We start from the raw sequence: 131,434 nt of genomic DNA, 5'->3' as shown, positions 1-131,434 counted from the left end.
AGGCAGTCTTTGGTGGTCAAGGGTGTGTGTGTGTGTGTGTGTGTGTGCGTGTGTGTGTTATAAAGCCATATTTAGTAGTGCAGACAGGTTAACCTTATTAGAAAGAAGGGCCTGAGACTTTCAACTTATTTGTTTCTCTAACCTTAGTAAGTTTCAGAGGAAATAGTTTTACAGACTACAGGTATATCAGAAGGCAACGGAGCATAGTGAACTTTGTAAAGGATTGTGTAAGGCAGCAAAGCAGTAAGTCTCCGTCTGCAAATTCCTGAAGCATGTGTATTTCTACTGCTTGAGTAACTGGAACCAGATGGAGCTTGGAAACCTTTATATTTACACAGGACCTGAGAAAATGAAATGTCTAACACTGGCAGAGGACAGCTTCGCAAAAGCATTCCCAGTTAAAGCAAAAGCTAATGATAAGGTTGTGTGACTGCTGGCAAATGAATGGCTATCCACGCTGGGAAGCTCCAGCCGGGCTCAGTGCACGTTTGACCTGCAGTCACTGAAGTGATCGAGTGTTTGCTGTGAGGGAAACCTGAGCGAACACACACCAGCTGTGGAGGCTGGGGGCTGACAGATGTGCTGTCAGACAGAGCTGGTGGCACTCCTGTTTGGCAGCCCCGTTGCTCCAGAAATATTTGATGTTAGGAGAATACATCATGGAAAAAAAAGGCAGAAGTAGAAAGAAGAGGTGGAGAAAAGCAATTGGATGGAATGGAGTGGGAGACGAAAGTAACTTTTTGCCCCTTTTATCTTTAGAAGGAGTTTCTCAGCTTTCTAAAAATAGACTGTGCCACAAAGTCCACAGCAGAAATGCAAATGCCAGGGAGCTGTCAGTGTATTGGCAGGAGGGAAACTAGACCTCAGTGTAGAACACAGAGCCAATTCTGCTGGCACCGAGCTAGGGAGAGTCAGGGAGACTTTCACCATCACCAAGTCACACCTTCAATGTAACACAAGACAAAATTTTCCCAGGTTTTTTGGGGTTTTTTTATAAAGACTGTAGCTTCAGTTCACATTAGGAAATTTATCTTCTATCTTTTGCAAGGATTTATCTTAGAAAGTCTATTATCTTGGAAAGAGCCTTAATGAAAGACTGCAAAATGGAAAATTCACTACCCTTCTAAGTAAGATATCTTAGTACTTAATTGCTGATAATATTTAAATTCACACCTGATTTTTTGCCTTATCTAATTTTAAATTTTCAGCTACTGTATCTTGTACTGCTCTTATTTGCAATATTAAGGGTCTCCTTGCTCCAACTCCTGGAGTCATTTTCAGGCCACAACGAACTCATTCAATAAAAAAATCCAGTCCTCTAAGACAAACTGGTTGGCTGAGATTCACTCATCCCTTACTGCAGACGTGTCAGATCTCAGCTCCGAATCCTTCTGTGGGTTCTGGGCTCAGAGGTCCAAGAAAAAAAGATCTTCTAGATTTGCTCACCAGCTGGGCACCGTTGAAATGCACCTCAGGTATTGGCATGAGAACAATCTCCTACATGTGTCACACAAATTCAACTCTACCCCAGTTTCCACTTCCCTCCCCTGCAATTCAGCAGGGACCAGGCCCACTCAGCATTTGCCCTTGCTTTGCTGGAACAAAAAAAGGTTTGCTGAGACAAAAAATGCAAAGATGTGCTGCTTGAATGGACCTGCTCACATGGAGAAAACTGTTCACACAGAGGCAGCCATCCTAGGCAAAGACCTAAGATCTTGTAAATGCAGAACACAAGAGAGTTAGACAATTCTCATTATATTTTTAGGGAAGAAGAAACAAAATTACTAGAACTATTAAAAAGATTCAGGAAAAAATGGCAAAAAACAGAATATAAAATTCCAGTTTTTTGGTGCTCAGTTTCATGGGATTTGAGTGAAATCTTTCATACTATTTCCAATGTAAAGAATGCAGTTTCAGAAATTTTTGAATTTTTCAGAAACTGTTGAAATTTTTGTTAAAGATATTGACCAAATTTAATTTTAGAAGTCTCATATTTTCTGCAAAATACTCAGCATTTCTGTAAAATACTTAAAATATGAAAATGAAGATGATTTTTGTCCAAGCTTTACTAGGTGTTTTCTTGAGCTGGAGATTTGACAGGTTTAGTATGCGACAATGAGTTCTAGTATCAGACTTTGGAAGTAAATAATTATACAAAAGCTAAATGATGAAATAATATCCAGTCACTTCAAACTGACATTCCTCTGTTATAAATCCAAGCCAAACAGGAGGAATTCATATCTCTTCTAGGACTGATTCACCCTTTCCCTTTTCAGCCACAGCATCCTGCAGCCCTTTTTTGTAGTTTTATGCAGCTGGGTTGGAAAGGTTTAAAAATGGCTTATGGGGGAAGCCATTAAGTACAATGAGCACTTGAGCTACAATAAAGGGCTTTCAGAATATGCCCAGATTACACGACAGTTCTGCTTTCCATAGAGCAGGGAGAGGCTGCATCAATAATAGGCATGTGATGGGAGCCCTTAGGAACTGTCATGCCTATTGTCACTAATCCATAGATTATGTGCCTTTTATAGAGCCTATTACATAACAGATCATGACGGGTCACCGTGCCAAGGATGGAAGGATTAAACAAAGAGGTACTTTTCACATTCAGACTCTGCTTCTTAAAAGTTAATTCCATGTACAAGAAGGAATCTTTTGCTTTCCCCAGCTTACAAAAATTTAGCCTAGCATACACTAAAGAATGAACTCCTATGCAAAATTCAAAGAATGCAGAATATTCTTTTCCTACTCTTCCGTAAGACTTTTCTGTAGATACACAAAAGCGCACAGTGGCTAATGACAGGTTTATACAGGAGTAGGGATTCCAGTCTCATGCACAGTGCTTAAGAAAAAGAAGATCAAGCTTTGTTTTAACTTGCATCTCTTGGTAGTAAACTGGCTGGGAGTATTCACAAGAAGACTCTTGTCTAATGAAATTGTTAATACACCAGGCCACAAGATGAAGTAAATAAACCCTTAGCTCCTCTTTTTCCAAGAACTGCATTTAAAGCTTTTCCTAAGCCCAGCACAGACTGTACCACAGACTACATACAATATACCAGGAGTCTCTGCAGACCCTGAACTGGACTACAAGGATGCTGGAAATGGGCAATCAAGGGTGAGAAGGAGTATCTCCAGAGCCTAGGGAACTGGGAAAGGAAAACAGTCCTGTGTGGCCTTCGGACCTTATTTCCAGCCTCTCATCAGCATGCAGTACTCAGTGTGAACCTGCTTGACACCAACATACCACAGGATGAGCCAGCCAAAATGCTCTTGATCAGGGGTTTTTCTGAGGTTGCCAGAATTGCTTCTCCATCAGTGACTCAGTACAGCAAACTGTGCTCTCGGCAAACTGAGTTCTCAGCTTTCTAGTCCCAAAAGAGCAAACTGTGTGTTTCAGAATTGCTGCAAATCAAACTGATACACTTAACTCACTCCAAATAACAGCTTGATCCAGGCAATACTCCCTGGAATACACAGAATACAGACCTTCTGTCCCTCAGTTCAGCAGGGTCCAGATTTCACCAAAAAAGTGTAGGCACATATCCTATTTGGGTCCTGAAATTTTAGATTTTCAACAATATATATGAGAATGTTTCACATCTACTAATCATCTGAGAAGAAAACCAGCAAACACTCTTGTTTATATAATTTATTGATAGTGTACATATTTTTATAGAGTGCATTATAATACTGACTGCTATAATCTTTATAAATGCTGAGTTAACTATTTTCTAAAATTCTCACAACAAAAATAATCAAATATCATGCCAACATTTTGTAACAAATTATCACATTAAATCCATTTGGATTTCATGACATATTTATCTGTACAATGGACCCCATATCACAGAGCATTCACAGTGCATAAGGTCACAGTCATTGAAAAAATAACATGAGAGATTTCTGGTTTTTACAGTTTACAAACCCATCCCCTTCTGTTTTCAAAGTAAGCAGTTCTAGAAAGTTTTCGTAATATTTAAAGAGGTGATGCACTTCTGAAGGGTGCACCGCAAATGCCTGCAAGTATGAAACACGGGTTTTTAAAAGGTTTAAAAGAAGTTATTTCAGTGACCATAAATGACTTCAAATAATTTGTTGCAACAGAGGAGATACCATGAGCCAAATTCTATGCTCAATTCCACTGACACTAATTTGTGCCAGCTACCAGGACATTAATGAACACTGGCACCACTCCCAAGAATGTGAAGTCAAGAATTTGGTCATAACTTTGCTGCAGGAACAGCCATCTGAAACACAGGTGTTGCTGGGGAAGCAGATTTACAAATTTTCTTTGCATACATAACTGGTATATGAATGAAGGCCATAATCTTTCTACAAAAACCTCTGAAAGGAAGCATCTCAGTTGTTATTAATCTTTCTAGAGAGTATATCTGTCTGGTTTTCATATATTTTGCTACCTTTAGAATTTGTGATGGTGATGCCTAGTGCTACAAACCAATCTTTATTTGTCTTTTATTTGTCATTCAAGTTTATCAAGACCATCTCAGTGATAGGACAGCAACGACAGCCTACATTCTTTGTGCAAGTAAAAAAGAAAAATAAACGGGATTAAATTCCAACTGGCAATTCTTCTAAGAAAATATCCAAATGGCATTAATTTCCCATAATCATTCATTTCTTTCAGACAGTGCACTGTATGGTAGCAAGCAGAACCTCATGATGAACAAATTTCCACAATCACTACACATCTCGGGCCGTGGAGAAGCAGATGCACACATCTCACGTGTCAGGACAGCCATGCAGAGGATTGCACAGACGTCTCAGGGGAAAAACCATCAGGACCTCACACATGGGAAAATGGCAGAAAAGTGTATGCTCAAGTTACTCAAAAGGAGGCTTTTAAACATGTACACATTAGGTCAGCATCTGGAATGCACACACCAGTTGAATGACATTCCCTTCTTCAGAGGGACATTGATCACTTGCATACAGACTTTTCCAAATGGTTCAATTGAATAATAATGGGTTTGGTACAGAATTGCTGGAACTAAACACTGTCACTTACCTGTGTAACCATCACATAAATCTCACCATCCAACAAAATGAAAAATGTGGCATTCAGACTCATAAAAATAAAAAGAAAATTGTGTAGCAAATGCATGAGCGGCAGAGATTTTCTTCTGAGTGTTTAAACACAAATAACAGAGAGATCTGAGGCTTGCAACGACAGAACATTATGCTCAAAGGTGATGCACTTCAATTAGGAAGATTCTTTGGTTTCACCTTACTATCAGAGTTATTTTAGTGTCTGTTTCATATTACATAATGTCTGATCTTTCCTTGGCATGAATAATCAGACAGTATTTCTACAGCTTAAAGAACTCTACCAAAACCAACTAACAGGAGGACACAAGTCAATGGCATTACAATTGCAAGAAATCCAAGAAAGGAAGACAACAAAAATCATGAGGCATTTGTGCAACTAGAGCAAACACATAATAGAAACAAGTGTAATTAAAGCAGAGTCACAAAGGAAATCAAAGACAGAATAGAATCTTCTCTATAACTGCTAAGTATTAGATTAGTAAAGACCTTCACCATTTGTTTACATGTTGACAGAAAGTTCACAAGTATAATCTAAATCCAGAAGCTAATTTTGTTTGTTACAGCTGCGCAAGCACATAAAAACAAAATGAAATTGGCACGCCAGTGACTGAGCCAGAAGGAAGATGGTTGACTATGCTGTACCTGTTGGGAAGACTTAGGTGTTCTTCTAGGCTAGACTTCAGCCCAGAGAGAAATCCTTGGATCATCAAACAGACATGAAGGTAACCGTTATCTGTAGCTTCTTAGATTTAGACATGCAGATCCTGAGCTTGAAATCTTTACTCATGCAATACTTTATAAAGCAGTACAATTGTTATGGTAAATAAATGGAATCAAACACTGCTGAACTCAAACTCCCAGTTCCTTGCTACAGACAGGATTACACCCCATGGGTCTACATGGGACTGTGCTACTCCACAGAAACTGCAGCACAAAAGAGCTGCTAAAAGTCCTCCTTGGCCAGCTGTAACTCAGTTTTGATCCTGCTCATAGGAAAGATGCACAGTTTAGAAGTCTGAGACAAGGAACAAGTTCTCTTATTTACAAGAGTGGAAATCCAGAGTGGTATCAGCAGAGCAGAAGTCCACCGATTCTGGTCAAACCTTTTAATTTGAAAAAGAAATAAAATCTTTAGCCTACAAAACCAACAGAACATGGAAAGAACAGAATATGATAACCCAGAAACCATGCTCCGCTGTCAACTTAGGACACAATCCAGCAAGGCACTTGGATAGATGCTTAGCTTTGAAATGGAATCAAACCTACTGAAGTTAAGTTTTGCTGGATATTGAATATCTTTTTCTGAGTTGTATTACTTTTCAGTGTTAGTGTGCTGGCAAATTTCAGATCACACTAACAGTTTTCTCTCTCACATCCACCAGCTTTCTTTTCACTCTTGAGCTGAACATTAACTTACAGAACATTGTGACATACATTCCAAACTCAGCCAGCTATCTTTTGCAATGGTTAATAAAACAAAATGGCTACAAAATTTTATAGATACAATCTGAACAGCTGCAGTATAGAACTGTGCTAACTGTGGAGAGCCAAGCACAAATGACTCCTTTTCTTAACTAGAAAATGGCAAAATTTGTAATGGTTTCCTGACTACACAAGCTAATGTTTTTCTTTTTTTTTGTACACACGTGAAAGGCACTAGTCTGTTGTTACTCGGCATCAGCCTCCTGAATTAGTGATACATTCTGATGAGGGTTTATCTGAAATACAACAATTTGTCAATCAGATCTTTCTTGGACCATTCAGTTTACCTGCACGGCTTAGTGTATAACTATTTATTTTAGCATTTGGGTAAGGACTACTTAGAAACTTCATGAACTGCTTCATATGATTACATGTCATCAAGGCCCTAACACAGCATCTCATAATTCTTTGGCAAACAATACATCCTTGCTCATGTGGTGGTGTCAAAGGAGAATCCTGCTAACGTTATTTATAATGATAAGCATGGCATGATACCTGTCTCATAGCAGTAGATGCAGATGAGAACACCCCATGAAATGCAGTATTAGAATTCAATATAAATTGTCCTGAAGTGGGTCTATGCCTCAGGGAGAGCTGTAGATTACAGGAACCAGCCACATGTTGTAAGGGTTGTTCTGGATTCTGAGACTGTTTCTTGCTAAAACACAACACTGGTTTTCTGGAGCAGGTGATACTCAGATTAGGCAGAGTAATTCCACATGATGTGTGAAGGACTTAGGGAATTAGCAAACAAAATTTGTGCATATTTGGGCTGAGTCAGCTGCTACAGAAAAGACTGGTGCCCATACTCTTCTGAAGTTGCCTGGCTCAGAAATATGAAGGTACAGTACAGTTTGATGGATCTGGCACTATAAACTTTGATGCCCTCATCCCTGTCAACTCAGCTGATCACTAGGCATTCAAAACCAGACTTTGGAACTACTATTATGTAAAAACAACTGAGCTGCCTGAACTGTGCACAGGAGAGCAAATGTTTGCTTGGAGACAGTTCTCCAAGACCACACAACAGCAGAATATAGGAAAAAACCCATTTACTCAGCTTCTCTCTCTGCCCCTTTCAGTCTCAAATCTAAGTTATCACCAGATTTTCAGCAGTAAACCATCTTCCTGAAAGACAGCAGGGGAGAGAGTAATGATGCTCCTAGAGAGGGATGCTCCTACAGTGGTGCAGCAGTATGCTGCATTTTCACAGCCTTTCTGCAACAGAAGACTCAAAGATGAACATGAATTCCATCTCCTCAGCTTCATACTGCAGCAAAAATGTTGTGAATGCCTGGAAATGGGGTCACTGGCATACTTGAGATAAAATGTTTTTACTGCCGTTTTTGCCTATTCAATAAAGCATTTTAGTAATGCTGTATTTGTGCCCATTTTTAGTTCTTAGTTTAACGACACACCTATTTAATTAAGGTAAGAAACCCTAAATGGATACTAATACTGACATTTGTAACAAAATGCAAAGCAAATAACAAATGTGTTACTCTTCTTTTCTTCAGAATGACATTGAACGGACCCAATTCTTAAAAAAAACCCCAGCAGCAGGATACACTCTTTAATTTATTCTAAAATAATTTAAAAAATAGTTTTAATTGTAAACTCATTGCCTGGTGTAAACAGTATTCTGCATGCCACCTGGCTAAACATAATTATTTGTCATATATGTCAAAAGAAGGAACTTTCTGAGTAAGTGCTTATTTGCTAAGTTTTTATAGTATATTCTCATTGACACAATTTTTTATATATAGTCTTAATGGAAAATATTAATATATTTAAAAACGCATCAACTGTTAGTTGATAGGTTTGGTTTGGTTTATAAACATTAAAAAATTTAAAAAATCTATGTATAAAGGTAACTGTGCTTCTTTAGAAACTTTATGTGATCATTCACATACAGCTTCGGAGTATTTTTGAAGTTTAATAGCAATTCAAAATATGCTGTCTCAGTGATTTACAATTATATCACTGCTAAAATGTGGAATGTTACCCACTATTTTAATACTTTGGGCTGGATCTTGCTGTCAATTATATCCAGAGTAATTCCTTATATCAGATTTATGCTGGTGGAAAGGATATCAAAACTTGGCTTCTACTTGGGGTTAAAAATAAGTATATCATGCTTCAAAACTTGCATGCAATCAAATCAAGGACCCCATTCTCTTGACAGACTTGCTTTTGTCAGGGTGATTCTTATCTGCACTGCTCCGTGTCAGACACCCATCTTCATTAAGCTTCTGGGAACAAGAAAAAATGGTAAAGAATACACCAGCTTCTCAACTGACGAAATGAGCTTCTTCCTCCCACCAATCAAACGGAATCAAACCAAATCATAATCAGGGTGGGTTTTGTTGTCAGAAAGTCTGGACTGCGTTCAGCTACTACTCCCAGCTGATAACAATAACTGATAGTTACTGAGCACCCAGTTACATTTTATTTGTTTCGTTTCTTCTAAATTTACACAATGGGCTTACAATGGCCAATGCAAAGTTTTTCTTGTGGTGTAATATTCCACAAATGTCAGTTTATATTTATGTATACAGCATTCCTCATTAACAATAAAACATATTTTTCAAGTATGAATTTCTGCATGTAAATTCTCTTCTTCAGTATGCAGATACTCTGACTTCTAGTGTGCATCATCACAAGTGATACAACATACAACCACTTCCTCTTCTTTCTCTGCCACATTGTTAATTGAACAGAATGATATATATCCAACACTGCCATCAAAAACTGTCAGTGTAGTTTCTCTATAAGCAGAGCACTTGAAGTGGGAAATGATGTCCTCAACAGTGCATGCCATGATATGTGCCTTGGACTTTCTGGTCCTGTAGTTTAAATATTCTTACTGAGCCAAGAAAGTTTCTGAACTTGCCTCTTATCCTTCCATGGAAAGTAAATGTCAAAACCAAAAGAACTATAAAGATTTTTCTCCCATTCTCTTGCTAACCTTGATGGTGGTGGTTGATTGTCTGCAAAAGGAGAATGAAAACCACAACAGAATGCCCAGAAATGGGTCCTTTTAGAGTTCTGTGTAAGATCCATGTAGCTTTATGACTGAGCAGCAATATCCAAAGGTTAGGAAAATGCTTTGGTTGCCTTCAGCTAGCATGTTAAAAGAAAGGTATGTTTTCCTTCCGTATAGGTAAAAGTGCTTGTTAGCTGATGAAGCAGGAATGACACTCAAATTACTGATGGAAAGAAGGTAGAAATGTGAAATGCCTCCTGTGATTTACAGCATGTGTAATCAGAAGAATTTCAGTCTCTCTCCTTGTTGTGGATTAAAGTTCTTCTCGGCACATAGGGAAGTTGACAAAGGTGAAGACATTGAACTCTATCATTATAGATAAACACAGGAAAACAGCATAAAGAAGCAACACGTAGATGCCTAATTTCCTGTCAAGTTTCCACTTATTTATATGGATTCCAAACACCTGCAAGCAAACAGAGTGTCAGTTAATTAAGCTCTGAAGGACACTTTTGGAAACAACCATTATAAGCTAAAAATGAGAGTATTTTGAATTAGAGATCTTGCAGGAAGACAAAAATATATTCTCAGTATTTTATAGATCAGAAAGGCAACATATGTTGTTGACCCTCTTCTGACTCTCAGTTGTCCTATGACTGTTTCACAAAATATTTTATGAACTAAACTAAATTAATGTCCTCCCTCAAGTGTTCTCCTCCAGATCCCTTATGTCACAGTAGTACACCTAATGCCCATTCTTTCAACAGCTTCTGAAGAGGTGCTTTCCTTGCTGATTTGCTGAGCTCCAGAACTAAAGGGAGTTACAAGTTACAGGTAGAAAAGCAATGAAGTCCTCATGAAGGCATCTATTTTCCATGGTGTTGAGTTCCTCTGAACTATTACTTATTTTGCTCAAAAGTCTCCACTGAGCTTGCTGGGAGGGTCTGTGCAAATCAGGGTACTCAACAGAACAAATGAGACAGTAATAGATGCCTCAAACTCAGGTGATCTGGCTTCTGCTACGAAAAGACTCTTTTCAGAAAAGCATGAAGAAAAGCACAGTAACACATCTGCATAATCCTCCCATTTTTCCCCCAAAGTGTTGATAAAAAATATCCATGCAGCAACACCAGATACAAATGTCTACAGAACATCTGTGTTGTTCCACAGGCACTGTGCAGTATGGCAGGCTGGGGATAAGAAAAGGAAGGAACACGCTCTCACACCTTATAGATCAGATACATTGGGAAGTTAGTAGCAGAGTGAACAGCCCTGGTCATTCTACCACTTAAGTCACCCTGGTCATTCTATCACTTAAGTCATGCACAGGTGATGTGAAGCTTTGTAAGACCTAGTCATGCAACAGTGTGAAATCTCCAGTGGTGACCCCCTCCTCTACAAAGCCTCCACAAGCAGTCAGTGAAAGACATTAGTATAAGTGGATATTTTTATACCTTTTTGATTCCTTATACCTGATTTGATTCTTCCTACAGAGCATTCCCTGGGAGTCAAGAAGGATCAGACCTTAAGTACCAGCAAAATTGACTTTTCAAACAGAATTATTGTTTCACCTTAGGAAGTCATGTGTTACAAGGGTGTCTTATGCTGAGTGATCATTTAGCATGTCTATTCCGAGTCCTGGGGTTCACAGTCCTCAGACTAGTCTTCATTAAGGGTTTAGGCTACAGCACTTGATTAGTCCAGGCTGGTTTTGGAAATCAGAGACAAAGGCAAAGGGTGATTAAGCACACCAGGTCTTCTCTCAGCACAAAGTAGAGACAGGCCTGGGGTATGGACACAGGACCACAGAAGTACTGCTGGATTCAACAATTTAAACACTGCCACTGAAATCCATTAGACCTACACATATCCAGCATCTCTTACACCAAATGCCAGATTTCAGTCCTCACTGAGGACAATGGTAGCTCTTCAACTGGTGGTATTGTTAGAAGAATGATACTTCACAAGAATCAATGCTAAATATTTCTATTTTATCTTTCTGTAACATGTAAATACCTAGTAAGTATTTTCAAGTTGGAATACTTGTAGATGCTCTAATACTTACGGTAAGTGCCACTGATCCTAGCAAAAGTGCAACTGAATAAACCAATCCTTTGCTGTTTATTTTAACCTGTGGAAATCAGAAAAGACTTTTAAAATGCTGACCATATAACTGTGCTTTGGAGATGAAAAATCAATTTACTGATTTTAAGTCCACCTTCTGCTTTGAATAGTGCCTCATATACATTAAACTATGCAAATGCTTAATAGATGTATCCTAATGAAGAACAGGAAGATCAAGGAATCAATCCGAATGCAAAGCAATCCCATCTCCATTAAAAAAGAAGTGAGCATTTATAATGGATTTTATGTTAAAAATCCTCAGAAGAGAGACATGCTGTTATTCTGATCTTAAAAAATACTAAAGTACATAGAGACAGGTTTACTGGAAGTTGTGTAGGAAGAAAATTATAGAGCCATGACAATGGCTCCATCCATGGCAGTATTTTTTTGCTACACGGTGTAACGTACTCCAGTTGACCAACTGGAAATTAACTGCAGCTTGTGGAACACGAATTGCTTCCTTAACATTGGGTTCCTTGGCAAAGAAGTAACACCTTATTTAGCAACTAATAACATGCTCAACAGGTTGGTTTTTCTTTTAAACTTGTTTTATTTGCATGCTTTCTTTTTAGGATTTTTAAAAAACAGAAGTGCAAATTAAAGATTTGTCATGTATACATACAGTTGATCCATAATCAATCGCTATGGTCTGCAAACCCCATGGAACGCCAAGTCCCACCAGAATGTCAAAGACATTGCTCCCTACTGTGTTGGATACTGCCATGTCACCGAGGCCTGCAGAGAAAAAAAAACCAAAAACAACTCTTTGATAAAATCAAAGTATACAGCCATTATTCTGTGTACTGGAGGGGAATGATCTGCATTGATCCAATCCCCCCTGAACTGCCCAGAGTATCTGAGGTAGGGAGATAATTTCCGTAACACATGCAAAATTAATTTAGTGGAAAGGTGGTTCCATAATAATTCTGAAGACTTTTTTGTACTGTTTTTGTGAGAATATTCTGCACACAGTAAATAATGCCAACATGGAAAATTATGTACTTTAAATATGTAACACATTTCAAGCAAGCAATATTTAACAGCACTACTCCTATTTCAAATTACAAAGGTGGGGCTTTTGAGTACCTAATTTATCACGGCAAAGCCCTTGTTGTTTGCCCAAAGATGTGTGCTGGAGATGTCACTATCTGACAAAAAAAAAGGCTGTGGGAATTGAAATAGTGGAAAAGAATAAAATCAGGTCCTTTTCTTAATCCACTACTGTACAGAAGAACACACTGCCAGCTTTAATGTTTTTCAACAACTGGAAGAGATGTTGCTACCAGCATTTTACAAGTAAAAAAGAAACATAAATCTTTTATTAAAATTTAAAGATAAATTAGAAAGCCTTTGACAATTTCAAATGGACAGCTGAGGAGGATGTAGCTGTCAGTAACCCAAAACTCTGTGCAGTGCAGTTATTCATATGTTCCAATGGGAAAGAGGTCTGCATTTGGATGAGAACTCTGCCTGGAGCAACATCACTTCTACCAGATTCTCTTAAAACACTTCACTTCCTTGGGTTTGAGAGGTCTTCTAGAAATCAGTACAAGCTTTACATGGAGAAGTGCTGGTCAGTGTATATTCTTCAATGTCGTTTTTAATAGCTGATATTCTAGTTTTGTCTGCAACTTTTGTCTTTTTACCCTCACTGATACATACCATGCATGGGATATCTGAGTGTTGATTTACCTTCTAGAATGCTAGAATGCCTAGTCGCAATAAGCAAAAGATAGTTTTTTGGTTCACAATATTAGCAAAGTGTTTTGGCTTTTAATGAGGTGCTGAAACAGTAAAAATAAAAATAAAATGATAAAATTGCATTGACAATTTGTGTGTATGGAGGAAGCAAATCACAGAGCACACTGTAAGACTGCAGTTATGCTTCAGCAGACACAGTACCTTGTCTTGCTACTATTAAGCTGGCCATGCAGTCTGGGACGCTTGTTCCTGCAGCCAGGAAAGTAATGCCCATGATCACATCTGGTATCCCAAGGGTGTATCCAATCACAGTCACCTGAACAAGGAGGAAGGTAGATTAACTTATCCTATTTAGAAAGTCTCCTCATTCCAATACAGCTGCAGCATACTCTTAACTTTGATTTCTGGTGTGGACCCTAACAGGAACAGACTCAGAATACTCATCCATTTCTGCAAATTAAGTACTTGTGGAAAAACCAGCCTAAAACCAATGCTGTGCAAAGGAAAAGGACTTTGGGTCTTATTATTCAACATTCTGTGAACAAACAAAACTCAATTTCCTGTTGTTCTACATGACACACTGATGTTTTAAGGAGACATAATCCAGTGTGTAGGCTTGGGGTATTTTTGGGTTCCACGAATGGCAGGATTCTCACTGGTTCTATTCTCAGAAGAGCTGCAACCAGTATTATATTGTAATATAGTGGCAGAGACAGAAAGAACTTATTGTAACCTAACACATGAAGAAGGAACTAGTTTCTTGCATGACTTCTAATATAATCCCGAGTGAGCACGTCTGATATTCCAGATGCAGCTTTAAAACAGCTTAGGGAATCACTGAAGATTGCAGCAGAGCTCTTAGAAAGGACAGGGAACTGTATTTAGCTGGAACATCCAAAGAGGGCTGAAAAAACATCAAGAAAAGGCAGCTTAAAAGGAAATAGGCTTGTGAGAGAGAGGAGACTGAACCAGGGACAGACAGCTGCTTCCCTGCTGAGACTGCTAAAGATGGAAGTCTTCTAGGCTATGTGTTGTTCTCTTGAAATAGTTTGACAGTCTATCACATGAGGAAAATTGGACCCTTCACTAAAGAATAGCTGTATTTTAGGAACTCACTGACAAACCTCATCTTCAGGGGCAAGCAGAGACCTAGAAATAGGAGGGGGCATGATTCTCCTGCTGAGACTGGTAACAAGGTACTACAGTCCAGCTGCCTCTTAAAGCAGTATGTGTTGCAGCCCTAATGAGCACCTCTCTCATTTGTGAAAGGGATATCTACTTATGGAACCAAGGTACAGAGTATGACATATGATATAAATGTGTGGCTTTGGCTGGCATGTGAATTTCTTATACACAGTCTATGTTAGAGAGTTGTTTTATAATGCGAGAATTATACAGAAAGTTGCAAAATGTATATAGAAAACACAATCCTTCATGAGAGGAAACATAAAAGAGGTGCCTGACAGGCATTTGAGGAAAGTAGAGATGTTCTCCAGTACCTTCCTGTACTGTATCAGGCCCTATACAGTAAAGACCCAATTATTCCTGCAGATAAAAGCAGCAGAAAGCTAAAATTATAATAATTACAGTACGAGCTGAAGAGACTGCCCTACAATTACATGGCTTTCTTTAACAAATGCACAGAAGATTTTTACATACTTTGAGATGCACATTTCACTCAGTACCAAGTCCTGGTACATACACTTACCATCCACACCATGAAGTAGGAGAACAAGGCAATCCAGAGAGTGGACAAGATGAATGTCAGCATAAAGCACCTCTCCCAGCGTGGTTTGCTGCAGTTTGGAATTGTGGTAAAGAGCACAAATATCAATGGCCATGTCAAAAGCCATTTAATTTTGTTCATTTTTCCATCTGCAGGACAAAGGAAAGAAACAGTTTAGTTTTCCCATCACTATCCCAGGCTCAGTTACACCGGTTTGAGCAGAGCAGATGATCCCAGAGGGATGCTTACAATCGTGCATGCCAGCTCATTTTCCAGTGTACCTTTCAACTATACTGGCCTTGTCACTTTCAGCCCAGTTCAGCATGCACATCCAGAATCTTCTTATACTTAAGCCTGCCAAGGTCTATGAAAATCCAGGGAAGAATTACAATGATTTAAAATCACAGCTGATTTTAAAACCAAAATTACATCAGGTTTGTTGCTCTTTCAAATGTGTTACTACTGATCCAGTATTTAAAAAAACCTCCCACAACAAAACCAACCAACCAAAAAAACCCCACCCCCTCACCTGAATAGGAATATCAAAATCCAAGTGGTGAAAATAACTTGTACATTCTGTACAGCAGAAAACAGAAGCAAAAGACCCAACCTATGAACATGGCAATTGTTTTTCACATGCCTCATTGTTCTAACTTGGGCAGAAGTTTACTTAGAAGATCTAGATTTGTTAAGTCTCTCCATCTGCATACAGCACCACCTTGAGATGGTAAAAGAAAACTTCTGGAAAAGGAAACAATGTAGTGACTTCCCTTGTACAGCTCTCCAAAATCAGCTGGTGAGAAATATGCGAGAACTGCCATCGCTGAAGACAGGTACACACCTTGTCATTTTTTTAAAATTTACAGCATTGCAAATGTAATCTCAAGATATAAAACAGAATTATTTATAACTGGGCCATACATAAATGGGGTGCTATTAATAGAGTTCATGCCGTATCCTTCAAGTAGGATAACAAATTTATCTATCAGGCTAAGTGAAAGTATCACAGCCAACATCGTGGCCACTTCGGCTTGGGCTTTCCTTACATTGCATTAGAATTATGCTAGAATTATGCTAGAATTAAGTAGGGGTTTCCATCATTAACTCATAATGCTATGCTTGAGATCTACTAAAACATGCTGTCATTGATCACACTGAAGAAAATTATCTGACACATCCTCCAGTGAAGTTACTGAGCTACATTAGAAAGAACAGTTAATATCCAGCTCCTATCAATTTCACCAGTAATTTTCTTTCAGCAAAGACTTTGGGATTTAAGATTTGTTTAACAGGAATTTTTGTTAGTGCTTTTAATTGAATTGAACTCAGTCCTTTGGACCAATTTGCACCAGGATGCAATGAAATTTCATATTAAACATTTAAAAATCACTAATACTTTTATCATTTATGAGGCTACTTACTAGTCAAATTTAATTTGATGAGTCCAAATGCAAGTCTTTATTCATTTACTTTTGTATATATTCTAGAACTAAATTTTCTTGCTTGAGTTATGAAACAGCTTCCTAACTTGAGATTTCCTTGTGAATTCTGAGATGTCATAAACTCACCATGAAATCTTAGACTAAGCTTTGCTCTTTATTCCCATTTATAGCTTGTGGCTGTGGAACTTCTAATGCATAAAACTACTACTACTACTACTAAAAATGAAGTCTCCCAGGGTCATTTCTAATGCTAGAATCTTACATGTCACTGAGGATCTATTACAGACTTCACAGGAAAGACCCTTTTCCCCTCTGGTTACACACAGTGCTGCACAGATGTTTTTTAAAACACTTATCTTTTACCTGTTCTGTCCAGAAAATGACACTTCTTGGCTCACTTCTCTCTTTACTTCTTAACAACCCTGTAAATATTCTACGAAATATCCTATGGTAATTTATACCTGCTCCTGCTTAATTTGTTACAGTTTGGATTATTTAAAGATTCCTAGATAGTTAATTTTTACTCTTTGTCTACTCAAGTGGCTAAGCTTGGTTCATAGTCCAACAAGTCAGCATGGTCTAGGCCAGTAATATCCTCAGCACGTAACTCCAAATGCAGGGTCAGTGGATGATTGACTGAAAAAATTATGGATCCAATTCTGATCTGTGTTGGCGTAATCTGACTGACTTTGGTGCTGCTACACATAGGCAGTGCCATTTCTCCTTTCAGTAACATAAATAAAAGAAACAGACTTGCCTTAAGAACAAAGAGAGAATAAATGCACTCAGCCTCTGCTGCGGAATATGCATCTTGTCTGGGATCCTGTCTAGTACCCTGAATTACTTAAACAAATGTTTAACTGAGAATGCATAGTCCCTTACCACCAGCATAGCTATGCTTGTTCATTTCTAGGAAAACCTAAGTACTGGTAGAGGAGGACTTGCCTTTCCATTATCTTTGCTGAGTTTGAATGGATGTGTGTCAAGATTAAAATTCCTGGCTCTAGTGGTGATGCTTTACCTACACAACGTCTTGAGTTGAAACTGCTCAGCTAGAGGGTTTGTAGGAGTGACATTTGCATTCATTACATTGGCAGCTAGGCTTGAGACTTTGGGGAATAGCTGTGTGTAATTCTGGGGTTTGCTGGATTAACAAGAGAAGCTGAGTGGCCACTTGCAGTTAGCCTGGAACAGTTTGGAACCACCATGGCCAAAGCAGTGTACTTGACACATTCTACATTGTCTTCTCTTCTGTGTTTTGGTTTTCTAGATTTTATAAACTTTTATACAAAACCTTATGTGTATCTGGCCTTTGTTTTGCCTCAGGCCTTTTTATTCAGCTCCTGCTATGCTGGGTCATGGAACCTGTGTGGCACACAGTGCTGAAGAAGTCTACTCTTACATTGTAACTTGGCAGGTTATTAAGACTTTAAGTACATTTAGCAGCAACCCCAATGAAGTGAGACTTTATTTCCTCAGGAAACTGATGACTTTATTCATTTCACATGGCTTAGATGAATGCACAATCAATACACAGCTTGAAGATAATTTTTTTTTTTAGTTCTTTTCAAAGTACTTCTTCTGCTGTTCTGTTGTTTTGGTTTCGACCACCCACTCAAAAATAATAATTAAAAAGATTTAATGATAAAGAGGTTAAAGTGAAGTACGCTTATAGGTCATGACAATCTGTTTTACAACTGTTGAGTAGCTCCCTACTACATCTGCAAGGAAGAAAATGATCATTCCCATTAAGGCCATTATTCAATAAACAACTGTTCTGTCTCATTACAAGACCTCAGCACAGTAGTTTTAACAGTGGTACCACCCACTCTTGTGAGCCCTGGGTCTAAAGGCTCCTGCAGCAACCCACATAACAGAGGAAAGGAGTATTTTGCACCCCTCCCCCCCCAACAATAATGAAAGAATATTGCTTTATTACAGAAAACAACACTGGTCTACATTCTGTTCACATCACTCTGCTGTAAAACAAGAAGACTAAGGGTTTTTTGCAAGAAGTTGTTTGCACTACTTCATACATCCATTTTTTCTGTTTCCACAGATATTTGGAAGCCAAGCATGCCAAGTATTTCAGAGAGGTATCATTACAAAAGAGCTTGATTACAATGTTTCTGAAAATGAAGTGGCAGCCCTACAACAAAGAGCTCTTTTCTAATTTTTAATACATTCCTGGGCTAGTCATCTTTCCAGATGTTTTATGCTCACAATAATTACTTTCACATACAGATAGTGTCCTGGCGAACAAAGACAGCAACATACATCACAGCACTGAGAAGAAACAAGTATTTCTTTAAGGCGCTAAAGAAAGCATTTTTTACAGAAAAAACACAGTCCTATTTGCAACACTCAAAGAGTGCTGAGAGGAGCTCAATATGAAAGTGTGAAACTACATTTGTGTCTACCTTTAGATCAGAAGTGTACTCTTGAAGTAAATGTGATGACTGACCCCACTTCATATTTTTGGGTTTGCAATTTACTCTATTTTAGTCTGCAACACAGATCAGCCTTGTATCACACCAATAAACACTCCCTTGGTATAAAGCTGAACCAGAGGCACAAAATTAAAAGTGTTCCAAGTAATAATGGGCGTTTAGTCCACGGGACCTAGCTAGAGCTAGTCTGAAACTGAACTTCCAAAAACACATAGTGCAGGCAGCCCATTACATGTCACAGTAAATAAGCTGCAGAGAAAACACTTCAAGTTTAAACTGAAAAAGAGTAGAGTCTGTAACTACACCATTAGGCGTAGTCAGCTAAATATGACAGCTTTTCCACTTAGTCTTCCCTTTAAAAATGTGTCAGTCAAGCACAGATCTCAGCTCCATACATTAGTTACTTCAGAACATGCCTAACTAAACCTTCCCAAGTGAAAGAAGCATCTCCTTACACAAAGCAATGATTAGCTGACTGATCTAAAAACAGAGTAACATCCCTGAAAGGCATGAATCTAATTGGCACACAGGATTTTCGTAACTGTATGTTTATGAATTCATATAAATCTCTTACTTAAGGTAACTTGAAAACTGGGAAAGGTGTTCTCTAATTGAAATGAGAAAGGCTTCCTGAAGTTAACTATTGATTGCTATTTTTCCAGGGTTTTTTTTGTTGATGGTAAACTTAGAGGGAAAATGAGGCACATCCAGGCTCACCTAAAAAGATTATTGCTGCAAATTTTTTTCATGCTTCACTTAATAATTTTTAAAGTTTTTAAATTCCTTTTTAATCTTTTAAAATCTCTTTACCTAACCCACCAACCAAAAAAAACCAATCTGTTTTTTCTCCAATTAAAATGATTTTCAAAATACCTGTCTCCTTGGTTCTAATTAAGCTTTATATTTACAAAGATGTATTTATACCCACATATTATTTTCAATATCAGTTTAATTCTCAACTTGATAAAGTGTAAAAGCAACACACATGCCTCTACACTAGGAGCTTTGTAATAACCCACACAGCAAGCAAATTTCTGTTAGAAAATGCTTTTCATCAGAGTTCAGACTGATTGGAAAACTTCAATATAAGTAAATTAGACAATCTGAAAACTTTATTAATTTCTAGTCATGTGCAGTATCTAAATCACAACAGTGAAATACAAATTTTTCTCTTAAGTATGGTACTCAGTATAGAAACAACTGAAACTGATATAACAAACTAGATCCATTGTGAATTTTCCATCACAATTATTTTCCACAGAAAAATGTCTGTTGCAAAATTAAAAAAAAAAACATTGTCAGAAAATAGCTTTCAATTTCTCATTACAAAAATTAACACTGACTTCAGTTCTGCAACTTCCCTTAGAAACTGTGGGGGCAAGAGACTTTGAATTATCACACTAGAAAAAGGCTGTGTAGTGTGTAAAACAGCATCCAAAGAGGCTCAGTCTTTGTCAGCCTTCCAAGTGGGCAGCTGACATATTAAAATATTTTTATTGCAATTCTCCTGCAACAGACCTTTGGAAATATTTTCTTCCTGTGGAAAATACCAAGGTTTTTCTTCTCATCCTCATCCAAAACAGACAATTTTTCAACCTACTGATATTCTTCTCGGAAGTTTCATTTTCCAGAATACAAGTTCCAAATTCCAGACCATGAAATCTGCCCAAAACAACTCAAATTTCTATTTGCAGACTGTGCCTTTACCACACTTTGTATATCTGGATTTATACCAATAATTTTCCCTTAAATACACATTTTTGGTACAATGGAAACTGGTCTACAAACAAGAATTTGCTCCAGTACCCAGAAACGAGCTTTTCTCTCAGAGGTACAATACGTTTACACAGGACAACATTCAACAAAAATAAGATGTAACTGAACAGAGGTACTCCCCATACCTTGTTAGACTTGGCTGGATTTTGGCCTGGTTTATTTTGTATGTTTTAACCTTGCTGTTTAACAAAGTGCTGCAGTATCCTGAGTGTTCAAGTGAGGTACACTGGGTTTGCCTTGTCTACCATGTTTCCAATAAAAGAAGACATTAAATGAAGCAAGTAGGAGCCAGGTTCAAAGTAAGTATAAGATTCTTCACAAAATAATAATCCTTTCCAAAGATGATGTGGGTGTTAAATGTTTGCAAAGATTCAATGACCATTAGACATTAGGTTAATGAAGAAGAAACCCACTAAGGAACTTCAAATCAAAATTTTACACCGAGAGCAGGAAGTTCCTTGAGATGAAATCAGCTGAACAATAACTTGTCCCGTCTCATTCTTCCCCAGGTTTCTTCATAAAATCATGGTTGGAGTAAGAATATTGAGACAAACATTTGTTTTGACCAAGTACAAACATTTTAAATGCTTTAAGATAGTGTTACTTTTTTTTTGGTTCTATCCTACATGCTATCTTTTTATTTTGGATCCAAACAAAAATGGATAGGATTACTAATCTCCTTTATTGCCATCTCATTTTAGCTCTAGGAATTATTATTCCTGTTTCAGCTAACACCATCATGACTTATATAAAGCATCCGTGCTCCAATCCTGTAAGAGAAGTAGTTCTTCATTCCTGTGAAATGATCAGGAGCTGAGATCACAGAGTATTTTAAAGGGTGCAGAACATGTGACAATGGAAGGGGTTTAAGCATCCATTAAGAGCTGCACAAAAGTGCTTTTCTGAGTCTGGGCTCTAAAAGACCATTGCGCAAGGGCTTTAACACACCATTTTGCTGTCAACATATGCCTGCCCAGTTTCATCCTATTTTGTTCTGATCTGTGGGGGGTTTTTTTATAAGTTTAAGATCTGTTTTCAAACAACTGTAGAGTAATCAAATTGTAAAGCTTCAAATGAGCCTTTCTCTTGGGAGATAATCATCACAGTCTAAAGGTCAGGTCAAGAAAGAAATTCCTCTTTTAAAGAGAATGTGTTTTTCCCACACAGAAACCAAAGGCAAAGGCTCTTTGAATGATATGATACGCAGCTTCCACAAAACCTGCATGTTGTCTTCTGTTTCAGGATGGGCCTGAACCACACCCACACCCGGGAGTAAATCTCTCTGGATGTTTGACTGATGCCATGATGATTTTTTGCCTTTTCTTTTAAACTCCTTTTATACCTTTTTACAACTTCTGTATTCTTAATGCTTTTTGCCTACATTCTTGGACTTGTTTGTTAAGCTAGGAGACTGAACATTTTAGAAGCTTCATAGGGAGAGAATAGTATGCCCCAGACCCCAAGGTCCTCTCCAAAACACATTCTGTAAACTAAGAGAGAACCATCCAGGGGAAGGTTCCTTGGGGAAGGGGGCTCATTCAAGCCTCTGAGTGGGGAATCTTTGATAGATATGCTAATTAGTAAGACCTATAATGTTATACCAGATCTTTTGGGAGTGTGCATTGCAGTGGGCATCGAGGTGTATTTGACCTGGACGTGGTGCACCTAAGGATCCTTAAAATAAATACCAAGGTAAAATCCCTTTTTCCCTTCTAACCGTGTTGGATTCTTGATTTTAAGACCAGGAAAAGGCATCATGACAAAGGGGATATATGCTGAAACTGTTTGAGACTGTTTTCATATGACAACTGTATTCTCTATTTCTGCTTGCTAAAGCCCTACAGTTACTGCTGAGCACTCCTGTTGACTGAGGATAAAAAAAAGAAAAAAATTGCAAAAGATGCATTTTGAGATGGCAAATAATTACTGTGAATCACTCAGAGATGAAACTTCACACTTCCCTTACATTTACTTCTGTTTCAGAAAAAAACAAACTTGTTCTTGCAAAAGTATCTAGAACATGCAAGTTGAAGAAAGAAAGTCAAATGCCAAACTAGGCTAGAAAATGTGACTACAGAACAGCACAAAAAAAGGGGTTGGGCCAACTCACAGCCATTGCAGTTGCAGCTCCCGAAATACTAGAGTGAATTTTTTACTTAGGACGCCGCAACTGGTTGAATTGGAAAGTCCTATTGAAAACTGAAAGCTTATCCTTCACAGAACACTTTACAGTACTGAAAAAATACATGAACTTCTGATCTTTAGAAAATGTACGTGCCTTATTCCTGGACAGAAAATATACCAAAGAAAACCAGAGGGGATTCTGGGAAACTGCAAACTACCTTTTCCCTGAAGCCAGTTTTAAATGTCAGGAGTTTTTTAGGCAACTGATTGTGCCACAGTACTTAAACAACAACAAAGCATGATGCTGGGTCCTCACATTTTCACCAAACTTATTGAGTGGTGCTTTTGAAAGCAAAATAAAAGAATTCTCTCTCAGAACATACGAGTTGAGGAATGAGAATCCAACCAATTGATAATCATCGCCCGACAACAGGAGTGACAAAACCTGAAGGTAATGATGAGGATTTTATACAACCACTTAATCACTATTACACAGCTCCTTGAGTTCATGTTGAACTTTTGCTCCCTTCAGTATGAATTGCATCACCAGTGGTTCCACTCTGGCCTGTTGAACCTTACTTTATCTTTAAAGACTTTCTCAAATATGCAGAAAAACTGCATTTAAAGAAGACCAGTGACATAAGTAATAACTCCCTATTTAGTTCAGAGCATTTTGTCTATTGTGAATGTCACACGCTTAGGAAGCTCTAATCTGTAATCTATGTTTTATTCATAAAAAAGCCATCTGGAACGTAAGAAGAAATGAATGATTGCACTACCCTAATCAAAACTTGTATCCAAAAACTTGTTAAAAACATCTCAGTTTAAAAGTCTTCCTTGCCAACCCATGCAAGGGTGGTCAAGCTTTGGAACAGAGTGCTCATGGAAGCAGTGGAATCGCTGTCTCCAGCAGTGTTCAAAAGAAGCACAGATGAGGTGCTAAGTAACATGGTTTAGCATGGACTCGGCAGCATTGGGTTAATGGCTGGACTCAATAATCTCTGACATTTTTTCCAACCTTACTGATTATAGGATTCTATGATTTTTAGATGGTTTGGGGAGATATTTTTCCTTTTTAGAAGTTGTTTATTAGTTTCTGTTGTTATTATTACTATTATTATTATTATTACTGTTGTCATTAACTTGCTCATGTGCACAAGCATATTGCTGACTTGGATCCTGTTAGTTCACCATACAATAAAAGTATTTTTTTCACTATCTCATGAATGATCAGAAGCCCATCTAATGGGCCTATCTCCCATGAATTAGTTTGCTTCCTCACTCCAATCTGTAACTGCTGACTGCAAGAAGCTCCTGTGGGAACACAGTAACACATGAAAACATACAGTATCATCTAGTCTTCACATAGTATGCTTCAGTGTTTGTTCAATCACAAACATCTCTTCTACAATGATAGCAACTGAAGCAATGGGATCTCTAAGAAACTAGATACAACACGGAATCCTTCTTTTTCACTGCATGTGATATTTACCCATACTGAGCAATACTTGTGTTAAACAGTAACTATGTGACAGACTACACGTCTGTGAGGGCTGATCTCATCTCTGCTGTCTAATCTCCAAAGCATTTGGGCAAGAGTCAACCTGCAATGCGGTAAGGGCACTAGCACAAGAGGTTGGTTATACATAGCCCTTTATACCAAAGAATGTCAAAAAAATTTCGGAAGGTGACTACTATTGCATACAGCTATTCTAACAATTTTAAATACTCTTTCACCCCCTAAATATTTTTTCCTTTTCATGCAAGAAGCCTCCCCCCTTACAGTCACTGAATCAATTTATTATGTATTTATACACCAAGGTGCCTCTGGCCTAGCTATTTCCAGCAGGTCATTATTAACTGCTGACTTCAAAATTACTTGTAGTGCAGTGCTCATCAGGTCAGTCTGAAGTGTTTCAATACAAACTTCCCTTTCCCGCTTTCCCTTCACCTTGGGTAAATCAGCACTTCTACCATGGCTGTCTATGATGACTGGAAAACACTATCCTAAGATCTGCTTTTAGTCATCCAGCCTCCAGCCCAGTTTTACTGTCAGCAAATCCATCTTTCAGATGGTCAAACCAATCCCCTTCCTCCTCTCTGCCCACATATGTTGTCTTTCTCAACCCAGTGTTTGGCATTTAAATTATCTTCTCTTTCAGTACTATGAACACCTAGAAAGTAAGACTTACCTGGCACTGAAAATGGAGTTAGATTGTCCTGTTCATTTTCCTCCTCTTGGTTCCCCACAGGGATGTTTCCATTTTCAATATTCTCCTGTCTCCTGTTCTGAAGTGCTTTGCTTGAGCCATTAGCAGATTGGATTAACCGCTGACGCTGCAGTGTCAAAACAAAAACTGCCATAGTTCAGAAAGGATTTACTTTGTGAAATCTGAGTTTTACTGTCTGTCGAGCCCCAGTCACATAAGCCATGAAGTTTCTCCTCAAAACTTTCCTTTCAGTCAAAAACAAACCTGTCTTCATCAGGCATCAGGCTTCACCACACTAACCATCCACTTCAAAATTACCAGCAGGAGTCTTTCAAGCCATGATGGAGAATGTTGTAATATTTGTTCTTCCACATCATGTTTTAATCAACGTGGTTATTCTAAAGCACTTCTCACTCAACAGTGCCCACTCAAACCAGCAATAGCACCAAAATCAAGTGGTAACACTCAAGACATTTCTGCACAATTAGAGCTGGCTTATGAATGACTCATTATCCAGGAACTCTCATTCCCAGATACAATTCCTCTCCCTCCTTCTCATCTCCATTCACTGAGGTGAATTTAAACTTCCTATTTTTAATTTCAAAAGCAAGACTAATCCCTGTTGCCCTTGTCCCAGTACATGAAGCCCATAACTGGCCCTGCAGACATGCTGCAGTTCCAATAAACAATACAACAATTACAGGGATTAGGTTTTAAACATCAGTATATATACCCATTTATGCACTGGGGGTTGTTATATGCAACAGTAATGTCTTACTTTTATTAAAAAAATAAATATTTTTAGTTCATTTGATGAGGTAATGCAGGGTTGGTAAGTGTTCTCTTTTCATGACAAACTTGCAAAATTCCTAAAAAGTGCTCTGAAATGCCTTGAAAAATAAAGTAACTGCACAACATGCAAAAAAATTTCTGAAAGCAGTATAACATACTGTAGTGAAAACCAGAGAAAAATCATATCTGAATACTTCGCAAAACTTGTGAATATATAACTGAGAATACATAAAACCATAGATTCAAAATGCTCAAGTTCACTGAACATTTTTTGCAGATGTTCAAAGGGCAAGTATCAGCTTTCTATCCACACAGCCACTACAAATTTTTCTCTGATCAATGAATTGACTTCAAGAATTACAGAGTCAACTGTTGCCATGTGCCCTCTCTGATCTTCTACTCCTGACCATAACACCTTTCACTATTTTACTGTTAAATTGGATTTTTGTTACAAATATATTAATGGTGCTATCTTTTAGTGTGGTATTCATAAGGCTGGCTAAACACATGAACTGTGTTATGGTACTGAAATCTGTTTACTTGCCAGAGTAAATACCTCTTGTATTTGATATTGTGGGAGCAAATTATAAAATCCTGCCTTCATAGCACCCAGGTTGGTAGGCCAAAGATTTCACCCCCAGTACTTCGCTCAAGTTCCAAACAGCCTCACTTGCCAAGCCCTGCCACTTCAGCTGCCTGGTGTGGAACAAGCAGTGTACAGTCCTGACAATGTATCAAGAGAGAACTGAAACTGTCCAGGGCAAATTCCCCTCATGAAAATATTTTGGTCCATTTTTATTTTGAGTTGAGGACTACAGTGAATACTAAAGAAGTAGGCGAATCTCTGAAGTGGTCCTGAGGTGTTGATAATATAAGAGCAGTTCTTAAGAATTCTGGTTGCTGTCTTCATGATCCTTTTTTTAACCTGACCACTTTTGTAATAACCAAAACCAATCCTTCTGCTGCAATTAAAATCTAAATGTGCACATATGCACAAACACACACTGAAATAAACATCTTCTGTCAGTGAGGTAAGATAGTCCCTCCTTTTTGAGTGCCCTCCCATTAAAACAGGCAGCATCATCAGCTGGGAATCAATCTTCAAATCTGTTCTCACATAGCTGCTAGAGAAAGACATAGTTCTATCCCATCCGTAGGAACATGGGAGAATCTAAATTCCAGAATCACTATGAAAACAGCTCTGTGGTGACCCCTCTGGCTCATGGTCATTTACTGTTCTCCTAATGAACGTACCTCATTAATGATGAGTCGGCTTGCCATCCGCATTCTGGTGCGTGGTCCAAATTTATTCGTAATCATGATCCGTAATCCAGCTTCAGGGAACCGGTATTTGGGAGGACTGGAGCAGATTATCTCATCCACCATCATAACACTGTTTTTGCCATACTGCTGCATGCCCTTCACTAATGATCACAATGGACAGAGTTAGCAGTGTAATTGATCTTACCATGCGTCCCATCATGCAGAGCCAGGTCTTTTCAGGCTCAGGTGGGGGTAATATTCTTCTGAATGCCTGAATTTATGAGTTACTTTACTTTAATATTTCTGCAGCCTGGTGAATCTCCTCATCAGCTGGGCATGTTGTTTAGATCACACGCTGGAAAGGGACTTCACTCTGCTAAGGTAGCCACCAAGCCACTGTCAGGTTAGTGGGAGCAGTTTTTCCCCAGCTGCTCATGCTGTAGTATCAGCTTTCTTTGCTTATGTCCCACTAGGGTCTTGTACTCTTTCTCTGAAAGTGTTTGCACTGTGGCAGTGTAGACAGCACTCCTAAAACCTCTAAAGCTACTCCATTGGATAAAGGTGCTGCACATCGAGAAGGCCCTAATGTGCTCACTCCTTCTGGAAATCTTCACTTTACCTTCAAAGAATATTACCAGTACCTCTCACACGAAAAGATTTGAAATGATGAAAAACAACAATTGTCAAGAACATATCTATGCTAGCCTTTGTTAATATAAAGGAACCCCTACCACGGTTAAGATTACAAATTTAACAAAGTTTCTACACATAGATACAAAATTTTATTGGGAATCAACACAAGTACAGGCAAGAACTTTAAGAGCTCACCACCAAACCAGTATTCTCACAAATGCTACAGACTACACACAGCAAGCAGAGCAAGGCTCAGCAGACAGGAGACATACCCATGTGGTGTTAGAAAGCAGGGCAAGAAATACACACATGACTATAAATATAAATATTAATTATTACATATAATAATATGTACAGGAAAAAAAATTCTTTGCTGCTTGTTTTCTGCTTTGCTTAGCTTGGCCTCCCCCTTTCCCTCCCCTTTTGCATTGTTACTTACATTAAGAAGAGGAGGAGAATTTAGGAGGTGGAAGTGAAAGATAATTAGTGCATGGTTCCAGTCAGGAAGCAAAGGAAATCTAAGAAAACATTCAACTCAAACAATGGAATTAAAATGGACCTGTTCTAAACACACAGAAGCCTATATTGTTACTCTTTTGCATTGTTACAGTGCTGAAATATTTTTGTTTTTCAGGAGGAAGACTGGATCCATGCATGCATCTAAGTCACATCATGCAATAAAGGCTTTGCTGTCTCAAGCATCTTCTAGCATATTTGCAGTTCAAGAAATATATCTTCCATAATGATTCACCAAGAAAAATCGATTATTACAAATAAACATCTGTAACTTTTACCCTTCAGCATCTGAGGGTCTTGCCTTGTTGCACTAAAATGGGTTCAGTGAGTACACTGGGGTCACCTGAAGTGTCATAAACATAAGATCTCTGGTTTCACAAAGACATGTGCCCTACTCAAAGAAACCACTCTGCAGTCTTGCTTGCAGCTTAACATCTCTAATACAGAATATAACTAGTAGTAATTTTACATTTGCTAAATGTAAAGGAGCAACTATCCTTCTCCATCCCGACATCTAAATCAAATTAACTTTGCTGAGTACTGGGGCTGATGATGCGAATAAGGAGCACATCCACTCCAATGACTCTTAAAGCATAGGAGCTTTTCTGTGAAGGAATATACAGCCAGACAAGTTTCCCAGGAATCAGTCCTCACAGAATAGGGCTCAAGCACATCAACTTAACATTTACTTTAATTGAAGAAAAATAAATAATTGACAGCATTGTTGGTATGGCAAAAAGGCCAGATATTAACAGTCTCATCAGGTTAACTGCTCCCAAGTGAGTTTCTCCAGAGAATTAACCAAAATGCTTCATCTTACAGGGTCATGAAAAACATGGAAGCAATGAAGTTACTCTGAAACTGTTGCTTAGAGCCCTGTAAAGACAGTGAACAAACACTCAGCTTTGATAAAAGTACCATGATTAAAAACTCAGCACTGATGTAGAATACCTCATGCTAAATATACATATAAGTAACTGCAGCTATTTTGACTTACTGCAGCACATTGCTCTTATTATTTTCATTATTTTCAGTCTGACTCCCTGTGCCTGTAAATATGCATACCTTAGCTCTATATAGTATGAACTCCACCTAAAAATTGTTTTAAGAAATGTGAAATGGAGAAAGCCTTCTGCCCTTCTCCTTTGTGATAATCCTTAAAAAAAATCTACTGGGAATAGCTTTTCTTTCCAACAAACTTACTGCTCACCATCAAAGGCTCATCAGCCCTGTCAAAATCAACAGAAAGCTTCTTGATGACTTTAGCTCTGATCAGGCCCTCAGAAACCCACTTTTGTCCAAATTTCTGGTTCCAGGAAAGGGTCAAACCATGCCACCTGGTGGAAATTTGGGTCAACATAATAAAAGTCAAGGGCAATACGTGTTTGTACTTTGAAAATTGGAGCAGTATTCACAAAGTACATCTACTTTGCCTTTACCTGTGTGTGCAGAACTCACCCTTGAAATGGAATTTTTTTTTAATGGTGAAAAGCTCTCCTTTGTCTTTCTGAAACTTCAGTGATGAAAGATTTTATATTGTACCACAGGAACCTCTTGAAAGTAATGAAACTTACAAGCATAAAAGAGCTTTACAGTGTGTGAACCCATCTTTTACCTGCACCCTGAGCAACAGACTATCCTTTCTAGAAACAAAGTTCCTCACCCAAAGCAACTGTTCATTTATGGGGAGTAATCAGGTTTTCTTCCAGTGGAAAATCACATTAAGGTCAAACCTACACCTTCATGAAGCCAAGGGAGGTTTTTTGGTGGATCCTGAAAGCTGTTAAGAGGCCAGCCCTAGTTCTCTCCTTGATATTAGCAGTGCTCCTTTCTGAAAGCTGCTGCTGGGGAAAAGGCAGCTCAGCTTGTGAAGCCAGCATGTGTCAACTAGGAGGGAGTCACTGATGGGTCATGGCATACTTTGAGAGACCAGGAGGGAAGAAGCAAGAGACAGGCATGTGACAGTTTTCTAGGACAGCATCTTGACACATAAAGCAGCTAGGCTAACGCTGCCATCCTCCACTCCCACTGCTCACTCCAAATCCTTAATCTCTTCTTCCTGTACTTTCTCATCCCAGGCATGTTTGCCTATGAAAGTACCTACACTCTTTGAACAATTGTTCCTCCAATGCAGCATGTATTTGTGTAATGGGTGCTGGAGAAGGCAAAGGGAATCTGACTGAAACTGCAATGTCAGTGCATCTTTGAGGGAAAATCAGAAAAGAAATCTGCTGTGGACAGTTGCTAGTGAAGCCTTCTTGCTTCTTTTCTGCATGTTCTTCACAAGCATTCAGTAATCTATACATTTCCTGAAAAAGGAAATAGGTGGACAGGCAAGCACTCTGTGCTATCATCCCCTTAGCACAAGAGCCAGAGAGCAGAGCCTGCTGCGAGATGGCATCAGAACCCAATGAATGCCTCAAAAGTAAAACCCACTAGTATCTGTGGTCTTTACTGGATTAACCATTTCCCATGTCTCCACCTGAATACAGGAGGCATCTATGGAACCTTGCATGGGCACACATCCACATCAAAGAGACAGACCTCACTATATCATACTCAGTGCTCACAAAAGTTCATTATAAAATGAGATGAAAATATTTCAAAGCCACCTTCATTTAATTATGCTACAATGTCCTAGGAGAAATAATTTTAAATGAGTATTGCCTAAACACCTTATCTAGGACCAGAGTTGCAGTGTGCTGTCATTGAATAAACCCGCAGGTACCCATATCTACCCTGAAGAAATCCCAGCCTAAATACTAAAAGAAGAGTGTGATTCTCTGAGTCTGCCCTAAATTCCTGCTTCCCGTTATTTGGTATTACGTGAGGATCTTTCCAATGCTACCGACACTGCTGATGAGCTCAGCCTCCTAGAATGGGAGACGTTTGCAAAGAACAAAGTGAGGAGACCTCACTTGTTAAGAGCAGCCCAAGTGCTCACTAAATTACAGGGTTTGTGCTTTGAAAGTAGGAATGATTTTGCTCTACAGAGAAAAGAGAGAATGGAAGAGAAAAGGGATAAGACAAAGATAAAAACAGGCTTAGAAAAAAAGCCAAAAAAGCTCAGGTATTTTTGTTTACTTTCAGTACCAGAAGCTGGATATCATCTTCTTTCCTTTATGACAAAGACACAAACAGCAAAGAACCCGCATTTTTCAATTTTACGTATGTGCCTGGTGATGTAAACAGCCTATTTAGGCATGTGAAAAACAGTCTTCTGAGAATCTGAACTCAGCAGGTAATCCCTCTTGCCCACTGAGCTACCCATGTCTTTTCCTTCAACATCCACATCTAAGCTTCTCATTCCAAACTAATTTTTGAAGTGAAAATTGCCTTCTTTCTGGTAAAAAAAAAATAACTTATTTCACAATGTTGTAGCTCATCACTGAACAGGAGATAAAAAGGGAGGAAAATTGCCAATGTGCAAAGCAGCTTGTTTTTCAGAATATTAAAAAAAAAAATCTTTTTTTTTTAATGTGGCAGCATGACTGGTGAATTATCAAGTTAATCCTGCTTACGACTGAATAGTAACACTGTTTTGATATGCATTAAAGAAATAAAAAGAATATCCTGTGAACTACTCTTTTTCCAAGTCCTGTCTGCTCAGCCTTACCTTTCCATAGTAATGGAATGGACGGGTCGTCATAACTAGAAGCATAACATTTATTACCATCTTCCAGCTCATTGTTGACTGTGTCACCATTTCCAACGTTCTTGCTTTTAAGCGTGAAGAAATTTTGCATTCTCATGTTGTACCTAAAAGTGCAAACGAAAGGTCTGAAAAGGTTGGATTTTTGCATTTTCTTGGCAAGCTTTTAAGCATCTGAGAACAACTTATGCAGGCAAGCAGTAAAGCCTAGATGCATGCTCTCTGACAACTAATAGAAAGTGAAGAGAAAGGACTGTCCAACTCAGTGGCAAGCTGACAGGAAAGCAAGGACTACACCTATCTCTCATGATATGTAGCAAACTGCAAAAAGGCACTAGAGCAGATTTAGTGAAGGCAAAACGCTGAAGCTGTGGATTTTGGAGCCAGGACCCTCACTATACAGCAGCTTCCTTCCTCCTGCATCAGCTCGCAATTCACCTCACTGTTTCTCTCAGCACTGTGCTCCCTGTGGGGGGGTTCTTGAGCATTTCTGGGACTGCTGACCACACCCTTCTAAAGACAGCATACATCTATTTTAGCACTAGGGTGGGATCTAAGAGGGTTGTCAATGAACTCTGCTAAGACTTGATGTAGGAGAAAAGGGTGTTACAACAGGGTGATTTGTGAAGGGAAGGCACCAAGGGATGTAAGTCTAAGGAACTTGCAATAGAAGGGTGGACTCACAGACACTTGCAGTAACAGTCAGACCTCTGACTCTCCTGTCAGAGGCAGTGACACAACAGAAGAAGATGTCAGTATACAACCCGGTATGAGATGGTCTGAAGATAAATACATGCTTAGCACTCTGTCTAATGGGCCTTGACCTTGTTCTCCAGGGAGTACAAAATACGTGTCAGGGCTGACATGATGTGTCCTTACAATACAGACTACTCCACAGACGTTTTATATACCTTTGTATAAATGACATTTTTCTCTACTTTTTCTGAAAGCTACTTTACCTCTGTGCACTATGAAAAAGATGCATGAAAGTATTTGCTGCTGACTGAGCACAAATCTAGAATTAAACTGGTTAAGCACAAAAACCAATAGATCTTACACAGAAACATCACTGGCTGTACTGCCCTCAGGCAGGGAGGCCAAAGATAAAACAGGACCAAAAGAATGATGGTCAGTTAACACCTAAAGGGTTTAGCAAGAAGTACTTACTTCATGATAAGTATGTAGAATGAATACATAATGATGAGTACAAGGCTTTCCCACCTCAAAAAGACAGAAAGAAGTGTTAGAAAGCCATTGAAACAGCTGTATGCTTTACAAGTTTTATGTAGGAGTGTGCCTTAAACATCTGGTACAAGTCACATTTGCGCACACAGGATTCTCAGCACTAAGATTAGATGGTGTCTCAGCAGAATGAGAGGGGAAGCAGATTATCAAGTTTCAATAAACACGCAAACAAAATGCAACGCGTATATTTCAGGAATGTGCTATGCATACTGAAACCACAGCTACCCTCTGTGGACTGTAACACCCTGGCCTTCTGTCATTTCGGTGCTGAAGCAGAGGCCAGGCACTCTGAGAGCACTGTTAGCAGATGCTTACGATCTTCCACTAGGATTCACATTGGGGTGTTCTTTGGAACACCTGGCACTCCCATAAATGTTAAGAGTCCGAATCAGAGCAGAAGAGTTTTAGTTACCCTCTCTGCACATGGGAATCTTCAGGCCTTACATACAGCCTATGTATGTCCTTAATGTTTCCAGGTTCTTACATTTTCTTTTAGTTTTCCCTGACCATCATAAAAACTAAATCCAAAGAAAATACATAGGATTTCCTAAGTGTTCAATCTAGCTCATACTCTCGGTGTGTAGAATGAAAGTGAATTACACAACAACTCTATTTACTGGTGAGCCTCATGGCAAATACAGGACTGTATAGAATAACTTACACAACTTACCATTCTATTTTCTCATCATATATGAACTAGGAGGAAAAAACAGGAAACACATAAATTGACCAATTCTCTGATCTCTCTTGAAAAACAGTCAAATTTCTTTAGCAAGTATCTAGACAGACCTAATCAAGTTTTGACCCTTTCTAACCAGAACTTCCACTGTATGGATTGTGTCCCTCACAAAACATAAACCTTGTGAACAAGGCCTGGATCTCTGTCAGTGGCTGCTGTAAGTACTATTTAGTGAAACAGTGCAAGCATGTGAAGGACAGACAGATATGCACACATGTACCCACATCCTGTGCAAATGACAGCAAAGTCACTTATTCCAAAAATACTTAACTTTTGAGTCCTTTTAACAGCTAGACTAGCTTTAGCAGAAGAGGCAGCCATTCTACTTCTCCTCTTGGGCCATGTGGTTATACACATTTTACTCCACCCTATGTAACTGCTGTTACTGAATACATAGCTAGTGATCCACTTGTATGACAAAATACAGGCTAAGTGGATTCTTCCCTGCCTTGCCACCAAACACATTAAATGCGTACGCTCAGGAACTACCACACCGCTCTAGATGAACAAAGTGGTATCTCACCTGTGCTCTATGTGGAAAAACCTACCCAGAATCTGAAATAAAATTACTGTGTAGAAGCAAGAAAGAGACACCTTCCCTATTTAAAATAGAAGTGTAGCTCAAAATTTTTCACCTCCACAACAAGCAGTCTCCTAGGTCAGAGGAGAGTGCTATGTGCACTGCATAACAGTAGCCTCCTAGCCTGCAGAACTGTACAAAGCCTATGTACAAAGTGAATGGACACAGATGGACTTGATGGGCACATATTTAATGGGGCTGTATGAAATTTTCGTATTTATACAACACTGTGGAGCTCAGCCCTCACTTCCAGATGCCACTAGAACTAGCCAGGAAAATAATCATTGGCCAGTATGCATCAATAGTTAGCAGACTAGTCCTCCAAAAATTCAAGCAATGAAACACAACAGCTGGTAAGAGAACTACTTACAACAATAAGTATGATCACAGATATTGTGTAGTATATAGAATCCCGGAACACAGCCCACTGGGTGAGACAAACCACCTGAAAAATACCACAGCTTCAGTCAACAAAAATATGCCACTTCAGAAACAGATAAACAAACAAACAAAAAGGCCCCTATCTTAAAATAACTTAGGTGTGTGAGCAGAGTAATTATTATTATTAGCAGCTGTTCTGAAAGCAAATGCAGTTTTATGGTACCGTGAAGATCTATCAGTCTATTAGACAATGAATCTATAATAAGCACTAGTAATAAAAATCATATAACAACTTCCATTAATGAAACACATTTCTTACTAATGATACTTGATTTGGTCATAATTTCAATTGTAAAGTACAATTCATTGTACGGCAGCAAATCAGCTGTTCCTCATTCCTTATATTTGTGGATATACTGGACTTACTACCTGAAAAAATATGATAAACAGTTTAACCATCTATTGAGTAAGGAGTAAATCTCATGCTTGTGTCCCAGATTCTTTGACTGTCATCAGTACCAGGAGGGATCAGCAGATGCCACTGATCAGCTGACTGTAAACACAGTATTGTATGAAGAAGAACCAGTTTCCTCTGTTTGCTACATGTTCAGAGAGCTGAAACCACAGCTGAACTTTTCAGAAACATTTGCTATTTGTAAAGCATTTGTAAATTTTTTCCAATCCTTGACATTCTTCACAATGCCATTTTTGTCTGTGACTTTGTCTTTTTGTTTTTAATATTTGCTCATGGAAACCCCTAACTTGTAAACAACTGAACTACATAAAGACAAGTATCTTACTAACCTGTCCTGCAAACAGTCCACAGACACCAACAATGCAGAGGATGTTGAAAACTGCTGAACCAACAATGGTCCCAACTCCTACATCTCCATGAGTGATAAATACACCTGCAGAGGGAGCAAAACACACATAACTACCTTTGTCATTTAATTTTAAGTCACTCAGAACATGTACTACTTGTGAAGTAGAGACTGTTTCAAAGATTAACCAAAATATGTTTCATAATGAAGGCTCGCTTCTCTGTGTAATGATTTGCACTTTTAGTCTAGCTAGCAGCTCCCCAATTTTGGCTTAAAACCTCTATATACATATATACTTTTATAAAATGACTTCTTAACTAGTTAGTTCAACAGCAAGTTCTCTGTTTCACAGCTTGGTCGGTAGTTGTGCAATAATCCATTCAAATGAGTATAAAACATCTCCAGTCACATTAGAAGCATGGAATTTATTTAAAGCACAGAAATCTTTCTCCAAGGTGAGAAATCAAACAACTTTTGCTAAAGTTACTTGATTGCTAAACGGAGCCTTAAAGGCTTACAGTCACTGCTTTTCAAGAAGTTGGATGTGAGGTTATGGTGCATTCCTTTGTATACTATTTCCTTAAAGTTTGTAAAAACCTCAGTCAGGATAAAGCCTACAAAGGCTTTACTAAAGATTTTTCAAATTTAAGCCGTCATGCTGCTAGAAAGCTACAACCTAGTTGCATTACTGAAATTTGGTTGGACACATCCCACAACTGGAGTGCTGCTATCAAGGACTATGGCCTGTTCAGAAAGGGCAGCTGAGAACAGAGCAGTGCAGGTGGTTGCCTTGAGGAAAGGCTGAGAGTTGTGTTTGTTCAGCCTGGAGAAGAGAAGGCTCTGAGGAGACCTTGTTACAGCCCTTCAATACTTAAAGGGATCTTACAGGAAAGGAGGACAAACTTTTTAGGATCCCTAGGACAAGGGGTAATGGTTTTAAACTAAAAGAGGGTAGATTTAGACTAGATAAAAGGAATAAATTTTTTACAATGAGAGTGGTGAGACACTGGCACAAAGATGACCCCACTACTGGAAACATTCAGGATTAGGTTGGATGGAGCTCTGAGCAACCTGATCTAGTTGGAAATGTTGCTGCTCACTGCAGGGCAGCTGAACTAGATGTCCTTTAAAGGTGTCTTCCTCTAGACGGGGTCTTGTAAGAGTGGAGTAGAGGGGCAGAATTACCTCCCTCAAGCTACTGGCCACACTGCTTTTGGTGCAGCCCAGGATACAGTTGGTTTTCTGGGCTGCAAGTACACACTGGCTGTACATTGACAGATCATGATGAGCTTCTCATCATCCAACACCCCCCAAGTCTTTCTCCTCAGGGCTGCTCTTAATCTTTTTCCAAATATATCAAATTACGTCTCAGGGGACTGCAGTAAATCTCTTCTTTTGCTTCCTGTGTTCAGAATCAAACATTCCTCTCTGTGTTTTGAGAGGAGACTCACAGTTTTATGAGATATTTTGAGTAGTGAATTATACCATGAACCACAGACTAGCTGACAGCTGCAATTGCTGATTATAAATTGACAGGAGAATGGGTACCTGTGCTTGATCTGCTGCTGATTTTTCAGCAGCAGATCTCAAAAAAGCTTATGTGTGGGCTCCATACCTATAACAGATGCAAACAGCTCTGGGGTGGAGCTCCCTGCTGCCATGAATGTGGCTCCAGCAACATCTTCGCTCAAATGTAGTTTCTAGAAGAAAACAATTGGTAATTTCAGCACTGATACTGTATCTACATTGTGGAGTTTTATAGTTACGTATGTAAATGAATAGTCAATTGTGGCTTACACGGAGCTGATTACAGAAAAGTATCTCTACACATTCAAAAAGATTGTAAACATCTCAAATTGTTTTCATTAATTAACCTTTGGAACTCTAAACACAATCATTAAATTCCCCAACTCTCAGGGCTTCCAAAATTTGAAAATAAAAATCCGTAACAGAAAAATATAACCTTTGTGAATAAATCCTACAAAAAGCAGGCTTGATTCTGGCTTCACTTTTCAACTCTGTTAATCAACAGTGAGTCCACTGACAAAGATAAAATTAGTCCAATTAGAGACGGAGAGGCAAAGAGACACAGTATGGCAGAGAGGTCTATTTTTATGACAGTGTCTCTTAAGCTCTAATAGGATATAGATAACTTAGAGAGTTCTCAGACCAGCATAAACATGTGCAGGTCCACAAGTGGCACAAGGGTTGCATCAATTTAGCAGTCTGAAGATCTTTCCCTCAAACTATAAACACGGTTTTATGGAGCAGCTTTTTCCTTTTTGAGAGTCACTAGGCTCATCTTTAGTACATTATTTTTCTTTTGAGGACAGAAAAGTAACTAGTGAGAAAAGGAGAAGTAAAAAAATCCTGTATTTTTCAAGCAGTTTGCCTGAAAACATCTTAAGCTGATGACAATGGCATCCTACACATCTTGACAAAACATAAAACACAAACATCATCTATTACCAGTCATACTGCTGCAGGAGCTCAAACCTAAGTGTGCTATCTGAACTCTTCTTAGCTGTTTAAATGTTCAGCAGAACATGAGACAAGACGTAAAGGTTTTATGAAGGATCAGTAACCAGTAATTGGTACAACCAACTGGTATGACTTAAATATGGTGTCTAAGGTGCATGCTGAATACAGAACACCTGGAAAGGGAAAGAAAAGATCCCAACTGAGTATTTTACTACTATTGATCACCTCCGTTATTTTTCTATTTGTTCTTCTACTGATAAGTGTAAGTTTGTACCTCATAGTAACACCAAGGACCAACGTAGTATGTTTAGCCATAGGAAAACAGACTTTTTAATTAGCTACAAAACCCCCCAGGAGTTTTTCAGAAAATGATCACTCTTATTTTTGTTTAAAAGCAAAAGGAGATGAGATTTTCATTTAGAAAGGAGTTAAAATCTACATTTGTATTACGTACTCATTTTGTTCACTACTAAACACAACATTTACATGCCATGTATAAATTCTAACCTGTCACAATCAACTCAGAATCCTACATGTAATTTTGCCAAGTCTTTTCAAAAATTATGTAAAGGCATTACGTTTTTGTTTTGGGTTTTGGGTTTTTTGCATTTAAAATAAGTATTCTCATGCCATATCCAAGGTGCATACTTTTCTCATGCATTTTCCCTTTTCTCCACTTTATGGTAGGACCACATATACTTCCTCTCTCCTTGCTGATACAGTGGTAGATGTGCAATAAGATTTGTATAGCCAACACATTCCTTTTTCTATCTACGATATCTTTTCAGAAGTTACTTTTAAAAAAAGGAGTACAATAATAAACCCAATTCATCCATAACCCATACTTCTCCTAGTTACATGCTTCAGGTATTTAAGAGTAGGCTTTGCCATCCGATCTCATTAAATATTTGATTTTTTTCTGGTTGAGTGTGGCCAGAGGAACAAGTATGCACAGACCACTGGTTCATTTTTTGATGGAAGCTCAAATCATTTGAAAAGGATCAATGCCAAGAAGTTGACAGGAATGTCACAATGATGACACAAAATTTTTGGTTCTCTAAATAATATTCACTAATTAAATTTCTAAAAGAGTAATGAGGTTCTTTAACATACCTCACAAATTTTCTCCAAGGATGGAACAAAGAAGTCATCACATACTATGGCCAAAGCATAGAACATATATAGAGCCTATAAAGAAAACAAATTCAGGGATACTTCAGATTTTTCCTGTACGTGAAAAGAAGAAAAAAGGCAATGCTACCTTTATTCAAATTAGCAGAAATATACAGCTTCAATTTCTATTCTATTCCAAATAAAAATCTCCCTGTTGATAAATTTATGATGTAAAACCAGATTTTTGAATTAAGATCTCATTTAGAACAAGAATGTTTATCAGACCCTAAAATATGAAAGGTACCACAATTTGACAGAACAGGATGCCACAATAGATTTTATAAAACGAAAAGTAACGGGTAAAGCTTACAAAGTTATGTAGCCATGCTCTATATTTTTAACTAACTATCAGACCAAGTAATTAAACAGAAAGTAAAACCAGGCTGATTAACAATATTCAGGAAACAATTACACCTGGAAATAAGTGGACCCTGGCCATGGATCACTACACCAAAAACTCATTGGAATTATCCTTTTTCTCTGCATACACGTGGTTCTCCCACTGTCTTAACGCAGCTTTATGTGCTGTGCCCATGCAGTGGACCTAATCCTGCTGTTGTCCATCAAACACAGCTCCTTCTTACTTTACCCTCCCTGAGCTGGAAATGATAACCAGGAGCCTGCAGGCCTCACTTGCTTTGTTTTTACTACAATAGAAAATAAAACTCCACATGGTATTTTCCACATTCTTCAGGGTTGGTTTGGGTTTTTTTAAAATTATAATTGCATCTATTGCATAGAGGCACAAAAGAAAAGAAAGAGACTCGAGAAACTTCCACATCATGCTCGATGTCATCAACGAAGGAATCCCACACTCTGTTTACACAACATGAAATACAAGTCATGTGATCCATTCTGCCAGGATTTATCTCCAAGGGGATGAATGAATTGACACTGCATTCAGACTTGCATCATTTTCTTGAATCATAGTGTAATAGAATCACTTAGGTTGGAAAAGATCCTTAAGATCATCAAGTCCAACCCTTAATCTGACAGTATCAAGTCCACCACTATACCATGTCCCCAAGGTGTTACCTTTTAAGAATTTGTACTCATATAGACATATTAGAAATACTCAAATCAAAGTATTAAAAACTTGTTGATACATACAGAACTCTGCTTAGTAAGGTCACTATAATGATTAGTATCTTATTAAAAAAAAGAGAGTAAGTAACATAAAAGGAAAACAAAAATGAAGCAAAGTAGAGGAAAACTTACAGCAATGATATGAAGCAGAATTCCTCCTTGCTGACGTTCTTTATTTGTAAATAAATCTTCAGGAAACTCATTAATGGCTGAAAGAAAATTATATATATAATTTTTTTAAAATGTACAGCGTGTAAAAGTGGAAGAATGAAAAATAAGGATGCATCTGTAGAAATATGACCAAACAAAAAGTGTCTCTTCTGATGTATTACATTACAGCTTGCCACTTCAGAATTTCTTTACTGCTCCGTAGTTTTGAGACACTATGTAATCACAGTTGACATTCTTACTCTTACAGGAACACAGTACAGACTACTGGTCAAGATGCAGCAATCTGCAACGCTTCAATCTATTTAATATGTTTTATAAACGTTTTAAGATGCCAACAGAAGCATATACGCATGTAACAGTCAAGGAGGTTTCTTGTAGCAATACACTGCTATATATAGTAATATAGTAATATCTAGTATAGTAAAATACCATTCCCTCCATGTAATATCATTCCCTCCATGAGAGCAGAATACTCTTCTGGAGTAATACTGAAATACCATCAACTTTAAAACCTTCTTGTCAAATTCATTAACTGACAAAAGGAAAATTTTTCAGAGAAGTTATTCTCCACCACATGAAATAATGTATGGTAAAAAATTAGTAAGCATACAAAGCATGTGGTTTTTAATAAATTCTGCCTATTAAAAACTAATATTAACCAAAGTGATTAGTAACTAAAAAAGCAATAAGGAAACTTCTCCTGTGGGAGAAAAGACCCAGATCTCCAGGTGCTGGCACCTTACACAACATGGTTGCTCTTACATCACTGCCTAAAATACCATGCCCACATGGATGTATTCAGGACACACACACTACTTTTCTCATTGCAACCCCCATTTTGTCCTCTGTCTCCTCCATTCAAGCTGTGGCTGTGAGAATACTCATAGGACAGCAAAGAACAGAGCCCTGGCCCGAGTCTCTAACAATGACAACAGGACCCTGCATGAGGTTGATCTTTTCACATAATCGGATGCAAAGACATGCAGCTCCCATCACACGTGTTTGTGCCAGAAGTGCCATCCCCTTACTGCCACCATACAGCACAAGGAATATATCCCTGTCCCCTAACTTGGCAAAATGGATTGGTCATCTGGGAAGCTATTACCTACCCAGTAATCTCACTTGACTGTATAGTATTTCACAGTACAACGCTAAAAAAGATTAAGTTAGTATCAACTGAGGTTTCAAGAAGCATGAATAAAAATCACCATTTTTCTACTCTTTCTAAGGTGACTTTACTTATCTGAAGTTAATACCAAACAGGAAATCAGAAGTCCCAAGGACATCAAAGGTAAGAACCAGAAAATAAAAATGAGCCTAGGCATCTGGTCACAAAACAAAAGCAAAGCAGCTTTACTGCAAACTGCCCTGCTTCATAGACAGTGGTAACAGTATATTCTGGTGATAATAGTATTAGTAATAAGTAACTACCTGCAATAAATACCTGCTTGTCTCACAGAGGTAATATTACATGAATTAACATGAAGACAGCTTTTCTCAAAGATAATGCTCCTCTCTACAAAGAACTCATGGTGTGCAGCTGTTCTCACAAGGAGACTATTCAAGATCTTCTTTAAAAGTCAGGGAAATTAACCAAAGCTCTGGAGCTTGGTAGGCAAGATTGCCTCCTTAATGAAATGGCCACCTACCAGTGAGTTCCAAGGTACAGTATGGAGTTTTACAGTATAAACATTTGCTGTCTTTATGGCTTTATTATCCAAATAACCATAGGTTTGGTCTAACTCTCATCTATAAATTCTGTATACCTTATCTACTATTTATTTACTAGCTATATCATGGCTTTAGTATTTTAAACTATTTGTTTTCCTTACCAACTGCTGTGATAACCTGGTTTCTCAGAAAAAAAGCTGTTTGGATTCCCTTGGGTCCTATCTTAGGCCTGGGGATTCAACAAGATGTAACTGAAGGGAGCAGTGGCATTCCCTCGTCTGTATAAGCTGACAGAGGGAATACGACATTATCAGAGTTTGAGAGAGCAGTCTGCCCTCATGGTACAATCTGATGTGTGTGCACAGCAAGGCACTGCTCTGCCTCACACAGAGATATTTTCTTGTATAGGGGAGAGGGAGTTATCTGGCTGTCTGAGTGGGAGCTACATCTCCTTGGTTTCTACTGAAAAGAGACAGAACAGATGGGAGAAGGAGATTAAATGAAAAGCAGTACATCTAATGGGGCTAACCTTTGCCAAAAAAAGGAGGGGAACATACACCCATCATCTTAAAACCAGATAGAAATACAGAAATATTTATCCTGCTGGTACCGTTGCAAACTCACGGCTCCTGCAGCTCATCTTATCCAGCACAGATCTCAGGAGGAAGAGAGGGCACCAAGAAAGCCAAGTCTATACTGAAATTGCCATCATTCTGTAGCTTGTTCCCTCTCTCCAATCATTAAATGAGTGGGGAAACAAAAGCAGCTTAATCCAGTTATGACTTGGAGGGGACATCACCACCTTTTTCTCTGACTCATGGAGATAAAAAAATCCTTCATTATGGCATGACAGAAAGGATGATTCACCTTTGATAAAAAGCTCTGGCTGAGCTGCCTGTGGCTAAAGAGCTACACAAGACTTGCAAACAGCATGCCTCAGAACAGAATATAAGAGCAGCTGCACAGCACAAGCCGCCTACATGGCTCTGGAGCAAAGACCTGGCACGAAGCAGCTGGGGCAACCCCGGCATGCCGGTGACACCTGCCCTGACTTAGGCTGTTAGCAGATTAATTCTGGGTACCGTGGGAGCATTGTTTCCACATGCCCTACCCATGCTCTGACAGGCAGACTGCCAATGAAGTTGAGTTTCAGAATCCCCTAAGCCTGACAATCATCTCAACAACCACGTGGATCTGTGGTTTTATAACCTGCCTTGACATGTGATTTCTTCACCTTATTAGCAGTTGATTTACTCACAACAAACACACCAACTCTTAACACCTGCTAAGCGTTCAAGCCCGCTACAACTCTCAACATTGCTCCTCACAAGAAAAATGGATCTGTAGATTTTTGAAGGTTGTGTCCGATCAGCTCTGCCTTTGCAGGAAGAGGGTTAGGTACAAGATGTACACAAAAGCTCACCGCCCCCGTTAATGCCTACATCTTGCTCCTCCTGTCCCGTCAGGACACATTACAGCTACAGATTGCAATGCCTACCCCTTCACCCCGGCATTTAGAGACTGCTGATCATCAGACTCACCCTGAGAAGAGCTGTAAGGGGATGAAGGATAGACAGAAGACAGAATTACATACTTCCCCTTTAACTCCTTCAATAATCATATTCACAAGCCAGCTTGAATATTTCAAGTTTGTGTCATTTGTTTAAGCACTGCAAACAGCTTTAGGCACCTCTGCACGTAAGTGTATTTCTGCTTATGTACAATTCCCTTTCCACATTCCAGATCTTCATCTTCCCCAGGCCAGCGGTTGTGTTCATACACATGCAATTGTGCCTCAGTGACAGGAAACAAACTCATCACTGTGTGCAGAAGTGAGCTTCCTTGTACCTGTCAAGCAAATGCATGCATCATTACCTGGTGTCAGCAGCAAAATGTCAACAGTTTTTGACAGGAGTTGAACTTGCAGCAGACTTCATGGTACTTCAAACTGCACTAATTTATAATTCTGTACTAATCTGTTAGATTTGTTTGAAAGCCAAAAAATCATCACTCTTTCCAACAACATCTCCCTGAATGCAGGGGTCCTGTATCAGCCGAGTCGCAATAAATAGGATAAGTATGTCTTAGAACTACTCTTGCTTTTAAAACATTTGTGACTTTAGCCCATACTGCTCTTCAAAATCAGTGCAGTTGGAAGATCCTTACAGAAAGATGGTTAGCGACTTGGAAAGCATCCTCCCATATTGTCTGTACCATGAATGTCAAAAGGGTCGGTCCCCTGTCTTGTTTCACCCATTAGCTCAGGTGCAAGTGGTACAGTCTCAGAAGGACAGTGGTGACCTCAGAACATGTAGGTAATAGTCTCACGGAATGACATAATACACTCATCTGATCCTCTTGCACAACCTGTGCACTGTCAATATTGTGATGCTAACTGTGTACTTGAGAAAAGAAAAGTGGGTAGCTTTTGCTCATAGAAAAGTATGGACTTTAGTTATGTAATGTAGTGTCAATACTGGAAACAAAGTCAAACCCAAAGATCTTACCATCACAGTGAAACTAGTTTACTCAAATATAAAATGTGTCATATGATATACTTTTTAATAATACTTCCCAAATTAGATATAATGGATTTGAATAGTCATTAGAAAATCACAAATGTTCCAGGGTACATTAAAGGTATGTTTTCTAAAGAATTACAGGAAGCCTAAAAAAAATGAAAAACATAAACATAAATCTCAAATTTTAAAAGAACTCTTCGTAAAATCACAAGGTAGTATGCCCTTAACTAAATTGTCAGTGAAGAAAAATGGTACACTGGGCAAGTGCATCTAAACATGAAAGCAGGTAACATATAAATCTTATGAGGACCAAAGAAGAAATAAAGAACAGTTCACTGATAATGTTGGATGCCATCTGGAAAAAAATAAGAATTACCGAGCTTTAAGCTCCCATTCCCATTAGACAGCTGTTTCCAGTTTTCTGTAGCAGGATGACTTGTGGGTTTTTCCCCAAATGCTCAGTTCAGTTTCTGCTGGATAATAACCCATGCAGCAGTCTTACAGCAAATGAGGAATGGGTTATTCAAAGAAATACATGTTTATTTGAAAAATTCTGCAAGGATGCTTCTGTAGAGATAATTCTTTAGTAAACTCGTCTCATGGATTATACTACCTGGGCAACAATAAGGCATCCAAATGAAGTGCAAAGAAATTATCTGAAACACCACCCAACTTCTTCAAGAGGCATTTGTGCATCCATGTAAAACTACATGATGCCAAAGATCAAGCTTTCTATTTGCAGGAAAAGTACCATCTGGCAGGAGGCACACTAAGCATCCTCCTCCATACCCCTCACCTCATAAACAGTAGAATTATGAGCAAATTTTATCTCTCTGGTATATTAATTCAATCTGCATTGCTCAATCAAAAGAGGATCCCCAAGTGTGACTATATGTGCAACGGTAAAGTGGCAGCTTATGAAGCAAATAACTGACTCAACTCTCGACCATTAAATCCATTTAATATATGACTGTAAAGAATGGTATATTTATGGTACATATATATTACTCTCTTTCCATCAGTATGAAGTTATGAAAATATCTGTACAAGACTGGATTAGCTACAACAAAAAGTAGAATTAAGACCTTATTAAATCCTGGACCTACATTGAGTTTCTTTTCTCTTTTATAAAAAAAGAAAAGTATTCGTACTCATTAAGTCAATGTCAAATAATGAAAAAACACATTAAGAATTATCTGTCAACCAAAAAATTGAAAGGCACGATGAAATCCCAGTTCCTGATCCAGGGAGTCAGTGATGACACAAGGATACACAAGTAGTGCAACATGAGGATGCATCAGCGAATCAGAGAGAAGCATTTCATGTATTAGCTTTGTGTTGTTTTAATGTCCTCAAAATAACTCTAAAAGGTTCCCATGGTTTGGGATCATGTTTTGTTTGGTTTTTTCTCCCTGGCCTCCAAGACCATTCATACAACTTCTGAACTCTTCTGGGATCTTCTCTTATTAGGACACTAGTTTTCCCGACAAAACATGTATGTATCCTTCAAAACCCCACCTATGGACACCAACCCTTTTATTTTACACCTCAGATTCCTAAACCAGGGTACCAAAATTAATTTTCACCTTCTCCCCTTTTTTACTTACTGACTCATACTGCCTCATGTCTGTTTACACCACTCTGAGCCAAGGCTGGCAAAGCAGTTCAAACACTGGCAGGGTCCAGCACTGGTGCAACTTTTTCAGATACAACATGTCATTTCCCAGCTCTCGGGGAATAATTCAGGTTCTCAGAACTGAATAAGCACTGTGGAATAATGTGAACAGGTTTAAATTTTACTACCTCTTGACTGTTCTATGAATTAACTACAGACATCAGTTACCAGTAAAAAATTGTGTCTTCTACATGGAATTTGCCTCTGCTTTCCCATTCTGAGCTTCATACATTTTATGTCCCCTCTCCACCTTCCTCTCATTTTTTTCTTCCTGAAAGTCACCGGTTTCTATGGTCTACAGCATCTTGTTTCATATGAGGGAGATAGCTCTCTGGCTCTGCTGGGTTTTTGACTCAGATTGGCTGTGTTCTTTTTAAATACAGGTAAAAAGTGATGTCCCTGGCAAGATCACCTTTTGGAAAAAGGATAATGACTGGATTAACAATCAATACTGTGACTCACATAAAAAGGACAGTTATTAAAAGGTCAGGCAACTTTTCATCCCTACAGAAAAGAATCATTCCTTGTGTTTTTCACAGGTAAGCCTTCCAGCTGCAAACAAGCTGGAGAATCAAACACCACACTATGAGGTCTCCGTATTATCAGCTCAAGCTCAATTAAGGTCTTGTTTTGAATTTTCTTTTACTCCCCGTCAGATTCAAAAATCTCTTCCAGAACTAAAGGATGGAAAGTATTTATGCTAATTGTTCAGCCTCATCACTTATAAACTCAATTTGTTCACCTCACAATAACGCCAAGAAGAAGCTGCTTTGTCTGACATGTCAATAGCATCTTCAAGGGGATTTCACTACAGATCTATTCATAGACTGTATTGCCAGGGGAAAAATGACAACCTGGTTTCTGTAACAATAGGCTTTGAAAATCAACCAGACAAGTCGTAGCACTTCACTGAAAAGATTACAAAAAGTGTAACATAACTTTAAGACACTGTGGACTAGTGACCCCCTTTGAAACGACCCACTCCATTTGGCACAGAACAACACTTTTACACATACTGGGTATTAACTCGCCAATTTTGTTACTGAGTATGCTCTTACATATACTGTTGCATTATGCCTAATATATAGCTTGGCAATCAGAGTAGACCACTATCTCTTCCTTGGTTCACAAAAATTACTCTCTCAGCAGAGAACAAGGAACAACCACCAGAGAAGCTGCCCTTGACAGATTTCCCCACACTACAGAATTTCATAGCAGGAAGAAAATCTTCCCTGTGCTGCTTGAAAATGCAAGCAAGAGGGATCAGTTAAGTGAATTTGGTTCAAGGTAGAAATCTTCTTCTCTGAACATCTGAAGACCTCATTTGGCAGAGGGATGCATTATTAGTCCATTCCAACATTACTCCATTGGTGCCACGTGAACAATGGGATCAAAACTGCCCTTCAAAAAGTAAAAGCTGGCTACCATTTCAGAGCTAGTAAGAAGGACGATTGCATCTATGAACAGATATAAATGAAGTGACAGGAAATAACATCTTTCCTCATAAAATATCACGGAACCTTTTCCATTAACATCTCTGCTTGCAAAATGACTACAACAGCACTTTTCTGTACAACTGAGCTCCTCCTACCTGTCCTTCTTCAGGGTGGTTACTACCTCCTTACACACATTGGAGACAGACCTCAAATAACACAGAATATGAGGCTATTTCCTGCCTGGTACACCCTCAGTAGAAGTGACAACCACATTCAAATGGCAAAATGACTGGCAAAATTGACTTGATCCAAGCCAGACCACAGATTAAGCTTGAACAGCTGATAGCCAGAAAAGCTACCAGGTTACTTGAAAACTGAACAGATCACATGCAGAAAGCACTAAGAAGAAAGAAATAAGCAACCACAAGAGCTGCCACAGCAGCTATCATTCAGAACAGAAGTGCATGTTAAACGTAACTGTGCTATTGTGCCTTCAGTACAGTTAATGCATAATAATAGGCTTTTGAATCCCTTCTACTTCAGTAAAAGCTTCAGCATGGCTCATTTAAAAGCAGCTGTATTGGCACACACCATTCTTTTTCCCCAAATGCATGCATAAGGAGAGGAAACTTAATATTTAAAATATACCCCATCCAAATAGGGATTTTAACCCTCCAGTAAAACTGTTACATTCTCCAAGTTGAAATAGCACAGAAACTATACCAGGCTAAGATTAAGTCAAACAAACTGCTTTTCTAGAAACAAATGGGCATGAGATAGCAGAGCAACAGCAGACTTTAAGTCATATTAAGACCAGAGAAAGGCATAAAATGAAGTTGGGCATGGCTTCATTTCCTTACTTAGCAGCTTCTCTTTCTAGATATAGAAAGAAAATTAGGGAAGGCAGTTGTAAAAAGACCTACTCAAACATTTATTCCATCCATTCCAACTTAGGATTGTTTCCAACAGTGAGTTTTCCTGTGCTTTGTCCAAAAAGCTCCTTTAACCAAGACGAACAGGTGAAATTCAAAGATGCTGCGATAAGGCAGAGGCCTTAAGGCCTCTTTGGTGACCTTTCTGAGGCCAGAATACCCAAGAGAGTTCAGTACAAGCAAGCCAAAATTTTCAAGGAACTCAGACGTCCTACCCAGCCCTTATAAAAATCAGGCTGTTGATGCCACAAGCTGCAATCTGCCAGTTAATTCTCTGAATTTTGTTTTTATTTTGGAAGGAAGTTGAATTTTGAAAAATTAATTCAAGTTGCACCTACTAAGCTCTCAAAAAAAACCCCCTCCAACAGTGTTAAAAACCTCTGGATGAAGTCAGGCTTTGAAGTCAACTATTTAGTATAATTTTTGGTTCCATGCACCCCCTTGGTGCTTTCAAAGACTCATTTTCATATGGAAATCAGACGCACAACAGTTTTTCCATGTGAGCCATGCTCATGTGGAATAGCCAACTCTCATTACTTCTCTGTAAAACATATAATATTCGTTTTTTTACTTTTTCTGAAACCATGGTCCTGAAATCATGCAATTATGTAAGAACATCCACTTTCACTTAAAACAAAAAAAATCTGCTTCAAGGCTTTGTGTTTGTAGAAGAGGACCTGAGCCCAAAAATCTAAAAATTTACAAAACCCAGAAGACAAACAGAAAAGAGACCTGGACTTGTTTATCTTTTAAACAAACATCACAGTTTTGCAGGGCTAGGTTTACACTTTGTGAGCACACAGGATTACGAGCAACACTCCTCAGTTCATATGCTTTATCTCCAAGTCACAAATACATGAACGTTCCAGCATGCGGTTTCTGTTCAAAAATATAAAATTATGTCAACATGTTTCTTATGCCACAGACTAACATCTCCTTCACCTTTTCCACATTAGTAATCCCATCTAAGGTAACTGAGAGTTAAATCTCCAGCTCCTATTTCATGATTCCTTTACTACACAAATATTTTTTCAAATGGCAGATTTGCACTGTCCTCCCCAGACAACATCCCTTGGAGCATTTTCTCATTAGTCTAGAAACTCAGTAAGAAGCTGTAAACAGTACTGCAGTACTTCAAGAACAATCTCTTTTAGGTTCTAGCCTCTACTACATACTTCAACAGCCTCACATTTGATATGAAATCTAGTAAGTAAAAACCAGCTTTCTTAGAAGATCTGCAGACTTATACATATTAAGCAGCACTGGAGATTTGAGGGAGGGAAACTGATTTATCTCCTAAATGCATAGTAATTATTCCAGAGTAAAAGTGATCTTGATGTAGAATAGAGGCAAACAGCAACAGAGTCCACTGTTGGAAAGTAGTAAGATAAACATGACAATAATTTCACGATCCAAAATTACAGTCCTTCTCATGCTGTGTTCTAGCACACGGAATCCTATTCCATGACTATTTAGTATCTGTAAATAAATGTTGCAATGAAGCTCATACCAATTCACAGAAAGAAGAGACAAACTCTACTTAGAGCAATGGTACACAAAGCGGAGTACAAGGCCAAAAGCCACTGAAGTGAAATGAGCAGAAGGAAAGAAATAAGGGGAAAAAAGGTACATCGATTTAGTAATGTCACAGCCCAATCATGGGCCCAACCATCCATACAGGTTTTTTTTAGACTTTAGAAGTTAAGCGTAGAAGAAAGTACAGTTTAACACAACACGTCTCTCTTTAATCCAGCTAGGTCAGACACCATTAATAGGGGAAGTACTGTCACACAAGCTTCAGCTCATATGGCACAAGCCCAGCTGGAAGCCTGGATATATAGGTCATAGCTGGAGCTTCTGCTTCACTGCTGCTGGTACTAAAAATAGCTCACTTAAACTCAGGTATTTCTCCATTACTGCAAAAATTCTCAAGCTGCAAATTTGGAGTGTTGCTTTGTAAAACCATGCATCCCAATCCTGTCACAATCCTGTGTGCATGTACTGTCTGAAACCAAGCCAGAGGGCAGCGCTTCTCATGCCAAAGTAGCCATCAATAGTGCAAACTATTTAAAGAGTGCCAGCAGATTTTAATTTCTTTCCAAACTTCACTGCCTGACAAGCAAATTATTGAGTTCTCTCCAGCTTATTCTGCAATGGTTTACTACTCAGTATGCACATAGACTATGAGGTAACATTCAGCAGAAAATCCCAAAAATGAAAAATATATTTGTACCTGATGGACGCTTGCAAAAGGCTTAACAGGCACCAAACTATATTGTCCGGCCTTGAGAAGCAAGAAAGGTGCATTTACCTGGACCATCAGAAAGGCACCACGGGAAACAATCACTGTCTATAAATATCACTGAGGTAACTATAAAATAAAGACAGAGAATTATGGAGTCTCAGAACACGGTAGGAAAAGAATCAGCATCTGAAAGCTAAGGAAGGAGGAAAAAAATCAGTTAAGTATATGCACTAAATTCTCGACAAGAGGAGAAAATGACATACTCATCTAATCATACCCAACAGCAGCACATATTTAGGCCATATATTATAAAGCACTTTCTGAGACCATATACATCAAATTTGAAAAATCTCACAATACCATCCAAAATTTTCTTAAGAAACATCACACCAAGATGGTGCCCACAAAATACACGTAGATATAGCTTATTCAAAGGATGTTTTTGAGTCTGGTCTCAATGAGGCGAGACTCCAGTATTACCCACATCACACTCTGCAGTGCCATTCAACGAACCTAAACACACAGCTGCAAAACATACAGAGTGCTTTCACTTCGGCCCATATAGGAACAACACTGCATTACTCTTCTTAAAATAAGCTTGTCTTAAAATAAACTTGTATCATCTTCATCTCATTACATCAGGTAGTTCAGAAACTGATTTTGCTCTCTTAGTACTAGTTTAGATGAAGAGGCAACTCCAACTTTCTAACATATATTAGAAATACACAGAACATACATATATATTCTGTTCATATTCTCTCTATATGTATCTATTTAGATTTTCCTCAAACAGGTGAAAAAAACCCAACGTGCACAAATAAGGTGGTTCCTTGTACTCCTGCTGTGCACCAGAAAGCAGAGACAGTCATAACAAGAAATCTGATAGAATATGACTGCAGAAGCAGAAGGTGGCTGGAAGAGTGGTCAGAAAATGAAAAAATGTGGACTAGGACAGTGAGTACTTAAGACAGCAGAGCCTCACCACAAACTTCATCTGCTTTCACCTGATGTAAGAAAAACAGAGCCTTAAACTGCTGATCTGATCAACCATATCTCATCTGCCCAGAGAGCCAGACCTAACATTTCAAAACTTCTTTATATGCCCATTTTGGATTACTAAATCACTAACTTAATAGTGCCACTGTGCCAATCTCTTTCACAGTCAGAGGGAAAATGTATGAAAGTGCCTCATACTCTTTCTAACTCTCTTCACCAGCCTGGCGCAATGTAGCTGATGAATACAGCAAGCCAACTGACCTGTTTGTGTATTTCAATTTACCTGGAATCAAGGACTTGTAAACACCAAAGGACACTACCAGACAAGTACCATTTTCTTTCTTCTGTGAAAATGCTTCTTCTGGTACTTGGCAAACAACAAATACTGTGCATAAAATCTTGTACCTGGTCTGTGAAACAGTAAGGCCTGATAAACCTTTCTTGCTTAATAATGGATTATGTCTTTTAAAATCCTTAACTTGAGCATGGCAGTGCTTTGATTCCAGTTGGCTAGCCTGTCAGAAAGCACTAGTTACTGCTTACTTCAGCACCTCTCATCAGCCACTAATACAATCACTGCAGTCATTCAATCACTGTGTGAAGCTCATGCGTTATTTTCCAGCACAGTTGCTCTCATCGATGTTAAACTAATTCCAGATAGATCATTCAAATTAATTTTGCAGTGAAGACACAAGCTGAATGATAGAACATGATTTCCCCAACTGCATGGTCTAATTAATGCCACAGTTGGGAATGGTATGTACCAGTTTGATTTCCAGCAGTTGTTCCATCCACTAGACAAACCTCTTCCCATTCTTACAGTGTAAGCATATATTGTGGTTTAGTACAAGACTGGGCAGTTAACCAAGTAACAGCTTGTTTTTAACAGTTTGGTTTTTTCTTCCTAAATTTAACAGTTGGGAGATTTTGAAATGTGCCTGCAGATGAATCAACAGCTTAAATGGTTCACTCAGCAAAATAATTGTACGGATTTTTTTTGGTCAACATGGGGATTTTAACATATTTACACTTTGCAGACATAAATTAGAGTAAAACTCATTTTAATTTCCATTCCCTTTAACTCTCATTTCTTAACCACATTTTTGCTGAAAAGCTAATACTGAAATTAAGAAGCATAGCTCTAAAGAAGTTAATGGAGCTCTGCTGATTTACATCAGTTTGAGATTCCAACCCACATATTTTGCTTTAATTAGAAAGGTTCAGAGGCATAAACAGTGCAAACATTTTAAGTGCATAATGTTGCTCTGAAGTTTGAGTTTAGAACTAGACAAAAGAATTCTGAAGTAGAAAAACTGTTTGGATGATATATTTCAAAAAAGATAGAAAAGGTTTTCATGGTGTTTCATAACAATTACACGGCACAAATCAAGGACCTAGATTCCATAATGGGCTGAGTGCTCCATCCGAGTAAGGTCATCAGCACAAATCCAGCCCACCAGTTACAGAAGTTCCCATTAACATTGTCTCATTTCAATTACACAACTTCTTTTTAGAGTCAGGCACCTATTTAACTACTCTGATAAAATTCCTGTGATAATCTTATCAAAAATAAAGCCTCCAAGCAAAGACATATATGCCTTTGCAGTTATTTCACTGAAGAGAGTTCCAGCTATAACTAAACAGTAAAACTACATTCTGTTAGACTACAGCACTATTTACGCTGAGAAATAATTATACTTGTATATTATACCAATTATATATTACATATACACCAGTAGCAGGCAAAACAAAATTCTACTTACTGAGAAACATATGTTGACAATTTAGCCATTGTACTCAATGGCACTGGTGTCCTTTTTCCAATGGATTCACACCATTAACAGTTCATGCAGCTACAACACCAGCACAGGCTGTAGAATAAAGCTGAGCTAGTACACAGGCCATGCTGTTTGAAGTCATAATGTAAGGCTTTCTACACAACTGATGGGGAAAAGCAGAGACATCAGTGTCAACTGGGCTCCTTATTCCAGCCTTTAACCTAGACATCGTGGGCACTGTGCTCTGCTACCTGTATGGTGAAGGAGTGGCAGCCCTGGAATGCTCTGATTTACTCAGTCATTCTAATAAAATGTGATGTCCACCCACGGCAAATGTCTCATAGAAAGCAACTCTAATATGAGCCTTTAAGGAAGCATAAGGATATAAGCAGAAGGATAACGCCTGAGGTATTAGAGAATTCCAGCCATACACAGTAACATACAGTGACAGCAGCCCAAGCTAGGCCTAACCCTTTTTACTCAAGGGATGCTGTGGCACTTAGGAATGTGACTGCCGGACTGAACTACACTCCGTTATTTGTGGAAGTATTTGGAACACAGGAGATCATCAGAGGACTCAGATGCAAGCAGTGTTCCACACTGGAAGAGGCCTGCCCTGGTTTTTGGATGTGACACACCACACACAAGGCTGGGCTGTGAATGGTGAAAATGTAAGGAATGCCAGATTCTGACACATACAGTAATAACTGTAGACCTTAACAAATACCAGCAATGTTAGTAATGACAGGAAAGGCTGCAGCCAAGGAAGAGTGATGGGGAGTCCACAGGGCTCCTCTGCCACCTCATCAAGCAGGAAGAAATTTGGTTGAAAATCTAGAGAAGGCACAGCTTCCAAGGAAAGGAGGATGGCACAGGTGTACCAGCAGGCTGAGGCGGTGTCAGTGGCAGCTGGAAGAAGCTGAGGAGGGGGTGGCAATTGTCTAAAATTAACATGTAAAGAGGGAACACTGTACTATGAATACCTGACATGAACAATCAAAAGACGAGTAGAACCTTTTCTTAACAATAAATGCAGCCACATAAAGGCATCGGAACATTGAATGACTTTCCAAATAAAGCACTGGTAAAGGTATTGACAGCAAGAGTGCTGTAGGAAAACTAGATACAGGACACAAAACGGTGTTAATGCCTATAGAAAAGAAAACAAACAAAACCACAGTCTTAACAAAGTCACAATTCTCCACACATTTGAAATGCAATCATACATTTATTTTCCCACCAAAAAAACCCAACAAAAACCAACAAAAATCCAAAACAAACCAAAAACCTAAAAAACCACAAAAACCCAAACCAAAACAAACCACAACAAAAAGAAACAAAAAAATGCCCCAGCCCATCCCTTCTCCCCCCCCAAAAACAAAGAAGCAAGCCCAAAAAAACACCCCACTGGCATAGCTCTGGGTTAAGGGATATAGACTGCAAGAGGGAAGTGTTTAGAGGAGATTCCAAACCCCAGTTTATATGCATTTGGCTTAAATGTCAGCTGCACTTTAAATAAGCCTTTAAATACTACCATACTGACACACTAGAGACATGAAAGTGAGATCACAGGCCTGCACATACTAATCAATAAAAAAAGTAGTAGCCTAATTTTGCAAAGAACATCCTACTGTTCAAGTCCAACAAAGCAGAGCTGCTAAACAGTTCACACAAAAGTCATCCCATCATTACGGAATGTTCTCCTTCTTAAGAAAAGCTGAAATAGTGGATTATCTTCACAGCATTCTTAAAATACATTATTCCAAATACACTATTTGTAAAACTTATGTAAACAGTAACACAACTGAGCACAATAGTTAATGTCATAAAACCAAAAAGAAATCATAGAGAACACTTAACAGGATTAAGAGATTATTGATAAAGTAATTGCTACAAGAGTAAAAGGTTTTAACAGAAAAAATGCAGCACATAAGAACCACAGAATCACAGAATATTCTGAGCTGAAAGGGACCCACAAGGACCACCAAGTCCAACTCCTGGCCCTGCACAGGACTATACCCAAGAGTCATACAATGTCCGAGAGCACTGTCCAAACACTTCTTGGAACTTTGTCAGGCTTGGGGCTGTGACCATTTCCCTGGGGAGCCTGTTCCAGTGCCCAGCCACCCTCTGGGTGAAGATCATTTTTCTAATATCCAGCCTAAACCTCCCCTGACACAACTTCAGGCCATTCTCTCAGTCCTGTCACTGGTCACAAGACTGAAGAGATCAGTGCCTGCCTCTCCTCTTCCCCTCATGAGAAAGTTGTAACTGCAGTGGGGTCTCCCCTCAGTCTCCTATTTTCCAGACTGAACTGACCAAATGACCTCAGCTGCTCCTCATATGGCTTTCCCTCAAGGCCCTTCAATGTCCTTTTGGCCTCCTTTGAATGCTCTCTAATAGTTTAATGTCTTTCTTAAAATGTGGCACCCGAAACTGCCCCCAGCACTCGAGGTGAGGCTGTCCCAGAGCAGAGCAGAGCAGGACAATCCCCTCCCTTGCCCGGCTGGTAATGCTGTGCCTGATGCCCCCCAGGACATGGTTGGCCCTCCTCACTCATGTTCAACTTGCCATCGACTCCCAGGTCCCTTTCCACAGTGTTTGCTCTCCAGCATCTTGTTCCTCTGTCTGTATGTACATCCAGGGTTTTCAAGGAAGAAAAAATCAAAGACTTTTTATGAAGACACAGCTAAAAAAGAGAAGACTGAAACAAGTGCAGAACATACAGAGAGAAGTCTAGAAAATTAAATGAGGAGTGGGAAATTACACAAAACATGCACAGTAAGGAATAATTACTAAGATGCAAAATGCTGGTTTTGACTAAACATTCAAGGATGTGTTCAGGAGACACAAGGACATCCAGGAAGAAAAGCCTGAAGATCTGAGAACAGAAAAATATGTGAGAATCAAGCACAGATACACATATTTGAAAATTAACCATCAAAGAAGCGATGATTGAAACCAGCAGAGATGAAGATGTCATAAAGAAAGCAACAGAAGGAAGAAACATGAATTATGTCAAAAGAAATGAGGCCAAGTAAACTATGAGTAAAGCATAAGATATCCAACAGAGCATGACACCAAAGAAGACAAGAGAAACGAATAAACAGAGTGACAATAGTATCAGCAGAAGTATACAGATAGATCAATAACTGTCCCAGTGGTCTCCCTAAGGACACAAAAAGAAATCCCAATTACCCCGCATATTTCATTAGGAGTGAACCTATGGGAAACACAGATGTTAAAAACATTTTAACCAAAACACCAAAACTGTAACTCCCATCAAAGAACCCACAAAAATAACTAATGTGTAAAGAGCCTGATTGAACAATAAAACTTGCAGTTCAAATCAGGTGATCAGAAAGACTTAAATAATTTGTAATAGTGAGTTCAAAAACACAGTAAATTAAACCCAGCAGTACTTACTTACCCCCAATTATTTTCACAGCGGCTTTTCCCTGAAATATGACTGCACATTTTGGCCCAACTCGTCATTTTTCTTTAGATTTTAAAATCTTTTCTCTGCCAAAATCTAAATTACTTGTTGGATGACTTTTGAACAGTATTAATTAATAAACTGTAACAGTTGGGCTGCTATTCTGTCCTCATCTCAGGCAATACCCTGACATATAATCTTGAATAAACCATTTGGATTCAGATCAATCAGATCACCCATTTCCCATCTCACCATTTTGTCACTTTTGATAACTGAGATGCAAAGAGGTTTTACAACTGAAGACTTGGTAAATAATAGTGTCCACATTAAAGGACAAGCTATGAAAATACCCTTCTTGTTATCAAACGTAAACATGCCAGTAACAGCAAGGAATACACTTTCAAGACATCTACTGAGATGTAGGAGACTAGATCATTTAGACATTTGTTAGATGGACTTGCTATTACTTCGACTTTTGTGAAAGCTCAGTTAACACTATCAAACAGACGTGTGCTGGCTGTGTTTTTCTAGTTTTGATAAATGTGTCTATAATGCTTATGTGCATGTATTATTTAGGTGATTTTGATGAAAATATCTCAGACTTCAGTGGTACCAAACATAACAGTCTCAAGATTTTGCCTCTTAAACAGAAATTCAGGAAAGGAAAAAAATACTGTCTAACGTGAGTATATGCTGTGTAGAGTCACAAAATAGCCATTGTGATCTCAGAGAAAATATTATTAGACAGTGTCACGTTTCATGCTTCAAAGGTTTAAACTCTATCAAGTCCGAGACTATCTGATCCTGTTAGCATCTGCCTTTCCACCAGCAAAAAGAATCACTGAATTGCAGAGGCAGAAACAATACTGCTTTTTATCAGGTGCGTTGAAGCAGACTGACTACACCAAGCAAAGAATGGAGTTGGATGAACTGGAAGCATCCTCTTCTACTTGGACTTCCCTGAATTGCACAACCAAGCAAAACAGGTAGCTCTGGTTTGAATCACCTGTACGACCACATACAAGTAATCCCCTACTTAACTTGGTATTAATATACCTTCCCTCTCCCATTCCACCATATAAATTATATAACCCTCCTGAAGAGTGTAAAATAACTTGCATTCTAGATTTTATTAAAACATAAACAAGCAATATAATGGGGTGCCAGAGATTATTAGACGACTGTGCTGAATGACACATACTTAAAAGCAACTCCAGACCAAAATGAGAAAGAAGGAACACATCATTAGGGGTAAGGTGAACAGTTTTAATGACTATCAAATATCACTTCCAAAGTCCTAATTATTAGAGATCTTGCAATTATATTTACAATGAAACAGACAATAAGCTCCATTTTACCTCCATTATAAAACTTCAGGGCTGGTGGTGTGTATTCTTGTTGTGCAGAAGATACTTTGAGTGTTTTAAGACCTGATTCTCCTATATGAGTGTTTGTTCCAGTTCTGCCCCAAAAACAAAGTCTAGATGACCCAAAACTTGACTTCCAGCCCTGTATTTCTGTGACTGGAGGTGCAGAAGGTTTATCTGGCTAATTTATTCAAATGCAGGTGCCCCAAATGAAGTCTGAGTATCATCACCATAGATGCCTATTTCTGGGTATTTGCTGACCATTTGCTGTCAATTCTTGAGCTCTCAGCTTCACACTTCCATCTTGTCACCCACGCTTACCTCAGCCTCCCACTCTCTTTACACCAAACTTGCTCCCAGCCCTTTGTTAATTGCACTTCTAATCCACAGCCTTTCTGTCTCTCCAGCACTCACAGGACCTTCTTTCATCTCAGTTGCTTTCCTACATTTTATTTTAGACCCTAATCTTGGGAATCACCTTAAAGTGTGGTTAAACTTGCTAGTTTAGACATTAAAACACATTATACAAAACCAAAGTCTGGGACTGTGCTTCATGTTGCAAGCTGGGGCAGGGCACAGGAATAAGTATCTCTCTAGGTATCCTGTTTACAGGTTTGTAAACTTACAGACCCCGGGAAGAAAAAAATCAGAGAACAATTTTCACGTTGCTTTTAAGTTACTGAACTAGAATATAATTGAAAGTGGTTATGAAACACAGCTGAAAGAAAACAATAAAGACACTGCATTCGGGGATTGGTTTAGGGCTTTTTATTTTAAGAGACTGATGGCCAGAGCAAGGGTATATAAAATTTTCCTATATGTTCTTCCTAGTCTTTTCAATATACAGCTCTCTTTTGTACTACAATATAGCCCCAAATATCTAATAATTCCCCCTTCTCCTTCTACTCGCACCTTTTAAAAGTTCTCAAAACCAGTAATCTTAAGTCTGGTCACAACAGGATACAGAACAACTGAGATAAACAGCTTTTGTCCCATACAATAAAAAAAGCAATTAAGAAGCCAGAAGCATGATTCTTGCCATTACAAAACTGCAGGACAAAAGAGGAAAACTTAGTAGCAAAAGAATAAAAATGCAAGTTTTCAAAGATGACTGGAGGATTTAGTACTATTTTGACTTTATTCAAAGTGTGTATCCAAATTCCTTACTCAATTGTGCAAATTTCATCTAGGAAGTTCAGATTCCATGATATTAGGGGTAAAATGTCTAAAATTCTGATTTCCATGTGCACTGTAATGCAATGTAACGTAAGATACAACCCCATGGATCTAACAAGAAATTCCATTAAGACCATACTTCAAATTTTTTCAAGTAACATTTCTAACATGCCAATCATCTCAGAACACAATTGAAAATGTAATGTAAAACAGAATAAATATCTCCAACTAAAAAGCTGCCAATACTGACAATCTAAGAGTTCAGCTCCCAGTATTGTATGTAAAGAATCAGAATCTCTCATACAAAAATCAAGGTTCAAGATGAGTCCCGTACTGCTTCAACTATTCTCTTTTCAGAGAATCTGGAATAAAAAGTAAAGTGCCAATATACAGCTTACCTTCCAAAGAAAGCATTAACTCGCTAGGAATAAGAACTGCAAAGCTTATGTATTACAGCACCACCTGGTGTGGATTGCCATGGATACAGATTTTAAGCGAACAAAACCTACCAGGTCATCTAACTTACATGTCAACCAGTGCAGAATATATCACTGTAACATACCTTTGGTGGTTTTAATTTCGTTTATCACTTGTTTTGGAAGACATAATTCATATCTAATCAGATTTCTGAGCAGTATTTCATGCAGAAGTAGCAAACAAAATTCCAGTCACAAGACTGACAGCTCAGTTTTAATTAACAAATAAGCTGTTCGTAAATGCCATTGACTTCCCACTTCATGATGACTACCAGGCATGCAAGACAACATGCCACTATCTTCTCAGAAATATAAGTTGATTAAGTGTTACAAGCAGAAAAATGTGAAATCTCAATGTGAAAACGTAAGGTGGATTAGCAAAGATCACGATACAAAGCAGCATGACCCCTCAAATCCTATAAGAGAAGATCTTTCTATCAGGTGATGAAGGGGCATTCTGCTGAGATTACACAGAGGATTACACAGCACACTTAATTGCATTGTGCTTACCTGTTTACACGCTTAGCTGCTTGGCAAGTCATAAAAGATAAATTAATTCTTTAGTTATTCTATCAATATTAGGATAGACAGCCTTAGCAAAGAAGGACAGAAACACGCTAAAATGTCTTAAGTATCTGGTACACAGGCACCCAATGCATTGCTTTATAAAGTATTCCACTTCCCCCTCGCTTTCTCTGCTAAATAAGAAAAGTTACTGTATGAAACACGTAATCCAAAAAGCAAAAGGCCTTACTTATGTCTTCGGTTGTCATAAATGAAGAAGTGCATGAAATTCAATGAAATGTGAACTGCTATAGTTTAACAGAAAATCTGTCCCAAAAGCCTATTCCAGCAACAGACCAGTCTCTTCTCAAAGACAAGAGGTGAGCTGGTGTGCTCAGCTACCTCAATTCTATTTGTCCTGCACATATTTGGGTGCTTATGTTTATTTTTTGTCCCAGGCTACTGGCAGAGAGGTGTATCTCTGGCTAGGTACAGTGCAAGCTGGCATCTGTCTAGTCAAACAAAAGCACCAAAATTTAGTACAGAACACAAATCTTGCCAAATCCTGGTGTCTAAATATTCTGTAAAATTGATTTTCCTGTACACAGTAATCCACTGTCCTCCATTCTGCAAAGGGAAGAGCATTCCTGACAACAAATAGCAATAAAACTTTCAAGAATAAGCTGGTATATCTCACTAGAGATATAAACAAAAGGAAAGGTGAAACTAACACTGAAGGATGGACACAGCTGCTTTCTAAAACACTCAACAGTAACAATATAAACAGTCTTGCTTTCACTGTCAAAAAGCTTGAACAAAGGCCAAGCAACTTGCAGACAGGCCTTTCTTTACAACCAGAAGCTTGCTAAGTTTCTAATTACCTCTAAAATTCTGCCAGAAACTTTTGGCAATTTTTAAATCGATTCTTTTGTAATTGCAATGCCATTACAAAAAGGAATCTGAACCTTCCATAGGTTCTGAGTCTGTATGGAAAAATCTTGTGCACATACATCACCCACTGTCCTATAAGATAAACCCCTAAAAATAGACTGAGCATTAACACTATCCCTCATGCTGAAACAGCCTAGAGGAACTAGTAAATTTCCTTTATTACAGTTTTCATTTTGGAGATCTGTTATACAAAAAACACCACCTGCCAAGCTTCTCTTAAATACAGAGGAGCATGTTTCAAAGAAAAAAATATCATGAATGTTAGTCACAAATACACACTATGCTCAAATGGCAATTAAAAATTCATTTTGCTGTTTACTTATCCCCTTCATGTCTAATTCGATGCGTATATAACTCGTCAAAGTTTCCCTTAGGACCAATCTATTCTTACTTTTTCAGCTTCCTTTCTTTGAGTTAGAAAGTATGTGATGCCAGAACATCATCAACTGCCAGCAATTAAATTAGGTAAAAGAATATCAGGCAATTTTGAAAATAATTTTCAAAGAAACTACTCCCTCTGCAAGAAAATTAAGTGAGCAAAGTATCTGTAAATCCTTGTCAGTATACTGAAAAAACAATTAGGTCTATGCTTTTGACAAAGTAAGCTGACAAGAACCTTTCACCTCTTCTGTAAGATGCAATTTGCCTTGGAAATTTCTAATTTCTCTTTTGATACACAAAGCAAAAAAAAGAAAAAAGAGAAAATGAAAGATCGAGTGCTTTTGAATTTGTACTAATAAATAATGTATATCATTATCCCAACCATAGTACAAATTCTCTAAATCTAAACTTACAGTTTACCAATCAAAATTATAATAAAAATAACTCAAGAATGCTTTTACCAAGAATAGTACAAACTGCCTGAAAAGTGGTTAAAGTTACGATCTCCATTCTACTTATCTATCAATATAATACAAACATTTACCTAAAAACATCAAGTATGTGCAAAAATGGGCTGAGAGAAGTCTCGTGATTCTTGGGAACTGCATAGAAGGTGTCCAGCTTGCTCTGGTATAATGTTTTGCCTACTGATTTAAAGTCATCTGTATGAAACACCTTAGTCACTCTTAGCACACAGGGATCTTGGAAAAATCTCTTCCAGCTTACCCATCACTACTTTTGATGTTAGAAGGGAGAAAGCAATCCATTTAGTTTAATATTAGAAATACATGCTTCATTTGTGGGCAGTCCTGCTTCAGAAAGGCTGAAATCTTTAAAAAAAAAACAACAACAAAAAAAATTCAAATGCAGTTGTATGTCCAAGAATCTGAAAGACTCACAGTATTCAAAAAGGAAGAGGCAGAGTGCCCATTTCCTCAGTTACTCTTATTTTTTTTTTTTTTAAACAATCAAGTTTCTAAATGCTAACTACTATTCTTCCAAAGAGCAACTGGTGTGGTTTCTTTTAAATGTTTCCTTTGATAGGGGTTCATTTTTTCAGTACTCTCCTAGTTCCAAATCAGAAATGCACTATTGTTTGTTCTCTGAATATTTCATATCAATTTATCAAACACATGCAAAAATCAGTGAGGTGATACGCTAGCAAAAGTTTCCATCACAGCAAATGCTATTTTTTGTCCCTTTTCCAATTAGTTTTCATAGACTTGCACATTTTGGAGCCAGAAAGGACCTTTCTAATCAGATATATTAATCTTCAATTTAGCCTACAGTAGGATAGGTTATGCCAAGAAACCCCACACAATCATTTTTTTATTAATCCACTGGGGATTTAAAGCAATACATTACATTGCTAAGTAATCTATTTTGAAGCTGGATTATGCTCATTGTTAAAACATTCATTTTCTTTTTACTGTGAAATTATGATAGACTTGGTGGTAATTTCCATTTCCTGCCAGATGAAAATGCCAGTTTTTCAAAGACTTCAGGACAGTTATGCTCATTTCTATCAGGTAAGGATCTCATATCCCAGGGTATAGTTCTGCATCATTACTGCATAAGACATGATGAGATGTGAAACTGCAGGATTTTCAACAACTTATCAAATAAATTATTTCAAATTTCTGATAAGCATATGGGCAGTGAGGCATTCACTTCTGGAAGAAGAAAAAAAAGATGTTGAGCTATTTTGGTCAGGTATGGGTGTTCCTGTGTTCCCAAGTCACAGAGGCAGACATGAGCTTATCTCCATAAATAATTGCAAAAAGCAGGTTCTATTCCTCACAGGGGCTCTTGGTGGCTAATGTAGCGTATCTGCATATTATAGACACAAACAGCATTACATTTTAGTGCTATAAGATCATATTACACTAGAATAACTTAGTTCCAGACCGATACTTAGACATCACAGCACAAACATAAAGCAATTACCAAACGCAGCAAATTAATCCACTTGTTTTTTAGGCAAGATAACAGTTACCCAGGTCTTACATACATGAAGCAGATAATTTTTTCTGCATTCTTCTTCATTGTTTCAGAAGAGAAATTGCCAGGTTCATATGCCCATACCAGTATATTCTACACAGAGGTAAACAGGTGCTGCAACCTGTTCTGTGAAAGCAGCATCCCACACATCTTTTCAGAACACCCTGAAAACCCCAGCTGGACAACTGCTTCTGATTTGCAGTTCAGATATGGAGAGTAACCACAGTGAAATGGGTGAGGTGACTAAGACTGGAAAGAGCCCACGGCTTGTAGCTTCCCTTGACAGGGAGTGCTGCTGCCTGCCACATGATCCCTGCTGGGCTGAGGCTGAGATGCTGAATGCCAGATGCACCACTCAAGTGCCACAACTGCAAAACAGTTTATACTGCACTGAATCCATATCATGAAAAATGAAGAAAATAGCTGGATCCAGAGAACTTCTACAATCAGAGTAATCTCAGGCTGGTGTGATAATGGCACATTTTAGAAGATCTTATTTTTAATAAAATATCAGATTCTGCCATCAAACACATAAATAATTTAATAAGGAAAATGTAGGCTATATTGTACATCATTAACAAACAAGAACACTTCAAAAGTAAGGATTTCAATGTCAAGAGGAAAAATATCTGCATTAGCTAATAGTAGCTAATTACTATCCAATTACTAATATGCATATGAATCAAAAATATGCACATGTAACAGGTGACTGCTGTGTTTACATGTTTTAGCTGTACTCCATAACTGAATAAATGTGCTGAAAACAGTGCTGAAGTTGCAAGCATGAATGGTAACAAGCCCAGAAAGAGTACAAGAGGAATGAATATTGGGAACAAAAGGAAGGATAAAATTTAGCAATAACAGGAAAATGATCAGATTCAGCAATTCATCACTTGTACCTACTTTAGTAGGGATATGAAAAGAGAGTGAAGAAAAGACTTGCGGGGGGGGGGGGGGAGAGGGCAAGGAGGAGGTAAAGAACCACAGATTTGCAGGAAAATGGGCCTTCCAAACACATTTATTGGCATGCTTACCTTCCTCCATTTCTTATTGTTACCTAACAATAATATTAAGAAAGATGTCTTTGGCTACAAGCCATATGAAACAAAGCAATAAGATGTCTCTCTCCTGAGGTCTCACCAAAGGTGACAGCCTCAGTGAACAAAAGCAAAGTTTCCAACACTTTTGGAGAAGACATAACTTAGGAGCAGCTTCATTTTGAGGACAGTCAGGAAGCAATTCAAAAAGAAAGATATGAGAGTCACTGCCATAAAGATGGCAGTGAAGTAGTGAAAAGAAAAAAGAATACCAATGACAGACACCTGAGGGATCCCTAAGGACAACAGCAGTAACAAATGACTTTAGAAAAAAAACATGAATTAATAGTACTTCAAGAAAAAATGTCATTTACATGTTGTGAGAAGGTCCTTTAAGTATATGCATTTAAAAGAGCAGTAGGTGCAGAGATCATGATCTTCAGTCCTCATGCACAGACACTCTTCCCAGTCTCTTCAGCTAGATGGCTGGATGTACAGGAATTCTCTTAAGTAATTCCAGAGTGCTCAGTGAGAAATAGGCACTACTGTAAAGAGACCACACTGGGAAGTACTTATGGGCCAGAGGGAGAAATACACAAGCTTGAGCAGCTACTATAACACCTAAACTAGATACTCATAGATTTAAAAGAATTAAGAGAGTTGAGCATACGTGCAGCACTGAATTCCAGGTTATTCTAGAGATTAAAAATACTTCTAACTGCAGTGAGAACATGTATCAAGTAGACCAGCATCTACTTCTTATCATTATTGCAGTACCAGCACTCTACTGACAAAATGATCAAGCTGTTTCCTTAAACAAAATGCTTATGCACATACCTCACTACATACAACCAAATAGTGAGAGCCACAGCATGGACAACAATGGTAAAGCTAGTGATAAGACAACAACATAAATATGTAATGTTCCTTAGTTACAAAGTAAATTTCATCTTAAAATCCCAACAGCACTTCCACCACTGTCCTAAGGTTTGAGGCATGAAACAAAAATCCACACGAAACCCTGGCTGAATGTAGTCAAAATGGAACTTGGATACAATATAAAATAGACCCAATTTCATAGACAATGCAGTCCAACTTCTTTCTAAAAGGCAGGCGAGAAACAACCGCAGACAAATCCCATCTAATGCTAAAGGTACTGTACGTAACTGTAACCCCTACGCATGCGGAGAGAAGAAAGAAGAGATGTGTCTCAGCTTTAGTTCTTTGGTTCCAGTGGCTTTTAGTATACTGAATGCCAAGAAATGCTTGATGCATGAAACTGAGGAAATTTCAAAATTTTTACTTAGATGGAGAAACCCTTGTCCACCACATAAGAACCTACATTTTACATGTAATTTGGTCAATAAAAGAAAGGAAAATAGAGGGGTCCTCAGACAGAGTAGCAATTTCAGTGTTTTTAAAAGAGCCTCTGAAACGCACTGTCATTCCCCAGAAGACAAGTGTTATCATCAGTGTACCAACATACAGCAAAATTAAGAGTTGCATTTGACTGACTTTTTTACAAACTGTATAGAATGTTGAGTTAAATCAACAGAAGAAACTAATAATCTAATAACAGCTTTCAGTGATACAAAGTTGAGTATGGACACCTGCATATAACTTTCACGCTTTCATTTCTTTATTACACCATTTCGACAAAGCACTAAAATGTGCAAATAACAATAGCTTAAATAATATCTAGAAACCTTTTTGAATTGGGCCCTAAGACAGTTCCTTTGAGAACACCTGCACCTACAATGAAAAGACAATTACATAGTAGACTACTTCCCAGACGAACATGATCCTTAAGCTCATTTCCAAAATGGCAACAGTGACCCCCAACTAAATCACACACCTGCCTGCAGCAAATCTACAAACTTTTTGCTGTTGAATATTCAGAGTTTTCTCATACTGTCATGGAGCTACCCTCAAGTGGAAAATTTTCATGTCATCAGTAAGAAAATTATCTGCAAGACTACTGATTTTTTTTTTAGCATGGCACAGAAAGTAATTGATTGCTATTTCCACAAGAAAAGAACAGCTTTTCAAATATCTAGATTCTAGAGAAGAGTGAACAGAGGTTGCAAACTGCATTCACTAGATAGGAGAAAAAAAGAAAATAAAGTATGAGGGATGCAGAAAGAGCTCTGTTCTACTGTCCTAGGTACAGGGTCACTTGATATACCTGCACTATTGTGTTTACCAGAGCTGTTGAAAAATACATCCTGAGTAAGAAACAGTTCATATTTGAAGCACTCATGATTAAGGCAGTAAGGTAATTGAGGCTCATGACTGCCATGTCTGGACATGGATGCTCAGATTTCAGAATACAGTATTTGTCAGATCCACACTCAGTATCCACTCTCCTTACAGGAAACTGAAGTCATTCTCTTGTTCCCAATGTCTTTTTCAATGTCTCCTCACACCTCAGAACAGAAAGTGTCCCTCAGTCCTCTGTTTATCTGGGGCAGGGATGGAAGTATTATCCTGATAGAGGAAGAATCACATATAGCCTTCGATTTCTGGAAGTCCCAGAATCAGCAGAACACTGTTGAAGACACACTGTGGGCATTTCAGTATTGCACCCTCCAACTGTGCAGGGCTGGAGAGTATATGAGCCTTCCTAGGTGGTGCTGCACTACTCATGTAAATCCACATGCAATTAAAAAAGCCCACCAAGTCTCAGGTGGTGGCAAAGCTGGAGGAGGAAGTTCCTGTCTTGTATGTGTCCCGTCACAGCATTTTTTCCTGCTTTTTTCTTCCTACCATCCAAGCTGTGCATGTACCTCTACCTTGAGATACCTTCCAATAAGGAAGTTCTTTACCTAGAACTTTACCTGAGCTCCTTACAGCACAACAAAGGTAAAGGTAAGTGGGAGTAACAAGTCATAAACAAGAGGTCAAAGGTTAGGACTTCTTAAGTCAGTTTTATCACTAGAGCCAGCATCTTGCAAAAGGAGCTGTAAGATTTCACCTGCTTCCAGACCCTTCCTACCCAGCTGCACTGCTCCAGGAGCAGCATCTTAGTGCACTACTCGTGCCTAAGGCCAGATTCTGACAGATTGGCTGTACTGGCATATGGGAAGCTGTATAAATCCCCTTACTCACCCAGACAGACAAAAATGCTACAAAAATAAAAGTAGGCTCTGCTATAGATCTCCGTATCCTCTTTAAAGAGGTTAGATGGATTTTCTTCTCTCACTCAGTTGTGTCATATGTCATGTGTGTGGGGTGTAAGTGTGTAATGGATGTGTGACATCCATGCATGTGTATGCAATTAATGTGCATGTCAGTAATTGGGAACTCCATTTTCTTTCACTATCAGCACTTCTGCTGCAGATATTACCAGAAAGCACAATATGAACAGAACCAAAATACCCCTTTTTAAACTGGAAAATATTATGTTGAGAATAAAACTTCATCTAGGTGCCTTAACACTCTAAGACAGCACATCTAATAATCTGTAGTAGTAAAGAGCAGCAGGCATTATCTTGCTTACAGTACAGCAGGTAGTTTCAAGAGACATTTGGAAAATGGTTCACAATTACAGTGGGGTTTAGATCAAAATGTACTCCACAATTTCTTCTCTTTTAGCATGTGTTCACAGATGACTCAATTTTCTGAAAAATATTTATTTAATACTTTTGCTTAATAAAAAGATCACTGAGAAAAACAAAATTACTGATGGGGTGATCCCTAAAAAGGGTAAGGTACATACCCTTTCAACTTTTTTCTTTGCTTTCTGCAAGCTCCAAATGTTTGATTTTTTGTCCGCTGGCCAGTTCTGCAGAGCTACATGATCTGTAGAAGGACTTGGCCAGGGGACCTGGGGATAGCTGGAATGAGATCAATAGTTCATTCAAGAAGAAACCGTCAGCTTCGGCTATAAACTCAGAACAGAAGAAATGAAGTGGTGACATGATGTTCACTCCTTGAGATTAAAAGCACTGCTCTATGCTAATCTTGATCATAATTCAATATATGCATAGAATGCCTAATATTCACAAGACAGACTGCTTGTATAGAGGAAACAATATCTTTCTTTTCAAGAGTATTGCTTCACCTTTCATTGGTTTGTGAAAGAGCACCCTCCTCCCACAGTAATATCAGTTCAAATACAAACTAATTTTTCTCCAAGGCCTCTGGTTAGGAGCACTCAAATTTTCTACTTTCAGCAGACTCTGTTAACAACACGCTTAAATGCTCTCCTGAATTAGGGCCATAATTTAATTATCTATTGCATGAGATCAAGCTGGCAGCTGATTTTGAAATAATTCCTTAAAACATCCACAGATGTAGATTTATATAATTAAGCTCTTTTAGATTATTTAATGAGGTTGCAAAAATGTACTAATAATAATTCATCACTTGGAAGCTTGTGCTGGTTTGACTTACGGTTACTATGGCTGTTTGCTTAGTAGAACATGGAGACAGGAAAATACATATTTGTGAAAAAAAACCCCACCTCCTAAATACTTTACTTAAGAGCAATTTTGCCTTAATAATCTAGAGTAAACAAAAACAGAGTAGGATGCAGTATACCATACAGGCTTTATTTGTATCCACCTGGGATGACATCTATTACCCACTAGCAGATTCAAACACTGCAAAACTAACAAAATGTTCACGAGACAAAATGCAACTCCATATTCTGCTCCTGCTTGGATCACTCACCACACACACACACGTCGGTGACAGCAGGCATGTGACATACACAGCAGGATCTCCCAATTGGGCAAGTCAGCCCTATGGGATTTTAGACAGTTATGCCAGAGGAACACAGAATCATAGAATACCAGGCTGGAAGTGAACCTGAAGGATCACCTGGTCCGACCTTTTTTGGCAAAAGCACAGTCTAGATAAGATGTTCCAGCCATCCTGTCCAGACAAATCTTAAGTGTCCAATATTTGGGAATTCACCACTTCCCTGGAGAGATTCCAGTGGCTTATCGCTCTCAGTGTGAAATATATTTCTCTTGCATCCAATCAGCATCTCCTCAAGGGTAACTGGTACTCATTACCCTCATCTTTTCCACATCTTTTCCTTGTAAAAAGGGAGTCTCCACCATCTTTCCAGCCACCCTTTAAATACTGTAACACGTTGATAGGGTGTCCCCTAAGCCTTCCTTTCTCAAGGCTGAACAAACCCAGTTCCCTCCGCCTTTGCTCATATGGCCAGCTTCCCAGTCCCTGGATCACCTTCATGACCCTTTTCTGGACCCTTTCCAGCCTGTGCACAGCTGTTTTTTTATTGCTGAGACCAAAACTGAACAGAGTATTCCACATGTTACCTGACAATCACTGAGTAGAGTGGGATAGTGACATCTTTATCTGCTGCTGCTGATGCCCCTGTTGATGAAAAACAGCACCCTGTTGTCTTTACTTTTCCACCAAAGTGCACTGTTCACTCATACAGAGCTTGTCCACCAAGATCCCCAGGTCCGTTTCCACAGAGTTGCTCCCCAGTTGGTTAGATCCCAACCTGTGCTGCACTCCTGGATGATGTTTTCCCGGGTGTAAAAACCTAACACTAGTCCTTGTAGAGCTTCCTAAGGTTCTTGTTAGCCCACTCTTCCAGCCAATCCAAGTCACCCTGCAGGGTGGCTCTTCTTTCTGATGTGTCCACTTCCCCACTGTTTGGTATCATCAGCCATCTTCACCAGGGTGCACTTGATCCCATCTTCCAGATCACTTATGAAGATATTAAAGTGTTGTGCCCAAAATCCCAGGGGGATCTCACTTGTGACAGGCTGCTGGTTTGAAAAGGAGCTGCTTACCCCGACCCTGGTGATGCCTGCCAGCCAGTTCCCCACCTGCACAGAGCACCTCTCTAGACCCCAACATACCAGCCTCTCTAGGAGGAGGCTGTGGAAAACCATAGTGAAAGCCTTGGAGAAATCCAGGTAGACAATGCCCGCTGCCCACCTGTGCCAGTTTGCACAAATTTGGAGGAAAATATCCTCTGACAGAAGGCACGTTACAACCACCCCTCCCCCACCAGGTTTGGGGAAAAAGAAATTTTCCTCAGAGGAAAGTGTAAGAGATAAAAACTATTTATTTAACAAACACACAGGAAAAGTATAATAATGCTAAATAATAAAACCTCTTGCTGTGGAGAGAAACCTGGGAAAATTTCAGAGTCCTTCCACAGTTGTAGTCTCTCTCCTCCTCCTTGGAGCCAGGTCGTGGGACCACCTCCAGGGCCTCAGTGGAAAATTCTCCCAATGTGTTCTGATGTTGAAACAGTCCAGAAGAGAAGAACGGGAAAACCAAAGTCCCAGGAAAACAAAGTTCAACTCTCCATCTCCCTCCAGAGAAGAGGGGCCGAAAACTGGCTGAAAAAGGCAAGCAGGGTGCTTCCTCCACTCTTGCTACCGCAGCAGCAGAGGAGTGTGTACCTGTGTCCTTGAACAACTGCTTTGAAAACTTTGCTCGGTTTTTTCCTCTTCCCCCTCTCAGGCTCAGTTTAAAGGCACAGAAAGGCACAGAATTAATTTCTGGGCATAGAGCAGCGATAGGGGATACACATCATGAAGTCACCTCAAGACACCGCCCCACATCAGCCAAGAGGGTTACTGCTTTGTCAAGGAAGATGATAGAGTTTGTCAAGCACAATTTGCCCTTGGTGAATCCATACTGTCCTTTCCCAACTGTGTGCTTCATCTGACTTGACAGCCTCCAGGAGGATTCATTCCATAATTTTCCCAAGGACTGAAGTAAGATTGATATGTCTAAAATTTCCTGGATCCTCTTTTAAGCCCTTGTAGATGGGGGTGATCTTCACCTTCTTCCAGTTTTGTGGGATGTCCCCTGATCTCCACAACTTCTCAAAGATTATGGAGAGTGGCCTCACAACATCAGCCAGCTCTCCTAACATCCTCAGGCAGATACTGTCAGGGCCCATCGATTTGTAGGGGTGAAGGAACATGGCTTGCTCTTGCAATCTTGTCTCTCAGAGTTCAAAATACTGAGTTGTTTCCCTAAGAAATCTGTATTTAACAAGTGCTTCAAGGCATTTTTTTATTTACATACATTTATACACAAGTGCCCAAAATCATAAAAATAATGCTGACCACTGAATGAAAAGAACAGGCTTGGCTGCTGTTCCAAAGTAAGAGGACATAACAGAAATGCTCTGCTACAGCAGAGGAACATGGCTATAAGCACTGTTCTTGAGGGTGTCTACTCAGGTACTGCATGTTTCCTTTCTATTAGTTTGGCTGGTCAGATGAATTTCTACTTCCTCTGCTACAGTGCACCCATCTGACTGATATGAGGTGGACTTGCTTTTCACAGAGGGGAGAACAGAGAACATGGTAGGACTATAAAGACTATAAAAATGGAAAAAAGTATTCCAGCTTTTATGTGCAACAAACGCATACACTTATTTACATTAAAAAACCCCACCCACATTAATATTTGTTTTCTAGTCACTCAATCAGAACATTAATACTGCTGAACAGACAGAAGCATGCCAGTATTGATACAAGGATCTGGGAGGTGAGGGACGTTCCCCCAAAAGGGATAAGATAAATAAGTGAACATGAGGAGGGAGCTGTAAGCGTAGCAGGAGAGAGGTACAAATGGCACCACATCAATTTCTTGTGATAGACCAATTTCCCTAGATTTCCCATAAATAGACTCTCTCAGTTCAGCTCCTCCAGTTAAAAAGAGATCCACACTACAGGAAGTGCCCCAAGTTTATTACAGTTTACATTATTTGGATGGAAGAAGCATTACTATGTGTGCCTAAAAATTATGACATCTAATTACTACCTACTCAGCTGAAAGATACTTTGCAAGTGAAACCAGTAAGTAATGAAACAGGCAGTGCACACATATCAGTGACATTCCACACAGGAGCTAGTGATAATGTACAATGACAATATGACTGGGAATTATTTAAATACATAACTCAAAAATACATAGTATGAAGAAGATATATAATGCTGCTACTGATAGATCATGTGTGCATGCTCAGAAGAACAAGAAATTGCTAAAAACACCACTCAAAGGTATACTGGTTAGAAGATAACCAGTAAGATGATGGATGGTACAGTGTCTAAGGAACAGTCTCAGCTTCTGTAGACTTGGCCTTCTGAAGAACTGAATCTTTCAGTGCAGGTTTCAATCAGAAGTGAAGAGCACTGAGCTGCAGCCTGGGGCAGCAAGCAACACCAGTGGGTGGCTGGGCTGCCTGACTAAAGGAACCCGCATGACAAATTTGGTGACAAGCAGCATCTGAGGAGGAAGTCAGCAATGCCTGATTGGTGAGAAGAGTAGATTTGGAGCACTCTATACTAACAATGCTTAGAAGATTAATTGCCACCCTGGAAGAGCAGGGAGAGAACAAGAGTCCTAAAGTATTTCTCGTACTCAATGAGAGATCCAAATCCTGGCAGAAAGCATCAGCTGCCATTTTTAAATCACATTCTCTATATGCAAATGGTGACAGTACACACAATATCCTACTTCTTACTTTCTAAACTTCCTCCCTCTACTATATATAATCAGTAAGACATGAATAAAGGAAATGTCCAGGTATATGATACATCTCTTGTCACTTGCTCTATGAGACGAACTAGTGATTGCTGCAGCAACACAAATGAGACAACAAAACATCATTCAAAGTCACATATACGCAAATTCTTCTAAAAACATAGAAAAGTCTTGAAGAAAGCAACTCACAAAAACATAAGACAAGTCAAAGCAAAATGAAAAGCCATAGGCAAAACTTAAAGGAATTACAAAGAAACAGCAAATTAAGAAAGAAGTTGGTCACATTTCTTTCCATCATCTTAGCTGGGCCATTACCAAAACTTACTTAGAACTGTGTCTCTGGAGACTGAATTTCACTAACGTAACACATAAAGGATGCTTGTTTTAGAACAGGTAAGTAAGACATCAAATTCATCTGACTATCAGTGTACAAGCTATTTGGGATGCTTGTCTCCACTGAGGATAAACATGGTCTCCATGACTAACAGTCTCAATTTCAAATGGTTGATGCCACTTGCAAGCCACTCTTACCATAAACAACCAATATAATATGCACTACAGGGAACCAAACTTTTAAGGGTAAGTGCTCACTACTGTCTAAAGAGCCAAATATTAAATAGGTAAAAAAAAAATCCAAAACACTGTCATCACTGTTTCTGAACAGGTGAATATTATTTAAAATTTGCAGCTAAAATAACTTTAGCATAAGATGTCATTTGAAAGGTCTGTAATTTTGTCATTAAGTATCTTCAGGGAGGAGTTATTTCAAATGCAATGTCTGATTTGAGAAACAATTTAAGTGTATCTTGAGTATAACATAACTGCCTAGTGTCAAGTGTTCTGCAGCTTCCGTTACTGTAGCACAGCATTTCTGTCTAAATCACAAAACTTCATTGTACATTTGTGAGACGTAAAACTATTTTTAGTCAAAGTGCACAAGTAAGGCTTGAAACATAGAGGATTAGATGAGAACTACCAAATTTTGCACTAAACCAGGATTAATACTGAATCTGAGTAAATAAATCATCCATAAAGTTTGCATTAGCAGTTACCTATCCCTGGAGGAAGCACGAATACAGCACCTCCCTATTTATCTTGCAGGTTCCCTAGGCAATTTCATCTGGGCAGAGCTACCTTCATGTGGGGAAAGAGACAACTACATTCCACCTGAGCAAAACTACACTCCAGCAGCAAGGTGAAAGAGCACTGAAATCTGCCAAAGCCTCTAGAGAGGCGAGATCGATTAGCTGTGTTCAAAGTACTCCTTACACACCTCAGTAAGACTGAATTCAGCACAAGCCACTATGGCCATTTTAATTGAAAAGGTTAAACTTAAATCCTTCCATTTCCAGACTAGTTCTGTCACACCCCACTGGTCACTAATCCAAGGAAATTTTAAGGAGAAAACCTCTCCTTACAAAAAACCAAAAGACAGAGACTATAACTATGTCAACTATAGTCCTAAAGTTGATTCATACAGCAGAACAGTTTTGCATCCTTGCACATTTGCTAGTAAGCCTGTCCAAAATGAACAAGAAAGTGTTGCTAGCAAGGCAAAATAGCTCCAAAGTTCCCAACCTGCTCCACAAGAACTGCTAACTTTTGAACATGAGTTTTCTCCTACAGTCAGAGACTTACGCTCTCTGCTGCTTTACCGTCACTCATCTGTTCCTTGTGTTTACTGTGACAGATTCTGCAGTGAGGGCTATTCATCCACTTGTCAAAAGCTCATTTTGTGTTCAGAAGTCCTCACCAACTTTACTGGACGCACTGCAAGTATTCATGTTTAGAGGCCTACATCGTTTCAGAAAGAAAATACAGTTCTTCTAAAACACAGTAGAAAGTTTTATTTAACTTTTTCCCTACTGCTGAAGTGCCAAGATGTCCAGGTACCTAAGCATGCACTTAGTGAGATTGCCAAAGACATTCAACTCCAATTGAGATCCAGAGAATTGAGCACATTTACTCTAAAGATTTCACAGAGAATCTGTCTATATCTAAGTACTGAGCTCCTTAAAATCCCACTCTACACCACATTCCTCTTTCCTGCTCAAGGGAATTTTCCTTACTGACTTTTATGATAATGGAATCAATTAGCTTTCAGTATTATACCCCATTATTTCACTGTCAGAGATACAATTTCTATGGACAGAGGTACAACTCACACTACAAGAACATTTTGCTTTATTACACTGCCAGTATCTGTTCCATAGCTCTGGATGCACAGAAATCGGTAAAGAAACTAAACTTTTAAGGATGACACAGTGCTTTCAGACCACATAGAACACTTTCTACCATCATCTGGCACTTTTCCACAGGCCAAGGACAACAAACAGCCTCAAACACAGATTTACAGTTTCTGCTTTACCACCCAAAATCATCTACCAAGATTCAAGGTACTTCTGTGCACCAGACAGCACACTGAGATCAGTTTTCGTCATTTTAGAGGGAAACACTTCAAGCAACGGTTACTTTGCTTTCCACCAGACAAATTAGTTTCACTGTGATCTTTTTCAGATGTATAACCCATGAATTTTTAAGTTGGTTGTAAAAGTCCACAGAAATGCAATTTAGCATCTTCCATCTGTACAGATTTAAACACTCTTCTAGAACAGCAACTGTAATAGTTTTGAAATGTCCTTTCCCTTGGTTCCCTTCCTTCCTCCTCCTACCTATACACTGTCTAATAGTTTTGATGACACAGGGATATTTCAGTACTTTGACAATGTCATTGAACATGTCAATGTTTCCACTATATAATTAGTGGAAGAAATGCAAACACCTGACAGTAACTATGATTTTGTCTGATTTAATATCAGAACAGTTTCACTGTTTAAAATTACAAATAACCTTCACAGACTGCTACGTAGTCCTATTGTGAAAGAAAAATTATTTCACAAAAAATTATGAGAAAACATTAACTTTTTTCTCTTTATAAGGTGCATTAGTAACATGAATCGAGAATAATGTCTGAGAATGCCAAAATAAAGGGTACTTCTCTCAGTGGAATTAAGATTTTAATACTTTGCCTTTGATCTGAATTACATAGTATTCTTTAAATCCAAGAGCACGAAATTCCAGACTTCCGTAAATAACCTGAAGCTTGCTAGCACAAATCTGCCAACTAACAAATCCCTCTTCATCTCTCCAAAGGCTGCATTTTTAAAGGTCATTAGATGGTCAGCTCACACACTAGACTTACAGACCACGAAAATACAATAGACGAAAGACATATAAAATGTCCATTCTCCATTTTGAGTATCAGTGCTTCTTAAGAGCATGTCATCCCTCACGTAAATCAGAGAACCTGCACGCAGATAATACGCGCAGGTAATAATAGCAAGCTCCTAGATAAAGCAGTCCAGTGCTGCATTTGCTGTGTTCATAGGGGTCCTACTGATATGAACAGTGGCTTAGGAAGAGTACACCACCAAAATACTCCTTTGAAGAAAAAAAAAAAAACAACAAACCCAAAACCTTTGATTCCTGCCTGAGTCTATGTCCCCATTTTGTCCAAACATAGGCTGAAACATGAATGATCCCCTCCAATGGATACTCAAGGCATTGGGAAGGTCTCAGCTCACAACAAGATCAACAACTTCAGGTCAATTACATGATCAGTGTGAAAATTCTGCATAAATGCTGTACTAAATCTGAATATTGGCTCAAGTGAGCCAAGTGAAATGATGGATTAGATCCACCTTGAGTATACTTAAAAATCTGCCCTGCAAACTGAAATGAACACACTGTAGTATGGAGTGTTGTAACAAACTTCCAGTTCTAAACAGCTTGGTCCTGAGGCAGAAATGGTCCCTCCAAGTACTGCCCTCTGTGTGCCAGTACCTCAACTGCAACACTCCACTCCACAGGTTTTGTTTTCAAAAAGTAGATCAAGAAAATACCAACTGAACAAAAAAATAATCAAAACACCTAAAGTAAATAAATACAAAACAAAGTAAATAAATACAAACCTCTAAACCTATACACACATTTACATTAACTTTGCAAGAGTGGACTATTCCCATAATACTGAAATGTGACCATGTTTGCATGGGTCATTTCACTTTAGCTGTGCCTACAGCCTGTCCTCAACACTATGTGGGAGGTTTACACTAATCAGCTTTTTCTGAAGTTTAAATTGCAGCATCACATCAACAGCTGTTACACAACATCAAGAAATAGGAGCTGTGCTGATTTATGAAAGCCAACCTGGTACTATTTTCAAGCCTCTGAATTAGCAGGTATTTTTCTCCATAAAATTATTCAACATCATAAAGTTAAATATTTTAGTTAAGAACTAATAAATGCAGTGATGCATGATGTTCTAAAAAGCCAGAGCTATTTTACAGTTAGCATAAACTTACCAGCAATTAATACCTTACAACAGTATGATTTTTCTCACAACTTTAATTACATGTTTATAACTTCATATATTGGAGAGTGAACATTTTCCCAAAAGGGAGAAAACTCTTACTACTTTCCCAAGTTTGTTTTAAAGAAAATCAAATGATCCAAATTATCCTCTCATAAAACATAGGCCATACAGCTCAACAGCCAGTAAAGCCAAATTCCAAATTTCTATTCTTGGATTTTGTTACTTTGCAGCTGTAAAGGTGTCTGGCACTCACAGAAGCATGTGAAGGAACACCTATGGCATTTAAGCCTTTTACATTCTTTGAAAATCTTTCAGCTAACAGAATTTTTCTCTAAAGGAAAAATAGCGGGGAAAAAACCGAAAGAGAGAGAATATAAAGTCAAACACACATCCAGTCAAAGCACACACATATTCATGCATCAGTCTTCAGGAATATCAAAACATAGTGTAACTCTTGTTAATCTCATAATTGCAAGAGGCTTTTACCCACAGCTGTTAAATAGTACGACCCAAATGCCTCTTCAAGATTAAGTATATAAAGTCACTGTGCAACTAAAATAGCAAGACACCAAAGGGTATGTTACACTATTTGCATAAAGAAGAAAAAAATTACTACTGTTTCCTTAATATTTAAGTACGCATACTAGCAGAATATAAATGCATTCTTTGGGAATATAATGACTGTAAATTTGAATTTTTACTCCTGTAAATGCCTAATCTGATTACATTACTTTAAAACAAGCAAACCATTTGCTTTTCCCATATAAAAGATCAATTTTACAGACAGAAAAGGAGGAAAGGTATTTTTGCAGAGGGAAAAAAAAAAAAACCAATCAGAGCAATGAACTGAATGATCTGAGGGCAAGAAACAGGTGCCTCATTGACAAGCTACATCATATTTACACTCATTCTAAATCAGAATTTATATTGTGGCACCGAAGTAGTTGCAAATCTACCACTGGGAAATCCAAGATCATCTCCACTCTCTATGGAGAACAAGGCTTACTATTATAAAGATGCTTTCCATGTTCAGAGCCCAAACCAAATACGTAATATTTGTAGAAGGAATAAAGAGATCAGGGTTCCCTGCTAGTGTTGAATTATATTTTTGCTCCCTGGGGAATAAAAAAAAAAGGGTTTTTCTGGACTGAAGGAATATAGGGTAAAGTTCCAAAGAAATTCACTGCTGCAAGCACAGCTAGAATTGAGGGTATGTTTCATGTCAATGCACAGAACTACCAAACACAAATTTCTACAGCTACTATAATAAAATTGCCATTAAAACAACAGACTTACAAAATATCAGTTACTTACAAAAGGAGATGCAAGATTTTGTTGTAAAAAAAGTCCAAACAAAAAGAACAAAAAACTTCTCTCCACTAAGTACTTAGTCACTGAACTTAGTCTTCTACACAAAACAGATAATAATCTGGTTTCTTATAATAATGCTCAAGATCTCAGTTTGGGGTCATGTCTGTTAGCGCTCGAGAGTCAGGACGTATCACCCCCTATCACAGCCTGAGCCCAGTGAGATGTCACAAGTCGTAGCACAGGCACACAGCCAACATTGACCAACACAGCCATTCTCCCCTTCACACTTTGGATACAGGAGGTTCTCACCTCTTCCACAAATTACCAGATGTGCATCCTCTCACAGATGAAAACCTTTTGGAGGACTGATTTAACCCACAGAGTTCAGCCCGTGTCAGAAAGTATCCTCAGAGGTTCCTCAGAGCTGAACTGCACTGCTTAATTCATAGTCCAGCCTGGAGTCAGCAATGCAGTAGGACCAAAATATTTGGAATTGGTTACTGAATGGAAGGAAAGAATTTTAGTTGTGAAGATTACAATTTTATTTGTAAGAAGCATAGAGTACACACATCATTATTCCCACCCCATCTGCAATTTCATCCCAGAATAATAGTAATGCTAGTGACATTTGTGTAGTATTCAATCCAGCAACAAGTAGAATGGGGGAGAAAACATCAAATTTTGGAAGTGTTCAATAAAGCCAAGAGATTTTGCAAATAATTTCATACACTCCACCAAATATGAACAATTTTAAAAGCCATTGAGCTTACAAAGAAACTTATATAGTACTTTTTAAGACCCTGAAAAAGTTGCATGATACGGGCAACTATCCTTTTTCAATATAACATCTTTCTTACATGTGCAAATTGGTTTTGTACCTATATCTAGGGAGCAACTGGTAAAACACTGAGTAAAAACAAATTCACAAGTAGTTATTTAGCAGAGACTTAATCATCCTTTAGCCAGTCTGCATTCTTTTCTTTAAAGCAAATTAGAGTTCAGAGTGCAAAATGGGTATCGTGACTGTTTCAAAACCCGCTCTAAGTACTCCATTCAACCTAAGCAATTTGAGGTATTTTGCTACCTCCTAGACTACATGAAACATAATATTGACTTTTAAACCCCCCTAAGACAATAGAAAAATACAACTGAGTTGGGTGACCAGGCTCAGTGCTATTCAGAAGATAGCATTGAACCAAGCTGACTAACTTCCCATTATCAGTCTGCTGTCTTGCAGAGAAAGCAGCCCAGCTCCAACCTTTAATTACCTAAGTAGTACTTACTAAACTTAGTTGCCCTAAATATCCACAGATTAAAGCAGTTCTGGAGATGATCCCAGATAGTCTTTCCAAGTAAGACCTCCCTCATGACGTGCTATTACTAAACAACCCTGTACAACCAAATAACTAGAGTAAACACATACAGTATTGAAAAACACAACTGATTAACTGATTAACTTCAAATCTGAAGTACATATTCTGCACTCAAAAGTCAACCGGCCTAGATACACCCTCCCCTCACCCTCCATGAAATAAAAAAAAAAAAAAAAAATTCAAAGAGCTTTGAGTCAGGCACAAGCACAGGTTTGTTCACACATGAGAAAATACTGCTGAACATTTTCTTTCCTTTTTCAGCCTGCAAGCAGCAAGAGGTCCTCATTTTATCCCTGGTATGTCAACAATGCTGGTGTTTTACACAGTGCCTCTCACACAGCAGTCCCAAAAAGCAGTCCCAAAAAGCATTCCCCAGTGGTAGAAACATCACCACAGCAGAGACCTGCAACTTCCCTAGTCACAATTTTTCATCTCCATTCTCTGTGGAGTGCAGCTGGCCCAAAGATGGGTCAGCCAGGAATGTACTCACCCCCTTCTAGGGAACAACTAAAAAGATTTATACATTCCAAGGCTTCCTCTCCCTCTAAGTGGAAGACAGGAAGAAATCGCAAGTGCTCTGTAGTGTAGCATTGAGCTACCACTTATAACTAGCTGGGGAGTGCTAACACTTTACTTACTGTGAAAAGCTGTATCTTTCATTTTAAGAAGCACAGTAAAAGAGTCAAGTCAGGAGCTGATCAGGAAGGAGGGCTGAGAGGTGATGGTGGCAGCAGCAACAGCTCCAGGCTCAGTGAACTTAATATGGCTACAATTTATGATTATGTGGGGGGGGAATGGAGCCTAGTGACTGACCTTCTCTGTAGACTTTGGGTAAGTCACTTACCGTTTTTTCAGTCCTCTTTTGCTTTTCCTTGTCCATTTTCATTAGGCACTCTTAGGTACTACCACTGCATCTCATAACAAGGACAGACAACACTATAGCTCTATATGGACCTCCCACTCTCAACTAGTGAAATATCACTGAAACAGGACTAATTAATATGCTAGCTTTGACTTCTTCCCTGTCTAGCCAATCCTGCCTGGCCAATTTCTGAGAGCACCGTGGTACTCATGGCTCATGATGTGAGATTTAAGAAAGAAGAGAGTGATAATATCCCAGATAGTTTTTTTCATCTTCTGCTCTGGAAGGGTCTGCATAAAAATAACAAGAAAAGGTAAATGGACACTGGAAACATCTCAAAGTGTCAGTGCAGGTAAATGAAGCAGACAAAGGACAGCAGCAACAGGGAAGAGGAGGGCTTGCAAAAGGCTTCAGAAGGTAAAAAAAGCCTTACAATTTTAGGCAACAGCAGTCAAAGATCCTATGGAGAGATTTAAAAAAGCATGACATAATCAAGTACAGAATGCAACCTTTGCAAAGGCATGAAAAGTAAAAGAAGAAAATCCTCATCACAGAAAAACAGAAGCAGCATCCCACCATCCAGCACTAAATCTGTAGGGCAGAGCCTCAGCTGCTATAAACTGTCATGGCTGTATTGATGTTTTGATGTCATGATGTATTGATGAGCACAGATATGCTCCCTGAGGCTCTAAAGGACAACTGCTTCTCTCAAAGAGTCGGTTTTGGTCTAGGAGCTCACAAAACTCAAAGCACAAGCTGATTCAAAGTAAATGGAGGGACTGGGTAATAAATCTGTTTTCCACATTTTAGTCAATTTAAACTTCTAAACATAAATATCATTCAGAAATTCCATTCCAGAAGTTTAAATGTTTCCCACCATCTGTGAATATCTTACATCTTGCTATTAAAAGGTTTAAATACCTTTGAATAGCAATAGATCCAATCATATTACCCTCAACCCACTAAACAACAGAGTGTATCATATGCAGGGGAAAAATAATTCAATCAGGTTTAGGCAATCTCTGAGAATCTTCCAACAAGCATGTATGGAAACTGAACACGCAGAGTCTAAATTATCATCTTCTTGCTTGCAGGAAGGCACATTTACCACTGTTACTCACTATGGGCAGATAATGTCACCCTCAGTATCATTAATGCAGCACCTGTCATTAATACAAAACCATTAATCTCATGTTGCAAAAAAGAAGCAATTGGCTGACAACATACACATGGTAACCTGCATTCCATCTGAAGTGTTTGCTCTGCTGTACTACAACTTACCAGTAGAGTACCAGCAGGAATTAATCTGACTCGGTTACTAAGGCTATTACAATTTCTACTAAAATGTCTTCAATGTCTGTCAACTTCAAATAATACAGAAAACCACCACTCTTTACTGCCTGAAAGTCTTGCCTCCTGGTAGAATAGGACTGATGCCAGTTGAATTGTCAGCAGGTTTCAGCCTGCTAGGTGGGTAACCACATCTATTCTGTAAAATGTCATTGTCATAATGAATACAGAACTAAATATGTATAATAAAATTTATAACTTCAGAAAAAAACAATTATAAGGGTTTTTATCAGAAATATTGGCAGAACAAAGTTTAAAACTAATTTACCATAATGAAGTTCTAGATTTCTTGCCCAACCAAAACCAAACCTCTCCGTACATTTTGACTTTTCACTTTCTTTTATCAATTTTTCTGCTTACTACTTCCCAGGGCCTACCTCTTTGCCTTGCTATTCCCAAGATTCTCCCATGGTTCACTATCCAAATTCAGTCTCCCTTCACTCACATGTCTCTTTCATCTATCCTCCAGCTCCAGAATGCCTGGCAGGATAATCTTAGCCTTTCTACCCCACAATTCCAACCCTCAAATTTCTCCATTCCTCTTGCAGCTTCTGGTGACAATCTTCTATCTCCAGGTGCGTTTCACAATCTACTTCCCTGCAGCCCAGTTCTGTGCTTGTACAGTTTTGTCTGAATCCTCCACACTGGTGGTCCAAGCCACAGACTGATGAAACACTGAGAGCACAGAGATGAAGAGATGAATCCAGTGTTTTAGCATCTGTCAAGCAACCAGTATCTCATAAAGACAGTGCTAGGCCAAGCCCTGGAGTATGGATTAATGCTCCCAGGCTGATTTACAAGGCCTTTTCAACCCACTTCCTACGAATATCAGGTGCGGGAACAACTGCACATGATACAAGGTGAGACACCAGTGCTTTCAGTCTCAGCTGACGTACAAGGCAACATCACAGAAGTGATATCAGACATGGACAAGGATGGGTACATTTAAACACACCTTTTATACCAACATCACCATTTTCTGAGTGGAAAATGGGGCACATATCCACAAAACAGTCTATCTCCACAGTTATACTAGAGAAGAACGTGTCCAAATACACACACATTATCCCCCACTAAAGGTGAATCAGTCAGCAAAACCACAGAGAGCTGCATGCCCAAGTCTCGTTAACTTTGATTTTGAAATCCCAAATTCAGGATTTCACATATATCCTGAGTGAAATGTAATTCATTTGACTTCCATACCATATCACAGGACAGATCAGGTTGGATGGAACTTCAGGAGGTCATACCAGCCCAAACTGTCGTTCAAGCATCATTTTTCCAGGAGCCCAAATCGAAACTGAGGTGTCTGGACTTGATTCTATCGCTCATTTCCTCTTTCACCTCAGGCCAATAATTTACACAGCTGGTCTCTGGCTGAGTTGTCTGCAGTTACAGAAAAAGAGATGTTGCACTATTGCTACATTAATATCTAAGGAATGCTCAGGTAATGTGGTTTGAAATACAGGCAAATCAGGTATCTAAATACTAAAGCTGGGCTAATACAGGAAACTTGAGATCTTAGTGTAGCACTCCAGAGCATTCAGCCTGGATGTTTCAAGTATGAACCTGCGTCCACAGACATTAAATTTAGTTCTGAAGTGGCTACATTTTAAAAATTTGAATTTTTGTTTAAGGCCTGCTTCTTGGTTTCAAAGCAAAGACTTAGTTTATAAAAGTCCTTATCCACAGCGTGCTTCAACTGGACCCAAGCCAACTGTAAATAAATCTGAGTCATATGAAATAAAGATTATATTAAGTAATATTTTTACTAGGTTTAAGAATATACAGTAACATAAGAAAATACTATTTGTTTAATTTGCCTTTGTTTACTACATCTCTACATGACATTTTAGTCAGACCTTAATTTACTGTGTGTTAAACTGCTTCCAGCAAACTTGACACCTAGACCTGGTGAAATGGATAAATTACCCTGGAGCTCGTTTTCTGTTCTCAGGTCTCCAGGGGATGCCGCTGGCAGGTTGAGTCAAAGCACAGAGAGATGTTTGTCTCATTTCTTTCTACTATTTTGGATGCCAGTATTAATACGCTGCTAGAAAATGAACAGCTCAAAAAGAAGGATGATTATTTTCCAAATTCTATGTTCAGTCAAAGCACATTTCCTACACTGGTTCACAGAAAAACCACAAACAAGCAAAACAAAACAAAACAACCCAACACAACTAAAAACCCCTCCATTTTTCCCAACTAACTTCAACTTCACCTACCTGTATAACCATTTAATACCCACATTCATAGGCCATACAAAAATGTCAGAAGTTCAACCTCAGCATAGGTGTAAATTCTGATTTAGGAGACCTTGGAAGTCACATAAGAAAAACTTGTAATAAAGTGTTTGTCATTTGCCATCAACTATCCCACTAAAAGTAGTTTTACATTGTCACACATGTATCTTCCCCAGCATCAGAAGCCATACAAATGAGATCACAATCAATAAAGTTTACCACTCAGCATCTACAGCGTCAAGAGAGAGTCTGGAGTCACAGGGTGAGGGGGAACAACCCGAAGCAAGCCCAAAACAATTAAAACCCCACCACCATATGACAAGAGGCTACAAAAATAAGCTATGTGCAAGCTGATAAGTAAGTGTTTCAACTACATCAATAAATACACATTCACAGGACACTGCACCTATATGTTATGTGAACACCATATGCATAAAGTAACTAAGAAATTTTTTCTTAAGCCTTTCCTCATTTTCATTTCCTTTTAGACCAATACAAAAATAGAATGTTTATGGCTGATAACGTTCCTGGTCTTTCAGGGCATAACACACTGGAGTGACAAAATATTTTAAATCCACATTTATGCACTATCGATAAATCTATCATACTGCAATAGTTTCACATATTCTATGCATCAAGGCAGAGAACAAGTCTGACTAATATGCAAGTGGGGAATATTTGCAAATAACAGAATACAGTAATTGCCTGTATTATCTCAATGAGACCATGGTCTTTCTGTGCTAGGTATTGTATGAATGCACAGTAAGAGCACATGCAGGTCATGCAGAGCTTACTAATTTTTAGGCTGTTCATGAAACAAAGGTTTACAGTGAAATTATTAATACCACATCCTTCAAAGTGGAGGTCTAAGGCATTTATCCCTGCTACGAAATGGAAGTTTGATCTAGGAAAGATCGTGAGCGCATTGTTTAAAAGAAATACATACTATCACATTGTTTAAAGAAAATTTACATCAGCACAAAATTACATATTCCACCAGCATTTATTACTCTAAGTTTATGATCTTCTATATTAAGGTTTCTATAAGAACTAAGGAAAAAAAGGATACATCAATCCATCATGTTAAGACTTACGCATTTAAATAAGCACTGTGTTTGTTAAACAAAACCAATGGAAATCAATAGTTCCTATAAGGTCTTTACTACAAGTGTGTAAGAAATAACTTTTTCGGCACCTTTGGAAAATTGCTTGGAAGAGTCAGTCCTGTCTTCTCTAGTCATCATCAATTTTTGCAGCAAAAAATAACAGGCTCTTGTTCTGTCTATGGTACACTAACAAAACTGTCTAAGACTTCTATAGTTCCTCTACAATGCATCACATCTTACATGAGTCCCCAAGGTTATAACTAACAGTGTAAAATATACACAGACTTAATGACTTTGATCCTGACTCAGAACTCAGTTGCACACATGCTACTGGAAAATACACTTTACTGTAGAGGACTGATTCTTTTACTCTCACTGCAAGAACAGAAAGCATTGCTACAATGTGCCTTTTAATTGTAAACTAAAAATGCAGCACGGCTCAGGAAGAAATGCTAACCATCTTTCCCCCCAGTCCACAACTAATCTTTAGCCACTAATAACAATGGGAGGAACATGCTTGAACCAAATCACCAACTATTTAAAAACAGTGTAGCTCATGAACTGTCCATGGTTGACAAACTATGGGCAAGAAAATCCCCCTGCCTTTCTGCTTCAAGGCCGCTCACTGAGTAATGTCAGAAGACAATGGAAATAAATTCCCATACATTTCTGATTCACAGAAAAAAAAAATATTTTCTGTCTGTATACAGGGATTACCTGAAAATATTCGCAACAGCAGAGTCTGGATCAGTTGTTTAATAGCCTAACATGCCCCAGTGGAGTGACATGGTAAGAAACATCATGACACCCAGTCACCCCACCTTGTAAGTGCCCTGGAAACATTACTTGGAGTTCTGGAGGACATGGAGACATAGGAACATTTTGAAACAAGAGGCAAGCCATTGGAGCAGAGAAGCTACAAATCAGACTTGCTGGGCAGATGGCACCGCAAGCTAGCGAGCTGATGGCAGATGGAAGTGAGAGCTTGGATAAGGCAAAAAAATTGGTTGCAAACTAATGAGATATGTTAAGATGCTAGAGAGAACTACTCCTCCTTTCTGATCTCTCTGCTTTAAGTGACGGTCAGGTCAACTCCTCCTCCCACAGAAATCAACCCAGACCCATAAAGAAAAGGTAGTTTGGTTTCCTTCCAAGAGGAATACCCACAGCAGCCATCCAGAGAGTTAGTCAACACCAAATAAACATAAGATTCATAATTCAAAAATCTCAGGCTCTCATGAAATTTCTGAAGTCGAGAGCCTTCTACATACAATCTACAAGCCCTTTAGCCTCCAGGACAACATAAAGACCGATATCTTATCATGGCAGAGGAGCTTTCAACAATGGGGAAGTTTAAAGCCAGGAAGGATCTTTAATGGAATCTTTAATCTCCTCTAGTTATATACGCACACATACATATATTTTCTTTTCATTTTTCAGGGTCCTCTGGTTCTTGTTAAAAACAGCATTGCCAAGACTTCAGCATTTTTTCTCTTCTGCTACAATGGCCCCAGAAACATTATCAATGTTTCCAGAAAAACACAATACAAAATTATCTACTCCAGCAAATGAGACTAATCTCAAACAGTGTAGATTATGTGAGTTTCTGGAAGATAGCAACTCCCACAAGCTTCTAACATTACTTCTAGAAGTTTACGGAGTTTTTATCCCAAGATATATTACAAAGGCTGAGCCTTTCTTGCCACTGTCATGAAGTGCAGGGATCTCATGGTCTTATAAACTTCTATAGCTGCCATTTCTAACAATAAGGATTTTTATTTTATTTACTTACATGTAAATAAGAAAATTGTGTGAAGTGGTAAATATATTAACTTCATTGAAAGCCTTTGGAAAAAGGGAGGTAAAGCTGCAGACTTGTGTGGAAAGCTAAAGAAAAGGGAGCACATCAATGGCACAGCAATGACACAAGGGATTAACAGGCTCTCAGCAAGAACCGGTATTTCTCAAGGTACTATGAAATCCTTGTATCCTAAAAACATATAAAAACATCCACATAACAAAAGAAAACTGCTATATACCATACATACAGCCATGCATTTGTACGGCCCCTCATGCTTAGAGCAGACACAGAAATGACACAGGTAAGAATAACTACATCTCATAAAGGAGCCTACAGGGAACCATGTATTCATATTCCAACTGAAAATCCACACTCTCAACGATTTTCTATGCAATCTCCATTAAGTCTCTTGACCTTTCCTGGGACTTCTGTCTCTGTAGTCATGTGATTACACATCATGGGATGTGTATATTCATGGGAAGCTACATTCCCACAAAGATGAGCTATGCTACTTGCTCCTTTTTGATGAGTGTTCAGTCATTGCTACCTTCTCGTTACATGATAAATCTCAATCCCTGGCTACTAGACAAGAATGAAAAAAAAATAAAAAGAAAAAAAAAAAGCAAGTCAGCATCTCATGCACTAACAAAACAAAAGAACAAAAAACAAAGCCAACAAAAAACCCTACCCCAAATCTACAGAAGTTGTTACTGAGCAACAACAACAATGGGTTCTTATGGACCCACTCCTGCCCAACAAACATCACTTTCAGCTATTTTCAGATGTTCCCTTATTTGCAGCTTACATCTAGTCACTCTTGCAGCATCTCAATTCCCCCTTCAGCTGCAGAAGATACACAGTGATAAGCAGCACATAACTGCAGAATAACAGGAAGTGATTAAAAATGCTACAATTGCAATCCTGTGACAGATTTGATCTGGAAATCTGTGTTCTAACTGAAGAAACACTTTTTAAAAGAAAGGCTACCACCATCACTGTGACTGGAAATTATTAATTTAATGCAAGTCTTGTGATATTTTTCTTAGAACTTCAGCATCCTGAGGCACATTTGGGCCTCCCTTGTGTCCATCTCTTGTGGTTACAGAGAAAAGTGCACCTCAGAGACCTGAATTTCAGAAAGCACATCAAAATGACCCAGCTGTATTTATCTATTCCAATTGTTCTTTAATCTTACAATTTTAGAAGAATGGAGGAAGCCGAACTATTTGTTTTAAACATGTGAAGAAGTCAGCATTGCTCCTGGAATTCCAATTTGCATGCATGTTTTTGCCTTGGTAGTTTTATCATATCATCGCGAAAAAGTTCTCAGTCATGCTAAATGGAAGTCCCCATCAGAACTTTGACAGGTATCCTTCTGATCTAGCTTCTACAATTTTGTGGCCTCCATTGCCTGGACTCCAAGTATGCTGCCAAGTATGTGCAAACATACATGATCACATTGATGCATCCACACACATGGAGGAAAATGAAAGAGAAGTGGGAAAGAATAGTATTTTCTGACTACTCATCAAGAATCATTACGTGTTTCCAAAAGGTCCTTTCTGTGTTTGTTTGTGAACAACTTTGCCATACAAATCAAGAGCATCATAAGGTTACAGATGCAGACAACAGCAAACTGACCCATGAAGTTTGTAACAAAAGCACAGGGAAGCTCTTGGACATCAAGAAGATACAGTTAAAACTTTTGGACCCACATACTTTGAGCAATGTTCTTCCACCCCTCTTTTAGGAGTGTATAAGCACAGTAGTGATCCTCAATCTATACAACAGGCACCTCAGTATTACAACAAACGTGTAAGTGAGGGCAGGAATACTGCTCCAAACTCTCCTAGTACCTGGGGCTGATGGTATCCTAGAACTCATTTGACACTGCTGGCAAGAAGGCACAGACTCCATTGCTATCAAAGAGTCACATTAAAAAAAAAAAAATCTGAACTTTAAATTAACTTGGCTAGTGCCATTGGCAAAATGTCTCATCTCCCACACACCATAAACCGCAGAGAGGCAGGAAAGAGAGAAAGGAAATACACATTGGAAAGACAGATGGGAAGATGAAAGCATTGTGGACTAACACTGATACTAAAATGCATCATCTATTCCTGCCCTCAATCAATTTTTTTTTGCCTGGCCAAGATAGATATCCTGAAGTAAAATGGATTCCAGGGTTTCCATATCACTTATCATCCCCTTCCACACAACATAAATTCCTACTCTGAATACATAGTTTATCATTAAACTAGCAAAACATGATTAACTGTGTAATGGTAATGAACATAAATCACTGCGCTCAGATGCCATCTAAAACACTGCATGTTTAGCTACCCACAGTTTTAAGAGGAGCACAGTTCTCATGACTTGTGCAATATACACAGCATCAGCTGGACAGAAATGAATAATTACCAAAGGAACAAAACTACAGAAATCAAATTGTCAGCACTAGTCTCACAACGATCCCAAAACACTCCTCTAACTAAACATTACCTTTGATACATAAAATCATGTCATTATGTAGCACAATAAACCTTATTTCTACACAGAACAGTCCTGGTTTGTTGGGGTTTTTTGAGTTTAACGCTGGTGGTTACACATCACTGCAGCTTGGTTGGTCATGACAAAACTACTCAATAGATCTCAAGAGCTTACAGGACATTGCAAAGTTTTCCCATCTTACCTGGCTCTGTACAGTTCTCTTCGTGTGTCCCATTAGGCGATGCCATCAACCTTCTATTCCTCCACATTCCTGATACAATGCTTCTGTCTGGAATAGCTGATTCTTGGCCTATATTAAATAAAAAGATGTTATGCCCACTAGCACAAATTTTTTCCTGCATCATCCCTACTGGACTACATGTGCCCACTATCAAGGAGCATGGACAGACCATCAGAATGCAAATGGGGCAAAATCCAAGGTGTGACCAGAGCACGTGAAAACAGACGTGTGCTAGGTGCCCCTAGCTCCAAAGGGTGCAACCAGGCACCACATCCAAGCTCTTGGCATGTCCTGGCTATCAGAACTATCAGAACACTAGGCTGTTACCCACAGCAGAAAAATATTCTGCAGCAAGCAAATGCTGAAGCCTGTACCTGTGAAAGTCAACACTTAGCAGTTCCTATAGATGAAACCAGCCCAGTTATGCTGACATGAGCAAAAATCACACTTCCATTTAGTCATCTGTACTTGCACATACTACATTACTGCTTTCACGAAAAAATAAAAATGCATATGGATATGTTCCAGTTACATTTCAGTTTATTCTGAACTTTTCAGTCTTGGGTATGCTTAATAATATCAAACCATTCATAACTTGTCAAAGAAAATGGAAATCACAGTGAATCCTCCTAAGTCTTAAAAAACCTGAACTTTTTTAGCAGTCAATGGAGCTTTTGCCAAAACTCATATTCCAGAAGCATTCTCAATGAAACCTGTTAAAGAGAGTACAGGTGCACTTGTGATATCATGTACCATATGCAATTATAATAATCAAAGAAAGAATAGAGCCTCTTAATTAAATCACTTCCACCTCAATCTTATTTATTTCAAATTAATATAATAACAACAAAAATTCTTCCTTGGCCAATTTTAGTTTATACAGTCATCATGTAATGCTTGTGTTTTCTTAGTGACTCTTGGAAAAAGAAATCTTGTTTGGAAGTTAGTTTATCAAGAGTAAAATATTCTGAGCCACAATTATAAGAAACATAGACAACAGATGGTCGGTGTTTATGGATAATATGTACTGCAAATTAGCCAGCTAAAAAAAAACCCTACCTGATGCAGCATACCATCAAAAATTAGGTTATGAGGGATTTAGTTGATAACCCAGGAGATTAAAACCTTTCATTAGTCATGACATTTTTCATGAAAACATAAAAAAGTTCTAGAACACAACAACTGCACCAAAAAAACCCTCAAGTTGTGCAAACATATTCATAACCCCATTACTTGTTTTCAAGTTGAAAGTTTTAAGATGAGCAATATGGTAATATGGTCTAAGACACCGAATTCTTATATGGATGGCTTGTTGCCATCATAGATGCAGCTCAAACAAGCCAGGCAATAATTTGAGCACAAGAGCATTACAAACTATGACAAGTTCCAGCAGATTTTTCTTCCTTAAAGCACACACTTGAACTTCAGCTATAATTTAAGCAGATGACCCATCCTAATTGTGCTGAAATCTGAGTTTCTTATATTAAACGGAGATGCTTAGTGATAGGCTTAGTTGATTTTGTTCTTAAATCTTCAAGGACTGCTGGCAGCCCTACCTAGAGACCCAAGTGCTGTCCCAGCAACCTTAGACTTTGTATTTGATGAGGACCTGAAACTGCACACTTACAGCCCAAACTGTGCCAGCAGGCAGAAAAACAAGTGGGAATGATATGGTTAATTACAAATGCATCAGTTTCCCAATACAGCAGTTGCACAAAGGATGCAAAAGACTGTATAATACTCTCTCTGCAAAACGTAAGATTAGCACTGTTCCCAGACTAAAATGCAGAATTTTCTGTCAAATCTATATGGTAACGGGAGGAGAGGTGTTGGGGGTGAGTGTGAGGTTGAGATAAAAGGAGCAGCTATAGCTGATGGAGGTTTACAACCTAAGGACAAAACGGAAGGTAGCCCGAAGTTGCAGAGGGGACCACAGGCGGCAGGAGACAACTCCACTCTGATGCAACAGCAGGGGGGAAACTCCTTCAGGGCCGTTCCCAGGCACAGAGCTGCCCCGTGGTGCCTTTTCGGTTCCCGACCCGAGAGGCGCGGCGGGCTCGGGGCCGGGGAGCCGTGGACGGGCAGGCGCCAGCGGCGCAGCTTCCCCCTCTCCCCGCGGCTGCGGCCACGCATCCGCCCGGAGCTGGGCTTTCTCCCGAGGAACCCGCGCTGCTCCCCCGCCTCGCCCGCACGCCGGGGCATTTCCACTGGGAGTCTCCAAACGGGAACAGCCACCGCCACCTGACCCCGCCAAAGCCCGGCCGCCCCGGGGCAGCTGCAGTCCCCGGGGCCGCCCCAGCCACCCGCCCGGCCCTGCTGGGGTCCGCCGGTCCCGCCGCCACTGCCACTCACCCGCTCTGGAGAGCAGGCTGGACATGCACCAGGCGAAGAACAGGATGGCGCAGATGAAGCCCAGCTGCTGCAGCAGCATCTCCCGCCTCTTGCGAACTTTCCTCAGCATAAGAAGCATGGTCTTTGGGGTGGCGAGCGGCGTCTCCTCCAGCTCCATCGGAGCGAGCGCGGGCGCCGAGGGGACGGCCAAATGGGTCGGTGAGAAAGCGGGGATCACTCCCGGCGGCTTCCCGCGGACGTCTCCATATCGGTCGGGCTGCAGCGCGAAGAGAAGCCGATGCCCAGGGCCTCAGGTCGGCAGCGGCGCAGCGGAGCTCTGAGAGGCAGGTGGCGGCGGGCGGGGAGGCGGCGGCAGCCCGGAGCGGGGGGGCGAGGCGTCGCGCTCAGGGGCCGGGCTGAGCCCCGCGCCCCATGGCCGGCGGCGGAGGAAGCGGCGCGGCGGCGCCCCGCGCTCCTCGGGCAGCGGCCGCCCCACAGCGCGCCGCGGGCTGCGAGTCAGCGCCGAGGGACGGACACATCCATGCGGCTCCCTGCACGCCCGGCCAAGTTTGAAGTTTATCCCTTTCCTCCCTCCCTCCCCCGCCGCCAGCCGTAGGCAGCAGGTGGGCGACTCAGCCGCCGCGGCGAGAGCAGCTGCCCACGGGCACTCAGCGCGGCGCCGGGCGGGCACTAAGCCCCGGCGGGCGGCACGGCCCCTTCTCCCCGCCCCTCTCCCGCAACTTTCTGGGTGCTCCTCCGGCACCCATGGCAACGCGCATGAGCCTTCCCCCACCGCCTGGCCGAGGGGAAGGAATTAACTGGCGAAATTAATCCTTTCCCCTAAACGGTGCAGGAATGACCCGCTCTCAGTGTCGCGCCTGGCGTCCCTGCGCGGAGGGGAGCGGGCAGCGGCAAGTGCCGAGGTGCGGACCGTGGCCAGGTCCCTCCTGAGGAGCTGGAGCGGACAGGAACGCGAGCAGCGCCCCGGGGCTGGCGGGGAGCGCTGACTGCTCGGGGCTCTTCCACCTGTCTCTAGGAGATGCGTTTCAAGATGGGCTTCCATGGGGAGAATGGTGCTTCTGCGCGCAACGAACGAGTGGTGTTCAAGGTGACAAATTAATGACCCATTTTGTGAAACGGTGGTTAGTTCCAGGCTGTGCCACCGCGATTTCATTTCTTTTTTTAACTAAAATTTTATGTTTACCTTAATTAAGTGATTACTCTTAGCCAACGAGTGGTGGGAACTTCCTCCACGCACACGCATTGGTTCTGTATTCCTCCCAGAAACGCTGTGCATGTGAGGAAGAGCATGTAGACAAAACGGGATTTACTCATCTGATCTTCTTTTCGATACAGCATTTGGTTTACGACAGAAGGCCTTTCAGGTGATTCCCTCTGGATCGTTGTCTGTGTTCTTCAGAACACACAACATATATCTGGCATTGTTTCTCATGGTGTCATGATTATAATACAAATAGCCTACATAAACAATCATCACAAACAAAATAGCACTAATCCTCTGTTTTGCCATCATTGTTCAAATGTGGTTTTTAGTTTAGCTTGTGAATTCTATCCACTAAAGTAAGATGCATCAGCACAATGCTCAGGATACTCTGGTACACACTGCATATGAAATTGCTCTGGAGTCATGCTGAAGACTGCCAGTTGTCTCAAGTGCAAAAGGCATTACTCAAGCTGGGGAACCAAAGAGAACCAGTTATGTTAACCTTGTTGCTTTTTGACATACATGTAGCTACAGAAACTTGTGTGTCTTAACTGTCCAAGCTCCACAGGCACTTAGGCTTTGATGGGCTTTTGACTTTCTGATTGACATTAAAGCAGGAAAACAACTGCACATCAGAAGAATGGCACTGAGACGTGCTCCAATCTCCTCTCTTTCATTCCCTATATAGCTGCTGAGAGAGGAAAAGCAACTCTGAGAGCTCTTGCCTACTACAAAAAAAAAAAGGTAGTAGAGAAGATTATAAATCAGATTATATGTCCCTTGATTTCTCTCCATGACCAGATAGGAAATCTCAAAGTTGAACCCAGAACAGTGAAAGCCATCCGTGACCAAAAGAACTTACAGGCTAATCAGACACAGAAGCAATAGAAGCCAGATAAAGGCAACTGAAGGTCTTTAGAGCAGCACCTTTATTTATAGTGAACTTGGTTTTTTTCATTGAAGACCTTTAAGCTCCAGTGAAGGTGTTGATTGGCTATGTCAGTAGAGATTCCACTTTATACTTTGTCAGCTGTCATAATAGATGGGAGCTAATTCTTCATGTGGCTTTCCATCACCTCTTTTCTGGGACTAAAGCCTCCCCTTCTACTCAAAGTGGCGATGCAAATATTAGTCTGCCAGCCCCCTTCTTCTGTGTTTAATGAGAGTTGCAGTGCTGACAAGCCTGTAGTTTTCCGTATGAAGATTTTATAGAGCAATAGAAGGGTGGTGACACTTGAAGGGATTGCAGAGACACTGCAACTGACACATTCACCACTAAACCATGTACTGAAGTGCCACATCTACGTATTATTTGAACACTTCCAGTGTTGGTGATTCCACCACTTCCCAGGGCAGCTTGTTCCAATGCCTTACCATTCTTCACTTATAAGGCCCATGGCTTCAAAGAGGCTGTTGTAATGGTTGGGTCTCTTCCTACAACTGATGAATGTTGCTTGTGATTCTAATGTTTACTCTGTTTATTCACTTACTTACTCTTTACACTGACGACATTTTCAAAGCCATGGCACTCCTGATCTGAAGAGGTACTGATATTAAGACATGCTTTCTTCGCCACAAGTCTCTAAAAGCCTCTCACTGTTTCCGTATAGCCTGGTGTAGGCAGTCTTCACAATCTTCATGGGCCACACATGAATTCTCCATCCCCCCATGTACTTCAGATGGATTAAAGAGACAAACAGTTTGTGATATTACAGCTTCTTACCACGGCATGCAAGAAGTTTTTTTAAGCTACGTGCGAGAAATGCGGCACCGCCCTCTTTTCTCTCTCGCCAGTTCCAGCTTCCTCTCACATGGCGCACTTTCACTTTCTCTCTGACTCTGAAGCCGCCATGCTGAAGAGTGTTCTTGTTCAGGCTTTACGGTAGAGAAAGCCTCGCTCCCTTTGTGCTGCTGGCTGCATGGTGTCTTCTTCAGTTCAGCACAAAGTGTGCTGGCTGCAGACAGGAGGCTCCGCCAGCTCCAGCTGGCTGCACCGGCTCTGCGTGGAGAGGAGAGGGACCCATCAGCCCCTGGAAGTTGCGCTGGATGGGTTTAGCTGTGTGGCAGTCCATGGCTGGTTTAGCTGTGTGGCAGTCGATGGCTGGTTTAGCTGTGTGGCAGTCCATGGCTGGTTTAGCTGTGTGGCAGTCCATGGCTGGGTTTAGCTGTGTGGCAGTCCATGGCTGGTTTGAGCTGTGTGGCAGTCCATGGCTGGGTTTAGCTGTGCAGCAGTCCATGGCTGGTTTGAGCTGTGTGGCAGTCCATGGCTGGTTTGAGCTGTGTGGCAGTCCATGGCTGGGTTTAGCTGTGTGGCAGTCCATGGCTGGGTTTAGCTGTGTGGCAGTCCATGGCTGGTTTAGCTGTGTGGCAGTCCCTGGCTGGGTTTAGCTGTGTGGCAGTCCCTGGCTGGGTTTAGCTGTGTGGCAGTCCATGGCTGGGTTTAGCTGTGTGGCAGTCCATGGCTGGTTTAGCTGTGTGGCAGTCCATGGCTGGGTTTAGCTGTGTGGCAGTCCATGGCTGGGTTTAGCTGTGTGGCAGTCCATGGCTGGGTTTAGCTGTGTGGCAGTCCATGGCTGGGTTTAGCTGTGTGGCAGTCCATGGCTGGGTTTAGCTGTGTGGCAGTCCATGGCTGGTTTAGCTGTGTGGCAGTCCATGGCTGGGTTTAGCTGTGAGCAGTCCATGGCTGGTTTTAGCTCCCTGCAGCTCTGGGACAGTTCCCCCCCCCCCCAGAGACCCAGGGTCCGTGCCACGGCATTGGGAAAAGGGGAAGGGGATAGGGGCCCCAGCCTGGCCCGGTGAGGCCCAGAGTCTCCGAAGCCCCCTCACCTTCCCACAGGCGAGCTGGAACGAAAGGGAATTCTCGCCTTTCCGTGCAGTTTAAATATGTAAATGATGAGAAGTGTCATTAGTCTAAAAGACTGTCCATCAACTCAAGTTCAACTCACTACAGTGTGTCAATGTGTTGTTTACACAAAGACCGTGGAAGTGAACCATTGTTAGAGGTCCTGAGTTTCACAAGTGAGGGATTTTCATTAATTCTGTCGGATCCTATGAATATCACATGGATCAAACCAAAGCACATGGTTAGTAACAGGAATGCAATTATAATATTGCCTGGTTTGACATAGAGTTTTTTTCCTTTTTTTTTGGCTGTTATAAAGTTGTATGGTTTGGAGTTAACAGTTAGTGACTATAGAAACCTTGAGGCCTTCCCTGGGAACCACTGAAAGCAAGAAACAGGAACCAAAACAGTGAAGGGTTCTTTCGTGAATCCCTTACAGAGGAGAAATCTGCTACCCATGAAAGCAGTTCTCAGCATGGTGGTGTGTGTCTCTCCCTTTCCTGTGTACACAAATGAGTCAGATCAAAGTTCAGACGGTACTAATCTCCTAATCATGCAAGCTTCTGATTTTTAATCAGTCTGGTGATCACAGGGCAGCCTCAAAATTGTTCTTGAATACTAAACTTTCAGAAAAGAATTCCGAATCACTTTTATTTTGTTGCCGTTTTTTTGAGAAATGTGTCAAGTAACACTTTGTGCAGGATGTCTCAAAGGGAAGAGGTGTGCTTCAGAATTCAGCTCCAGTTACCTCTCACCAGGAGAGTCTATTTGAGTACATTTGAGCCATTCACATGGAGGTTGTTACTGGAGTGATGTTCCAACAATTACACCTGATTTAAGACATGGATGCTGTGTGTGAGGGTACAGTGACATGGTGTTGAAGGCAAAAAAGGAGCAAGTGCTTTCTGCATAAGGTGACATTAGAGAAATTTGCATTTATTTTTTAAATCTTTAATTATTGCTATCTCTTACTGCAACCAGAACAACTGTGTATAAATTCGATGAAGCCTTCCATTAATAGTCTCAAAAAAAAAAAAAAAAAAAGAGTGAGACACACATGATCTTCTGAGTGATGCTTTCACAGTGAGTGGTTTGGTGATACCTCAGATGTTCTGTTTCCAGTATAATCAGAACAAAATGTTTTCCAGACTAGGTCTAGGAATGCTGAAAGAATTACATTTTGAAAATTAAAGATATTTGGGAAATATCATCAAAACAAAGTGTAGAGGAAGAAAATATTGAGTAGCACTTGTCTTTAAGCCAAACACAAGAAACAAATCTTCTTTCTTATTGCTGTGTTTATCATTGTAATAATTTAACTTTTGTGTATGTCCCACACCAAAATGTCTCACTAGAAGCACATACTAATGTTAGTTTCATCTAGCACTGCCAAATGTGCTTGTTTTTCATCTCAAGCACAATTAGTATCTTGAACTGAGAAACAGCCAAAGGGCTTTGAATTAGGGGAATGTCTCACAGGAGATCCATGAAAGCAGCTCATCTGAGAAGAAAATATTGATGCTGCTGAGAGTTGAAGGAGAAATATGTTTGGATTCATTTTCTATGGCACCCCCTAAAAGGAGCAGAAAAAGCAGCAGCATGGCAGGGTTACTGGAAGCTGAGGGCCTGTTAGTTGGCCATGAAGACTGTTCCAGCACAGAAGAGCTGGGAGTGCATCAGCTGAGAAGCCTGGATGATTAGAAGGTGATTGTGACAGGTACCCAACCAGCCCTAGGAGCCTTTTCAAGTGCAACTTTTCTAACTGATGCAACTGGCATCCCAGTATCAAACCCTCTGGCCTGTCTGCAAGGTCGAGAGATAAAATCAAAGAAAAGCCAACCATGTTCCCTTAAAAAAAGACCCAAAAATCTCCCATAATCCATAACAATTTAACTGAGAGGAAAGGCACTGGTTTGAAAGGAGACTGGGATCCTGCCTTTGGTATTTGGCCCAGGTGGTTCATATAAGGGAGCCATGGAGAGAACCTTAGCTTGGCACTGTCCATAATTACCTGACTGTCAAGGAAGAGGCAATCCTGTGTTTATTTAGGACCTAGTCCCTGGCAAAGAAGAACACACAAATATGAATTGACAATACAAGCTTGCAGAAAGCAAATCAATGTTCAAGTGTTGAACTGTAACTCCAGCCACTCTACCTCTTTAGGTGTATATATATACCCAGATGGTTCTTTAAGCACTGGTGAAAGGTGCTTTGCTGAACCATACTTGAAATTTAGAAAGCAGGTCCATTATTGGCATCAGCACTGAGGGTTCATCCAGAGCCTCTGTAATGTAAACCCTTGACTGGGACCATTATATTACAGAGAAGCTCCAGCTGTAGTACCCAGGACTCATCCTTGTGCTAAGATCCTCCCTGTCTTTCTGTGCATTCTCAGATTTTTGCCTCCCAGTTCTAGTGGAGAGTTGCCACTTGTGTTATCACATAGCATTTTTGCATGCTTCAAAGGCAGAAGTATTCCTTAATAAAGGGTTATTTCTGTAGTTTAACTCAGACCTTTGTTTTGCTTCCAAGGCTGTAAATAACTGAACTGTGAACCGAAATTTAAATGCCGTGAAGAAGTCAGTCTCACACTGTAATATGGAACCACGTTTTCCTTTAATTTACCCAGCTCCTCTCGTGTTTTATGTCGTGCAGTTTTCCTACTGCTGATTTCTCTTTAATAATCTTGGGTAATGCTGCTTTGTATTTCTGAGGAGCATCTGTGACTACACCCCACCTTCAACACTTGCTAGAAGCCACACACTCACCAAGACCCTACTTGGGAGTTTAACAACAGTAACTCAAAAATAATGGGATTCTCCCACAGTATGCAGAGGTGCTACAAGCAAGAGTTCCTCATATCCTTCATGCCATGAACAACCTCACACAAGCCCAGGAAGGAGGTCAAGCTGATGTAAATAATCTTCCTGCCATACAGTAAGAACAAATGGTACCAGCCGGATCTATACACTTGATGTCATCTTTAAACTGCAAGAAAATAAGGTCAGTTGGCTCTTGATCTCCCACATGTGCTGTTAACACATTTTAGTTTAGGTACATTGGCTTTATTCATTTCTCCAAGACCACCAAAATGTCTTCTTGCCAGACAGAATGAGAGACATTATGCATATCAGTGGTATTCAATGTGTTCTTCGGTCATAAGATTTCAATCAACATCTAGCTGAAAAAGGGATTTTGTTAGAAAAACCTCAATATTTGCCCCCTTAAATCAATATTATCTAAGCCCTCCAAATTCGTCACAGCATCTATGTTTAATGCCCTCTAGATTTCTCAGGGGTATAGGCATCTGGTTAAATGCTTGCCATATTTGAAGAACTCATGCATGTGCATAAAGCCATACTGAAATGGGAGTTAAATTGCATGTTCTTAGGTTACAATGTAAGATGTAACCATAAGTATGTATTCTATCACCATCTCTTAAAACCAGGTGGGATAGAGTTCTTTATCTCTGCCATGACACATCCCTGATAACTCCCTCCAGGAGATATCTTCTGTTAATGGGCCATCCAGCCTCACTGCATGACACATAGAATTACATCATCCCGTTGTGAGATGCTCCACCCAGGGGGAGGAACCAAGCATTCCTACCTGGATATAATCTGAGGTGTGGAACACCACAATGAGCCCCTACCTACTGGATTCCCAGAGGACAAGAGCTACATAACCACAACTGGACGTTCAGAGGGAGACCAGACCCTTCTACAGGATCACTGCTTCTACAGAACCGTATCTACCACTTCAAAGAGGGCTTCAGCCACCCCTTAATGGGACTGCTACCACCACCCTGCCCAGCAGGGTGTCAGGTCATATCCTGACTCTGTCAGGTTAAGCCAGTATTTCTGTAGTATTGCCTTGTTATATATACTAGTAAAGAACTGTTATTCCTATTTCTCATATAATTGCCTGAAAGCCCCTTAATTTCAAAATTATAAAAATTTGGAGGGAAGGGGGTTACATTTTCCATTCCAAGGGAGGCTCCTGCCTTCCTTAGCAGACAATATTAAACCAAGACAATATTCTCCCCTACACACATACTATCTCTCTCAGTTTCTCAAGTTTGCTGTCTCCAGTGAATTCCAGTGTCAGTTAATTTTACTATGTTTTCATTTTGCCAGTGACTTTCTATTCTGCTCTGCTCTCACAGTCACTTTCTCTTCTGCTTATTTCACTACTTCCCTTATGCTTTCCCTCTTGTTTGCTACATGACTTCGTTCCCCACTTCTTGATCTTCTAGGCCCAGTGCAAATTTTTCATTTCTTCCTCTCTCTGTAAACAGAATTCTTTTCTCGTCTTCAAATCTACACATGGGTTCGAGCTTAGTACTGATTCTAAGTCCTACTCCCAGAGGATAGGGGAAATTTGACTGTGCTTACCCTTAACTGTAAGGAATGAGGTTAGCTGACATCATGCTAAACACAAGGGACTGAGGCTAATCACAGCACTTTTTTCCATCAGTATACAACACATTTGTTTGCTCTTCATAATCTCATTCTGCTCCCAGATAAAGAAACTAAATTCAGTTCCATAAAATGCTCTCCATTTGTTTTATTTCTGGAAAGTTTTGGTATGTCTGAAATAAGTGAAATTCAAAACAGTTACTGAGGAGACATCTTCACACACCTCAGTCAACCACACCTTTATTTAGCTTTCATACCTACTGGGAATTTTTTCCAAACCCCTTTGCTAGTCCCTCAGAATGAGCAGGATCATTAGCTAAGCAGAAATTGATTCATTACAATGAGAAAAATTTTCAACAGCTATGTGTTTTTAGCCCAAACCGCCGGCTGCTCTGATCTTACGAATACACAGGAGGAAGTGGTGGAGAATTCTCTCACAAAAAAAAAGCCTCAGGTGGTGTCACTGCTTGAAAGCCTGAAGGCCAAAGAGCTCCAGTGAAAGTCCTGTTGGGGTAGCTGGGAGGGATTCAACAGGGCAGCTCCTTTCCCTCATTAGATTAGAAAGAGAAGAAGAGCAAGTATTCATCCTTAGTGACTATGGAAAAAAACAACTGCAAACTCCAAATGCTATATATACAAGTGCAGGAACATGTGTCCTGACAACTGATGTCCTTGAAACAACAGTGTTGGAAAGGTGAGAACTGTCTTTATTCAGTGACTTGTAGAACAGATGCTTGAAGGAACCTGGAAAGGTCATCTTGTTCATTCCCTTTTCCTAAGGCAACATAAACTCTCCCTAATGTTGAGTGGGCTTGTTCTGAAACTTAATACCCATTTTTAAACTGAAATTGCTGTTTGACTGCCTATCAAAGCTTTCAAAATAAAATGATGGTGAAAAATGTTAAGAAAATTTACACCTCCTACTTTGGCTGGCATCTTTTTTTAACACCGTTAGTGAGCAGAGCTTGGGGAGTTCTGGGAATTTTCCCCCTCATATGACCACAGATTTTCAAAAACAGAAGTTTATTCTATTGAAAACCTATAATGTTAAAGCTAAAAGTAATTTTAACTGTCAATCAGAGAAGGGGAAGAATATTCTTACCATTTATTTCTGTAAAGTTAGTAGAAATCAGGTTCTTTTATGGACAGTAGGAAGAAAACAACCTTGTCCTAGGAAGATTAATTCAGTATATAAAATCATGTAAAATGATAGTCTAGAGGGAATGGCAGTCAGAGAAACCAAGCGAGTGGGAATAGTGCTCAGTGGAGGTTTTGTATGAGGAATTCAGGACATTTATTTCATTGCTGTGTCATGTTTTCGCATGTGGGAAAGATCAGAAAGGAGGGTTAGTTTGCTCCCCATTATGTTCAGAGAAGAGGCGGGAGAACAGAGAAGGCTGATTTGAAGTCCAGGTTCAGAACAGGAAGGAAAAAGGTATTTGTCTAAGGAGGCATTTAAGGGACAGAAGGGAGAGCTTTGGTACACAAGAAAAGATGGTTCTAAGCAAGTAGGCTGGGCACAGTCATTGGTGGAATCAGACAGAGGGATCCTGAATCAAAGTGGATCAGAAGGATGAGTGAAACAGACTAGACTGGGGAAATGAGCACCACTACATCCACTTTGAAGATCAAGTCTTGTACTGTGAATTTGAAAGGGGTTGGTGTAGCAGGAGAGGCATAACTGTAGCTGCAGCGCATTGAGAATCCTCCATAAAAGTTCCCCTTAAGTTTACAAAAATGGCCACATCTGCAGCATGGCCCCCTCCAAAACCCAGATAAATGATGTTTGTTACCGTTAGTGAAAAGACACGGTGAAAGCAGATGTTGGTGTGTTTTCAAACATTGGCAGGAACGCTTTTTACAGTATTTCCATGTTAACGTCCTACCAGACTTTTCGCAAAATACCAAGAAAATTTGTGGTTATTGCCAATTTTAACAAGAAGTGTTTATCACTGCCAAATAATAAATAGAGCAGTCTTGCAAATTGACTTCTTCTGCAGAGGTTAGCAGCAGGATTCGTCAGCCAGGCTTGGTCATAAGTGAGCTCAGCTGCCTCTCAGCATCGGGATAGCCCAGGTTCAGGACAACTCCTAAGAGCTGGCTGCTGTTTTCAGCTTGTAGGAGGAGAACAGCAAAGATAGCGCTACCCCATAGTCCAATTTACTAGAAGATATTGTGGGTGTCACCTGCCTGTAATGTGTGACTCACTCCACCATTTTTTCTGTTGTTTTCATTTAATATTTAAACACTCAAATATTCCAGCCACTTTACGTTTCATCTCCTCAGAAAGAAGCAATGTTTCAGAGGTGTTACCATGGAAACAATGGAGTGAGGAAGCAGCTAAACATAAAAGTAAGTCATCTATCAGTAAAACCAGAGACATGCTTTAGGGTAACTTGAAATTATAAAATAGATAATTAATTGAGCTGTTGCTGAGCATCTGTTTGTCCATATTGCTTTCTTCTAAGTCACAACAGGCCACCTTTTTGCATATGACAAGAAAATAAAACTTCCCTGTACAAACTTTTCAGTAGCTGAAGTCCTTTCTGACACAAGAGATAGTACCACCCTTTGGAGATGAGCACTGGAGTTACTTATCAGCGAGGTCAGGCAATTGAAATGGTATTGTTAAGGGTCAGCAACACCAGCTTCCTCAAACAAATCAAAACTCCCTTCTGATAGCATTGTGAGCATTGGAGAGTTGTGATACAAGATACTTGCAAAGTTTAATCAGACTATGGGAAAAAGAAGATTAGCATTACTGGAAGTGAAAATGCAGCTTGATATGTCAAGCTCCTTCCAATTATGCAAATGAATACACAGAGCCATTCTGCTCAGAAGTGGGTATTAAATTATACTTGTGGATAAATATGAAAGCATACCTTTGTCCATCTGTCACTATATATCCTGAAACACCATAATTACCTCTCTCAAGCATGGGAAGGAACAACTCGTGGCTTTTGCCTCTGCTCACATCACAAAATGTTTCCCTGTGACTTTACTCAGCCTTAGCTTTACTGAACTATGTATTGCCTGTAGTGAAGGTAACAAAGGAAAATCCAATGTTTCAACTATGTTCTGGGCAAGAAAACTCAAGTAAAGCTCTGTAATGAATATCATACTCACTTCAGGCATCAGCAAATTGACCACAGAAACACTTAATACGTTTAAGTATTCCACACAAAATGTTCTGTTAGAACAGATTCAGAAACAAAGCATTGGAGACTTGAGCTTTATTTGCTCTTTATAGCCTTTTAAATCATGTTTAAGACCATCATATTTTCATTTGTGGGCAAAGGAAGTGTCTTGGAGATGTCTAAAACCCCTTCCCAGTGCTGGAAAATGTTTTGATGATTAAAAGAAGAACCATTATTACCATCAGTCGACACTAGAAAAATTTTATAATTGTAGACTGTAGAGTGGGATGCACCTCTAGCAAACTGGCAGCTCTGGTCTGGCTTGCACACTGAACACCTGTATGCTGGTGCCAGAGCTGCCTTCCCCAGGAAGGGTGCCAGAATATGCTCAAAAAGTCACCCTTGGTGTTGCCTGGGACCAACTGAATTTTTTACTGACTTCCAGTTTCTCCAAAGTCTTTCTCCTTGAAACAGTGATCCACAAGGAGATGGAAGCATTACTGGTGGGGCTTCCAACTCAGAGACCTCTGTTCAGGTAAGCAGCTGCCACTGCACATTAGGAAAACTTTGAGGTGAAGGAGGGCAGACCAGATGCTACAAACCTGAAACACTGATTTGATGGAGTATTGAGAGTGCCTTTCTCTTGGAGGGTTGCACAGAGGGTGAGATGGTAAATGAGATATCCATATAGGCCACAACCCCAGTCAGCTGTGAGGGGAGCATGAGGGAACTGGTCTACTGAGGCTTGGAACACTGGTGAGACCTTGCTACCAGCAAACCCTGAAGAGCAGATCCTACCTATACCCAGCTGGCTTGGGAGCACATGGAAGTGAACTGCCAGGCCAATTCACAACTGGCTGGCAGAGCACTGTGGCATCAGACAGGTTGTAATGATCATCATAAAGTATATTCACTCCACAGCTTTTGAGAAAAGGTAATTTATACAATTCTTTCTATGCACACACGTCTTCAATTATAGCATAAAAATACAGCTAAATAAATGTTTATGTGGAGAAAACTGATCTGCTGTCCCTTTCACAATCATTTTAAAAAGTTGAACTTAGCCTTGGGACTGATGGAGTCTCACAGAATTGGTTATGCTGTTGGCATTGACTGTGAAAAAGAAGAGAGGTGGGGCTGTGTTTTATGCAGTATTTTGTTCTTGCTGTTGGAAGTGTATTGTAATTTTCCTGCCCAAGCTATCAAGATGGTTGATAAGCTGGAAATAGATCATGGAGGTAAATGTTTCATAGCAAGCTATTGTGTAACTGAACTGTTTCCTATGTTAGCCTTCCAAACTCTTAACAAATCAATTTAAAAAAGGCAAGAATTCTGGAAGATTTAACTAGCCTTAAAATTTGTTTTCAGTTTTTAAATTAACCCTAATTAATGAATTTTTAATTATATGCAAAGCAAACCCACAAAATCTCCAGAGGCTTAGCTGTGCCATTGCCAAGAAAACCAAGTGAAAGGGCACAGCTTTGTTTTAGTTGTTTTTGTCCCCCCAGAACATATCAGAAGCTTCAAGAGCGAGGCTGCCTCCTGCTTTCTCTTTGCTCTGTGCCTGGCACAGCCTACTCTGCCTTGTGCCATGGCTGTGTTAGCTGCCATGGCAGACATCCTGTAACACCACTTGTTAGAGGTGGGAATGCAGCAAGGTCCAGCTTTAGGGATTTGCCCTGCTGCACGGTTTGTGATGGTTAGGAAGCTAATGTGAAAAACGAGGTTCTAATAAGCACAAATATCACTCTTTTCCTAGTGATGGACCCTGGACTGAGTCCTAAGATAAGAAAACTCTTCCAGCTGATTGTCAAGACTCTGAGTAAGCCAGTCACCCACAAAAAAATACTTTAAAAGTCACACACACAAAATAATAATCATGTCCAGGGCCTGATACTTTTTCCACATTTGAACAGGCGGGTGAACCAATTCATGTGAGTAGAGTTACATAAAATCCAGACCATTTTGCTGTCCCTGAGACAGCGCACCTGACTCAGAGCATTGTGGAGGGCATTACACTGAGTTACTTGTGACCAACAGACACCAAGCACTGGCATGCTCACCAGTGATGTTCAAGTGCTAACTTACAACAGGTAAGTATCCTAACTGCTATTTTTCTTACTTTTAGGCTGTTGGAAAAGCCTCAACCAGAAATCATTGCAACAGAATCCAAAATGCTGAAAATCTTTTCCTTGCCTTGATAAAATATCTATCTAGAATGAATACTCATGATTTCTCTGTTGACTTCAGGTACTAAGATACATCACACTTTTAAAAATTTAATGCTATTTAGCAAGTAAAATATTTTACAGTCTCAGACTTCACTGAGAAGCAGACTTTGAAGGAGGGAGAGAAAATGTTTTAGCTCTAGCTCAGCAGTACTTCTAAACTTCTCATTCATACCTCTTGCTACCTGAGGAATTTTAAAGAAGCGGAATCAAATCTGTCTGATTTTAGGTGATGTGCAATATTTATTCTGAAGGCTCATGCAGCTTCTTTCACTCTTGAATTATTTACAACATGCACACAGTGTCATGTCATTATAGATCACTCTGTAACTCCATTAAGTAAAATGAAAGCAATTGCACATTTTATATGTATGTGTATGTGTGTGTGTATGTAGAGGCTTAGTGAGAATCACTATTAATGATCATCCGTACACACAAAAGATTAAATAATTTATTGAAGATAGAGAGCGGCTTTACTGATGAAAATTAATATAAAAGCCAGCTAGTCCACCATGTATCTTGAGCACCAATTAGTACTGGAGGTTGCAAAACAAGGTTGAAGAAATTGAGTCTCAACAAAAAGACTTGTTTTCAATGCCAGACAGCTGGTGACTAGTTTAAATGCTGATACTTGGAGGAGTTTGATCCTTCAGTAGGATGTTTCAGTGTTTGTTTATGAAAAAGAAAGTATGAAGAAACCATTTGCCTTTTCTATAGTTGTATTTTCTTTTGATGGGCTAGGCTGGCTGTGCTAAAAAAAAAAAGAAAAACAAAGAATAGCCTCAAGGCAGATGTGTTAGTGTCTGCATCAGTATCAATTTCTCTGTTTCTCCAAAAGTGATTTCACAGTAGGAATTCCAATAGGAATTAAAACACTTTCCTACAAAAGAAATATAGAGAATGAGAGCTGTGTGCTGCAGAATACAGATGGGACTCAGAGTCCCTAACAAGGCTGATAATTTTCTTTGGCCCATACCATTATGTATACGCAACCATAAAACCATAAAAAGCTCTCATTAACAGCAAAACACTGAAACTTTGAATGGCTCCCAGCCCTATAGTACAGAATTTTTGAAGAACATAAAAACTGAGGATTCACTTGTTAGTTAATCAGCTATTACAGCTCTCAGCATTCAAACTGGTTTTGTATTGTATAATGCACTAATTGTTGTGATCAGGACCCTAACAAGGTTATGACTAAAATGGGGCACAGAACCTGAATAAGAGGCTAGAGAAATCAATGTGATTTTTTTTTCTTTTTTTAATAGGAAACAGATCTTTTCCTTACACCATAGTGAGCCATAGAAAAGAGATGACCACGCAGAAAAGAATAAGAATAATAAATGAATTCTGCCCAATCATCATTATTCAACTATTCCTTATAGTCATTCCAGCAATAGCTGCTTTGGATCAATTTGGAAACTGCTGTCTCAGGACAAGCTAAGAGAGATGAAAGGAAAGACTCTGCAAACCTCAGTTGATGTTAACAACTGTGATGGATCCAGGCTTCTGCAATCACCATCTGATTAGATAAACTTGTGTGCAGGGCAACAGGAAAAAATCAAAGATAATATGCCTCACTAAGCCTTCCCAGAGCATTTTTTAGGCTTGTATAACAAGACTATTTCAGAGAAGTAGGAATTAAGGAAAACCTTTACATAGAGCCCTGGGAACATATTTCTGGGTAATAACCCAGTAATGTAATTTGATTTTTTATTTGGAGAAACCCCAGCAAAACCAATAGAGTGTGCATAGAGAGAAATTGCAGAGTTTTGTTCTCTTTGTATATCTGAAGAATCCCCAGACAAAGAGTTTTTTCATATCTGCATAAGAAGATACTGCTTGTTTATACAATGGGTTTCCCTATGTACCTCTCCAATGCTTGTTTCATACTTTATCTAAGAAAACAAAAGTTTAATGAAGGTAGTATTTCAGAAACAAAGAAATAGAAATCACATTGAGATAAGCTTAGCTACAAAGGGACCAAAACAACTGCTACAGACCTTACACAGTAGGGATAGAAAGTCATTTAATCCTGGCAAAGTTAAATGGAAAAAGGTGCTTAAACCAAACAGTGATATCACTGCAGCCACTATTGTGAATGATTTACAAAATGAATTGAATTTTTTAATGCAAAAAGAAAAGAGTAATAAAGAACAAGCTAGGACACATATGACATGAGTGTGTGTTAGAAGGAGCCTCAAAGGAAATGTAGCAATTCCCCTGATAACTGGACCTCGTTTATAGGATATGCCACTGTGTCAGCAATTACGATGCATGAGGAGAACGTTACTTTGCCAGTTGTGTGTATATAAACAGTAAGAGAGAAGGAATTCTCTTTGGAAGGCACATCAGTTTCTGTTATGTTTCTCCATTCCAGCAAGAGTTATTAAAAGTAAGAGAAGGATGTATTTTAAAACCCTAGGAAATAATCACCATGCACCAGCGTGCTCAGCAGTGCAGAAAACACTTGACAATTCTCCAATTACCAGGGCAGGCCTAACAAGTTAACTTTTTGTATTCACATGCTGACTACCAGGCAGTAGGTAGGTCCATGGAAATATGGGTTGTATGATTACAAAGTGAGAACAGTGTACCATCTGTCTATCTAATACTATCCATGTGGCAAGCACATCACTATTTTAAGCCTCAAACTTCTCAGTACCGGGGAGGCAAAAGACAAGTGTTGCCATTACACTGTAGTTATATTTCTGATGTGTGTACATTTTGCCTGGGACTGAAAATCCAAGACTAGCAACCAAAAATATTTGGAGAGTTACCACAGTACCAGTGCATTTGACTTCTCTACACCAGATGATACTTCATTGTCCCAGAAAGAGCTAAATTGTTACCTAAAGCTGGCATATTTACAAGATGTAAAATGCAGAAAAATTCTTCTCTGTGTCTATGAAGACTGAGTTAAAGAAGAAACATCAGTAAGAACAGCCCAGTGGCTAAATATCATCTGCACAAGAAGCCAGAAAGCAACCCCTATCAGCTGTCACCAAACTGTCTGCTGGCTTGCTAAGAGTATCCAGTGCTCAAAGGTAGAGAAGGAACATCTCCACACACTGTAATCAAGAATGGCAGTTACTAGAATGTAAATAGCAAAACTAAATCTGAGGATCGTGTCTATGAAAGGAGTTAATCAATTCACATAGCAATCGTTCCATGAATGTGCATCATGAGGCATATTCTGTACTCATATATATGTGTATCTGCTATGAAAAAGGTGATGAATTAACTAAGCCCTGGCTTCCCTTAGCAACAGAAAATGTTTCCTTCTTAGTTTAGAACAGTAGCTCTTTCATGCTTTATTACCGTGTAGTTTTCCAGAGAAGGTACTTGTTGCAAGAGTGCATGTCTCCAGGAAATGCAGGACATCCCTGGCAGCTGGTCCTGCTGCTGCAGTTCAGGTTTGAGTGCTCTCTCCAACAGCTGTTCTTAGATCTATGTCTTTTCTAAGAGCTGATGCTCAAATCTCAAGATTTGAATATTTCACCATCTTTCATCATTGTGATTTTGCCTCATGTTTGCACTGACTGTACATATTCATGTACCCATGAAATAGAAGTCTGCCCTTTTTGCCCCAAAACAGTTAGATCCTTATATGGCCCCGCAGTACTCAGAGTTCTTGAGTTTGCTGGTTGGCAAGTGTCTCTCTTCCATTTTTGTGAGCTGGAGTAGTGCTGGTACTGCAAAGCCAGCTACAGTATCAGACGTTGTGACAGGTTACTTTTACCAAGAACTATTCAAAATATTTTATCTGGGAACAACTAATTGCCATTTTCTTTGCTTTTTGCAGACCTCTTTTTAAATCTTAGCAATTTTATCTGTCTGTTCAGCTTTCCCCATTCTTGTAAGGTGGGGTTTTTTTTCTGATTCATCCTTTGCAATTAAAGGTCCTTAATATTGTGTCAGATATCCGTAACTAGCTTGTTATATCTCTGCTGTGGGGCTGTGCTCATCTTGTTTCAGTTAAGAACTTCCCTCTTTTTCCGGGTACTGTTGTACCAATGTACCTGGAAAACTGATAATCTCATTTCCTAAGTATCAATATTTGAGTGATTTGGAGGTGTATTTGAAAGAATGACCTGGGTGTGAATATTCAGCTGTATTTGTACAGATGTGTTGCTTGTCTGACTGCTTCATTTATGTTTCACAAAAAAGTGGTGTCTGTATTGTTTGCATAGTTTATTTTCTGTTGCTGCCTTTTTATACTAGAAGGCTGCTTCTAGATAAGGCAAGAGTTGTATGTCTGCCCCCTGTCATTCCCTTTCTTGTAATGCAGAGCAGATTTGCAGTTTACCAAAACTATTTTGGGTTCCCTGTGGCAACATTGAAGGGCTTTGAATTGCTCCCCATCCTTAGATTTTTGAATCGAAGTCCTACCATGTCCTTACAGTCCTTACGTTGAGGACACCCTCCATTGTGTCAAGGGTGTTTTTTTTCTGTTGGCAATACAGAAGCTGATGTCTATATCTTTCTGCTGAGATCACACAAGATTCTGAGCATTCCTAAGAGATTGCTTTTACTTGAATTTAATGAGAATGCTGCCCGTCTCTATTGTGGTTCAAAATCTATCACACTCGGTTCTCTGTATTACGTGACTCATTTTTGCTGGATGACAGCTCCAGTTTCTCCTCTTGATCATAAAGGAGCTGTTCACTCTCTTTTGATGTTACATTACTTTTACTTATGTGTCACAGTCTGACCTCTGCAGTTAAGGCCAGTCATATGTTTGAAAACAATTTATCTTCTATCATGTCATACACATATCGAATCTCACATTTGAAGTTGCTGCTTTTTGTTTTAGTATAGCGCTATTTATTTTTCATTTTATTTATTTGTAAACTCTGCAACAATTGTTGCATGTGAACAAACACACAAAATGTTTTCCACTCTCCATCACTCTCCATCACTCTCCATCATATCTTCATGTTTTCCTTTATACTCAGTTTGTTGCCTCTGCCATTTTCATTGGCACAAGTATTGGTGTATTTTGCATGCTTTTCATGAGCAATTAATCATATCAGTCTCTTCACCACTTATGTCCTGTATTTGCAGATTGAGGTGTTCACATGTGCATGTCTATGGCTGTTAGTAGTTAATATGAGCTCCCTGAACAGTGTTAGTAAAGCACATTTGTCTTGTTCCCATAATTTCTTACACTTTAACCTCTTTAGAAATGACAATGCAGGAGCTGACTGTTTTGTGATATGCTGGTTTATTGTTTTTCCAGAGCTTTTCTCACAAAGAAACCTTTTATTTATGACGTCTTTTTGAAGATTAAATGACTTTTAAAGCATCACTGGGATTTTACAGTTTGTCTTGTTTCGATGTTCCTGCTAACACACGTAGTTGTTTTTACCAGTTGCGGCTGCTGGTGTGGCTGAGTTTACTCTGATTTGCATCATGTCTATAGACAAGTGCTACTAAACTGATCCTCCCTTAAGTCCAGCACTGCAAGGGTAGAGAATGAACAGTGTTGCTATAAATACGTTTCTTTGATTTTATTTTTTTCTTATTTTCCTGTATGCTATTTAGTGTTATGAAAGACAGACATCCCACACCATGCAACAGACAAGTCCTTTCTCCACTTACTCTGTCCACACTTCTAGCACTTCCAGAAAGTAGAATTCCTTGAACTTTGAGGTATAATCATTCAACAGCTTCACCTATGTGGAATAATGTCTACTGCAAACCACTGGTCAGTACCCTGCTCAGTTCTACACTTCCTGCATGACCTTTGAGGGTTCACTCATCTTGTCTGTCCAATATGACTAAATATTTAACTGCTGTATTTATGTCAAACAGGGCTGGTCTGTAGCAATACAAATGCACAGGGACCATTATAAGACTAATAAAGTTTGCAGCAGAGAAGTCACCAGTATCTTGCTCCTCAAGCTGAAATAGATCTATTGCAGGACTGTGGATACAATATTGCTGCTAGCAAGAATTTTCTTGCTTCTTTCTAAGCCCGTGGGATACTTTTCTCTCTCACGAAGAGATTAGCAGAAGTTCTATAAACTATGAACACCTGCGACCTTGCAGAGCTTTGTTTATGGTACAGTAGAAAAATATTTTGACAATGGATGTTTAGGATTTCTAGCCAATCCACCCAGGGGGTGGCTGATCCTTTGTCCAATTAGACTATGAAGAAAAAAGTCTATGAAAGAGTTTGTAAAATAGTTAAATAAATCAATCTTGCTACACAATTCCTGCCTGCTGGATATCTCTCCTCCTCCATACGGCTGTGGGATACGGTAATATTTACTACAGTAATACAGGACAGAAAAAAATCTTCCAATTTTTTCCCCTTCTTGCTCCTCAAGGTTGCACAGAGATCAAGCCAGTTTTGCTCTCTATTATGTTAAAGATATTTTCAAAAGAATTGTAATAAAACTTTTGTCATGCTAGGATGCAATCCCTGTGTGGACATATGTAAGAATGCTCCATACATATGGGATTGTGTTGGCACATTGTGTGCTCTTACCTGGCTGAAGATGCCAACATTAGCATTGCAGCCCTTCCCTTCCTCTTCAGTAAAAACACTTCTTCCTTGAACTGTAACCACCCTGAAGTAATGGCATGAAAATAACCTCTCTGCAAACAAGGTATGGGCTCCTGTCTTAGCAAGATCAGTGGAGAATGACCAAGAGAGGTGACACTGTAAAGGTTTGATTCAGAATCCAGGTCTACACATGAACTGCCACCCCAAAACAGAATGAGGAGGATATAGGGTCACCTATAGCTTCAAGTACCAGACTGGCTTTTGTGGGATGAGCTGCTTTTCTCTATTGGAGGCTTACTTTTATATGAAAAAGCTTGATTGGCCATATTCAAGGAATTTTCCCCTGGCCAGTATGCATTTTCAGGGTTTAACCCTAAGCAATGCACAGACATCTTGAGCAAAACCATGCACCAATTTGTCCTTGCAAGTCTTTTCAAGTACTTGCAGGGATAAAGTACAAGAACTTTCCAAGCAGCCAAATACACAAGGAGTTCTCTTTCCCCCGGCAGCTTTACAAACCTAAGCTAAATTAAATCTAGTGGAAAACCTGACAGTTTTTAGGCACTTTTGTGGGATTTGTAGAAATCTCAGAAGAATCACAGCCTGATGGGATAAGGATCAACTCATACCCAGTCAGCCAGATAATCGTGACCCACATGGAAAGTCATTTCATTAATCAGCCAAGTAGAACTCAGAAGAATTTTTTTTAAAGGAAAAGCAATTCTGTTTTATATATCATTTTCTTAAACATGTTAAGAGAAGTTGAAAGGCACTGAAAATGTAGGTTTTGGTGACGTCTAGCTTGTATGTCACATTTAATTTTAAAGTGAGTAGCAAACACAATCCTATCTGCAGATGATGTTAACAGTGTGAACCAGACCTACAATTCTCTATCCTGTTACCTTTAGATTACCTAAATTCAATCAGGATTTGTGCTCTAATGCACACTCTCATCCAGCTGATTTACTAGATATGAGTTAAATTACCTCCAAGTTTGTATCCAAAGATTTGCTGGCCCTTAGCCATTAGAGAGAGAAAGCTACCACCTGAATGAAAGCTCAAGTTAGCAGCACTGTACAGAAGCACGTTGCACAGGTGAAGGGTATATGACATTTGTTCAGTGACACAACAATGACATCAATATTGCTTAAAATGCTGCCTCTGCATCTGGGTATTTGGCTCAGGGATCACAAAAGACAGTTAAATTGGACTGAGAAGAGACGAGGCATTTTTAGACAGAAGAACAGGTCTCAGGTGGCAGGTAAATGGGACTCTGTCAGAACTGCAGAATGATGGGACTTTCAACTGTACAGACACCCACCAAGAAGCCAAATGGGTGCATCAGAGAGATAGTGCACATGGACAGTAGGGTCACTGTTGGAATAAGAGCCACAAAATAAAGAGCATGTCACCTTTCCTGAGAGATTTATATTCATGTGGCTCTCTGTAATGGTAATTTGTTACTGACAATAGCTCTTTCATATGTTCCAGACAGTTGTTTCACTGACACCATCAGCAGTAAAGAATCTTTGTCCTTCATTAACTTCTCATGCAAGCATTAATTATCCCACAGATTCTAGTAATAATAGGCTTATGAAACTCATGTTTGAATGTACCAATAACCTCTGCAGTGAGCTGTCCCATCCATCAGCAAGTCCAGGAAAGTAACTGGGAAGGGAATATATTCTTTGAGAGTTTCTGCAAAGATCCGTTTTCCTCCTTTCAGGGCAGTTGAAAAATGGAAAGAGGAAGCCTGCTGTCATTTTCCAAGATCGTCTTTTCATTCAGTAGCTTCTAATCACTATGAAACTTAGTTGTTAATTTCTCTGAAGTCAGACACTTCAGACATATACTTCAGACTCTAGATATTTGGTATATATTGCTATGCAGTTCTTTTGAAACAGCACCAAGCACAGAAGGTGCACTGTTCCCTCCTGCCTGTTTCTGTTGCTTCTGTTAATCTGTGGTAAGACTGTGCTGGTGTCTGTGGTGTTGGGCACTATTAAACACTGACCATCAAAGCTGCATGCCCCTAGGAGCCAGAACAAGACAGCTGGAGAGACACCCCCAGGGAGCAGAGCACAGGGACCACTGAAGCAGCAGGAGTTAGTATGACAAGCACTGATTCTAGCAGATGAGCAGTCCCAGCTCCTAGTCTGATTACTGATGGCCCTGGTCCTTGGAAAATGCTCTGCCTGTCTGGAATGCTGCATGTACAAGGTGGCCACTGATCCTGCTGGAGCTCTGTGCAGACTCTGTGGTTTTTCCACAGGGAGCACCTTTCAAGGTCAGGTCCTGTGAATGCATAAAAATGCAGAAAATCTCCCCAGTCTCCCCATGACCTTGAAGTAGCACATTTTCACGTAGCTAAAGGAGATATTTCCTTGGAGTAGGGTTGGGAGAGTGCTAAGGGTGCTTATTTTCTGTGATTGCATCCTTGGGTAGGTGTCTTAGCCTGCAGTGCCTGTTTTCCAGCAGTCCCTCAGGCCTCAAGCCATCCCCCCTGTAGCTGGAAAACTTGCCAGCATGCATGTTCTAGAAAGAGAAGTCCAGCAGAATGTTCGGCAAATCAATCCTCCCCACATGTGGGTATTTATTACAGTGGCTGTTAGATGCCATAAGCTTGAAAGAGCAGCACCTTAAGCTGTGAACTGTGGATTTACGTGCAGTCCTTTATGCCAGCTCTCCTATTTCTAAAACTCCCATCATAACACGAGTTAAAAATACCTGAAGTACCAGGGCCTGTCTAGTATTCTGTATGAGAAGTGAGTTCTCTGTCAGCACCATGCAACAATGAGACCTGCATTGTACTTACTTTAGTGTTCTTCCTGGTCTGCTGTGATACAGACACTAATGAACTGTAACCTGGGAAACCACTGCAAGTCTCTTGGCTTAATGCGTGTGAGATGTTTGGCTAGATTAAGGTGTCTTTCAGAATAGAAACTGAAGAGACCTTCAGCCCCCACAACTTCATGGTCTTCAAGGCTGCTCCTTTAGATTAGCAAAGTTTCTTGAAACTCGTGGACCTAGTTTTGGTGGGGTTTTTCTTCTACCTGCAATGAAGCTAGTGCAGGTATCTGGAAGTCACCTAAGCAACTTATGAAGGAAAGAATGTATTTTCTAGATTGGGGTAAATAATATTTTGCACTTTGATAACAGAGTCATGCAGAGGTTTCTAAGCACTGTACCTGTTTCTGTTAAATCTCATACCATCCAATTAACACTACCCTTACCTTATACAGGTAGCTGAATGACAGGGAGTGTAGAGGAGGGTAAGACATTTACTCAAACTCACTATGAACTGCATTTGGACTAAAACTAAGAGTCCCCAACCTCTTCTGGCCTTTTGTCCATAAAAATGCTGCCCTCCCTCACCTGGTCCTGTCTTCCACTTGCGTGCAAATCTGTCTGTCTGATAGCTCCTTATACATGTGTGATCTCTAACACAGAGTCAACAGGGCTACCATTTGTCCCACCATCTCTCCTTTCTTTTCTCCAGCTTACTTGGGAAACACTGCCATCCTTTCACCCCTGCCATTCTGTGTCTCATCCTCTGTCTCCATGGCCAGGCCAGGTTGTTTTTACCAGTATCCCTGCTATCTATTTGTCTCCTTCAAAATCCTTCTAGAAAATAATTTTCCTGTGCTGCTATTTGGATCCTTCACTTTATCCTCTCCTTGAATTGCATTAATGTATTTTTTTCTCATCTTTTCACTCCCAGCTCTTCAAACCTCTACCCCTGTCTAGTTCTTGTCTTCTAGCCATTCTCACAGGGATTAAAATATGCTTCTAAACAGACTGTGGCAGGACCCACTTATTTGGAGTCCTAAAACATGTCATCTTACTTTATCTTGCCCTTGCACAACACAAGTGGTCAATGAAGTTCCACAGACGTGCTTATGTGTACCCTCAAACATTTCTTAAAATCTCTTTAGCCAGGATGTCACCAAAATGTCACCAGCTAGCCAGGCTGCTGGCAGCTGGAGCAACTTGCCTCTGGCAGTGAGCATAATGTCTCCACTGGATCCTCCATACTCCTACTAAGCTGTCTGCATTCTGCTGCGTTGAGTCTTATTCTTAGATGGCAGGCTTGGGGTTAGAGGCAGAAATTGCCTTTTTGTTCTGTGTTTGCAGAGCACCTACCACACTGGGAACTGACTCCATCATTGCTGAGTCTTTGACATTAAGGTGATAAATAAGAAATCAGTCACAGAATTGTCACAGGGAGCAAGTGACAGCACTGACAACAGAGCAACAGTATCCTGTCTCCCCTTCTTGCTGTTCATGCCTCACTATTCATTGCAGTAGCTCTGTGATTCTGCACCTGCACACGTGCAGCCACTGGAGCAGTAGGATTTGTCACTATCTAGAAGTCTCCTGCAAATTAGATGAGTAAGATCACATGGCTTTCTGCCAGCCAAATAGTTGTAAGCTCTTCATTTACAAGAAGCTTTCACTTGAACTTAGCCACCACAATCCAATTTGCTCAATTTCAATACGGTTTAAATTGTTCTCCCTGCTCTTTCTACACTACCAGCCCCAGAACAGTATGTTAAGAAGATATAGATAACATGTCTGGGAGAGATTTTCAATTGGATGTGTTAAAATCTTCTATTTTTGCCCCTAAAAATGTCCTAGCAAGAGAAAATTACTAGTTGCAGACACGTGTTTCTGTCATATTTATCAGCAACCAAGCTAAGCTGATTTGCAGCCTTGGACACTAACCATCACTCAGGTTGCTGAGGACTTGATTTATAAACATGCCAAAAAGCTAGGATGCTTCCAAAATAGAATATGCTTTAGGATTCAGCATAGTTAAAGCAGAACATTAAGGTGAAAAAGCAAAGAGTTCATCACATTTAGAGTGGAGCATAACAGCACACTCGAAAGAAAGTAAGTCACCTAAATGTTGTATAAGAGGAGATCACTTGGATTTAGTGAAGATGAGGGGCAGAGAGAGAGGCAGAACTGAGAGTTAACTGGTTGTGTACAGGATAGGAAAACAAAGTGCATTTTTCCCAGCTTGAAGGCTGTGCCATAGGTGTTAAATGGCCTCTTGAGCCTAAGTAGTCTTTATGTATAATGAATACTTCCTTTTGATGTTTCTTCATGTAGGGTGCTGGCCGTCATAAACCTGTTAAATTTCAAGTGCTATTTTTATGGCCTCTGTATGATTGGAGTAACCTCACTTAAAGGATTACAGGGGTTACTTCATGTCTTTGTAGCCAAATGCATTCTGGTAAAGATCAGATTGATCTGAAGTCAGCTGTTATCTTTAGCCTTGATTGTTAATCATACCCAAGACCTTTTTTCTTTGATTGTTAATTAGTACCTGGCTTATCAGCAAATGTGCATCATCAAATACAAGAAATATATCCCTGATATTATTAGGAAAAGTACCTGAAAGTAAATTTAAAATAATATTATTCACCTGATGATTCCCACAATATTTTGCTGGTTTGACTTTAGTGTTTGCAACTGTTTTATAGCTGAGGTATTTAAAAGGGAAGGCAAGCAGTGTGCTCTATTTTGAAAGGGATGAATGCTCTCTAAGTAAAAGAATTCACAACCTCGATTGAAGCATTTAGACAAACTAAAGTCAAATTAACAGTTTAATATATTTGTGAGGTTATTCAGTGCCAATCTGCAGTAGAAATTATGCATACACTGCTTTCATATTAAATAGCATGTTCCAGCTGATCGTCACAAGCATCAGAAAACACAGTAGTGATTGATTACAGTCTTGTTGTAAAGCTTAATAGAGCTTTTCAATGAAAAATACAGCTATGCAGAGTGTACTTGGAAAAGCACAGTCCAAGTACTGTGTGATGGGACCTTTCATAGGGTAAAGAACTACTTCATGTCTGTGTACAGCTCTGCTCTCTGTGACACTGCCTCTCAGCACCCTGTTGTACCTGGGCCTGCCTGCTCACCAGCTGCCTAAGAGTCACCTTTTGCTGAATTGCTTCACACCTTTTACTTTTAAAGAAGGATGCAAGATCCACAGTGCTGTTTTCATGTTGCCCAAGCCAAAAGGTGTATCCAGAGGAAGTTGTGGGTGGCAAAGGAGGACCATGAATGACGTGTAATTTGGCATCCAGATATGCTCAGTTTCACCTGCCACATCAATTTTTAGAAATTCTTCCTGTGGGTCCTTCCTTTAATCCCAAAGGTCTCAGGGGAAGGATCCCTTTAATACACTCCCTCAAAACTAAACACAACGTCTGTGTTGTCTGAGTGACAAGGACATCCTCTGCCTTACAGTCTGTAACCAGAAAAGATCACAGAATCACAGAGTGATTGAGGTTGGAAGGGACCCCTGGAGGTCCTCTAGTCCAACCCTCTGCTCAAGCAAGGTCACCTAGAGCAAGTTCCTGAGGACTGTATCCAGACAACTCTTGAATATCTCCAAGGAGGGAGACTGCATGGTATCTCTGGGCAACCTGTGCCAGTGCTCAGTCATCCTCATATGGAAAAGTGTCTTCTGACGTTCAGAGGGAACCTTCTGTCTTTCAGTTTGTGCCCATCTGCCTCTGGTGGACTGGACACAGTGCTCCAGGTATGGCCTCACCAGTGCTGAGCAGAGGACCAGGATCAACTTCCTCAACCTGCTGGCAGGGCTTTGCCTAATGGGTCCCAGGATATCATTAGCCCTTCTTTCCAAGGGCACATTGCTGACTCCTGTTCAACTTAGCATCCATCAGGATGCCGAGGTCCTTTTCTTACAAGTTGCTTTCCATCTGGGGGGGCCCCAGTATACACTGGTTCCTTCCCAGGTGCAGGACTTTGCTCTTCTTGTTGAACTTGATGATGTTCCTGTCAGCCTATTTTTCCAGCTTGTCAAGGGCCCTTTGGATGACAGCATAACCCTCTGTTATATCAGCCACTCTTCCCAGTTTGCTGAGGGTACACTCTGCCCTACCATCTATTAATGAAAAAGTCAAATGGGAATGGATGAATACTGCTTTCCATCTTGAGGCTAATGCTAATGCCAGTACCAGCCATTGCCTTCTTCCCTGGCATTCCAGATCAGTGGTGCAATTTGAAAAGTAAATTAACTCGTTAACACCAGGAGCTTGGATATAACTGGAGCTTTATGTTTTAAAGAATAGGAGGAATTCCAGAAATGTAGCCCTGGTATGTGAAAGCCCTAGGAAGTAAATGGCCTGAGCACATGCATCAACTTACTGCTTCATTTTGGACTGGGCAGTGGTAAGTGAAAAAAGTAAGAAACTGAAATGTTCCACACTGGATACCAAGAGCTGAGTAAGTTCTGCTTGGTAGTGAATAAAATTCTGCTTCCCTGCTGTTTACACTCAGCTCCAGGAAAGTCTCCAAGGTGTAATTATTCAGGCCTTTCTCATGTGAGCTGAACAGACTAAAGCTGCTCAAGCTCCCAGAGTGGGAAAAGTAGGCACATACCCACAACATGATGAGACAGGACAGGGACTGGATGGGGCAGGGACCAAGGGAGGCTGAGACATGAAGCACAAAGCAGTGCCAGCAGGCACGGGCTCATAGCACAGAGGTCTGGCTACAACCCCTTCATTTATTCAAAACAATTACTTTGCTGCTTATTAAACTGATTAGAATTGATTGCTTTTTAACAAAGTTATTGTTTTGATCTTAGGCTCAATCCAAAGGAAATAAAATAGAAAAATAATTATTGTGAGATAAAATAGAAGATTGGTTGGAGCTCAATGAAAATGTAAAGGCTTCTTTCTCCTGGTGTTTAATTAGGGGTTGTTTCAAACGGAGGTTCCTACATAAACAGTACATTGAGAGTCAATAGGATAGTCAGTGTATCTATTTAAATAATGAATTTAAATCATCCTAATTCTTCACTCTCCAGGTCCTCAAGCTGTGTTTACAAGGTGTCACTGAGGAGCACAGAATGAGGACTCCTGGTTTCCTGTTGTAAGCAGTATGAATACCAACAATCCCCAGCCTCAGGTCAAACCCATTAGCTCTGCTTGGTTAGACAGGACTTGGGCACAGCTGTGCACCCTCATGGCCCTTCTCTGCCTCTTATTCACCACTCCCTCTCTATGGCAGCTACACTGGAGTTCTCCACTGCAGGTTTGCCATTGGTTATTCGGGGTAAAAGCATTTCCTTGAGTGGTGAGAACAGCATCTAAGAACTAATGCTTAAATCTGAACAAGATTTAATGCAGTCTTTTTAAGATAGAAGTAAAATTGGGAAGAAGTTTATGCACACGTATGTAAGGTGTATGTGGTTAGATGAGGTGGACAACATTGTCACAGGCTTAATGTTTCAGAGGAAATTTCAATCTCTAGAGGCTTCACTCTGCCATTTGATATATAATTACTGTTACAGCCTAAGGAACAGTAAACAACATCCACAAGCTTCATGTGGATGTGCCAAAGAAATTTTCAATCATCTACTGAAACTTGCAGACCAATAATAGAAGTTTTCAACAAAGCCAGAGATGGAGAGGATGGAAGAGAAATATTACTATCATTTGAATCAAATCTGTGTTTCCACAAGATAGCTGTAAGTCTTACTTTCTCAGTATCAAGTGAAGATGCAGTGGGTCTAAGTTACCTTCAAGGAAGGTACAGCCAAACAAAATAAATATAAGCAAAGTATTTCAGCTGTGAAGTTTCAATTCCAGCTTATTTCTGTCTCTCAAGATAATTCAACTCAAACAAAAGTTTAATTCACCAAGTTAATGCCACAGAGGATTTGGTTTTCTCTGAAATTAGAAGAGAACAGAACTTTGAGCTAACCATCTGAATGGGGGGTGTTTGCTTATGTAGGAGCACATGTGCCTGATCAGAGTCAAGCAAAAGAGTACAATGACCTCAGAACAGGTATAGAGACCATCAGGACAGTTTAGGATGTAGGAAAGATGACTAGATTCATTGGGAAAAATTAGCTGCATTGCTCAACACTGTGCATTCCCAGCGAGACAGACTGAAGCCATACTCAAAACCTGAGAACAAAGTTTTCAGTAAGATGTAGTACTGCTGCGAAAGAACAACCACAGAGATGGACCAGCTGCTTGGGCCTATCTGATCTGTCACCAGTGACTGAAAAGTAATGTTTTTTGCACTGGTTTTCACACAGTCTTTCTAGGTTTATAGGTACAGAGAGCCATGGATGCTGAAAGAACAGAGAACTCAAAACTTTAAAATATATTTTATGACAGTTTTCGTATCTGAATAATTTGTAATTTCTAAAAAGACAATTTGAAAAATTAATCTGAAGAGGCTGTAAGTAGTACCTGGAACTCTGATTATTTTTTCTAGCAGCATTTCCAGCAGTGCTAGCTGCTCTTCTCTCCAACACTTCATGACTCAGAGGAGAGTCACACAAAATAGACACTTATTACTCTAGCTAATGGTCTACAATTAACAACTAAACCAGACTAAGGAACTTGGAACCAAGGCAGGAAGAAGTTAAAAAAAAACACCTGAAAAACCCAAACAAGCCTTTCAGGTAGAACATGACCACATCCTTGCCAGACTTGGGTTCACATCTGATCAAAGATGAAACCGGGACCATAACAGCCCACACTGTAGAGCTTCACAGAAACTCATGATTTATATCCTCGAAGGGCTACTGCTGGGCTTGTCTGTCTGGAGAGGAAAACAGCCACATATGGCTGCTCTGCAGGAAGAACTTATCCAGTTTAACCCTTCCACATACAATACAGCCTTTTCCCAAACCAAGTGCTTCTCTATATGCGATTGTGAGTAAATGCTATAGCCCACTGAGCTAATTAAGTAGAGGTATTTCCCATTATAGACATGACAAAAGTAGTTTATTAGCATACTTTGTTTCCAGGGGAGGTTTAGACTCAACATTCAGAAGCATTTCTTTACAAGAGGGTTGAAACAGACTTCCTAGAGAGGGGTCAGTGCCTCCAGTCAGTGTTTAAGAAGCATTCGGACAGTTCCCTTATTAACATGCCATGAAGTGGTCAAACAGTTGGACTAGATGATCATTGGCATTCCCTTTCAATTGAAATAATTTTATTCTATGTTCTATTTTCCAGGAGTGATGGTAATAAAAGAAAAATCTGCCTTTTCTCCATGAGAAAACAATTGATCAGATAGTGCCCAGAGTATTGAAATGCAGCAGTGTTAGCAGTGTCTTTTTGGGATTATGAAGAGTACAAGCCTCTTGACTTTTTAAAAGAGGGTGTTTGGATTAACACAGGAAGAGAGGACTCAAGGGAATGCTAAGAATGTTGGATCTTAGAAGAAGTTTGTCTCAGATTTGTTTAGCTCAGACGTGCAGTCTCCAACCTGTCCCTGTGTGGTGTGCAAAGTTAGAGGATACAACACACTAATGTTTCAGCTTTCTAAAGGCCTTCTTTAAAAATTAGGATCAATCACAAAGTAGAGAAATTCAATACTTTCACCTGAGATCTCAGTCCAAAGGGGACCTGAATTTGTCAGAACCTGAGAGAGCTCACAGATCTGGGTAGGGTGTTTGGGGCTCCCCAGGGAATGCTACGGGGCAGTAGAAAGGGGAGCTGGCTTCACTGTGAATGGGCACACCAAGCAAAGGGCTGCCTGAGCCAAGCCAACAGGGAAGGCCACCAAGGAGAACATGCAGTTGTGTCTGCTTAGAAATGTCAGCTGTGAGCCCATTTCTGAAACTGACTGTTTAAAGCCAGAGAGAAACAGGTCCAGCTAACGGTTAGATAATTCCAGATCCTCACTTTTGGCTGGTTTGGAGAAAGGAATTGAACTCTGTGGTGCAAGCCTTCATGATCCATTTGAGCTCTGGAGACCTGCTGCCTGCCAAAGATACTTTGGGAAATTCTAGTCCCTAGAAGAGAGTCCTTTTTCACCAAATAATTTCCCTGCACTACTCACTCTCAAACTAAAGACTGACATCCTTGGATCCCCCAGAGACAAAAAGGGAGTCCAACTGTTTGATGCCCCAGATCCTGATTCCTGCTCCATGGGCTGTTTTTACGTTTCAAATAACATATGCACATTAAACAGTTGGTCAGGACAGTAGCCAGTGCCAGCCTGTCAAGTCAGTGCACCACTTACTCTTCCCTTCTATCTCTGTTCCAGCCAACACTTAATCTTCTTTTTCCAAATCACAGCTATAATAGGGAAAGAAGAAAGCCAGAGTAGTACACAGCCAACAGGGCAGGGTGGTAAAATTTGACTCCTTTTAAGCAGAGAAAGGGGCTGAAAGTGTGTAATAGGCAAACACTCCACACAAGAACAGTCATTTTGGAAGAAACATGTTCTATATTTGTATTTTAAATGTGCTTCAAGGATGCTAACTCTGGTGGGTTAGCTTTGGCTGACAGTCAAACTCCCACCCAGCTGCTCACTCGTAGAAAAAGGAAAAAACCCCAGGAACAAGAAAGCTCATGTATTGAGATAAAGACAGGGAGATCACTTAGCAATTCCTGTATTTGGCAAAACAGATTCCACTCGGGGTAAGAAATGGAAAATGGGCAAAAAACTGTCAGGGGGCTGAGAGTTAGGGTTGTTCAACCTGGAGAGACCTCATTGCAGCTTTTTATTAAGGAGGCTTATACAAGAGATGGAGAAATGTTTTTTTATCAGACCCTGTAGTGACAGGATGAGAGGCAACAGTTTGAAAGTATAAGAGGTTAGATTTAGATTAGCTATAAGAAAAAAATTATTTCTGATGAGGGCGATGAGACACTGGAACAAGTAGCCTGGAGAACTTGTGGATGTCCCATTCCTGGAGGTGTTCAAGGCCAGTTTGGAAATGGCTTTAAGCAAACTGACCTAGTGCAAAGAAGTCCCTGCCCCACATGACTCTGTAGACAGAGTGCTTTGTCATCAGTGAATGTTTGTCTAAATGCAATAAAACTTCAGGCTGTGGCATTTGCTATCCCAGCAAAGGTTAGGGCAGAAGTTCTTGCAGGTGAGGCTCAAAAATGGTGGCAGAACTGAGGGGGGAAGAGTAGCTGAGTTTTTCTTGGCCTCATGAAGTGCATCCTGCACTGGTGGAAGGGAACCAGAGCACCCATCAAACTCCCTGCTCTTGCCCGGGGCCTCCACACTGGGAAGCTGCAGGGCTGGACCAGGAGGCTTTGGTACAATGTTTGAGCTACAGAAGGACCATGTCTGCATTCCATGCATAACCCCAGTGTCCTATGGAAACCTCCGCTTCTTACAGTCCTTTCTGAGAGCTTGGAAAGCTTTGTGGCTGTTAGTAAAACCTAGAAAGAAAGGTTGTAAATGTGCAAAAGTCGAACTAAAAATGAAACTTCATCCCTCTTGGTGGGTGAAATGGAAAGCTATTACTTTTTGTGCTCCTGGAGGATGCATTTCAGAAAAGATCTGCATTGTCTTAAAGGGTTGCAAATAGATTGCTCCATTTCACGTTTTATTATAGTCCTGAGGGTCAGTAGGAAGCTACTAAAATATTTGAGTAATGCTGATTAAACCTAGTGAGTGAACCTAGAGGAATTCAGAGTCCAGATGAACATCACATAAATATTACTTTCAGTTTCATAAAACAAGCAAAAGAAGGGCACTGGCTTCTGCTTGGCCATTATGGCCCATATTCAGAGGGAATGGACTGCTGCTGTACATAGACAATGACGAATGCAGGGCACATCAGAGTCCTCTGCTGAGCCTGCCACTGGGCTGACTGTAAACCCTTGCAGAATCAGCTAACAGAGGATACTCGGCACAGGAATACAGGTGTCATTGAGGTTATCTCCTACAGCCCTTCCCACTTGGATCCCTTTAGAGGAATGCCACACTCAAGGAAAAGGGGAGGACAAGCAAAAGGCCATTGCAAAACAAGAACAAAGAAGAGGCTTGCTCAGCCTGTGGGCAAACAACCATATCCCCAAGTTATAATCTGGTTCTCCTCATCAGTGGATCTTTTCTGCAAACATGATCACCCACTGTCCTATTTTGGAGACAAGGAAATGGAGTTCAGAAAGTTATAGTAGTTACAGGAGGACCTTTATGACTGCACAGCATTGCAGTGTTAGCTTTCAGTGAGCTGCTAACTCTGCATTCATTAGTTGATAACACTCTTCATAATTTCCAGCTGTTAGAGCCTACAGATAGTGGCTTACTGAAAATTCCAGACTCATGCCTCCTAGTGAGCCTTAGGAAATGCAGCCACTGGGTTTTGGTACAGGTTGTGATCTACAGATGTCATGTCTGGCTTACTTGTGAAACCTGTCACCTCAGATTTGCTGTTAACACACTGCAGACACAAACACCCAGCTCTTGACAGCATTACCAGGTACACCACAGCTTAGTGCATGAGCCTGACTTCAGCAGCTGTTTTCAAAACACTGAAAGTTTGAAGCACTACACTATTTTGTCCCTTCTGCTTTTATTGCACCATTTATATCTAAGTTCTAAAAATAACAATAGAAAACAGTAATCACTTGTTGCTAGTCAGCAACTGCAGTTATAAGGAGCACAAACCACAGAATTTAGAGGACGTCTGACCAAAAAGTACTTCCCATTTTCTATTTCTAAGGGAAAAAAGCCTTGCAGACTTACATGAAGGAAATTATCAGAAATAACTATCTCTTTTTTGTGATTCTGAAGGACTCTGATATCTGATAGGTAAATTCACATCTGTTATCTATTTCATTCACCCTACCTTTGTTCTAATAGTCAGTGCCAAACCTCAGTAAGGTGTCAAATGTGCAGAAGTTCCCAGTGGGCACAACTTCTGCTGCATTTTACTTGGGTATCAAATAGCATTTCAGGGAAAAAAGTAAAAAAAAACCAAAAACAAAACAAAAAAAAAAAAATCAAAACAAAACAGGCTTAGTCTGTCAACTTTCCCCAGAAGCCCCAGCCCAAAGGGGAGAGTCATTCATGCATGTGTAGCTATCTACCTGATTTCAGGGTGTGCTTTATTTACTATGATTTAAAGATCTTTTAGAAACCTAAAATGGGACACATAAATAATTTTAGACTTTTTAGACTATTGGCTGGAGACCTGGACAAACAGCACAGATAAATCCCAACAGACAGAGGCTGTTTCAACCTTCTTTTCAGGGCAACATTTTTTGGCTGCACTATCAGCTTTCATAAATCCCAAAATGACATTACTTTTGGCCCGAAAAAGAGCCTTTTGCCAGTGCCTCTGTGTTGCAAATGTCTCTTCCCCATTTTTCCTAAACACCAGGAGTTTCCTCAGATCCAGGCCTTGCAGTCAGCACCCCTGTCATTTGCCCTTCCCACACAGAGGTACCTGGCTCCAGACCTCCAGCCTCTCTGCCTATGGCTGTGCTGCTAAATAACAACAGGACCGAGACTGGGGCCAAGTGAACCACAGTGGGTCATAGAATCATAGAATGGTTTGGGTTGGAAGGGACCTTAAAAATGACCTCATTCCATCTCTCCTGCTGTGGGCCACACCTTCCACTAGACCAGGTTGCTCAAAGCTCCACCCAACCTGGCCTTAAACACTTTCAGGGATGGGGCATCCACAATTTCTCCTGACAACCTGCGCCAGTGCCTCACCATCCTCACAATAAAGAATATCTTCCTAATATCTAATCCAAACCTGGCCCCCTTCAGTTTGAAGCCATTCCCCCTGTCCTGCCACTACATGCCCTTGTAAAAATTCCCTTTCCACCATTCTTGAGCCCCATTAGGTACTGGAAGGTGCCTTCTCTTCTTCAGGCTGAACCACCTCAATTCTCTCAGCCTATCTGCATAGGTGTTTCAGCCTTCTGCTCATCTTCACATCCACACTGCATAGACCTGGCTGTAAATGTCCTCTGCAGCCTTTGTAATGCTTTGTATCCTTAAGAATTAGGACAGGGGATGATGTTTAATTCAAAATGCCTGAAATAACATGACTTAAACATATTATGTGATTTCAGCAGAGTGATGATTTTATAGCAAGTGCAGTGAAATACCTGTGCCATGCCTCAGGGCATAAGGGCATGCAGGAGTGCTGGAGGAAGCAAGGCTTGCTGGAGCCTGTCAGGGGACAGAGGAGGGGTCAGACACTGCACAGTATTTTCCATCCTGCCTGTGAGGGGTGGTCTCCGGAGCATCATCTTCCCTTAGCCATGCCAACTGCCAACTGGCATAGCCCAGCCACAGAAGGCAGTAACCTGCCAAATAAGTGACATGGATAATTACTGTCCAGTGCTTAAGCTCACTAGCAGGTGTTGGTTTATTTAGCTATATGGACACACAGTCTTATACCCAAACACCCTCCCAGAAAAGGACTGTATGTCAGCAAAAGAGGGACCAACTCTAAAAGCGCAGATAACCTTTTAACCCCAAGAGCCCAAATCTTACAGATATTTTTGCCCTTTCTCGCTCCCTCAACTTCCTATCGGCAAAAAGCGAATAATAGCAAATCAGGGATGAAGCAATCAATTCACTGCAGTCCACAGAGCACGGAGAGGGCAATAAGCACTAGGACAAAGCCCTTCCAGAAAACACCAGTTCTGCTTTCAGAGAGGACTCAAAGAGCACACAGGAAATCCTGCTGCAAACCCTACTGTGAATAACAAGAGCAGCCTCCAACACATGAGACTGGGTCCTGTGCTCTGTGATGCTGTTTTTAACTCCACTACAGATGGACAAAGGGCAAGGGGCAGTAACCTGGACTCATCCCACCACACTTCTGTATTCAGACATGTAACTTTAGTCAAACAAGTCAGAAGCTCTGCCACCCCTGAATTCTACTGCTAACAGAAAGAAATGAGATACAATTTTGTAAGATCCCCCTAAAACCTCAGTTAGGTTAGTTATCTACAGTGGAGAAGGATGAATCTACAAGTGAGTGGTTGATTTTGCAGTGGAAACTATCCCTTCAGGATGTTTTCTGAGATGGGCCATAGCTGAACTATGCAGAGCCAGCAGCATGCTGTACATAAAGGCACCAGTGTATATGGCCCTATAAAGAAATGAGGCTTCAGAGAGGCTGTTTCAAAAAAAAATTTTAATTGATCAGATTTTTTTCCAGGCAAAATTTAAAAGATAATCAGAGAAAAGGAAGTGAAAGTTTCTTACACAGTCACATTTTTTGTAATTTGAAGAACTATTAGCAATTGTAGGCAAGTAAGGCATTTACAAAACCCAACACTGCCTCTTTGATTAAAAAAAAAAAAAAAGTTACTGAATTTTGCAAAAAGTTTTGAGCAGTCCTTTACTTAGGACCACAAAGCAGAGCTAAGTAGGTTGCTCTGTTGCAGGTCGGCACAGATTCCTTCACCTGGTGTCGTTTATAAAAAGACCAAAAGAGAGTATTGGTATTAACAGCGAATAATACATGTGGATGTTCCCTGTCATCTTTTTGATACTGTTCATACAAAAAGGTTTCTAGAAAACAACAGAAATCTTTTCAGATGCCATCTCCACTGAACTGGGGCACTGAGGAGCTAATGGCTGTGAGAATGATCAGGGAGGTAGAGCAGCGCTTTGGGTGTGAAGGCTTTTTACATTTTTCTTTTTCTCCAAATGTTCTCAACAGCTTTGTGATAGATTAAAGAAATTATTTACCACAAGATGATGCAGGAGGAAGAATAAAACAATTACTTCATTTATCATAAACAAGCCATCATTTGTTAGGAAAAATATCTAGCTACTAAATTTGTTTCAAAACATATGTAAATGTCATCAGGGTGATGTTAGAGGATCTGTTCATCTATTCAAAGATCAGCTGCAGAAAATGCCCTTTTTGAGATCAGCAATGCAAGACCTTCATCACCAGAGACATCACAGCTCAACAAAGACAGGATTGTTTGTTGAGATTCCATAAGCTAAATGTGCCCTTTCACTCTAAGTCACATAACACAAACATTAAACAGCTCACTAAAGAGAGAAGCTGACCTCATGACTCTCTTACTGACTTCCTCTAGACTAGATTGACAGCGTCTAGGCTGTCAAAACAGTGCCCATGCACAGCTCCAGGAACACAAAGACACCACAAAAGTGTTCCAAGAAGCAGGTACACGTTGTCTCTGCATGGAGACATAAATCTTCAGGTAGCGTTGAGAAGACAAAACAAACTCTGTGAGCTGTTAATGCCCAGAGTACAAGCCCTGCAGAGAGAAATTGCCTGCAGAAGGGCCCCAGGGAAATCTAACCAGGGTAAACCTGCTGCTTTAACACTTGCCAGGAGAACATCAGGACCCTGGGAATCACAAAGCTGTGCTGGGCTCTTTTTATGCGTGTTAGATCCCTGAACTGAGTACAACGCAGCCTGATGCCCGGGCTTTAGGTTTTCATCCTCCCAGGCAGCCTGCTTCCCTTTGGAGAAGCAGCACTTGCAGCACCAGCTATATACAGCACAGGAGAAGTGCATGCAAAGCTGCCACACGCCAGGAACTACCAAGTCAAAAATATTCCGTCAAAAAGCAGCAACTCTCAGAAACGTTGGAGGAAGGTCATTTGCAGCATGATTACAATCTACATTCCACTTGATTTGAGGCTGCAGACCAGCTGCAGTGCTGAGTACAAAGACTGAGGCTGGCCAGAAATTTTATTCCAAAACTTATTCAACAGAGAGAGAGTATACACTATATATGAAAGATTTATATGATCTGAAGAGAAGCTAGAGCATGTTTCAGCCAAATATTTTCTGAGTAAAACTCTTCTAAAAAAAAATACGTTTTTCTTTTGGAAAGCAAAAATATAGATAAACTTGGCTAAGGTGAAAAACTGAGTTTTCTGGAGTTCATTTGCTGAGAATGGAAAAAAAAAAAACCAACACTGATGTTTATGAATTTTATTTTTAATTAGCATTTTCCATGTAGAGAAAAGAAGATTTCACCGTCTGAGTAGGCATTTGCTTACCCAGCAGTGTTCTTGTCCTGTTCTCCCCAGTATAGCCCCTCTTTCTCTTTGCCTTCCACAGCTCAAGTTGTCACATAAACTTGTAGAGAGTAGAGACCA

The 131,434-nt window shown here is 39.8% G+C and overlaps 1 protein-coding gene across 1 annotated transcript; it reads right to left on the bottom strand.

The window, feature by feature from the left end:
* Positions 1 to 9,854: 9,854 nt before the first annotated feature.
* Positions 9,855 to 93,374, bottom strand: SLC24A4 (solute carrier family 24 member 4; the record flags this gene model as incomplete). The annotated part of the gene is made up of 17 exons (XM_082284538.1): positions 9,855 to 10,007; positions 11,607 to 11,672; positions 12,288 to 12,400; positions 13,568 to 13,682; positions 15,075 to 15,241; positions 25,077 to 25,221; positions 27,141 to 27,310; positions 31,915 to 32,057; positions 33,118 to 33,171; positions 33,866 to 33,891; positions 34,885 to 34,959; positions 35,700 to 35,803; positions 37,332 to 37,416; positions 39,311 to 39,385; positions 40,589 to 40,665; positions 90,827 to 90,934; positions 93,218 to 93,374. The coding sequence occupies 17 exons, from the start codon at positions 93,372 to 93,374 to the stop codon at positions 9,855 to 9,857; spliced, it is 1,833 nt and encodes a 610-aa protein (XP_082140664.1).
* Between the last annotated feature and the right edge of the window lie 38,060 nt (positions 93,375 to 131,434).

The sequence above is a fragment of the Coloeus monedula genome (assembly GCF_965178545.1).
Source record: "Coloeus monedula genome assembly, chromosome: 6".
Lineage (NCBI taxonomy): Eukaryota > Metazoa > Chordata > Aves > Passeriformes > Corvidae > Coloeus > Coloeus monedula.
The sequence above is the reverse complement of the archived record's forward strand: the minus strand, read 5'-3'. Positions and strand labels throughout refer to the sequence as shown.